The sequence below is a fragment of the Heloderma suspectum genome, chromosome 1, assembly GCF_057233095.1.
Source record: "Heloderma suspectum isolate Gila_16-S chromosome 1, 16-S_ref, whole genome shotgun sequence".
Classification (NCBI taxonomy): domain Eukaryota; kingdom Metazoa; phylum Chordata; class Lepidosauria; order Squamata; family Helodermatidae; genus Heloderma; species Heloderma suspectum.
Window position 1 is genome coordinate 247,797,024 of NC_139458.1, and position 121,896 is coordinate 247,918,919.

At 42.7% G+C, this 121,896-nt stretch overlaps 2 protein-coding genes and 1 long non-coding RNA gene across 9 annotated transcripts; 1 reads left to right on the forward strand and 2 right to left on the reverse strand.

Annotated features, from left to right (window-relative positions):
- Positions 1-24,326: 24,326 nt before the first annotated feature.
- Positions 24,327-27,107, reverse strand: MLNR (motilin receptor). Its single transcript, XM_084809550.1, has 2 exons — positions 26,327-27,107; positions 24,327-24,610 (listed from the first exon to the last, which is right to left on the reverse strand). Exons 1-2 carry the CDS (start codon positions 27,105-27,107, stop codon positions 24,327-24,329), a joined length of 1,065 nt encoding a protein of 354 aa, XP_084665676.1.
- Positions 27,108-52,712: 25,605 nt separating this feature from the next.
- LOC146358928 (uncharacterized) lies at positions 52,713-65,085 on the reverse strand. Its single transcript, XR_014786225.1, has 3 exons — positions 65,007-65,085; positions 54,653-55,790; positions 52,713-53,570 (listed from the first exon to the last, which is right to left on the reverse strand). It is a non-coding gene; the product is annotated as an uncharacterized LOC146358928 (long non-coding RNA).
- A 26-nt stretch (positions 65,086-65,111) lies between these two features.
- AFTPH (aftiphilin) lies at positions 65,112-120,560 on the forward strand. Of its 7 annotated transcripts, none has more exons than XM_084823467.1 (10): positions 65,128-65,144; positions 87,045-88,857; positions 97,114-97,262; positions 97,790-97,916; positions 98,121-98,177; positions 99,904-100,026; positions 102,999-103,059; positions 104,451-104,534; positions 107,493-107,616; positions 118,026-120,560. In XM_084823467.1, exons 2-10 carry the CDS (start codon positions 87,076-87,078, stop codon positions 118,168-118,170), a joined length of 2,652 nt encoding a protein of 883 aa, XP_084679593.1. In that variant the 5' UTR covers positions 65,128-65,144; positions 87,045-87,075; the 3' UTR covers positions 118,171-120,560. The 7 variants fall into 7 exon arrangements, with proteins under 7 accessions (XP_084679616.1, XP_084679593.1, XP_084679567.1 ...); XM_084823441.1 differs by lacking the exon at positions 65,128-65,144 and adding an exon at positions 65,200-65,469; XM_084823450.1 differs by lacking the exon at positions 65,128-65,144 and adding an exon at positions 65,200-65,402.
- The last annotated feature ends 1,336 nt before the right edge of the window (positions 120,561-121,896 follow it).

Here is a 121,896-nt window from a genome sequence, read left to right on the forward strand (position 1 = left end):
AGATGAGCCCCTCAGGTCGGAAGGTGTCCAATATACTACTGGGGAAGAGCAGAGGGAAGCGCCAGAAAGAATGAAGCGGCTGGGCCAAAGCCGAAAGGACACTCAGCTGTGGATGTGTCTGGTGGTGAAAAGAAAATCCGATGCTGTAAAGAACAATATTGTTTAGGAACCTGGAATGTAAGGTCAATGAATCAAGGTAAGCTGGAGGTGGTCAAACATGAGATGGCAAGATTGAACATCGACATCTGGGGAATCAGTGAACTAAAATGGACAAGCATGGGCAAATTTAATTCAGGTGACCATTATATCTACTACTGTGGGCAAGAATCCCTTAGAAGAAATGGAGTAGCACTCATAGTCAATAAAAGGGTGAGAAAAGCAGTACTGGGGTACAATCTCAAAAACGATAGAATGATCTAAGTACGAATCCAAGGCAAACCATTCAACATCATAGTAATTCAAGTCTATGCCCCAACCACTGAGGCCGAAGAAGCAGGGGTTGATTGGTTCTATGAAGACCTACAACACCTTCTAGAACTAACACCAAAAAAAGATGTCCTTTTCATCATAGGGGATTGGAATGCCAAAGTAGGAAGTCAAGAAATCACCGGGATAACAGGCAAGCATGGCCTTGGTGTACAAAATGAAGCAGGACAAAGGCTAATAGAGTTTTGCCAAGAGAACACGCTGATCATAGCAAACACTCTTTTCCAACAGCACAAGAGGCAACTCTACACATGGACATCATCAGATGGTCAATACCGAAATCAGATTGATTATGTCCTTTGCAGCCAAAGATGGAGAAGCTCTATACAGTCAGTCAAAACAAGACCTGGAGCTGACTGTGGCTCAGATCATGAGCTTCTTGTTGCAAAATTTCGGCTTAAATTGAAGAACGTAGGGAAAACCACTAAACCATACAGGTATGACCTAAATCATATCCCTTATGAATATACAGTGGAGGTGAGGAATAGATTTAAGGGATTAGATCTGATAGGGTGCCTGAGGAACTATGGACGGAGGTCCGTAACATTGTTCAGGAGGCAGCAACGAAATCCATCCCAAAGAAAAAGAAATGCAAGAAAGCAAAGTGGCTTCTGATGAGGCTTTACAAGTAGCTGAGGAAAGAAGGGAAGCAAAAAGCAAGGGAGAAAGGGGAAGATCTATCCAACTGAATGCAGAGTTCCAGAGAATAGCAAGGGGAGACAAGAAGGCCGTCTTAAATGAACAATGCAAAGAAATCGAGGAAAACAACAAAATGGGAAAGACTAGAGATCTTTTCAAGAACATTGGAGATCTCAAGGGAACGTTTTGTGCAAAGACGGGCATGATAAAGGACAAAGAAGGCAGGGACCTAACAGAAGCAGATGAGATTGAGAAGAGGTGGAAAGAATACACAGAAGAACTATACAGGAAAGATCTTAATGTCCCTGATAGCCATGATAGTGCGGTCACTGAACTTGAGCCAGACATCCTAGAAAGTGAAGTCAAGTGGGCCTTAGGAAGCATTACTAACAACAAAGCTAGTGGAGATGAGAGTATTCCAGCTGAGCTATTTAAAATCCTAAAAGATAATGCTGTTAAAGTGCTGCACTCAATATGCCAATGAATTTGGAACACTCAACAGTGGCCACAGGACTGGAAAAGGTCAGTTTACATTCCAATTCCAAAGAAGGGCAATGCCAAAGAGTGTTCGAACTACCGTACAATTGCGCTCATTTCACATGCCAGCAAGGTGATGCTCAAAATCCTACAAGCTAGGCTTCAGCAATATGTGAACCGAGAAATACCAGAAGTACAAGCTGGATTTCGAAGAGGCAGAGGAACTAGAGATCAAATCGCCAACATTTGCTGGATCATGGAGAAAGCAAGAGAATTCCAGAAAAGCGTCTATTTCTGCTTCATTGACTACGCTAAAGCCTTTGATTGTGTGGATCACAACAAACTCTGGCAGATTCATAAGGAGATGGGACTACCAGACCACCTTACCTGTCTCCTGACAAACCTGTATGAGGGTCAAGAAACACCAGTAAGAACCGGACATGGAACAACTGATTGATTCAAAATTAGGAAAGAAGTACAACAAGGCTGTATATTGTCGCCCTGCTTATTTAACTTATATGCAGAGTACATCATGAGAAACGCCGGGTTGGATGAATCACAGGTCGGAATTAAGATTGCTGGGAGAATTATCAACAACCTCAGATACGCAGATGATACAACCCTAATGGCAGAAAGCAAAGAGGATCTCAAGAGCCTCTTGTTGAGGGTGAAAAAGGAGAGTGCAAAAGCTGGTTTGAAACTCAACATTAAAAAAACGAAGATCATGGCATCTGGCCCCATCACTTCCTGGCATATAGAAGGGGAAGGAATGGAAGCAGTGACAGATTTTATTTTCTTGGGCTCCAAGATCACCGCAGACGATGACGGTAGCCATGAAATTAAAAGGCGCTTGCTCCTTGGGAGGAAAGCTATGGCAAACCTAGACAGCATAGTAAGAAGCAGAGACATCACCTTGCCGACAAAGGTCCATCTAATCAAAGCTATGGTTTTCCCAGTAGTAATGTATGGCTGTGAGAGCTGGACTATAAGGAAGGCTGAGCACCAAAGAATTGATGCTTTCGAACTGTGGTGCTGGAGAAGACTCTTACGAGTCCCCTGGACTGCAAGGAGGTCAAATCAGTCTATCCTAAAGGAAATCAACCCTGACTGCTCCTTGGAAGGACAGATACTGAAACTGAAGCTCAAATATTTTGGCCACCTAATGCGAAGAGAAAACTCCCTGGAAAAGACCCTGATGCTGGGAAAGATTGAAGGCAAAAGGAGAAGGGGATGGTAGAGGATGAGATGGCTAGATAGCATCACCAATGCAATGAACAGGAACTTGAGCACACTCCGGGAGAAAGCGGAGGACAGGAAGGCTGGGCATGCTATTGTCCATGGGGTCATGAAGAGTCGGACACAACTTAACGACTATAAACAACAACAAAAGGTAACATTCACCACGCACCTCCACTACAGACACACACACACACACACACACACACACATATATACACATGGTTCTACACACTGAGTATTGCCATTAACAATTAAATGGACCTATTAATTAGATATGTGACGGGCCCATATCCCATGGGGCAGGAAAAACATACCTTTTACAGGGGCCCAGAGATCCTGGGGGACTTGGCTAAGGGTGCAATCCCATTACCAAATGGAAAAAATGAAGTTAAATTGTAGATCACACCTGAGGATATTTATGGAACCTTATTTCCTTGTATCTATTATCCAGATCTTGTGATATTTGCTGGAGCCAGAAGCAGTGTTAGGGCCAAACTAACACTTCTCCCCACCCCACACATATTTTTCTAGAAATCCCACCCCCCCCCCCACCGGGAGGGTGGGGGTTAAGGGCACAACCCTATTGGGATAGTCAGAGGCGGGTGAATATCGAATGCCGGGTGGGTGGAGCACAGAGGGGATCCTTGCCGCCGTGCTCTGGCCACCCCGCATGTGCGGCAAGCCAGCCAATTTTGTGGGGAGGCCGCACAGCACATAGGAAACGTCACGACACCTGTGAGGTCTCCTCCCCTCCCTCTCGGGAACGCCCCCTTTCCGCCCGCTCTGCACTGCGGTCATGAGCGCAAAGATGGGGCAGAAGTGTCCCACCTACAAGGTGGCAGAGGAGCAGGAGGGCAGTGAGGTTTCCGGGAATCGTGCTCGGAGCCCTGGCTCCAAGCTCGGTTCCCAGAAACTGAAAAATCCTAGGGCCGTAGGCACTGTCTAGTGACCATAGGATTGCGTTCCCCAAGAGGGTGGTGGTGGGGAGCTGTGAAGTAGGTCCGGCTGAGAAAGAGTGACTGGTCCAAGGTTGCCCAGAAAGCTTCATGGGTAAGTGGGAATTTGAGCTTGAGTCTCTCCAACCCTAGACCAGCACTCTAACCATCTGGTACATGACACTGGAAATGTTTCCAATCAAAAAACAAAGGATAACACTCTAACCAGCACAGACCAGGGTGAGCCTCTGATCATCAGTGCGTTGTGCAAAACAACAAAGAGAAGGACAATGAAAATCCAAATTGCTAGGATTTTTTTTTAATTGTTAGCAGCTGCATTGGTCAGTTTTAACCTCTGTGCCGGTGGTAACTAAGAAACATGACACAGAATATCTTCTTAACTGTTGGAAGGTAGCAAATAATGGATTTGTTTTAGAAACGGACTCCCACAGAGTGACTGAAAAAAGAACCATGATCAAATACTGATACGTAAAGACAGTAGTAGAAAAAATTCATTCATAGTGAACCACTATGAACTTGTCTTCTGTTTATGCTGGTAGGGGAAAGGAATGTCTCCAGGATTGTAGTTTTGTGCAATACATGTATCAGTTTAATCAGTCTAATTTATTTTTCTGTACAGACAAGGCCTGGGGGCTTTGTAGGTCAATATGAGAGACTGCAGGTCAGCTGAAGAATTGTAGTTAAACAGAAATCAGAGTGCAGTAGCTTTTGTTCACTGTATCAAAAAGTGACATAAATCTGTGTGTTAGTTCTGAGGTGCAAACTCATAGAGGTATCTCTACACCGGCTATTAATTGTACACTCGTGATTGGCCACTCACGGAAGTTTGCAGGTGCATTACACGACATCGTGAACCTCCAGGATGTCTCCTGCACCTTTTCCTGTTTATCCTGCTTTCAAAAAGATTGGAGATAAGATGGAATATTTAAAAAATGCAGGACATCGGCAGAGTGAAATGCAGGTGTAGTGCTACAAATTTGCCAAGGAAGGATTTTCCTCAATTTAAATCACGTGTCTTGCCATGTAAATGCTTGAGCACATTTCTTGATCGGAGGGAGAAGAGGATAAAATGCCTCCCTGCAATGAAGAGAGACAGATCTGATCCCTGCCTCACCAAGCTCAGAATCAACAGGCCGATCTACATGAGAGGTTTTCTCCAATGTTGTTTAAAGTCATTAGGAACACATGACGATGTGGCCAATCCGCAGCCAACCAGCTGCATCGCTCTTGAAAAGCTGCATTTTCTGAAAGTCCTTTTCCTCCATATTTTTTTTACTTAAAGTGGCTCCTAGGCGGTTCCCCTGAAGTATGCCCTGTCCCTCTGCATTAAATCCTGGGCATGCCTCTGTGACGTGGCTGTGACTTGGCAGTGAGGTGGGCAAGGTTTTCCCCCATTTGCAGTAGGGCTGCTTTCACAATAAGTAGCCTCCTTTTCCCATTCATAATATCAGTAGCTCTGTTTCATTCACAATAGTGGAGTAGCCAGTATATATGTGGTGCACAATAAAGAATATACAGAGAAAAAGGAGAAAAGGCTTCCAGCCACTATTTCACAGTGGCGATATACCTGCAACTTTGCAGTCCCACGATATACCTGCAACTAAGTGATACACAGAGAAGGGAGGAGAAAGGGCGGCGAGCCACTATTTCGCAGTGGTGATATGCCTGAAACTTTGCAGTTGCGCGATACACCTACAACTAAGGAATACACAGAGGAGGGAGGAGAAAGGGCAGCCAACCGCTATTTTGCAGTGGTGATACACCAGCAACTTCGCAGTCGCACGATACACCTACAAGTACGGAATACCCAGATGGGAAGGAGACAGGGCAGCCAGTACAGCAAGGGAGCATGGACAGGGCTGAGAACAAGCCCCCCCAATCATGGAATCGTGCTGGGTCACCCCTTCAGAGTAATGTAGCAGTTTGCTTTTTCCATTTACGAATAACAGATTTATTCATGTCTCCCCTTCAGAATAGTCCCCAGTGTGTGTGATTTTCCTGCGTGGTTGTGGGGAGGAGGAGGAGGCTTAGTTCCAGGCAGGGAAGTGGAGGCAGTAGCAGCTGCTGCTACTGACTATAGAGCACTAGAAGAAGGAGGCAACTCCAGCCCTTTCCCTCCATGCAGGACCTATGCGCCTCCTGTCTACCCGCCTGTCAGTCTGTCCCTGGGCTTCAATATTGCTGGTTCAAAGTTGGTGGATGCGAGGGGGAGAGGTGTAGGGTAAACTATCTGGCATTACTCATCTCTTCCATTAACCTTCCCTGAGCAGTGGAGCGGGGGCGGGGGAGCAAGCCTCTCTCACTGGCTGAGCAGCGTCTGTGGGATTGATGGTGTTCACTTCTACTAGCGGGACTCCGCCCATTCAACTGCAAAGTAAGGTGGATTAAAGTGCAGTTTGACCTGTGAAAAGTGGGTTTTAAGGTTGTGTTTACTCCGCATTTTTTGCTTCATGTGCTCCTGATGGACCAAAGCTGATTTCATGAAAATCCACATTAAACATAACAGTGCCTCACATTCGTTGCCATGTAGATCTGGCCAACATCCTCTGTTGTTCCAGAGCACCCCATTAAGTTCAATGGGGCTTACTCCCAAGTAAGTGTGTTGAGAGTTGTAGTTACAGTGCGATCGTATGTCTACTCAGAAGTAAGTCAGCTTTCCTGGGGCTGTGAGGAAACAGTACAGCACAAGCAACAAAAGCAAGACTCCTTCCCCGCCCCGTATGCTCCTTTGCGCACATGCCAGGGAGGGAGGGAGGTGCTCCCTCAATTCAAACACGTGTCTGCGGTGTAAAGGAGCCCCTCCTAATCCTGCAAAGAAACTGAAGCCAGAAAGCCCTGGTAAGATGTGGGGTTTTGCTAATGTAGAGACACCCACAGAAAAGAGGAAAAAACAGACAAGGACCAGAGGAAAGCACTGAAAATAAGGTATATGTGGCATGCTGTTCTTCCTTAAATTTCTGAGGGAATATGCGGAGCAGAATTGCCCACAGGCCCATAATGGGGCATCATGCTAGCCTTCCCCAAGTTGATGCTCTCCGGATGTGTTAGACTACAATGCCCATTGACCCCAGCCAGCATGGGGAGCATGGGGTTGTAGAAGGCTTGGTTATGTCATTCTGGGGACAGTTGGCCAATTAGAAATATTATTATGTATTACTGTCATCAGAATGCAGGGAGGAACAAAATGAGATCTGACAGTTTAATTACTTGGAGAAGACAAACAATATGTCACACACATTAGGTGTGTTTAGTTTCGCCTGAACGACTCATGCAACTTCTAAAGCAAGTTCCTAATGGAAATTCGTCTACAGGTCTTCAGAGGTGAGTTTCCATGTATGGTCATGGAGCCATTGCCTGTCGCACCTAGGAGCAACCTAAAGCAGGAGGCCAACTCTTGTGTTGTTTTGCAGCAGCATGTCACTATTATTAATGCATACGGTCAACAGTCTTAATGTGTTTGTGATTTCTAACTGGTCAGAACAACAGTTTCCCCAATGTAATAAGCAAGCAGAGTGAGTGACTGAGCATACATAAATCTATAATGCCTCAGAGATGTTGCTGCAGACTCTGCTAAATGCATGGCTAATGTGGGCAGGTTTGATTTTCTCTCTGGGCAATGCCAGCCCTGAAAACTGTCTGTGATCAGCAAAGAAAAACAACAAGCATAAAATAAATGGCAATGGATGAGATTTGCACCATAAGAGTGCAAAATCCCACAACTAACTCTTGGGCTGTTTAAAAAAAAGAAAGAAACCAAGGCAAATGAGAATACATAACTTAGAAATAGACAGCCTTTAATTATAATACTCCCACAGGGGTTCATTTGGGTGAAACACTTAAGCCTATGAATGATGAGCCAGTTGCTTATATCAGAAATCCCCCTTGCTGTGATGGGGATCTCTTACCCATATGGGAATGTCAAATGGAAACAGAACATTCAGCCAATGCACGCAGCAGCTGCCCAATCCATGTGCCCTACCACCTACACCATGAAGCACATTGAGGATGAACAAAAGAAGAGACAAGACTCAGATACTGGAAAATTAAAGGGCCGCTACTTTATTGAATGAATACAGCAAAGGATCTACCGCACATTAACATTGTTTAACTCCTTTTTAACCAGCGAACTTCTGAGTCTGGGTAGCTGGTTCTACTAGGATTATTTGAATGGCATTTTATAGCATTTAACGTGTCCTAAAAAGGTTCCCAGAGCAGCTTACAAAGGTAAGAAATAAGACAGGCACTGCCCGCAGGCTCACAATCCAAAAGACGCAACACAAAAAGAAAGTGGCAAATTCAGGCACTAGGTTCTTAGTTGCATCGTTCACAACGGCTGGGTGGTCTCTCCACTTCTGGCTCGGAATCTGAACTGCCTGGGAAAGGAGGAGGTGGAGGAGGGAGCCCCCCACTGGATATTCCAGAGAGGCCTGCCTTGTCCTCAGCTGCATGTCTGACACTCTCGGGGGAGGCTGCTGCTGGATCATTCTTAGGGGAAGAAGAGTCCTTGAGTTCAGATAAACCAACTTCCTCCTCTGAGGAGGACTCCTTGGGGAAGGGTGTGTGACACAAGGCTTGTGCTATGCATGACACATTAAAGAAGTGCTTCCCAAACCTGTTGAACTTGGGTCCTCCTCCTGAAGGTATTTTACCTTCCGGCAGGCCCTAACTCAGCACCACTCATCTGTTCTGCAGGTGGATGTGCAGAGAACGTTGCACATGGTTACGTGTCCAATGCTGTGTGCAAGACACTGTGGATTGAGCTAATGATCTCACACTAGAACTAGAAGAGAAATAGGGAAGGATTATCTCTGAGTTCCTCCTAAAGCAACATACAGGGAAACATATGAACAAAGCAGCAGCACTTTCCACACTTCTCAAATCTCATTAAGATGATGATAGGGCCATAGGTGAGCAGTCACCGACACAAACCCAGTGTGAAGCAGTGAGGATCCCCTGACAGTGACATCCTATCTGATCAGGTTTTGGCTGGTTGGGGAGGAAGGCGCCACCAACCTCAGGATCCTATCCTTCCCTGGAACTTAGCATCTTCTTTCCAAGTCCCCCCTGCCCCTGCCCCTCCCCAGCATCAGGGCCAGCCTCATAGTTTAAGAACCATTGGATTAAACCAGGTTTTTCCAACCTGAGGTCCTCCAGATGTTTTGGACTACAACTACCAGCATTCCTGACCATTGTCCATGCTGGCTGGGGCTGATGGGAGTTGAAGTCCAAAACATCTGGAGGGCACCAGGTTGGGGAAGGTTGCTATAAATTCATATTTTCCTACACACAGACCACCTCCACATAGGGAAGTTATAGCGTGTGGTTGTGAAGTGGCCCCTTTCATGGAAGGCACAGGAATTATGCTGGATTAAGAGTAAATACCATACATTCCAACTGTCCTTACTTTCATTCCCTATGTTTTTTGTTATCCGCTTCAGTTTGTGCCAATCTGCTCCCAAGACGATCGTTTCATCACGAGCACATGACCAATAAATAGTTCAGCCTAAATGACATGAGAATTTTGAAAGCTTACTATATAAGGTCATTTATTAACATATGTTTAATGGTGAAATAATAAATCAGAATGCAAGGTCGTCTTTAATGCTTTTATAGAAGCGCAGCCCCCAAAGTTGGTGACAGTGGAAAATTCAAAACGAAAATACGTGTCTTTCAGCCACAGTGAGGATACACACTATATTCATTAGATCCCTTAAGTGTAGCCTAGTTATACATTTCTGGTTGCATTTTCCTGTCTCTCACCTATTTCAAAGAGCTATATATACAATATACAATTCTCCCTCAAATTTTTTTAATAACTTATGGCTTTTTTGGCCCTTTTTCACCACCATCACCAAATCCAGTTCTCTCCCCACCCCCTCTCTCGGATATTGTCATTAAATATGTTATGTGCTCTCACTTCTTCCAAGAGGTGTGATGTTCTCGGGTCACTGCTATCTGGTTTGGCTTCCTTTGGGAGGAAAGATCACTGGAGAGACTTATGGCATTTTGCAATATTTGATTTATTTACAAACATGCAAGTACAGCATAGCTGCCTGGTGGCCAACAGCATAAGCACTTCTAGCAGGCAGCAAGCCTGCTACCCACATCAGATCCCCAAAAAGAGGTACCTGCACCCCAAGGTTTCTTCAGAGCTCTCAGGGATGTGTATGTGTGTGTTTCACTCTGTCTCTGTTCTCCAACTAGTTTTTTATACACACACACACACACACACACACACAGATCCCTTAGCTGGAGATGATGGAGGCTGACTTACCTTCTCATATCCTTTTCTTACAGTCCAGGGATTCTATCTATGATCTCTGTACAGCTCCCAACTATTTTCCACCCAGCCATTAGCTCCCATTAAAGAAACACCTACTAGACATTCTGGGCCACTGACTAATTCTCTGCTTAACAAAAGAGATGACCTTTCTGGAAAGGCCAGTATCCCTAATACTAAAATCTGGTGGTGGTTCACCCTTCAGGTGCACTCCCTACTCCTCTACAACAGGTGTTTCGGTCATTGTTCATTTGGTGATGCCTGTTGCTCATGAGTAGAGTTAGTCCATTCCAGCATGAGGGGGGGAAATTACTTGGTACAATCTGATGTTCACACAACCTGAGAACCAGATAATGCAAACCAAAGGAACAGGAAAGCAAGCATCAACAAATCCAGTAAATCTGTTCTAATTTATATGAGCTGAGATAAAGAGGAAGCCCAAGGAAGTTGCATTCAGATGCTTTTACTAGAGAGATAATGAGATTTGATATGAACTTTGACATAAAATACATTGGATTTTTAAATATCTGCAGTGTTCAGTGGCTGTTAAAAGTTTGTGTTAAAAATTCTTGAGGGAAAAAAATCACATTTTTTGGCACTGCACATATAGAATTGCCTGCAGTCAATCAAATTTACATTGTATTAACTAAATAATTTGTGATTAGGGATGGGGGAGAAATTAGTTTGCCGCGTTTTGCAAATTCACCCAATTTTGCACATTCAGACTACAGTGCGAACCAAAACTCAGTGATCCTTTGAAACAGGCACTTCTCTGACTTTTACAATGGAGATCTCCAATCAAATATTGTGTACAAAGATGCATATATTAGGGAAAATAACATTCCAAAATGCATTGTATTAGGGACATTGCTTAAGAAACAATGTGTCTTAGGCAAAAATTCACACAAAAATCCATGTATTAGGAGAAATGTGTACAAAAATGCTTATGAATGTTCATGCAAACTTTAAAAAAATCTCAAAGTTTGAGATGAACCCAACTTAAGGTAGGAAAAGTGACAAACTGTGAAAAACCCAAATGAATAGTTACCCCTATTTGTTGTTATATGCTTTTCAATATTTGTTTCATTTGTGCTTAAGAATCAAAAACTGGCTAAGCATGCAGCAAATATTGGATATCCCCTTCCATAATATCTAGTAGTAGTACTCACCTATGGGACATAATGGCACTCTGCATTTCTCCACCTTGCATCGTTGATTTCCACTGGAGGGGAGAAAGGAAATGTAGTGGAATGTCATGACATGGATAAATTCAACTGGATTTTGCAGAGTGGGCAGAAAGAGCTAAATACAAGGCTGCCCTCATCAGTGATAGGCAGCTACATGTTTATTGTCACATCAAGTCTGACCATATGTCAGTCCAGAAGGAGGGCTACAGAGGGGCATCACTAAACGAGGTCAGAGGACACATTGCTTCCCTTCCCTCACTTAAGGCCTTATTTCAGGCCCCCTGTAATTATTCCTCAGGAGCACCTATATCTCTGCTTATTCTGAGGTATAAAAAGTAACCAAAAGAAATGTTCTTACAATTTATTGCTTTTGGGGGTGGCAGCAATTTATTCTTCAATATATCCAAGATAAAGTTTATTTTTGCCCTTTGTGTTGATTTTCCTCTGTGTGCATGCACACACATACAAAACCACTATCCCAGGGATTATATGTGCAAAAATGTTTTAGAGGGTTAATAAAATAATTGCTATATAACTTACATAAGACACACAGTAGAAAATGTCTTGAAACAGCACTAAAAAATCTTGCATTTTCAGCTATATGTTTTTGAATCGATGAGACAGCTCTAGGGCCTAAATATTCCACTGAAGATATATGCCGTGCAGGCATGTAGAGCGCAGGGATTAGCCATATCCTGTGGTAACAATGACTGGGTGTATACAAGTATAGCATATGTCTACAGATTTATTTAAATGTAATGCAGAACATTTAGATGATAAGTGCACATTTTTTTCTATAAATGCCCATAGCAACATGTAATTTTTAGGATAAATACCAGCTTTTCCTTTGGGTGTTTTCATACGGTTATGTCTGAGTACCCCTCTGACTGAAGTCTAGTCACCAGCCTGACATCAGTACTTGGGGAAGGGAGGAGCAGGATGTATGAATATACTACTTTTCCACAGCATGTGATAAAATTATATCCATGGGTTCTTATGGACCTCATACTGTTGGATGGGATTTCTTGTTAAGACAGTGAAGGGGCATACGCACTCAGGTGTTTCCCAGTTACACTATTCAGGGAAACCTGTCACACCTGCAAACATTATTGGCATTGCACTGGTGTTAGCTTATGGTAGTGTAATGTGATTTATGTTCATGCTAGTGCCAAATAGGGATGCTGCCCCATTAATAAGCTTCAGTCTTATGGGTAAGCATGAAAGCATTGCTTATTAAGAATAAGATTCTCGATTGCTCTCTGTGAAAGACCATCTAATAAACATGTGAAACAGAAGTAGATAAAAAATATTGGCTTTTAAGATGGCAAGAAGGATTCGGAACCTGTCACTTAAGGGAGCCTTACCCATGATTATGAGAGGCTTTTAAAACCTTGTGAAATTGACAAGGTTTTATCATCCATCCATCCATCCAAGCAGTTGGAAAAACAGGAATAAATGTATATTAATTTTTATCGACCGTTTCAGCTTCTGCCTTCATCAGTGACAGTACCAACATACATTTATACATTTATGAAAGTTGCATTGGCATACCATTCTCATAGGGTTTGCAGTGGCAGACAGCTAAGAGGTTTGGGGCCTCTTTCCATTGAACTGCATAGGATTTTTGCCCAATCATAGTCAGAAACGAGATTCTTAGAGCAACATTCCCTGATGCTTTTTATTTATTTTTTAATGATACTGCTAAGTACAAGCTATACAATGTTAATTTCTTAGAGGAAGAAAATGACTTGGGACAGCTCTGACCTCATCAGTATTAATATACTTGAGAGCAGACATCAAAGTTAGAGTATTATTGGGTCTCAAGGGGCTGATTGTGCTTTGAAGATAAGTTTTCACATCCTTAAAGTTCAGAAAATGAATGGCTAATGGCTGACAACAGTAGCAGTGCATCTAGCTGGGTAAAATACCTGGTGATCTCGGCGCTTTGGGTGGTTTCAGGTCAGCGGTGTCGCCAGGGTGTTTTGTGCATTGATTGCTTCCTCGTGTAGGTCACTTGCAAAGTTTCCTGTGAATCTGCTTACAGTGCCACAGCAGCATGTCATATAACTCAGGACAGGCTGCTGGTCATGTTGCCTGGCAATCCAGGAGCCTCCAGAATTCCTGCCTTTTTGCAGGAGCCCCCCCCCCCCCAACACCAATCTGGAATTCTTCATTTTCATGGAAAGAAAAGCCATATGTCAGTTTTTTAGTAGCTCCAAGTGGTCGTCCCTGTCTAGAAATAAGCAAGATGAAGGCACAAAATAACTTGCCCGAGGCCTAGTTCTCACAAACTGCTCAGGTGGCCACTTGTGCATCGTCAAAAAAACACACAAAAAACCACATCAACATAATAGAGGACAAAAGAGGACCTGGATTTGCATAAAATTTCCTGTGCTAATTTATATGTATGGGACCAAATTTAAAAAATAATTACTATAATTTAAATAGAAATACAGTTCATCTCACCATAGCGGGAAAGACTGTGACCAAGTGACCTACACACTGTTCAGGTGCTAACTGCTGATGGGCAACTTCAAGGCCCCTGTTGCTTTCCCTTGTTGTGGTTCTTTCTCTTTAAACCATATTCGGACTGGGCAGCCCTTCAAAGAGAGGACAGGATGCCTTCAAGTAGAGGACTGTCCTTTCTGAAGTAGGATACATGGCTACACTAAGTGTACAAGGACAACAGTAGGCTATAGTCCTGTTCAGGTGTTCTAGCCCTCACATGATGAGGAGAGACTGGGGGTGTACTCACAGGCCCTGCCCCCTGTAATGTCCCCATGACCCAGCACCACCACTCTCAACAAGGGTGAAGATCTGCAGTGGGGAGACTGCTCTATGCCGCTAGGCTCCCCATACGGTTTAGAATCCTGATTGCATGGGGTTCTAGATTATACTGGGAGCTCCCTGCTTTAGACATTTGCTCTCCAGCGTGTTCAGGGCTGTGGGACTGGGAAACTAGGATGCAACTAAGGGGGTGGATGAGTGAGTGCATTTCCCTTGGTCCCCTCACACAATTCTAATTGCGTGAGGGCAAGAAAACAGCTGAACTGGGCTCAAGCCTTCCTACCTTTCAGTTACTCTTTCCCTCATGAATTAAAACTTTGTATATTTAGTATTAAAACTTTCACTAGAAAGTTAAAAACTAGCTCTAAAACCAGCACAGTCAGTAAAAAGCCTTATTTATTGACGACTACAAAACAGTTCCTTCCCTGGACTCGCCCTCTTGTGGCCAGAACCCAAACTAACAGTTCAATAGATCCCACCGTGCCTTTGTTCCAAACAGCTACCCTATCTGAGGAACAGATTCTAGTATTCTAGGATCAAAAGACCTTCAATATAAGAGTTATAAAACATTCAGTATAAGTTAAAGATGCAATCCTATGTGTGTATAGATGGAAAAAAAGTCTAGGGCATGCTGAGAGTTGTAAGACTTTTTTCGGTCTACACATGCATAGGATTGCGCCCTAAAGCACGTACAGAATCACTCCTGTGCCAAAAAGCATGGAAACTGTGAGTTAAGTCACCCAGCCTTAACTTGACGCTATGTAAGCTGACAACATGTTCTACATTCTCCTTTGTTTGTTTGTTTCTATTTATATCCCACCCTGTCATAAGAATCCGGGGGGGATGGGACAATATTAAAACAATAAAATACAACCCCATCTAATAAAACCTATAACAATAAGCAGACAGAAAAAAATACTCAACAGAGATCAATCCAGTTATATTTATCAACCACTCATAAATGCCCAGGTAAACAGATAGGTCCTAGCTCGGTGCCGAAATGCTAATAAAACTGGTGCCAGGTGTACCTCTTTGGAGAGGGCATTCCAGAATTCAGATGCCATTATGAAGAAGGCTGTGCTCACTCACAATTTTGGGGTACACGGAAGGAGCCTCCTCGAAGATTGTTGTACAATCGGGCGTACCCTGGTAACGGTGCATTGCGCCGGCTAATCCTTCTACCATCTGATCGAACCGCTGCTCGGCGGCGTGGCGGTGGCTACATTTTGGTGGAGCGGAGTTTGGTTTGGACACGACACGACGACGACTTACAATTTTGCCTCCATGGACCCACATTTCCCAAGGGTCTGTCAGCCTCTTCAGGCTGAACTCTGCAGTTCAGGACGATATGGGGACATTGGCCACTAAACTGCACCAAGGTGCTTTGCTTTCCCTTTATGAGGGGTTTGGAATCTGTGGCCCTTCAGAAGTTGTCAGAGTACATCAGTCACAGTATTGTGACTTGCTCTTCCCTTTAGCTTACTCATGTTGCTGCTGTGCCTCAAACATCCCAGACTGGCTGCCAGGTAATCCAGCGGGGCGTTCTTATAAGAGGATTTGAAGGCCACCTTGGCAAATGACAGAGACTCCTGAGGTTTTTTAGGTTTTAAGACCTTTGAGGGAAATGGTCCAGGATGCAAAGTCAAGAGGATGAGGGGAACCACTGCTTGTCCCCCTTCTCCATGGCAACACACAAACACAGTAGTACTGGTGGCATCTAGAGAACAGAATCTGACCCAGAGGGGTGCTGGGATCATTGTGCCAGTACATCTATGCAGGGATCAATCCAATGGTCCTATGAATGTAAAGAAGACAATGAAATGTTTTCCCCACCTCTGTTCCTCTCCCACCTCTCTCAGTCATTGCTGTTTGTAGTGCTTCCAAATAACCACCAGGGGGCAAAGTATAAGAAGAATACAGCAATGATTCTCTGGTGGTCATTAATGTAGGAATGCCAATGTTCTTACGCTAACTTGAAGTAAGTATACTTTACTTATATTTTAAAACAGTTTTACACAGTTATTAAACTAGTATATGTTAACTGAAGATGTAGAATTACTTACAACGTCCAAGGAAAGTAGGAAGTTGGTGTGCATGTTGTTGTTGAGCAGAAATCTTAGGAAATATTATTTGCTCTTCATCATTCAAGTGTATTTGGCACTTTAAGCCTAAGGACTAGGCTTCATTAACTACAGAAACACTATTGCGGCTCTAGTTCAGGGATCCTCAAATGCAGGACTACATTGCATGTACTCTGCTGCACATAAGGATCCCCACCCCATCTTCCCCATCAGCTCCTGCCCACGCTGTTCACCTATTGCCAAGTCGCCTTGACTCAGTCTTCCCCGTCCCAGTCAGGTGATGGGTGCTAGAACTCGGATAGCGCCAGCCTTCTGTTGGGCTGTACAGATGAGTGACTTGCTTGTTGTTGTGTCCAGGCCTGCCTGAGGCCTAGTCCTGTGGAAAGCTGAAAGCAGCAACAGAAGCAGTGCCTGGAAAGCCAGAAGTTGAAGCAGTGGATGTGGTAAGAACAGCTTGTTTACTGTGGGTTCTTTAAAAGCTTGTTGCCATTTGTTTTGCCCCTTCATCCATAAGAGAGAAATCCCAGTCTTTCTAAAGAACACTTTATTCATTATCTGCAGCTCCATTTACAGCCATAACTGCAGTCCCCTTTTTCTTCCACTGTGCTTCCCTTGTCCCTCCCAGGTCCTACTGAGGACAAACCTCTCAAACAAATAGTTAACAGGATACAACACTTGTGAATGGCATGTGCTTGTGTTCCGCCCTGTGGTGAGCCCCTTTTAATGCACATGTGAGTCATCGTTACTGCATCACACAGGTGCAGAACCTCTGGCCTGTGGGTCTAATCTGCCCCACCAGGCTCCCTAATCTGGCCCACAGAGGCTCCTGGGGTCCCATGGGGTGGGGCTTGACCTCTAGGGTCTCTGGCCAAGGAAGGTATTTCCACCACCTGCCACCTGATCCTTCTGACTGGAGATGCCAAGGAATAAACGTGGGATGTTCTGCATGCAAAGGATATGCTCCAAAACAGGAGCGAGGAAACTATTTTGGCCCAAGGGCCACATTCATGCTGAGGAGGGAGCTCAGGGGCAGCATACCAGCAGTGGGTACCCAGCAACTACCCCCACATTCACTCTGTCTCTCTCTCACACACACCATTCATACCCAGATGCACCTCTTTCACACATACTGGGCAGAGCAGGGGAGGTTGTGGGTAGGTGAGGTCTAAACCTCCCCTCAACACCATCTCCTGCCACCGCACTACTGCTTTGCCCTGCTGAGCCGTGCTGAGGCGAGGTGAGGGCCGACTGAAGCCAGCTGATCCGCCGGCTCACTTGCACCAGGAGTGCCTTGAAGCGCCAGCTCAGTCAAGGTTTGGGAACTGCGGCTTCAAGGTGCGTCAGGAGCCTTCTGGGGGGAGCTCCCAGCATTAGAGGCTTGGATTAGAATGATGTGAGTGCAACTTCCAGCTCAGTTCTAGATGACATTGGGCCAGCATCTCTCTCAGCCTAGATCACCTCATAGGGCTGTTCTCAGTGCTGGCTCCAGGTTTTTTTGGTGGTGGTGGGGCCTGGGGCAAGGTGCTCATAGCGGCTCTCCTCTGCTTGTGTCCTGCTGCCCTCTCACTTGCCATCTTGCTCTGGACCCAATTTGTACAGCTATCTAGAGGGAGAGTGCAAGGCAAGTGGAGAAAGTGGCTCTTAAATTTTCACTCTGTGGTCCATGCTTGCATCCTCAGAGAGGGCAAGTAAACAGGCAGTGGAAGCAAGGAGGAGGAAGAGCAGAGCCAGGAGGCTCTAGGGATTAACAGTGGGCCTCTGCAGGGGTCCAGTGATGCCTACCCCTGATACCGGCCCTGGTTGTTCTAATGGGGAGGGGGGAATGTGAGTTTTGGGGAGGGTGTGCATCAGCTTCTCGTGTTACTATGCAAGCGTGTGATCATTCCTCAAAGCTCTTAGAATAGCCTTCTCAACCAGGTGCCCTCCAGATGTTTTGGACTACAATCCCCCCAGCATTCCTAATCATTGGCCATACTGGTTGGGGGAGATGGGAGTTGAAGTCCAGCACATCTGGAGAGGGCTGGCTTAGAATAACGCCTGCTTTATGCTACTAGTTAGCAGTAGAACGACCTCTGCCTGTGTTCTCTCTTTTGAGGAAAATCACAACCATCCCATATTTAAAGCACTACATCTGTGTTACAGGATGCAATAACAACAGGGCATTGTAGTCTCTTGCTGTCATAAAGCCAGTCTTTTGTTTATTATTCTGCAGAAACAAGTCCATAGACAAATCAGGCTGAACACTGAGGTTCATCCATTTTAGCACACTCTTTCCATTAATTGATCTATTCTTATGAGTAATTAATGGATGAGCTGAATATTTGTAGTATTAGGCAGTACATTCTGTGATCTTCAAAGTTCCAAAATGTACTTTTGGAATTGAGGAAATTAGATATTCTGGTTTTGGATACATCGATTATTGTATCCTTCTAGATCGTTTGCCTGGGCTAGGCCCAGGAGGCCCAATGTTCCAGTCCTTCCTGGAGAAGTGGTCTCAGAAGTTGGTGCTGTGAGATTTTTGTTCCACCGCATGGCCATTGGCCTGTGGGGCGCTACAAAGTTCCATTGTGTCTCCCATACTTTTTAATATCTATGTGAAACTGCTGGGGGCACTCTAGCACTGTCAGACCCTGTCATGAGAGGCCTTGAGAAGAGTTCTCAAGTTGCACTTGTTTTCTCTGACCTTTTCTTAACATAGGTTTTATGAGTTGCTGAACTGATATGGTTTTAACAACTTTCATTTAAATATTTGTTGGAGTTTTGTATTTTACTGAACAGTATGTTTTAGCATGTTTAACTGGTTTTTATTAATGGTTGATTTTGTATGTAAGAATATAGTTTTGTTGTTGTGATGTGTTTTATGTTGAGTTTTGTATGCTGCCTTGAGAGATCTTTCTCTTAAAAATGTAATATGACTATCTTAAATAAAAAGATAGGGATCACTTCATTGTATAGGATATGACATTTTCCTATAGGATATGACATCTTATATAGGATATGACATCTTCCCCAACCTGGTGCCCTCCAGGTGTTTTTGACTGCAGCTCCCAGGATTCTTCACCATTGGCCATGCTGACTGGGGCTGATGGGACTTGAGGGCCCTTGGAGGGCACCAGGTTGGGGAAGACTGCTGTAGCTTTAAAGCACCTGTACCATAAAACCAAATTAATTCCCTCTCTCTGATTATCCGCCTGTTAGATAATAATACTCCTGGAATAAAGAAAATAATACTTCTCTGACAGAGTCATAATACATCTCGGGTAGGGAGTAACGAGCAAATTGTTCCGTTAAATGACAAATGGCTCATGGATTTCGATCCCTTTAAGTATTTTGACCAGTTACAAAAGCAGTCCAGCTGGCAGGAAGTATAAAAACCCTGGAATACAAAGTAGCATATTTGTTGTATGAAGCAACATGTTGAAATGTACACAGCAGCAGTGAAAGAGTGTGATTTTTTTTTTTAGCAGAACAGCAAGATAACATGGGCAGCTAGCTTACTTAGTAGGTCTATTTGCAGAAAACATTAGGCATGCCTTTCTTCAGCCAAATAGCTTTTCCTCGGAAGAACTCCTTTGCTGGGTTAGGGTGGAGTACAGAAATGACAAAGATCCTGTAGAGAAGAATGATCAAATGCAATGGTGTTTTAGATTTCCCATTTGTCTTTGAAAGCCCTGGGGGTCTTTTTGTGGGCAGGGGACTTACTGGTGGGCTAGAGAGATGACAAGAGGGCTCAGATAAGAGGGTTTATATTCACAGAAAATGTGCAGTTATAACGCACAAAGAATAAAAAAAGAACAATTGAGTGCTTGCATGCTAACACAGTTGCCAGTACTGGTTAGAGGGTGCACACACACACACTTAGAAAATGCCTTTATTTATTTATTTGCTGCCCAATAGCCAAAGCTCTCTATTATTATTTTCATATGCTACCTTATCTCCAGGCATCACTTAAATTACTTTAAAAATATGATTACAAATTTCAAATTCAGGAATGGAGGTGGGGGCAGGAATCCTTATAATTGCAATACTTCTTCAATGCTCCTTTCAGTTTGGTAAGAAATTGTATCCTCTGCCACCAAGCTTAAAACATTTTCCCCTGATTTGACAAAATGAAGCTTCAACAAGCTGTCTATGTTCAGAGTTTACCTACCAATGAAACACATGGGGTTTTCATATATCCCACAACAGATAAATTCCTTGTTCAGATTGTTCACTCTTCTGTGGCTTGTAGAAAATGTTTTGGAATCAGTATCAGTGACATTGGCAGGGCTAATCTGGTCATCCAGGACTTCCACAACAACAATGCAGCTTTTGTCAAGTTCAGTTTTATTTCCAAATTGGCTATAGGTCGTTACAGAAAAACAAAGATATAATACATAAAATGATAACCTGCATCTTACGAATTGATACAACATATAGCGTGCAAAAGTTGTGTCAACCAAAAGCAGTTATCGCAGCAGCCAGATAGGAATTCTTATGAGATTTCAACATAAACAGCATGAGATTTAGATAAAGCCTAGTGCGTAAGCTATTGGTGAGTAATACATCTAGACATCTAACAAACAAACAAAAATCTTTTCAAAATCTGACCAGTTTTCCTTACCCTTCAGGAGACAGTGGACAGCTGATTACTGATATGTGGGTGAGGCATTAAAAGAGACCAGCAGCTTTTGTGAAGTGATTGTGCTTGTCTAACACATGTCACGTGGCTCTTAAAGAAGGATATTGCATGGAGCTGACTTCCAGTGCAACAGAGGACTAAGTCATTAGACTGCGGAGTATGCAGTAGCCTCAGTTAACAGACACCATACTGTTTCAGACCTCCCAATTTCATGTCTATGTGTCACAGTTAAACAACCTTGCCTTGCATCCCTTATGTACAAAAATTTCAATTGAAGTGCCATTCTTTGAACTTGGCCAAGGATAGCATTAGGGAAAAATCTTGTTCAGTCTGAGGACAAATTCAATTTCAGACTGTCGGGGCCCAGATTCAGTGGTGGGTAGGGCGAAAGGCCTTTCACACCTCTAATGGGCCTGCATTAGCGGTTTGAAAGGCAAAAGTTAGGTGAGGCAGTATTTTAATTTCTACTGCAGCTTCCCCTGCAAAGACAAATTCAGCTTTTTCCAAACAGCTATGCCCTTTTACATTGCCTTAAGCAAAGGTCCATAGCTAACAGAGAATAACTGGGAACACTGTCTGAGGATATTGACTCCCAAAAATTTAATTCATGCCTGGGTGATAGGAAAAATAACAACACTCATAGCTGATATTTCTTCTTGAATTTGCTGTGACCAGTCCAAGGAAGTAAGAAATAGTTTATAATTTACAAACAAGCTTGAAACATCACTGACCATCAGTCACCACCAGCTCTCTTATAGAAGTATGAATAACTTTCTGAATTGGCCATTTCTCTTCTGGGTACGAAGTCAATTTGGTCATTCTTTACAGAACAGCGAATCTGTTGTGGGGTAGTGCTGACCCCTTTTAAGCTAAAAGGGTCGCAAATAGTTTGGCATCTTTACATTTAATAGGACAATCAGCCTGTATTATCCCAGGGACACAGTGCCTCCTGCAAAAATACCAGGTCAGGTTTTTCCTTCCACAACTTGTGACCTGTGCTTCTTCTTTGAATTAGGTTGCCAATTTCTTAGTCTGATAGCATTTACCATTTCCACTGTAGGATAGCCTTGCTACAGATGAGAAACTTTGCTGCCATGCCGTTTAAGCAAAGAATCAGCAGTGCATTATGCTAATATGGATTCCCATCTGTTTTTTACAATTAAAGAAACCTTCACCAAAGAGAGAAGGGAAAGAAATTCTAATTATCAGAGGCAGGAGTGGTGTTCTAATCGCTTGTGGCATCTTGCCATGGAGTTTCTTTCATTCAGCTCAAGGCCTGGTTCATAAGTAACACCAACCCATGGTTTAAGATGATCAAACAAACCGTAGTTTGTTTTTTCAGGCACTGGTTGTTTATTTCCCTCCTCCTTCACCCACTCCCTTTCTGTATCCCAACTGCCTTGGCGGCACTACAGTACTGGCATGTAAAGAGGCTGGGTTTTTTGGCTGCACTTGCCCACTGCCTCTGTAGCCTGGTGAAATGATGCACGAAGAACACACGATTCTGGGTTCACATGTAACGACAACTCATAGTTTAAACAACCTACAGTTCACAACTCAACAATAAACCACAAGTTCTCTTTGTGGGTTGTTCATGATTAATAACCCATAGTTAACCCATAGTTCTGGGTTCACAACAACCCATGATTCAAAAAATGTGTGAACCAGGTCTCTGTCTTCTTCTCATTCTTTTTATGGGAGGCATAAGCAAATTTCTCAGCCATGCTTTTGAATGTGTCCCAAAGAAGAAACCATGCAACATCAGATATGACAGTGATAGTTAAGTCATTAGTTTGAAGCTTTAGCATCAGAATGGAAAAGGGATGTCTCTAGACTCCAGGGCCATGGACAGGGGGCGTGGGGGGGGGTACAGTTGAAATCAACTGTACCCAAAGCAGAAAAATCAGAAACCATGTATATACTAATGGAGCAGGAGACAAGAACGAGCCATTAGCCACCTGCCCCCGAATCTATAGAAGAGCGACTTTTGTGTGAATGTACATTCTTTCCATGAAGTAGGGTAAACACCAAACCTTCTGTCTTGTGTCAGGCCCCTGCAACAAGACCTTAATTACATCAGGAGAGACACATTTTTACCATTTTTTTCTAGAATCAAACACTTCACTAAAGCCATGTATTGTAGAACAGTTCTCTTAAAATCCCCATGTTCAGATGGACTTACAATTAAATTAATTAAACACTTAGTGTCAAAATTGCAGTAGCAAATTTAGAATTAAAATAACAGCAGAGATAGTGTGATTTAATTATGTTCCCACATATTCCATTCTACATTCATTTTATTTTAGACTGTCCAATTTCTGTTAGGCTGTGCCCCTGTTTTTAAAGCTGTGGCAGTTTGGAAAACTTATTCATGTTGATATCTGCTAACACAACCTAGAAGCATTTGTGAGCAACACAATATAAAGCTCCACAAACATGTCAATTAGACAGTGGGGTGGTTCAGATAGGAACATAGGAGCTGCCCATAAGGTCAAACTGTTTGTCCATGTAGCTTAATAGTGTCTACTCCAACTGGCAGTGTGGAGGCTCTCCAGGGTCTCAGAAGGAGGCTGTCTGATATATGTATACTGGAGATGCCAGGAATTGAACCTGGTACCTCTTTCATGCAAAGCATGTGCTGTACCATTGACCTATAGTACCTCCCAAAGCATAGTTAGCTGAAAGAACCTTGAAGAACCCCTGGCTTGCACATGCCATTTTTACATGCTGCAATTCTCACTCTGCCTTCTTGATTTGAAGCAAAACATTGTAAGCCATTTTCTCTGAACTGGCAAATGATGTTTTGACTTTGCCTTGCAAACCAGGATCAGCCTGTGGTTTCTAATCCTGGTTTGCAGGGTAAAGACCAAACCCTGGTTTGCCAGGAAGGCAGGAATTATGGCATACCACAGGAGGGGAAGAAGTAGGGTTGCCACTTATGCATCATCAGAAAAAGAGGACAAAAGAGGACACAGATTTGCATAACATTTGCATATGCTAATTTACATCTATAGAGGCAAATTTTGAAATAATTACTATAATTTAATGTAGTACATCTCATCCTAGTGGGGGAAACTGTAACCTGTGTGCCTGCTTAGTTTGCTGTCCAGGTGAAATTTCAAGGCCCCTGTTGCTTTAAACCAAACTTGGGCCGGGCAGCCCTTCAGATAGAGGACATCTTCCAACAGAGGGCTGTCCTCTGAAGGAGGAGGGAGTGTGCAAGCCCAAGGGTTCTGGATAGCTTGTTCATGTAGCCCCGATTAAGGTTTGGGTTTCATCTGCGCCAGCCCACTGTTAAATTTCAACTTTGTGATACAGGGGGTGGGTAACCTGTGATCCTCCAGATGTTTTGGCAGACAACTCCCATCATCCCTCAGCACTGGCTATGCTGGCTATGCTGGCTAGGGTTGATGGGAGTTGTAGGCCAAAACATCTGGAGGTCCACAAGTTGCCCACCCCTGTTGTAATGACTGGAAGGAGAAGCATTCACTGCCCTTAATTTCACAAGTCTGTTTAAAATTACAACAGTGAAAGCAGTGGACACAACATCTTGTCAGTAGGTGATCTAATGTATTATCCACTAATCTCTAGGTAGCCAGCAGTCTCTCTGGTAATAGTAGAAGCCCTTTCTGCAGACTTGGTGGTCACCAGTAGCTTATAAACTGCTGCCCTGTATTTCTTTGAGATGATGTTGTAAAGGATGGGGTTGATACTTGCACTCAAGTAGAAAAGCTGCAGTGCAAAAATGTTAAAATATTGGGAGAAATGCATCATGCTGGAATCCTTGGGGTTGATGTATATGATCCGGCCGATGTGGAAGGGCAGCCAGCAAATTACAAAAGCCAGAACCAGCACAACTGCAAGGGGGGAGAAAGGAGGAAAGACAATTACTTGTTGCTTTGGTGCAGTTGACTCTAGTCATGGCAGAATTGTTCAAGCAGCACCGGGGGGGGGGGGGGAGTAGTACACCTCTTTAAAACATTTGGATTGCTCTTTGCATCAGCAAAAAGTAGTGGAATTGTCCAACAAGCAGGAAAGTACCATCTTATTGATCAGAACAGGGGTAATTTGCTTGGGAGGTTACCATTAGTGAGGGTACAAAATCTGTGGGTGGGCACTTTGGTCGGCTTCTCATTGACTTCTCGTTGTGGTTAGTATCGTGAAACAAGATGACTCTTTATACAGGATTTCACTTAGTTGATAACTAATGAGCTTGAAGATGCTTCTTTAGATGAACATGGATGGTGTTTGGCTACTGGCTATAAACTACTTGACATGTTCCACATTCCCAGATGGGGCTGCAGAGAGAGAAATTTGGGGGGGGTGCATGGGAAGGTAGCCAATGCATAACATGTAGATGATCCTAATATTTTTGTTTAGTGTAAGTGTGTGGCGCCCTGAACAGGATCAGGACCACTGCGCATGGGGGTGGGGGGTTGAGCCTTCTCATCCAGCTGCTTTTCCCCCTTAAATTTGTCCCCACCCCTGTGCATGGGCTAAAGAAACAAAGGCTCCATTGGTGCAGATGAGGCAGACAAGCTGGCAAGGAAGGGTTCTGGGGGGTGGGGGTGGCAGGGAGCATGATCAAGTGCATAATTTTGAAAAAGTGATGTGGCTTGAGAGGCTAGTAGTACCAGCGGGTGCTTGCCTGCTACCCATCCTCAACTTTTATATATGTAAACAGATATAACAAAAACACCAATTCTCACTTATTCACAGGGGAAATGGCCCTAGAACTTCCTATGACTTGAGAAAGTAGCATTCTCCAGCCAATCACTGTGTGTGTCCTGTGGGGCTTTATTCAGCATGCAAGGTGTCGTCATGGGGATCTGTTCTTTCGGACTTTCATGCAATAGAGTTTTCTTCAGGACTGTAGGTGGGTGCTTATTTTCTAGGAACTCTCAGTGCCAAAGTCCTATGCAGCTCTCCAAGCCATGTAGCAACTCTTTGCTGCTTACTCATTTACACACTGATTCAATATGAACAGGATTGGCTGGTGGTCCTGGTATGGCACCAAGAGTACTCTGGGTACTAATTTGGGCTGGGGGGTCCTTGTATATTTACTTTTGTATTCCATAGAACAAGAGTGCAGAACCTCAGGCCCCCAGGCAATTCTGGCCCGCCTGGGAGCCAAATCTGGCCTTCCAGGGTTCCCCAGGTGGCCACAACCCCTTCCCCTGGCTCCACCCCCTTTCCCCTGACCACCAGTTTTTGGACTGTTTCCCAGCTTTCGCGCAACCTCCCCCTCCCCATGCCATTCTAAAAGATTTAAATGCCTCTGATACAGCTTACAGCTTCCAAATAAGATACGCTGGTGTTTTCAGTACATTTGGCTCCTGCCCTATTGCCTTTGGCCCCACTCATTACTGGAGTGCCGCCCCTGAGGGCTTCTCCAAAATGGAATTTGGCCTTCAGGCTGGAGGAGGGTCTGCCATAGAGAACCAGGACAGCTCTATCCCATGGTGATTATTCTGTGAGGCTGGAAGAAATCCTGGGGTGATGACAAGGGATGAATTGGACTTGGGGACGCTAAGGTACACCCCCTCCCCCATTATATGATGCCCTCCACTTACCCAGCATGCGCACGGTTTGCTGGTGGTTCCGATATGCTGCCCCCCCAAGGTGGGCCTTGTTGGCCCGTAGAAGCTCCCTGGCGATCAAGCCATGGAGGATGTAGAGACAAAGGCAGGGCAACACGAAGTAGATGGTGGTGACCCAGAACATGGTCCCCAGCAGCCCTGTCTCCTGGGCGTATATTGTGGGGCCACATTCACGGCCGAAGTCGCCATTGCTGGAGATGTTGCCAGCTTGTTGAACGCCCACGAGGAACAGAAAAGGTGCAGCAGAGAGCAATGCCACAGCCCAGAGCACCACCAGGAGAGCTTTGACGCGGCGTTGGGTCACCAGCAATTTAGCACGCAGCGGGAAGCAAATGGCAATATAGCGCTCCACCGTCAGTGCCGTCAGATGCAGGATGGAGCAGTAAGCACAGGCCTCGCCGGACCAGTGCCACACCTGGCACAGCATCGTCCCCAGCACCCATTGCTCTGGGCGCCATAGGCGGTACAGATCAAGTGGCAGCCCAAGCAGCAGCAGCAGCAGGTCGGAGACAGCTAGGCTGCCCAGGTATAGACTGGTGGTATTGCGCAGCTCTCGGGAGCAGCTTGTTACAACCACAGTCAGCACGTTGCCACCCACCCCAAGGGCCAATAAAGCCAAGCACATGGCGGTCACTGGGATGAGCAAATGCATGGGCAGTAATGGGCATAGGTACTCGTTGCAGGGTGGCAGTGTCCATGCCTCTGTATCCTGTTCTTGACACGCAGCCGGACTGCTGATGTTGGTCAAACCCATGCTGCAGGCAGCACTGCAAACCGCCTCTGTGCTGCTGTTACGGAGCTCCCAGAGTAACTGTAAGCATGACAAAATGTGTGCTGTCTCATAAGGCATCAGAGCTGCGTTTCAGCTTCTCTGTGGCTGTCTTTTTCCGAGCTCGGCAAGATATGGGAGCAGCCTACCTTTTGCCTTGGGCGGGGAAACATAGTGTCTATGCTCCAATCCTAGATTGATGGATACTCATAGCCACTACAAGATAACTCCTCCCTTGTATACCCACTCCTAAATTATCCTTATATCTTAGCAACAGGTGGGGCTTTTGTGAAGCAATTACAATCCCTCCCACCCCCAAAAAGCTGTTGATGCAGAGAAGATAAAAACCATGCACAACATGGGAACCTAAGACAAAGAGTCCTGTTTCACCTTAAAACTAACTTATTACAGCATACGCTTTCTTTAACTACAGTCCACTTCATCAGGTGCACAAGGTGTTATCCCCGGCTGGTATGTGTGTGTGCGTATAGATGTGTGTGTTTGTGTGTGTGTGTGTATATATATATATATGTATGTATGTATGTATATACTGTATACTGGGGGGGGGGGAGATGATAAACAGTAGGGCCAAACGTGAAAAATACAGAGTGTGACAAGATAATCACAGTCAATAAAAGATAAGCATGGTGACCATTTACAACAGCAGTAATTGGTGATAACACATATCCTAGCTTTGCTGTGTGCATTCACAGCTATAGTGTTAGGTGTGTGTGCATGTGCGCGCGCGCTGTCTGTTTATGTATTTGTACATAAATTGCTTTTATAGTATGTACAATATTGTATTTTTAAGGTTTTTAATCTTTGTAAACTGCCCAGAGAGTTTTGGCTATTGGGTGGTATAGAATTGTAATAAATGAATTGAAATAGCAAGACAGGATACTGTTGTCTTGATTCAAGCTTAAAGCAATAGAATCAAATGTCTGGATAAGTTCTGATTCATCACTTTCACACCGGAGTCAGCCTTTATAGAAGCGTAGAAACTCTAAGGTCAGTTAGACTCTGTCCTGGGAGACTGAAATGTTCTCCCACTGTTTTCTGAATGTTGCCATATTTGTGATCATTTCATTCTTTTGTGTAGAGACTGACCTGGTCAACCTATGGACACCAGAAGGGCACATGATAGCATGTGTTGCATTGGAAGGTGATCAGGCTAATGAGCCTCCGATAGCATGGCTGAAATTATTAGGCCGTGTACTAGTGTTGCCTGATATGGGGACAGAATTAGCAACTGGGTTTGTGGCAAGATCTGGTCCCTTTGTTTGATTCTGTTATCTGCCCTATTCTGGCTGCTGTGTGGGCGTGTCAGATTAGGGGGCTGCTTGTAAACCAGGGCTAGCCTGTCACCAGCCTATCTCATTAAACATGCAGGGAGTAGTGATCATAGGTAGCTCAAACCACATTCTTGGCTTTCCAATTTGGTTGTAAGAGATGGACCCATAAATATAACTATCAGGGGCATTGCTAGGCTTGGGCGCATGGGGCCCAGCCCAAATGTATTTGCTAGTGCCTCAGATCTATTCCACAGAGTCCACAGAATGGGAAAATAGCGCTACTGTGATATTGTGAATGGTTAAAACAGTGCTACTGCAATATTGTGAATGGAAAAACAATGCTGCTGCAATATTGTGAATGGGAAAATAGGTGAATGGTTAAAACAGGCTACAGATTGTAAATGTGTAAAGCAGGCTACTGTGGTATTGTGACTGGGACAACAGTGCTACTGCAATATTGTGAATGGGAAAACAGCACTACTGTGATATTGTGCATGGTTAAAACAGCGCTATTGTGAAATAGAAGGGAAAGGAAGCCTGTGTCCAAAAGTGCCCTACTGCGAATAGGGAAAAAGAGGGAATGAGGGGGGAGAAAAGGGGGTGGCCCCAGCCCTTGACCAACACTGCCAGGTCACAGAAACATCCCTAGGCATGCTCAGGATTTAATACAGGTGGACAGAGTGCACTATAGCAGAACTGCATGGGAGCCACATTTAAGAAAATCAATGCACTTCGTGAAAATGCGTGGTTTCCAGATGAAAGCTGTGGAGTTGCCAGAGATTGGCGACAGGGTCATCTGTCACAAATAACCCTAATGGGCTCTCACTATGCACTAAATCAGCCATGTAGATTGGGCCAAAATCAATTATAAGAAGACACAGGGAAACACCATGGCTATATCATCCCTCTGAGGCTGATCAAGAAATGTTCACTGCACTGAATGGTCTTCAAAATTCTTGCTGGATATGCTAAGTAGCGATCCAAGGTGCAAGAAGCCTTCTCAAAAGCTCAGATGCTGATGCAGTCATTCAGTCAAGACATTATATATGTATGTAGCAATGTCCTGCGGCAAAGTAGGACATGGAGTGTCATAATCACAGCTGGAAGAAAATGTCATAACATTGTCTCTTCAGCAAATGGTAGCTACTTTACATAAGTAAGTTGGTCTGCCAGCTAGGATTCCACCTTAGGCTTTCATGACTTTGATGGCTGTGACTGGCAAGGGGACAACTGCAAGAGTCATGGTACTGTTGTACAGGCCAAAGGCTCTAGACTACATCTCCCAAAGTCTCTTTTCCCCAGCACTGAGAAACAGAAGCAGATAATTGTGATCACTAAAAATGAAGACCTGGCAGCGTAAGTTGGTCGTGAGCAGGTTGGCAAAAGACACTACAGCCGTACTAGACTACGTAGAAGCTAGCTTTGTTGGGGGCGGGGCAATGCAGTCTGGATAGTTCCAAGGCAAACAGATATAGTAAAACAGAAAATACTCAGTTGGACAGGGTTTAACATCAGTACTAGCGACGTGCTGTTAACTTTCTACCACAGGGGTGAGGGAACATATTGGTTCCAGGGCTGGATTGCTCCCCCAGATGATCTCTGTATGCATGATGCTCTGCCCCCTGACATCATGAGGTCCCTGACCAAAGCACTGGCTGGCTGCCACTTCAGCCAAGCAGCTGCTTTTACCCATCCCTCAGCTTCTCCATGCAGGGGTTCCTGAAAGCATCGGTCAAATTTGCTGCTGGCTTTGCTTGTCCCTCACCTTCCTCCATTGGGGATGACGCAGGGTGGGAGAAGGACTTTTTGCACTGCTTAGTGTGGTAAGTAAGGAGAATCCCCTTGTTATCTCCAATCACAGATCGGAGATAACAACGTGATTCTTCTTTCACCTCCTCCACAAGCCCTTGGTGGCCTCCAGGCCAGGGGGCGGGGTTTGGGGAAGGGAGTTGGTGAGGCCCACAGAGGGAGCTCAAGCCTCTACAAGCCAGATGGGGAACTTTCAGGGGCTAGATTGGGCCCACAGGCTGGGGGTTCCCCATTCCTTATCTACCATCAGTGTCCTGGTTACTGAGTCGACAACAGTGTTTAAAATGTTGAGCTGTCAGAACTCATCAGCTGCAGAACATAGGAGCAGTCATAAATCAAGTTCGGCATGTCAAAGCAGCAGAAATAGCTTGGAGAAAGGTCTTCTGGCATCATCCTTTGATTACATTTCACCCCATCTGCAACAGCTTGTGAGTTCTTGGAAAACTGTATCAGGATGTTGGACTTCTTCCTGCTGTAACAGGGTATTTTTTATTGAAGATGGAGATGACCCTTATGTACAATCATGGCATTAGTGCACGTATGAGGGGCTGCTGAGACTAGCCTGGGTAGAGTTTATGCCCTGGGTCGACAGGAGGCTGAACAACAAGGAACAGTCAACCTGCTAATTTCTTCAAGAAGTGAATGACCTAGAGGACAGCCTTCCCCAAGTTGGTGCCTGCCTGATATTTTGGACTACAACTACTATCTTCACCAGCCAGGATGGCTGATGGGAACAGCAGTCCAAAGCAACTGGATGGCACCAGGTTGGGTCAAACTGACCTAGAGCATGACCCAACCAAAAGAAGCCTTGAAAACCTGTGACAGGAACCCCATTTTAGCAGAACTACAAGACCTTTGGAACAGATTCTTGGAGCATCTTGGTCATTATAATCCACATCTGTCAGCATTTGAACATCACATGTGCAATGGTTGAGGTTTATTGCTGCATTCTGCACAATAAGGTAATTGCCAGTCACACCTTTTTGCCATATGAGCCACAATCTCCTGTTTGTTTTTATTTATGGCAAAGTTCATTACACTCAGTACTTGCCAGACCAGTATCCGTAAACAAGAATGCATGCAGTGGAACACCCTGGGGTGTACCAGTTTCATGGATTCAGCTCAGCTGTCTGGCAGCAGTCCAGGAAGGTGCGAGATTGATATTGTTTACTATTTCCATAATAGCTTCCCTACAGAGCAGCCTTCCCCAACTTGGTCCCCAGATGCTTTGGACTACAACTCCCAGCATTCCTGACCACCAGCTATGCTGGCTGAGGCTGATGGGAATTTATGTCCAAAACATCTAGAGGGTACCATGTTGGGGAAGGCTGCTATAGGGTAATGATTATGATACCCTGCTGTCCACTGACTCCTTTCAGTTACCTGAACTCTGGAATGATTCACTTAGCAGTCTAGGATGCTACATGGTACAATGTTTTCTATGGGAATCCTCCCCCAGAGTACTGGAAATGGTTGGGGTAGGTTTCAGCAACATTTCAAATAAATTTTGTTCAAGTTTAATGGATACAATTTCAGATCTACATGAACTGTTCATAAAAATTAAAATATGTTTTCTTTAAAATTGAGTAAAACAATTACCATTGATTATTTGTCTCAAAAATCTATTCTAATGCATAAACATGGCTTTAAAATAAAAACTATTCTTCTGTCCTTCCTTGACACAGATGTACTCGTCTCTAACAAATGCCAAATTATTGTGCACATAATCAACCAGGCCTGCAGTGGGATATTGTTAGGCTTTGCCACTTTTCTCAAACACGCACAAAGCACTCTTGATAATCATTTTGCATGTTTCAACCTGTCTACATCATCATAGTTCCCTAATCCTTTGCAGATGCCATGTCAAAGTACTTACCAAGTTCTAATATACTTGGGCATCCATCCTGCCTAAAGTTCAAAGGTTGTTTTTTTTTTTGCAGAACAATTATACAAGAGCCAAAAATAGCCACTGAAACATTTCAACAATGTAGCTGTTGAGGTTCCAAAGAGTGTGGAATCTGTGGGCATAACTGCACAAAAAAATGTGGAGCAGTTAATGGGCGAAATCCTCACATGAGTGAACTTGTGTTCATGCAATGGGACTTTCCCCTTTTCTCTCCCCACCATCTGCTCCCTTCCCGCCCCCCGGTGGCAGCCTCCCAAATGTGCTCCAGAGGATTCCCCAACCCTCCAGAGCAGATTTTGAGGGTGCATGGGAGGGGGGCTGCAGGAGGGATTGAGAATCTCCCTGCTCCCTGTTCCACTTGCAACTCTCAATCCCACACCGCCAACCTTCCAAAACGTCAGCTTTGAGGAAGTCTCTCCATGGGTCTCCACTTGCAACTCTCAATCCCTCCCCACCAATGCTCCATTTTAACAATCACTTTATGTTAAATGGATATTATTATTAATTATATATTTTTATCCTGCTCCTCAGCCAAAAAAGGCTCTTGGAGCTGCTTACAGTCAGTAAGTAAAATAAGAAAGGCTCTGCCCACAGGCTTACCATCTAAAAAGACACAACACACAAGTAAAAGGGAATGGAAAAGGAAAAACAAAAACAAATTAAGAGTGCAATCCTATGCATGTTTAGACAGAAACAAGTCCTACAATTCTCAGCATGCCCCAGCCAGCACGACTGAAGGGATGCTGGGAGTTGTAGGACTTTTTTCTATCTAAACATGCATAGGATTGTGGCTTAAATAAATTTTCAGCTGGTGGAATGGCAGTTTCATCTTTCATCTCCCAGGGGGGCAGCCCAAATGGAGAAGGCTCTGATGTCCCCTTAGCCTGCTCTTGTCTCCCTCGCTTTCTTCTTTCCCACAGGACAGTCAGTTAACTCTGTAGTGCGGTGGTAGTGGTGAGTCCAAATGGAGCAGTTACTGATGTTCCTTCGGCCTGCTCCTGTCTCAAGCACTCTGTTGAGGTGATTGCTCTGGTCTCTGGACCTATTAAGTCTCCATGCCAGGGTCAATGGTGGCATCCTTAGCTACTCAATTTCTCCCTGTATGAAGCCTTGATGTGTGGTAAGGAGTCATGAGAAACATTGAAGGTAACATATTCAATCTCATGTTGATGTTTTTAACTTGCTTTTAAACTGTTTACATTTCTGAATGTTAAAGATTTTGTATTGTGTTTTATCATGCTGTGAACCACTCAGAGAGCTTTGGCTATTGGACGATATAAAAATGTAATAAGTGAAATGAAACGATGGATCAAAAAGCTGGTGGTGAGGGGGAGAAGCATGGAGGAACGCTATTGCTGATTAAATTACTTTTCATTTCTATAGTTCAGTACTGGCTGTCCACAGCATAGAGAAAGAGAAAATATAAAGGTGGACCACTCCTAAAACATTTGTTCAATGAACCACTCTTGGGTGTAGGGTGACCACCCACTAATCCAACTTGTGTGAGATTTCACAGGCTTCCTTTTGTTAACATTTCTTGTCAAATGACATTTGCTGTTGTGACCACTCTGCTAAACTTTTGTGCGTGCCAAAGGCATACAGGAACTTGGAGGCTGCATCAAGTAGACAAGATCTGATTGTCTGCTGAACAGAGATTACTCTAACAGTCAGTGATCTAGCCTTCTCTAGAACTGACAGCTGGGGATCAAAGTATAGTGTGATGTCTGGAAGAGGGCATGTCTCGGGAAGCTTCGTGGGCTGGATTGAGGACCCCACTGGGCCAGAGGTACCCCATCCATGCTCTAACTGTTCTCACAAAAGCTTCTGTCCTATCTAAACATGCAATTATTAATTGAAAAACAGGGATATTTCCTAGAAAGTCACTGAATTTAGACGTTCTTATTGACAGGATTAACTTGGACTCTTAGGAAAGGTGCTTTTCTCAACCTGTTAAAAACTGCCTTTTTTTTAATGGTTAGATCAACACAGGATGTGTATGGCGTTTGTTTTTTTGCACAAGTGTGCTAACCAATCAAGAGTGTTAGCTTAATAATTGTTCTCTGAGTTAACTGAGTTGATTACGTATGTAAGCTCACATATGTAATTTTAATAAATAGCTTGAGAGTTAATCTCTTGTACAACTAATCAGTTGCTCCCAGGAACATGGAAAACTGTGCAGTTATTATTTTTTTAAAAGCCTGCCTTTCCACTAAAATAGACTTCGAATTTGCTTACAGACTCCACAATATATAACAGCAGCAAAATAAAAAAACAAAAGTTAAATAATAAAACGAATTAAATAATGTCTACAAACCAAAACTATAGAAGCCAATAAAACAATTGCAGCCCACTGGCTATTAAAGGGTTGGGCAAATACAAGGGACTTAGGCTGATGCCTTAAAGATCATGCCAGGCAACTCAATCTGATGATGGAGTTTACTTCCACAATAAGGGCAGTATCCCAGAAAAGGCCCTTTTCCCAGTAGCCACTCACCTAACCTCTGAAAGTGGGGTATCCAGCAAAGGTCCTCAGGTTATCTTAATTGACAGGCAAGTTAAGAAGACAGCCCCAGTGCCAGGTTCTGGGGACCCTGGGCAAAGCACCCTCAGTGGAGCCCATCCCTCAGGGAGTCCACCTTCTCATCACCATTGTCACCAGCTGCTATTGCTCCTCATCCTCTTTCTCATCATTGCTCCCACTGGCTTGCTTGATAGGCAGACAACCAATGAGCAAGTAGACAGGGGCATCTACTGCTCCTTCTCATCATCGCTGTTATCTGGGCCTGAGCGAGCGGCAGGTGAACAAGCAGGTTGCAATGGTGAAGAGGAGGACCAAGTCCAAGGGATTTTTGTCAGTGGGCCCCTTCAAGGATGTGGGCCCTCTGCAGATGTCTGACCATGCCTACCCTTGATGCTGGCCTTGGACAGTCCCTTGAGATGATTGTAACTAACATAAGTTAAATAGATTGTACTTTTCATGCCTGCAGTCAGCATGGCAATCATGGCTTACATGGACAGCTAGCCACTAGAGGTGCACCACAGATCTGTAGGCAGACAGCGCCACACCCGAGGCCTGCCATCCTGGTGGAAAACTAGGAAGCTGACTCAATAAGTTATGAGAGTAATGTACAGATAACACAAAACAATGTGTTTTGTGTTAACATAAAACGATAACCAAGCAAATGTGAAGAACCAGCCGCCCAATCGAGAAGACGAGGATGAAACTTTTGAAAAGCAAATAGCCGATGTTTTAAGGAAGCATGATGTAGTAGTAATGGGGGACTTCAATTTCCCCGATATTTGTTGGGAGACAAATTCTGCAAAACATGGCCCCTCCAGGAAATTCCTGACTTGTGTGGCGGATAACTTCCTCCTACAGAAAGTAGAAGAAGGAACTAGAGGATCGGCTATCCTTGACTTGATCCTAACCAACAGAGATGACTTAGTGGATAAAGTAGCAGTTACAGGAACTCTGGGGGAAAGCGACCATGTTGCACTTGAGTTCTTGGTTCTAAGGGAAGCAAAAGCCGAGTGTAGTCAAACATGTACCCTGGATTTTAGGAAAGCTGGAATAAACTCAGAACAATGATCAGTAAAGTCCCATGACAAGCGACGCTAATGAGAAAAGGAGTCCAAGATGGGTGGGAGCTTTTAAAAAAGGAAATTCTCAAGGCACAAGTACAAACCATTCCAACAAGAAGAAAAGGTGGAAGACAACAGAAGACGCCAATGTGGCTTCACAAAAAGCTGAGAGATGACCTGAAAACAAAAAAGGACACATCTAGGAAGTGGAGAGAAGGCCAAGCTACAAAGGAAGAGTACAGGCAGGTAGCACAGAATTGCAGGGATGGCGTCAGGAAGGCTAAAGCTGAGAATGAGCTGAGGTTAGCGAGGGATGCTAAAAGCAACAAAAAGGCTTTCTTCAGCTACGAGCATAGTAAAAGGCAGAGGAAAGAAATGGTCATTCAGCTATTAAATAAGGATGGCAAAATGATAACAAATGACAAAGAAAAGGCAGAGGTGCTCAATTCCTACTTTGGCTCAGTCTTCTCCCAAAAGAGGGTCTATGACCCCCCTGGCAAAGGCGAAGTACAGGCTGAAGGGGCAGGATTGCAGCTTGAGATCAATAGGCATATGGTCAAGGAACACCTAATTACTTTGAATGAGTTGAAATCTCCAGTGCCAGATGAACTGCATCCTAGAGTAATAAAGGAACTGGCAGAAGATCTCTCAGAACTGCTGTCTATTCTCTTTGAGAAATCATGGAGGACGGGTGAAGTGCCAGATGACTGGAGGAGGGCTAATGTTTTCCCTGTCTTCAAAAAGGGTAAGAAGAGAAACCTGGGAACTACAGACCAGTCAGTCTGACATCAATCCCTGGGAAAATTCTGGAGCAGATGATAAAGCAATCCATCTGGAAGCACCTTGAAAACAACGCAGTGATTACTCGAAGCCAACCTGGATTTGTCAAGAACAAGTCCTGCCAGACAAATCTGATCTCATTTTTTGATCAAGTAACCTCCCTTGTAGACCGTGGGAATGCTGTAGACATCATATACCTCGACTTCAGCAGAGCTTTCGACAAAGTGCCCCATGATATCCTGATGAGCAAACTAGCTCAAAGTGGGCTAGATGAAACAACGATCCGGTGGATCCACAGTTGGCTACAGATTTGGACACAAAGAGTGCTTCTCAATGGGATCTTCTCAAACTGGGGAGAGCTAATGAGTGGGGTACCGCAGGGCTCAGTCCTGGGCCCAGTGCTCTTCAACATTTTTATTAATGACTTGGAGGAGGAGGTACAGGGAATGCTGATCGGATTTGCAGATGACACAAAATTGGGTGGGATAGCTAATACTTTGGAAGACAGAAACAAAATTCAAAGTGATCTGGATAGACTGGAGCGCTGTGCAGAAAACAACAGAATGACATTTAATAGGGATAAATGCCAAGTTCTGCACCTAGGAAAAAGAAACCAAATGCACAGTTACAAGATGGGGGATATGTGGCTCAACAACACTACAAGCGAGAAGGATCTTGGAATTGTTGTCGATCACAAGCTGAATATGAGCCAACAATGTGATGTGGCTGCAAAAAAAGCAAATGCTATTTTGGGCTGCATTAATAGAAGCATAGCTTCCAAATCCCGGGAACTACTAGTTCCCCTCTACTCAGCACTGGTTAGGCCTCATCTGGAGTACTGTGTCCAGTTCTGGGCACCACACTTTAAGAAGGATGCAGACAAACTGGAGAGGGTTCAGAGGAGGGCAACAAAGATGATCAGGGGACTGGAAACAAAGCCCTATGAAGAGAGACTGAAAGAACTGGGCATGTTTAGCCTTGAGAAAAGAAGACTTGGGGGAAATATGATAGCACTCTACAAGTCCTTGAAAGGTTGTCACAGAGAGGAAGGCCAGGATCTCTTCTCGATCATCCCAGAATGCAGGACATGGAATAATGGGCTCAAGTTACAGGAAGCCAGATTCCGGCTGAACCTCAGGAAAAACTTCCTGACTGTTAGAGCAATACGACAATAGAACCAATTACTTAGGGAGGTGGTGGGCACTTCCACACTGGAGGCGTTCAAGACGAGGCTGGACAGCCATCTGTCAGGGATGCTGTGATCTGGATTCTTGCATTGTGCAGGGGGTTGGACTCGATGGCCTTGTAGGCCCCTTCCAATCCTACTATTCTATGATTAACCCCAGGGAAACAAAAAGGGCCAAGATCAAAGAATGATCTGAAAGAAATAGCCTGCACCTTTGCCTTAGGGGGTGGGAGTGACTCTTCAAATTAGGGTAGGATGGTCACTTGTACATTGTCAACAAACAGGAAATGCATCTCCAAAAAAGAGACACAGATTTGCATAAAATTTGCATTGCTAATTTATATGTGTAGAAGCAAATTTAGTAAGAAACACTAGAATTTGAATAGAAGTACAATACATCTCACTATAGTGGGAAAGACTGTGACCAGGAGACTTGCATGCTATTCAGGTGCAAACTGCTGATGGGCAACTTCTGTGGCCCCTGTTGCTTTACCTTGTTACGGTTCTTTCTCCTTAAACCAGACTTGGACTGGGACAGTCCTTCCGAGAGAGGACTGTCTTTTAGAAAGTGGAACACATGACTACCCTGAATAGGGCCTGTTTCATCCATTAGCTTCTGTGGCTTACTTGTATATTTAACACCTCACATGGGTGGTCTACTACTGTGATTTCACAGTTCAACTTCAGCAAGAAGAGATTTCTTTATCTTTCAAAATTAATTTCAGAAGAGGTCCTCAGGAAACAGAGCAGCTATGCAGGGCTTCAGTAAACAGGAAGTGAAACCAACCCTAGCCAAACAACACCTTGAAAACCATAGTCCTGGAAAAGAAAAGGAAGAATACAAATTATATGCAAAGTTTTTGTATGATTTGCACAATTGAGGTTACCAAGTTGTTGCTTCTTTGTCACAAAATTTGCATTTATTTTTATTTTGGTGCAGAGTACACATATCCCTGCCTGAATTCTACAAAAAGAATACTTGGTTTTCATGTTTAAATGTCTTATAGAAATGAAATGGATTTCAAGCATAAAAGATAAACAGCGTAATACTATATGTCAATTCAGAATTAAATTTGACTGAGTTCAGTGGTGCTTACTCCCAAGTAAGTGGTTATAGGATTGCAGCCTATCTTATTCCTCCTATGCAGTATGCATGTAACTGATAGAAGCACTTGGGATTCAAGTGATCACCCAAGTGTTCTAGGGTGGCCACTAATGCATTGCCAAGAAAAGAGGAAACATATTACCAAAAGGACAACGATTTGTATAACATTTGCATATGCTAATATATATGTATAGATACAAGTTTTAATTACTATAATTTAAATGTGATACATCTCACCCTAGTGGAGAAGATTGAGAAAAGGTGACCTGTGTGCCTCTGGAGTCTGCTGTCCAGACGCAACTTCAAGGCCCCTGTTGCTTTCCCTTCGTATGGTTCTTTATGTTTAAACTGGAGTTGGGCTGGATAGCCCTTCAAATAGAGGTTGCCTACAAAAGGGAGGGCAGTCCTTTGGCAGTTCTTCAAAGGACTGTCCCCTCTAAAGTAGGACACATGGGGCTTCACATCAGGTTTTTTATCTCACAACTTTACTAGGGCTTCTGCTTCTGGATTCTTTGTGAGATTAAGATGAGCTCCTTCACACATATTTCCTGTTTTTTTCTGGAGGATTGGCTTTAACTACAAGTTCTATATGCTTCATTATACAGCCACTAGATGGCACTGTTGTTATAGTGCCATTTCCTCTTTACATGGACAAATTCAAACTGCTTCAATCTGCGCCTTTTTATTACCTCATTATTTCTGTTTCTCTTAAAGCTGTGGAAATTATCAGAAAGCATGGGAGAGGCGTCAGAGGTTGAAGGTGTCATGTAAAGGACCTGCAAACTTCCGTAAGTAACCAATCTCAGTTGCAGGATAAAAGCCCCATGTGGAGAAGCCGATAGTGTCCCTAAAATGTTCCTTAACAGCACCAGTATATATCTCACTGGTTACCCGAGGAAGTTTACAATCACTCAAAATCTCAGCATTTCATTATGTATCAGACATAGGAGATATCTTATGACCACTAAAGTGTTTGTCTTATTAGCAAGAAATATTTAGATCTCTTTTGGAAGTTACTGGAAATAATATAATTATCTCATGAACTGGGTTTCCTAGACAGATTTATGTTGATTAGCTGAGGTGAAGTATCTCAAATACTTGGCATGGCTCTTAATGTAGTTTTAGTATGCTTAGTGTCTTAATAATAAGATTACAGTTAAATGATGGGAAAATAATATTCAAAGCAGTCTGTGGGAAGGAAGCAGTACTTGAATAATACATTTTTACAAAATTATACATGTTTGTTATTGTATACAGTGAGGCCATTTAAATTTTATAATTTTGATAAGGACTGTTTGATTTCCTTGAGTGACCAGCTGCAGTTTATCAAAACTTGTTTTGTCACTACTCTGTTCTTTTAAAAATGTTAATTATTTTAACATGGTGTTTTTGTTTTATCCTGTCAGCTGTTCACTGCTCCAAGAACTTTGGATGAGGAGCGGTATACAAATATTGCAAATAAATAAATAAATAAATCTACTTTGCCAAAAAGGAGTTAGATGTATTTGACAAAGGCTACAGCCCTATAAACTCACTTAAACTCACTGTGGTGGCCCCCACTCTGTGGAACTCCCTCCCTAGGGAACTCCGTCATGCCCCCTCTTTAATGAGCTTCCATCATGCATTAAAAACGTGGTTGTTCAGGCAGGCATTTGGGGTGGGTTAGGGCATTTAAAAAAAACATTTATGGTAGAATTTTATTGTTTTAAATTGTTTTATGGTGTGTTGTACATCGCCCAGAGTGGCTGGGTGACCAGCCAGATGGGCGATTAATAAATTCAATAAATAAATAAATAAACTAAATTAACCGAAAACAAGGCCTGAGAATTTTGTTTAGTTTTGACCCAAAGGAGCAGTGTGAAGCTGAAATCCGGATCATTTAACAGGTGGAAGACAGTGGATACTTCTCCCTACCTGCTAGCTGGTTTTCATATATAAATTGCCCCGGGGGCTGTCTTCACCAGCGATTTAGTGTGAAGCTAGAGCAGTCTGAGTTCCTTCTAATCCTCTGCCAACCAGCCACTTCCCTCTTTTATGAAACTCCTTTTACTCCAATTTTCTTACTGAAAACAGCTGCCTGGCGATTTTACCACACTGCCATGTCCCCCCCTCCCCCCCGCCGTTAAATACTGGGCGTGCCTCTGTGACCTAGCAGTAATATGGTCAAAGAGGTGGGATGCCCCATTCCCTCGGTTCCCCAACAGAAGAAGTTTTTCCCATTGAGAAAATCCCCAGGAGCACATCAGCAACCCCTCACATTACTGCAGTAGTGCGAACAATCGTTCACCTTACGTAGCCTGCTTTTAACCTTTAACATATCTCCCATTCTGTGCATATTTACTCAGAAGTAAGAAATAAATCCGGCTCTTCTGCAGTGAAAGGGTTAAAGGTTAAATTTAGTAACTTGCTCTAATCCGCTCGCTCTTAAATTGCTATTTGAGGTGTGCTTCTTTGATGTTCAGTAGTTTATCTGATACATTGTATTCCTTTCGGCGCCAGGTGAAGACCTTTTTATTTTCCCAGGCATTTTAGCATTTTAGCTTTCTAAATTTTTATCTTTGCTGTTTTAAATCTGTATTTTAAACTCCTGCACTGCTGCTAGGTTTTATTGTGGTTGTATTGTTATATTGTGGTTTTAATGTTCTATATATTTTAAATTGTTTTATTGTGTGTTGTTTGGTTTTAATTTTTGTGAACCGCCCAGAGAGCTTCGGCTATTGGGCGGTATAGAAATGGAATGAATGAATGAATGAATAAATAATAAAGTTGTTTCTCCGTTGTTACATAAAGTTCCTTCTCAGATTTTGGTTTATGGGAGCTTCTCACTACAAGGAGGGAGAAGGAGGGGGGGGGGGTTGGAAGCAATAGGCAAAAGTGCACACATGGGGGAAAATGGGGTGGGAGCAATCACTCTGACAGTTTGCTGGAATGGGGTAAAATTGGTGGGGTGGGATGCTCTCAGGGGGAGCCTTCAGACTGGATAATCAGGGATTCTGGCTTCTTCGGGGAAATCTGCACACATGGGGAAAAATTAGTTGCTCTTCATTTGTAATAATGTAGTAGCAGAGGGAAGCCTGGACAGGGGCGGGAAACAAGCCTCTCTCATTGACTGAGCAGCCCCTGCCAGTTTGATGACGTTGAGTTCTACTCTCCCCACCCCACCCGGATGTATGTTCCTTTCAAGCACTGTCTGACCCCTGAACACCAGATTTTAAAGGCATGGTACACTCGGCTTATCTTGCTTCGTGTGTCCCACATGGACGAAAGCCGATTCCATGAAAATCTGGGTAATACGCCAACGCGCTTCTCATTCCGTTGTCATGAAGATCCCCCCGCCGGTTGCTTTTTGCTGTTCCCAGGTGATGGTGGGAGGAAGAGAACAAATACCTGTAACTTGTCATCCTACCCCCCCATGGGGCAGAAAGCAGCTTGGAGGGAGTGATTTTGATGGAAAGTAATAAATGGCCCCCTCAGCATCACCAAACTTTGATCTAGATTATATTAGATTTATATATACAAATACACAGACACACACACCCAAGAAGAAAAATCCTTTGGAAGCGCATCCACACAACTCAGCATTATTTCATAGAATCATAGAATAGTAGGGTTGGAAGGGGCCTACAAGGCCATCGAGTCCAACCCCTTGTTCAGTTCAGGAATCCAAGTCACAGCATCCCTGACATATGGCTGTCCAGCCTCATCTTGAAGGCCTCCAGTGTGGGAGAGCCCACTACCTCCCTAGGGAATTGGTTCCATTGTCGTATTGGTCTAACAGTCAGGAAGTTTTTCCTGAGGTTCAGCCGGAATCTGGCTTCCTGTAACTTGAGCCCATTATTCCGTGTCCTGCACTCTGGGATGATCAAGAAGAGATCCTGGCCTTCTTCTCTGTGACAACCTTTCAAGTACTTGAAGAGTGCTATCATATCTCCCCTCAGTCTTCTCTTCTCAAGGCTAAACATGCCCAGTTCTTTCAGTCTCTCTTCATAGGGCTTTGTTTCCAGTCCCCTGATCATTTTTGTTGCCCTCCTCTGAACCCTCTCCAGTTTGTCTGCATCCTTCTTAAAGTGTGGTGCCCAGAACTGGACACAGTACTCCAGATGAGGCCTAACCAGTGCTGAGTAGAGGGGAACTAGTACTTCCCGGGATTTGGAAGCTATGCTTCTATTAATGCAGCCCAAAATAGCATTGGCCTTTTTTGCAGCCACATCACATTGTTGGCTCATATTCAGCTTGTGATCGACAACAATTCCAAGATCTTTCTCTCTTGTAGTGTTGTTGAGCCACGTATCCCCCATCTTGTAACTGTGCATTTGGTTTCTTTTTCCTAGGTGCAGAACTTGGCATTTATCCCTATTAAATGTCATTCTGTTGTTTTCTGCACAGCGCTCCAGTCTATCCAGATCACTTTGAATTTTGTTTCTGTCTTCCAAAGTATTAGCTATCCCACCCAATTTGGTGTCATCTGCAAATCTGATCAGCATTCCCTGCACCTCCTCCTCCAAGTCTAATAAAAATGTTGAAGAGCACTGGGCCCAGGACTGAGCCCTGCGGTACCCCACTCGTTACCTCTCCCCAGTTTGAGAAGGTCCCATTGATAAGCACTCTTTGAGTCCGATTCTGTAGCCAACTATGGATCCACCGGATCGTTGTTTCATCTAGCCCACTTTGAGCTAGTTTGCTCATCAGGATATCATGGGGCACTTTGTCGAAAGCTTTGCTGAAGTCGAGGTATATGATGTCTACAGCATTCCCACAGTCTACAAGGGAGGTTACTTGATCAAAAAATGAGATCAGATTTGTCTGGCAGGACTTGTTCTTGACAAATCCAGGTTGGCTTCGAGTAATCACTGCATTGTTTTCAAGGTGCTTCCAGAATTTTCCCAGGGATTGATGTCAGACTGACTGGTCTGTAGTTCCCAGGTTCCTCCTTTTTACCCTTTTTGAAGACAGGGACAACATTAGCCCTCCTCCAGTCATCTGGCACTTCACCCGTCCTCCATGATTTCTCAAAGAGAATAGACAGCGGTTCTGAGAGTTCTTCTGCCAGTTCCTTTATTACTCCAGGATGCAGTTCATCTGGCCCTGGAGATTTGAACTCATTCAAAGTAATTAGGTGTTCCTTGACCATATGCCTATTGATCTCAAGCTGCAATCCTGCCCCTTCAGCCTGTACTTCGCCTTTGCCAGGGGGTCATAGACCCTCTTTTGGGAGAAGACTGAGCCAAAGTAGGAATTGAGCACCTCTGCCTTTTCTTTGTCATCTGTTATCATTTTGCCATCCTTATTTAATAGCTGAATGACCATTTCTTTCCTCTGCCTTTTACTATGCTCGTAGCTGAAGAAAGCCTTTTTGTTGCTTTTAGCATCCCTCGCTAACCTCAGCTTGTTCTCAGCTTTAGCCTTCCTGATGCCATCCCTACAATTCTGTGCTACCTGCCTGTACTCTTCCTTTGTAGCTTGGCCTTCTTTCCACTTCGTATATGTGTCCTTTTTTGTTTTCAGGACATCCCTAAGCATTTGTTGAAGTCAGCATAACTTAATTGTGAGTAAGCATGTTTAGGATTATGCTGGAAGTCTGTATCAATAATAAAATGGCTCAGATTCTAAAGCAACCAAACCAGCCCTGTCCCTTGGATTGGGAGTTGATGTAAAGAAGAGAGGTTCTTAGGAAGAACCAGGAATATAACCCCATATATTCGTTATTTTGCAACCACAGCTGCATTTCTTGAAAGGAAGGCTTATTAACAGGGCACGTGTGGCTGTGCAGAAATAGTAGAATACATGAGAAGAAAGGCCCCAAATCCATTACAGTGCTAAACTTGACTTTAATTACCCCACTCAGTTCTTTCAAGTGAGAATTCACCTTTTGCTGAAGAGGAAAGTTCTAAGAGACCCAAAAATGTTGTCATGGAATATTTGATCTTTAGTGTTTATAGTTCCCCCTTCATGGATCACTGCCTTGTTGTGGCGAAGGGGCTTGCGTAACTCAGTGAAGCCATAAGCTATGCCGTGCAGGGCCACCCAAGACGGACAGGTCATGGCAGAGAGTTCTGACAAAATGTGGTCCACTGGAGAAGGAAATGGCAACCCACTCCAGTATTCTTGCCAAGAAAACCCCATGGAACGTATCACAAGGCTAAAAGATATGACGCCGGAAGATGAGCCCCTCAGGTTTATAGTTTATAAAGGTTTATAGTTCAGCTTGTAATACAGAAACAAAAAAATGAGACACACAGGAATGAAGATGGCTCCTTTTTTTCGATCTTGCATTCTTTTTCATGAACAGAAGTTGACCTAATGCAGGGTTGAGAAATATGTGGCCCTCCCGATGTTGTTTGACTGCAAGTCCCATCAGCCCTAGCCAATGGTGAGGGATGATGGAAGTTGCACTCCATCAACATCTGGAAGGCCACACATTCCCCATCCCTGATTTATTGCAGCCTTCCCCAAGTTGATACTCTCCAGATTTGTTGAAGTACAACTCCCACCATCCCAAGACAACATAGCTATGCTTGCTTGGGTGGGTGGGAGTGGTAATCAACACACCTGCAAGGCACCATTTTGAGGAAGGCTGGTGTACAGAATAAAACATATACAACTCACCCCCAACAAAAACAGGAAAATAGCAGATAAAATCTTAAAACAGACTAAAACATGTTCAATTAAATCAATAATATATCTGCTAAAAAACCTGCATCAATAAAAAATGTTTTGCTTGGTGCCTAAATAATGATGTTGGTGTCAGGTGAACCTCTTTGGGGAGGTCATTCCAGAACAGGGGACCACCACTGGGGAAGCCCTCTCCCCCATACATCAGCCTCCCCAATGTCTGGGGATTATGGGAATTGTAGCACATCACATCCGGAGCATCCCAGGTTGGGGGATGCTGCCGTAGATTATCTTTGTACCTCCAGCAGAGGATGTACATAGAGAAGGGCCTCAGCAGATTATCTTAGCACACGGGCAGTTTGACATGGGAAGTAAGTGCTTCTTGAAATTGTCCCTAGCCATTTAGGGCTTTATACCTTGAGTAGGGCCCCGAAAGTGAACAGGCAGCCAATGAAGCTCTTTTAAAGATCTCTTTTCTGATTAGCCCTGCCACTTCACACCCCACTTTATTATATATACAGAATTTTGCCCAACATGCATCACTTCACATTTACTTACATTGAACCTCGCTTGCCATTCATTGCTGGTTCAACAATGTCCACATTGTTTTGGTGGAGCCTTTCAGAATCTGCTTTGGGTTTCACCAGCCTGAATCATTTGTCCTGAATAATTGCCCATCTTTGACCCCAGATCATTGATTAATAAATTAAATAGCACTGGTCCCAATGCAGACCCTTGCATGGAAGAAAAGCAGGAATAAAACCTGCACTAATACGAACAACAACACCACAACTGGAATCTGTAGGATATCACATACAGATTCTCGTTAGTCCAGCCCACCCCCTGACCCATAATGCAATGGCCAGTAGCTGGCACAGCTAAGTGGAGCAGGGGATAGTTGCTGCAATGCCAGTGCTGGCAAGTCATCTGAAGATTTATGTTCTTCATTATGTTCTTTCCTTACCTAAGAACATTGCTTATGCAGACACCTTGTAGCTCTGTGCAATAACATTTACAGTAACTGTCAGGGTGGACACTGAGCCCATAGAATCCCAGAGTAGTTCTGATTCTGAGGAAGAGCAGTCACTCCTGGGAGAGGAGCGCGCTCCTCTTTCCCAGGGCCAACAGCTGACGGAGATTCCTCCCACCAGCATTCCTCGCTTAGATAGCAGTCCAGGGAGTGACAGAGCCCGGATAGCAGACTTGGTGGATGCGCGACGCCGACGCAGAGAGCGGCGCCGAATGGAGGGCGCAGAAAGGAGGCGTAGTGCCCGGCTGGCGCGCAAACAACGGCTGCGCCCAGAGGATCCAAGGGAAAAGAGGAGGGACCCTCCCTAGCCCTTAAGTTCAGGGGTCTGCCAGTGATTCCCTTTCAAACGGGGACCAACTGTTCCAACGTAGGGCGTAGGTACTCTGCTGCTCATATCTAGTTGCTAATGGTAGAGTTGTTAAGTTGTAAAAGAGGAATAAAGCTTTGAAAAGAATCCCTTTGTCTGTGTCTGGACTTGGCTACTGGATTAGACTGAGAGAGGCCTCCAAGGAGCCCTTGACAGCAACTACTTACTAAAGCTTCTGTGTCTTACCCACCAGGGGCGTGTTTCCACATATCACCGTCACTTCGTTTGCTGCGATGTTTCCCCAATCGCATCTTCTCCTTTTCCTGTTTCCACAGCCCTTAAAGCAGCGGTCCCCAACATTTTTGAGACCAAGACAATTTTTCCACGGACCAGCGGGGGGGATAGGACCAGGCCACAGTAGGGGTGTGGGAACCCCCCTTACCATGGGGCCGCGGGGGGGCAATCCATCTCCCCCCACCCTGGAATCCTCGTTGGCCCTGGACTCGCTGCGGAGCTGCCAGCCGGCTACTACTGCAAAGAACAGGCTCTGGCTGGGGATGGACTTCTGGCCGCCGGGATGTGTAGCGGACGCCATTTACGTCCCTGTTCTTTGCAGTAATAGGCTACTACTGCAAAGAACAGGGCTGCAGCCAGCCGGCAGCTCTGCGGACTCGCCACGGAGCAGAGCCAGCAAGGGCCGACGAGGATTCTGGGGTGGGGGGAAGGGATGGGTCTCCCCCCACCCGGAGACCCAAGGTAAGGGGGGGTTCCCACACCCCTACTGCGGCCCCTGCCTTAAAGACCTGGCTTATCATCATTGTAACCTGGGACTCTGTGCTGTTTCCACTGAGCTCTAATCGAATTATTTTCTTGATAGCTGGGTAGAGTCTGAGTGGAGTCTGGGTTGGGTCTGAATCCCTCATCTGTGTTCCCGCCTCCTCGGCCGTGTTTCCAGGACAACGGGATGAAAAGATAATGGTGGAGTACTGGATTTTTAGAAAGAAATCAGCTTTGCTGTGAAGAGAGGCTTTCCCCCTCTCCCCCTTTCTCCTTTCCCCTGAAAGTCCAGATGCACCTGCATTTCAGGAGCAAGCCTCATTGAGCACAATGGGAGTTCCTTCCAAGTAGACATACATATGCTTGTGCTGGGGAAGGCAGTGGGAGAACACAAAGAGAAAAACCAGCCCCCATTTTAATGCACAGGATCTCTATATGGAAGCTGTGAATGAGTTACATCCTAAGGCAATGGACCAAAGCCTCGAGATCGCGCTTAACCGCATTTAAGGAATTGGGCTTAAAAGTATGCCATTTCAATTGAGAGGGAATCTCAGCCTCATCCACCGCAATGAGAGTTACTTCTGAGGAAACACTAATGGGTTTGTTGTGGGAAAGAGACCAAAACCAGCCCCCATATTAACACGCAGGATCTCTATATGGAAGCTTTGAAGGAGTTACGTCCTAAGGCAATGGACCCAAAGCCTCGAGATCGCGCTTAATCGCATTTAAGGAATTGAGGGCTTTGATATCTGCCGTGTCAATTGAGGGGCTTCTCTATTATTTCTCTTATTGAGAGGGCAAGCCCCATCCAGCACAATGGAAGAAAACACCCCTCGACTGGGGTCATGGGCTGTGTTCTAGTGCTTATTTTCAATGATGTTTTAAAAGTTGGTCCCTGGGCATCCTGCTCCAAAATGGCGATGAAACTTCCAGAAAACAGGAAGGGAAAGGGTTGGGTCACTGAGGTCAGAGTAACACACCTACAAAGGTTGGGCTACATGCCCCATGGCAGGACTATGATACTGGACCCAGTGCGATTGTGGAAACAGGTCAGTAATGGAGCTATGGTAAGCTGGAAAAGTTGGACTATAAGCAGTTTCAGAAGAAGCAGTTTTTCAGCGATAAAATGCGGGGCTGGTGCTGAATGCCCACGACGTCATGAAAACACAGAGACCTCACCGTGCAGCCAAGTTGGAGTAAATCGCTGGTGGAAACAGCCCAGCAAATTAGATGAACTCAACTCTTACAGAAGAATCTCAGTCCTAGGCTGCCACCTTGTGGCTTTGTGCATAAGACCAGGGGTGCTTCCAGAAGATCCAGATTTCATCGTCTTCCATTTCTAGCCCTCCCATGAAAAGACAGTATAGTAAATCTGCACAATGCCTTTTGACTGGTACCGCTAGAAGCTCTCTGTCTGGAAGCCCCCCAGCTTATTTCAGGCTTTTGTGGAGATTAACCCACTGGCAATTCTGCCCAAACGGTTATTTTTATGAGCAGGAACTTGAGCCTTATTTTATCATCTCATGGTTTTGTGCACTAGAATTAGGTAGAGAAGCATAGGTTTGATCCAACCAGCAATTCTTGTCTGCTGGACTCCTCTTGTTCTGCACGCAAACTTTAGCTGAATGTCACCAACACATGTCTTTCAGCCAAACCAGGTACTGTACTGTGACAATCACACAATTAGTTATTGCATTTCTTTCTCTTTAGTAAATAGCAGGTATGGGAGTGGAGGTGGAATGATCCAGATAAGGACCATGGTGGGGTGGGGGGGATTTAACCCTTTGCCCCTGCTGTGGTTCTGATCCAGATTGCCCCCTGCGGTGTTATTTGCATTGTAAGGAAAGCTCCCATTGGCTCCATTGTAACTCTTCCCTGCCCCTACTTATCTGTGCTAACATGGGACACATCATCCCCATCGGCAAAAGGCCTGCTCTCATCCATATACAATATCCTTCAACTGCTCCTCTTGAAGGACACCTCTTCTGAAGTACGAGCTTGGAATTTAAGTGTTACCCTCAGGAAGAGGACTTGCCAGCTCTCAATGCAAATCTAAAGGAAGCAGAATATCAGTTCTCAGTAGGTGGTACATCAGCTAGGCAGCACTGCCATTCAGTCAGTCCAAACTGTAACCAGTTCTCTCTCTCTCTCTCTCTCTCTCTCTCTCACTCACTCTGTGTGTGTGTGTGTGTGTGTGTGTGTGTGTGTGTGTACAAATATATACTTACATCTATGGTGGGAATACCCCACTGTATGGCAATTTTGGAAGCTGGTGGCAGACTAGCGTAAGAAAATTTTTTGTGCCAGGTCACTTGATATTCCCAAAGCCATGTTATTTGTTCCAACAAGATGAGCCAGGCACAAAGACCTCCTAAAACAACCCCATGAATGTATAATCCTACCTAGCTAGTCCAATAGGCATGGAATCCCATTCTGAAGAAAGACGCTATGAACTCGTAATGTACATGGCAACTATCTTGACCTAGGATCCCATCCTTTTAATTAATTTTTAAGTTTTATGATTACATTTATATCCTGACCTTTTCCTTTTGCAAGGAACCCAAAGCAGCTAACATAGACCTCCTCCTCCTCTCCATTTTATCTTCACAACATCCCTGTGAGGTAGGTTAGGCTAAGAGTCAATGGCTGGCCCAAAGTCACCCAGTGAGCTTCATGGCTGAGTGGAGACTAGAACCCAGATCTCCTGAGTCCCAGTCCAACACTCTAACCACTACACCACACTGGTTCTCCTATATCCTTGAAAAGCATAGATACATACATTACCTCTCACCACTTCCAGTACAATTTAATACTAGCATGATCCTTTTTTGGGGGATCACAACCCCCTCCCCCCATGCTAACGTCCCCAGGACACTGGTAACACACATCTAGAGCCTGGCCCAATGAATCATATTGTCCTTCCTCCTGCCCTTTATCTTTATAGTCTTGTATTATGAATACATAATCCTCCTTTTGTCTGTCATATTTTAAAAGATGAAAACCAAATTTTCATGTTGTTGTTGTTGTTATTTTTAAAGTAGATTGCTCTTTGGGGTGTTTTAACAAGTGATGCTAGGAACAGTATTACAATTTCATTCCACTGACAAGCATGGGGCAAGACCTTCTCGGAATTCAAGATTTTGCTTTGCATGAAGCCTCAGATGGCATAGCCTACTTCAAAGAGTTGTTGTGAAGATAAAATGAGATTACAGTAAATTGCAACCTCTTTAATCTTGAGTCCTTGGGAAAGGGTGGGAAAGATATTTAAATAAAAGCCCTTGATCTCCAGGGAAAGAATCCGAGGGGCTTATAGCAAGAGTCAACAACCTCATGGGCCTATTAATGTTTAAAACAACCAGAGACACAATCTATTTGGAGTTTTCCTGCACTAGTCCAGTGTACGTAGCAAAATTTTAGGTCAAATCAGGACATTTTAAATAAAAGCCAGAACATTGCAGGGTATGCTTCAATAGCCATGATAAACAGATTGAAACTCCCCCAAAAACTAGCTTGGGGAAAACCTACCAGATTGGGAAATGGCGGATTTCTAGCTAAAAGCACCCATATCTCTGAAACAAATGAGACATATACGAAACTAACAAACTGAACTGAACATTCTTGCACTCAAAATGGACAGAAGACCTCAGAGTAAAATTCTGGATAGGCTAGTCAAAACTAGGAATTTGAGGACTTTCTGTATGATTATCTCTATGAGCAGAGATACTGCTGAACAGCATTCTGGATGATGAGTAACAAAATATAAACTTAAGTAAAATGTAGAAGTGTAGTCAAATTATATTATGATAGTAAAATTGTCCATCAACTTTTAACATAGTGAGACTGGTGCTGGTACTACAGTGATGAGGAAAATGAGGTATTCTCCTTTTACTATTCACTGTAGACTCTTGAAATATTAAACAGTATTTTCGGGCACAGTCCTATGCATGTTTAAATAGAAAAAAGTCCTACAACTCCTAGCATGTCCCAGCCAACCCTGCTGGCTGGGGCATGCAGGGAGCTGTAGGACTTTTTTCTGTGTAAACATCTATAGGACTGCACCCTTAATGACTGTAATGTGTATTTTGTTTTCCATATAAAGGTTCAGTGCAACGTGGGTTTGACCCAGGCATGTAGGGTGCTTCCAGATGAGGCTTTTATTGTGCAATCATCATGCCACATTCACTGAATTCTAAAAAGGGTCCAGATGTTGACATCTTCCATTCATAAACCTCCTGTGTTTTCCCACCACTTCTTCTGCCTCTTTTCTAACATGGAAAATCTGTCAAGGAGGGAAAGATGAAATAGCTGCACGATGTCTTTTGATTGGTAGTGCTAGAGCCATCCATCTGCAAACACCTGTATATAAGAGGCTGAAAACTGCAGTGTATTTTTTTTTATAACTGTGATAAACACACAGAAAGTCCCCCCAATATTTTTTAACATCATATCCAAAATGGTTCTTTAGGGCACAATCCTATGGGGATAGGCAGCGACCTCCGAATCCAGACACAACCACCTATGCAGTGCAGGGCAGGAGAAGCATGGAGGGGATCATCCCTTCCGTGCTTCAGCTGCCCTACATTTGCGGCTAGACAGCCGATTTCAGCTGTCTAGCTGCGGGAAGGCGGAGCAGGGGAAGTAGCTGCCGGACGACACATAGGATGTGTCGTACTGGTATTTCTGCTCTCCCCACCTCGGAACGCCCCGTTTTCACTGCTCCACGCTCCTCTTTCAAGCGTGGAGCACAGGGCCATTCCGAGCTGCCTGTGAGGCAGCATGGGAGGGGTGGAAGGCTGGTTCTGCGGAGTGCGGGCTCCGAGGTCAGTTCCTGGAAACCGACATATCCTGTGGCTGTCTAGCCACTGACTAGTGGCCATAGGGTTGTGCCCTTAAGGTCTTCTTTCCATGTTGAGTGGAAGAACACAGAATTCAGTTCTTTGTTTCAAAAATGTCTTCCTAGTTTCAGAGAGCTGGGTGTTGTTAGCTAGAAATCCACTGTTTCCTAATACGGCATTTTTTCCCTGCAAGCTGGATTTTAGGTGCTTTCCGTATGTTCATCACAGCTATTGAAGGAACATATCCTACAATTTCCAACTCTTCTAACTGTCTGGGTCAAATGCTAATTTCACTGGACTATAATTGGAATAAATGGAAACTTCTAACATAGGTTATAAATATGAAACCATAATGTCTATGCCATACACGGTGTTCCTCATTTCTTTATTTTCCAGCATTAAAGCTCCTCTTTAATGGCAACATTCAATAGATTAGAGTCATTGAAACGCTGCACAATTATGTCTGATGGTGTTTCCAAAAGGCTTGAAATAATAAGCATCCAAACTGTTAGGTAGTTTACAACCAAACTACTCAAGGTATTTGGTAAAAAATATAACATTCAGCTTAGCAAATATCTTGGTTTGCCTTACTTATTTTCTGCCTCATGAATTAATTTTGCTATGGAAAAAATGTATCAAGGTTATTTTACTGCATTTTTAAAGGCTTGAAATGTGAGTTGTAAGCCTTGCCTGTTGTTGCCCACATTTCATTCAATTACCGAAATTTGCGAAATATGACTGCAAATCCACTGGGAGTGGGGGGCAGATACAGCACTCTTATGTTGACGAAATGTCCACTGCATCTTATGGCCCCTCAGACCTGGGGAGGGGGCGGCATCAAAAAGAAAATTAAAAATGGGCAGAGGAACAACAGATATGCCCCCCACTCCTGGTGTAGTTCAAACCTGCCACACCTGCTAATCAGAGATGGAGCCCGCAATGGCCTAACCCATGGGGACATTATGTACACATGCTAGCTTTTGGCTGCAATCCTATACTCACTTACCTAGTTGTAAGCCCCACTGAATCCAGTGGAACTTGCTCTTGAATTGAGATGTATAGGATCACACTGTTAAGTAAACATTTCAAAATCCAAACATAAGCAAGATACTCTAAATCACATTTCTTCTCCAAATATGGAAATCATAGATAAGAAGTCCAGCTTCAAAGAGCTCTGAGTGGGTAACAAGGCTGCAGGAATTTTTCACAAAACTTTCATTTCCATGCCTGTAAAGCAAAGATAAAACCTACATTCACTGGAATGCAAATCGGATGAAAAAATGGATCTTTTCTTTCTTTCTCTCTGTCTCTCCCCCTTTTAGTAATACCCATTTATAATCAATTAAAAAAAAACTAGTTTAAGGAATAACATTCTATAAAGTTAATTTAAGTAAACTACTGCAGTACTTACTTTATTTTTTTGAATGGCTAATAACTGATCTGATAGTCAAATGAAATTCTTTCTCATGGTGCAGGCACTTGCTTTTGATCTGGAGCTCCAAGCCCAGAGGCCTGACACAAAATACATTTCGAATAGAAAATACCCACTCAACCCCCGCCCCACATTTGCCAGCACTGTGGATCTAGCACTCCTAACATCTGCTCCTTTGTCCTCCCAATGCACACACATAGCTCTAAGGTCTACAGGCATTGGCAAATGAGCAAAGCATCCCTCAAGTAAGAGAAAAAGACTCAAGCCTGCCTCCAGTCCTCTTGTCAAGAGGTGGGTCATCTTGTTCATTGCCAACAATATGGTGCATTTGTAGAAGGCAGATTTGCAACTTTGGCTGGATCAAACAAGTGCAAAGCCAGTGGTCCCTTCCCCCAAGTACTCTGGTACCATCGGTGAGGGATTTGGGAACCTGTTACCTTGTTAAGAACATAAGAGCTGTGCTGGATCAGACCAAAGGCCTATCTAGTTCAGCACCCACTGGACGGTTCTTTCATCCAAACAGCCTTCTCTTGGGCTTTCTGGTTTCCTCCCTCCTCCTCCTCCCTCCTCCTCCTCCTCCTCCGGTTCATTCTCTTCTTGCTCTTTTTTCTTCTTTGATTTCTTCTGTTCTAGTAGCCTTCTTTGCTTTTACTGGAACCACAACCTCTTCTTCCATTTGGGTTTTGTGCTTCCTTGGGAGCCAGAGGGAGTGAAAATTCCTCAGAAGGGCCAAATGCCTTCACTTCTTTCTTATGCTGATATTTGTCTGCTCAGACCAAGCCTTTTCCTGTGCCACTTATTCATCTTATCCCTTTCTCCTCCAACTGCCAAAGGCTACAATCTGAGAGTAATTCTCAATGAACCAAATGGGGCTTACTTTTGAGTAGACAAGCATAGGATTGTGCTGTTAGTAGATTCCATTTCAGTCTGTTCTCTGCATTGACATCCTTCTTGGTTTACTGTTGTAATTTTGATTAAATCTGTTAAAGGGCTTCTCCAGTGTACTGTATTCAGTGGGTTCTTCTTGTGTGTCTGATATACTTAGTATTTGATGCCTATTTACATCAGCATTTTCATCACCCACATATACCCATTTCTTGGATGTGGTGAACAGTTCTTCACTCTTCAACTGTCAAGTATTCATATTTTAAAAACAAGAAAACAGTCTAAAAAGAAAATCAGCAACACAGGCAGAAATGTTTTAGCCTAACTCTCCTTCCCGATGTGCTAGGTTTGGAGCAGGACCAGCCTTACCATAAGGTCGAGAGAGGTAGTCACCTCAGGTGGCAGATGCTGGAAGGTGGCAGCAAGGTGCTGGAGGAAAGAGCTGTGTGCCAAGCAGCCTGCTCTGTGTCCCCTAAGCTAGTCTACTGCTTTCAGCTGGAGTAGAGGATGCTGTCCCATTGCTAGTGTTGAAGAAAGATTCAACCAGCAGTCCAATTAAGTTTTATATATGGAATGGGAAGGGGGCATCATTTTGTTCTTCACCTCTGGGAGCAACATTTCTTGGGCCAGCCCTGCTTTGGAGTGGGTTTTTTTTAACCACAAGGCACCAGTCCCCAGCCTTTTTGGTGGGCACATCTGAAATTCTGAGAGAATGTAGTGAGTGCTCCCACAAACTGGCTGCCATGGGGCCTTGCCCATTCATAAAATGGCTGCCATGGTAGGCACGGCTTATCACAAAACACTCATTTCTCAGAAGGCAAACTGAAACTACGTGAGACTAAAAGAAAAGTGACTTGCCCAACAACAAGGCAGCTGAGCTCCAAAAGACAAAAACACGCTTTTGAACTCTAATAAAGACGGTACTGGAGGGCACTTTGCAGCATGCCAGCTTCCCAATTTTAAAAAATAGTTAGAAAAAGAAATCTTAAGAAACAAAATAAAAATTAGGAGGAGCAGAGAGCTTGATGGCCATCAAGGAAGGTCTCTACAGGCACACTGGTGCCCACAAGCACCACGTTGGAGATTCCATGCATAAGGGAACATCATTCTGCAGAGTGTGTATGCCAGGCCTAAGAGAGCGGAAATAACAGGATGGATGTATTTAACAAGGGTGTTCTGGCCTCAACACATGTTGCACTGTGTTGCACATGTTGCACTGTAATCCAAGTCAAATCTCTTTATTTAATAAACAAACAGTACATAACTAATAAATACAAGAAGAATACTTAACAGTAAAAGGATGAGGTGGCTGGATAGGCTGAAATGGAATGAAGTGATGAAATGGAGGTGATGAGATAAAATGGATTAGAGAGGTGGAAAGACAGTGCTAAACCAGGCCTTCATGCTGCAGTCCAAAGCAGCAACCGAAAACCAGGCCTGAGGGAGGTTTCTTCCCAACTGAGGAAGAACTGGTGCAAATCAGATAGAAACTCTTCTTAGGGACAACTAATCAATGCATGGCGTCACGGCCTGATCAGTTGCTAACACATACAGGGTAAACTAGAGCAATTGTAAATGCAAAGCTTAATTTTGGGGAAACATCCAGAGAGCTTCGACTATGGGGCAGTATAGAAATATAATAAATGGAATGGAAAGGCTAGGGGGCAACATCACAAAATAACATAATGCCCAATTGGGGCAGAACAAAGGGAGATATGTTAATATGTAAAGTATATAAACAATGAAGGACCACAAGATTCTGTTTGGACCCCAGTTCAGAAAACAGCCCAATTCAGCTCAAACTGATTCAGAGGCTCCCCACTTTGGCTCAGGTCTGAATCTGAATCTCAATTCAGAAATCCAAATATTCATGCCTCCTGCTGACTATAATTAGAATCAACAAATGGCTATAGCTTTTTCCTGTTTGTCAGAATTGGATGAAATTTGAAGGCACAGCAGTCCCATATGAAAGGATTACCCCCACTAAATTTGAAACAAGTCGGTTTAGGGGTTTATGTGCTATGCACCTGTAAAGTTTTATTTGTTTAAAAAAAAGGGAACTGCTAACTTTTTTATTTGGCAGAATTGGATGAAATTTGCAGGAGTATTCATTTCAGTTTTCCATCTCATGAAAATGGCTCTGTCCAGCAGAACTACCAGCTCTTGCTTCTTGGATGTTCTGAGCTTCCCACCTCTCTGCAAAGTCACATGTGCAAAGATACAGGGTTGTTCCAGACCGGGGTCTCCTAGTGCCACCAATCATTGGACTTCTACAATAAAGTACAAGCAGAATTTCCATGTACTACCTACAGTGTTGGGGGAAATTGCCACTACATGCCACATCCTTCTGTCCACACCAGTAAGGGTTGTTGTTCAGTCGTTCAGTCGTGTCCGACTCTTCGTGACCCCATGGACCATAGCACGCCAGGCCTTCCTGTCCTCCGCTCTCTCTCGGAGTGTGCTCAAGTCCATATTCATTGCATCAGTGATACTATCTAGCCATCTCATCCTCTGCCGTCCCCTTCTCCTTTTGCCTTCAGTCTTTCCCAGCATCAGGGTCTTTTCCAGAGAGTTTTCTCTTCACATTAGGTGGCCAAAATATTTGAGCTTCAGCTTCAGTATCTGTCCTTCCAATGAGCACTCAGGGTTGATTTCCTTTAGGATTGACTGATTTGACCTCCTTGCAGTCCAGGGGACTCGTAAGAGTCTTCTCCAGCACCACAGTTCGAAAGCATCGATTCTTCGGCGCTCAGCCTTCCTTATAGTCCAGCTCTCACAGCCATACGTTACTACTGAGAAAACCATAGCTTTGATTATACGGACCTTTGTCGGCAAGGTGATGTCTCTGCTTCTTACTATGCTGTCTAGGTTGGCCATAGCTTTCCTCCCAAGGAGCAAGCGTCTTTTAATTTCATGGCTACAGTCACCCTCTGCGGTGATCTTGGAGCCCAAGAAAATAAAATCTTTCACTGCTTCCATTTCTTCCCCTTCCATATGCCAGGAAGTGATGGGGCCAGATGCCATGGTCTTCATTTTTTTAATGTTGAGTTTCAAACCAGCTTTTGCACTCTCCACTTTCACCCTCAACAAGAGGCTCTTTAGATCCTCTTCGCTTTCTGCCATTAGGGTGGTATCATTTGCATATCTGAGGTTGTTGATAATCCTCCCAGCAATCTTAATTCCGAGCTGTGAGTCATCCAACCCAGCATTTCTCATGATGTACTCTGCATATAAGTTAAATAAGCAGGGCGACAATATACAGCCTTGTCGTACTCCTTTCCCAATTTTGAACCAATCGGTTGTCCCATGTCCAGTTCTTACTGTTGTTTCTTGACCCTCGTACAGGTTTCTCAGGAGACAGGTAAGGTGGTCTGGTACCCCCATCTCTTTCAGAATTTGCCACAGTTTGTTGTGATCCACACAATCAAAGGCTTTAGCGTAGTCAATGAAGCAGAAATAGACGTTTTTCTGGAATTCTCGTGCTTTCTCCATGATCCAGCGAAAGTTGGCGATTTGATCTCTAGTTCCTCTGCCTCTTTGAAACCCAGCTTGTACTTCTGGTAGTTCTCGGTTCACATACTGCTGAAGCCTAGCTTGTAGGATTTTGAGCATCACCTTGCTGGCATGTGAAATGAGCGCAATTGTACAGTAGTTCGAACACTTTGGCATTGCCCTTCTTTGGAATTGGAATGTACACTGACCTTTTCCAGTCTTGTGGCCACTGTTGAGTGTTCCAAATTTGTTGGCATATTGAGTGCAGCACTTTAACAGCATCATCTTTTAGGATTTTAAATAGCGCCACTGGAATACTGTCATCTCCGCTAGCTTTGTTGTTAGTAATGCTTCCTAAGGCCCACTTGACTTCACTCTCTAGGATGTCCGGCTCAAGTTCAGTGACCGTACTATCATGGCTATCAGGGACATTAAGGTATTTCCTGTATAGTTCTTCTGTGTATTCTTTCCACCTCTTCTTAATCTCATCTGCTTCTGTTAGGTCCCTGCCTTCTTTGTCCTTTATCATACCTGTCTTTGCACAAAACGTTCCCTTGAGATCTCCAGTTTTTTTGAAGAGATCTCTAGTCTTTCCCATTCTGTTGTTTTCCTCGATTTCTTTGCATTGTTCATTTAAGAAGGCCTTCTTGTCTCTCCTTGCTGTTCTCTGGAACTCTGCATTCAGTTGGATAGATCTTCCCCTTTCTCCCTTGCTTTTCACTTCCCTTCTTTCCTCAGCTACTTGTAAAGCCTCATCAGACAGCCACTTTGCTTTCTTGCATTTCTTTTTCTTTGGGATGAACTTAGTTGCTGCCTCCTGAACAATGTTACGGACCCCCATCCATAGTTCCTCAAGCACTCTGTCTATCAGGTCTAATCCCTTAAATCTATTCCTCACCTCCACTGTATATTCATAAGGGATATGATTTAGGTCATACCTGAACCGTTTAGTGGTTTTCCCTACGTTCTTCAATTTAAGCCGAAATTTTGCGATAAGAAGCTCATGATCTGAGCCACAGTCAGCTCCAGGTCTTGTTTTTACTGACTGTATAGAGCTTCTCCATTTTTGGCTGCAAAGGACATAATCAATCTGATTTTGATATTGACCATCTGGTGATGTCCATGTGCAGAGTCGCCTCTTGTGCTGTTGGAAAAGAGTGTTTGCTATGATCAGTGTGTTCTCTTGGCAAAACTCTATTAGCCTTTGTCTTGCTTCATTTTGTACACCAAGGCCATGCTTGCCTGTTAGCCCAGTGATTTCTTGACTTCCTACTTTAGCATTCCAATCCCCTATGATGAAGAGGACATCTTTTTTTGGTGTTAGTTCTAGAAGATGCTGTAGGTCTTCATAGAACTGATCAACTTCAGCTTCTTCAGTATCAGTGGGTGGGGCACAGACTTGAATTACTGTGATGTTGAATGGTTTGCCTTGGATTCGTACTGAGATCATTCTATCGTTTTTGAGATTGTACCCCAGTACTGCTTTTCCCACCCTTTTGTTGACTATGAGTGCTACTCCATTTCTTCTAAGGGATTCTTGCCCACAGTAGTAGACATGATGGTCACCTGAATTAAATTTGCCCATGCTTGTCCATTTTAGTTCGCTGATTCCCAAGATGTCGATGTTCAATCTTGCCATCTCATGTTTGACCACCTCCAGCTTACCTTGATTCATTGATCTGACATTCCAGGTTCCTAAACAATATTGTTCTTTACGGCATCGGATTTTCTTTTCACCACCAGACACATCCACAGCTGAGTGTCCTTTCGGCTTTGGCCCAGCCGCTTCACTCTTTCTGGCGCTACTTGGAAATTCCCTCTGCTCTTCCCCAGTAGTATATTGGACCTCTTCCGACCTGAGGGGCTCATCTTCCGGCGTCATCTCTTTTAGCCTTGTGATACGTTCCATGGGGTTTTCTTGGCAAAAAATACTGGAGTGGGTTGCCATTTCCTTCTCCAGTGGACCACATTTTGTCAGAACTCTAGCTAAAGCTCTTCCCTTCCTTTGCTGCTCCCTCTCTATCTCCCTCCCTATCTATTTAAAAACGGAACAAAGGGCATTTAGTTCAGGAGACGCCTTGAATGACCACGGCGTCATGTAATGAGCCCGCAAACGTCCATGAAGGAGCGATCTCAATCTCAGGATATAAACTCAGTGTGAAGGAGCCCCATATTCTTTGTGATGAGCCTGTGTAAGTGCACATGGCCCTGATTTGGATTAATATCATGGTGTTTTGGGAGTGTAGGGTTAAACCTTTTCCTCCACACACCAGTCCCCCCACCCCATTCCCCACCCCACAAGGGGGGTTAAAAAAAGGAAAGAAGGATCCATTTAAATCATTTTTTTTAACTGGGGGGGTAGAATTTCAGGGGGGGAACTGGTGGGGGGGAGGAAGGTTTAACCCTCTCCTTCTGGAATGACATGGTCACAATTTGAATTGGGGCCAAATGTGCTTACACAGGAGTAAAAGCACAGCAGCGAACCTTTGGATTTCCAGAACTGAACAATTATGGAGAAGAAGAAATGAAAAAAAAACAAAAACACCTCGAACAAATATTGCTAGTTGCCTCACACACACACTACCATTTATTTTGTTGCTAAAACAGGAGCTTGTTGTCTGTGCGTGGGGAGGTGAATGAAGGAAAGAGCAGCAGCAGCAGCAGGGCAAGATTTGATCAGTGAGGGAGAAACACTGCTGTCTGGCCATCCTGAAGCAATGACCCCCCACACACACACACTCACACTAACATCATCTTACACATCACACAGCCACACCACCATAAAATGTGACAAGTTACTGAAATCAGGCAGCCACACCACTTTTTGTTGTTGTTGCAGATCATGGTGCACCAGAAAATAACTAATGGATTTTCCCTGGTGTGAGAAAATATGGGAGAAGCGTGTCGAACATACATGATGACTGCAGGGGACTAATGCCAGTATGGGCAGCCCCCCAAATCTAGCAAACAAGGCAAGCTGATAGCACCTTAAAACCCCTGTCTGGAAGAGCCCACAGGCTAGATTGGATTGTTGTTGTGCTTATGTGGTGGTGAAGTTGGGCCAAGCAAGGCAGAGGAGTTAGATAAGACAGAAAGATAATATAGCAGGGTGGATAAAGATGGGCACTTATACAGTAAAAAAAACAGGATTTAAAAATATTTAAATTGGAGTTTTTCTGCCTAGTAACTATCAAACCTTGCTTTAACCTATCCATCATGGGCTTTACATTTTTGTTTGCTGTTTTTGTGCAGGCAAAGTTGGGCCAAGACAGAATGAAGCAGAAAGGAGCAAAACTGGAAAGAAAAAGAGAAGACAAAATTTTCCAGTGTACATCTTCTTGTATTCCTATACTACTATGCCCACTTATCTGGGAATAAGACCCAATGAACTCAACCGAACTGATTCCGAGTAGTCATGTATAGGATTGTGCTGTTAACTTCAAACTGTTGTGGGTGCCAGTCGTAAGAAAGACCCCATATGGGAATAGTTTAAAAACATTCCCTCTATAGGTAAAAAAGGAAAGCATACAAAATATACACAGTGAGACAAAGCAATGCAAAGCCTGCTTATAAGAATGAAACAGTGTAAATAATTTAGTTGTAAATTAATATGATTTGGGGAGCAATCCTATGGCCGCTAGTCAGCAGCTAGACGGCCATAGGATATGTCAGTTCCTGGAGAACCGACCTTCCCCGCTTTCTGCGCTGCCTTGCAGGCAGCCCGGAATAGCCCTGCGCTCCGCACTCGGAAGAGGAGCACAGAGCTGTGAAAACAGGGCATTCCGGGGGCGTTCTGGGGTGGGGAAGGTGGAAATGCCGGTACAGCACATCCTATGTGTCATTCCGGCAGCCGCTTCCCCCACTCTGCCTTTGTTGTTGTCGTTCAGTCGTTCAGTCGTGTCCGACTCTTCATGACCCCATGGACCATAGCACGCCAGGCCTTCCTGTCCTGCGCTCTCTCCCGGAGCGTGCTCACCACTCTGCCTAGACAGCCGAAATCGGCTGTCTAGCCACAAATGCAGGGCGGCTGAAGCACGGAGAGGACGATCCCCTCCGCACTTTTCCTGCCCTGCATTGGATAGGCAGTCACCTCCGAGTTCAGAAGCAGCCACCTATCCCCATACGATTGCGCCCTTAGTGGTTGGATTTGCACCATTGTTCAGGAAATACCTAGATTCCATTCCAATCAGGTTTCAGAACTGGTTATGGGACGGAAACAGCCTTGGTTGCCCTGGTTGATGACTTACACCAGGGAATGGGTGGGGGGAGTGCAACCCTGTTGGTTCTTCTGGACCTCTCAGCGGCTTTCAATACCATCGACCATGGTATCCTTCTGGAGCGTTTATCTGGATTGGGCTTGGGAGGCACAGTTTTAAAGTGGTTCCCGTCCTTTCTGGAGGAGCACTCTCAGAAGGTGGTGCTGGGGGACTTCTGTTGCACCCCATGGCCATTAGCCTGTGGGGTGCCGCAAGGTTCTATTTTGTCCCCCATGCTTTTTAACATCTACATGAAACCACTGGGAGAAGTCATCAGGAAGTTTGGGCTGAAATGTCATCAGTATGCGGATGATATTCAGCTCTACCTCTCATTTCCATCTGTACATCCCAGGGAGGCTGTGGAACTCTTGAACCACTGTCTGGAGGCTGTTTTGGGCTGGATGCGGGTGAACAAGCTGAAACATAATCCAGACAAGACGGAGGTACTGTGGCTTGGGAAACCAACTACTTTGGATGGAAGTTTACAACTGGTCTTAGACAGGGTTGCACTCTCCCTGAAAGACCAAGTGCACAGTCTGGGAGACCTCCTGGACTCTGAGTTAACTGGGGAAGCCCAGGTGGTGACGGTGTCCAGGAGTGCATTTTACCAGCTTAGGCTGGGATGCCAGCTGCAGCCCTATCTGGACACAACGGACCTTGCCTCAGTTATGCACGCAGTAGTCACATCCAGGCTGGAGTACTGTAATGTGCTGTACATGGGGCTGCCTTTGAAGATGGTTTGGAAACTTCAGCTGGTGCAGAATGCAGCCACCCGAATGTTGGGGGGGGGGGGGATTTGATCACATAATGCCTATACTGTGCCAGCTGCACTGGTTACCAGTGTGTTTCTGAACCCAGTGTAAAGTGCTAGATTTGACCTTTAAAGCCTTAAACAGTTGGGACCAAGTTACTTAATGGACCGCCTTCACCCATATCAGCCTGCCTGCTCTTTAACATCAGAAAGAGAGGCCCTTCTCATCTGCCCACCCATGAGAGAAGTTAGGTGGGTGACCACTCGGGAGGCCTTCTCTGCAGTGGCCCCACACCTTTGGAACAAGTTGCCATCAGAGGTCCACCATGCTCTATCATTGCAGGCTTTTAAGAAGGCCTTGAAAATGTATTATTTTACCTTGGCCTTCTCTTGATATGATTGCTGTTGTTGCTGTTGTTAGTTAGTTTTATTGATGGCTTTTGTTGTTGCTTTTATTGCTATTTTATTGTGTATGTTTTTATCACTTTTAATATTTCAACTGTTTTTATGTATTTTATTGCTGTGAGCCACCTTGGGAGGGCTTCTGCCCTGAAAAGTAGCCAATAAAATTTTTAAATGAATAAAATGTATGAAAAATATTCATTTAAATAATTGATCTAAACTGACCTTTTTTCCTGCTCGTTTAAATTAACTTGATTTAAATCAATCTGCCGTGCTACTTCCAAGTGGTCACTAATGCTTTTTGATAAAAGTGTGAATATTTTGCTATTGTTTCTAAAGGTTGTTTTTGAGTAGCATCATTCAACAAAAACTAGTGATTGCAGTTTGTGTGTGTGTGTGTTTTAAAGTTCCATTCTGGAAATAGAGAAAGTAACTTGTGTTTGAAATGACAGGTCAGTCGTGCAGTGGACGGCATGGAGGACTTGGATGTGGCAGTTCCAGATCAAATACCTGCTCCAGCCTTTCCTAACCTGGTGCCCTCCAGATGTGCCTGGGAGATGCTGGAAGTGGAAGTCCAACACATCCGGAGGGCACTAGGTTGGGGAAGGCTGACCTACTCCAATAGGAAGGTTTGTCTGCTCCCTGTAAACGCGCTTAGGGTTATTTGACAGGTTGAAATGTGAACCGTGTGCGCTTCCAAGTCAAGGAACAAGGATATAAAAAGTACGACGACGAAGCCGAATAATAATAATAACCACCACCACCACTACTAATTAATAATAATAGTTTAACTGACGGATGTATTATCAGAATGCTGTAAAAACACACCATACGGTATTTTTCTTCTTCGAAGTATATTAGGCTTAATATACTGTTACTGAAAAACAAAAAAAAAACCAACAGTGTGCGTTTTACAGCATTCTCTTGTTAAACCGGACAGGGTAAAACTTCTCGTAAATAATTAGCATCGAGGATATTCTAGGCTCCAGCGCCACGCTGTTCAACCGGGAACCAACCAAGCGGCGACTGAGCCGGGCCAGGTTTTAGCGCGGCGGCAGGCGAGCCGGCGCCTGGCGTAGAAGGAAACTCAAACTGACTCGTCATGGCTATTACAGATTCTTCCCCCCGCAGACGAGGGCAAGTTTGCCCTCTCCAAACGTGGCTACCTCTGCATCGCTTTAGCTTCCCCTTCCTACCACGTAAGGCAAAGCCCTAGACTTCTCCCTTTTCCAAGATGGCAGCCCGCCCCACTGTGGCTCAGGTATGCCCGCACCAAACATGGTCGGTGGACCTCACTTAGGTTTTGTATACAAGAGAAACCTGTAGCATGACACGCAGCCTGCACGCCTGGTAAAACCGGAACGCCGTCACAGGGCGAGGAGCATCCCTCTACGTCCCTCGACGTTTCTATAGTGAAAACCTATACAGTGTATTGGAACGTGTACCGGAAAAGCAAGCTCGAGTTTAGGCCTCAAGCGTCAATAAGAGCTGCGACGGCGTGGAGCTCTAACCTCTGTCTCTATGTGTACGTGTCAGCGAAGGCCCGAGCGCCGTCGGACGTGACGTCGCAATGGGATGTGGCGGTGGGTCACGCAAAGACGCGGGAGCGTTTAGTCGCGTTGAATGCTGGGAAACAGTGGACTAAGTAGGCGGCGCGGCGCGGCTGGGGAGGGGAGTTGGATTAGACCAAGGCGCTTCCCGGGGCTCTGTGGCGGGAGGGGGAAGTTCGAGATGGAGTCACCCTGATGGCGGTTGCCGTGGGAGGCCCCGAGTAACCCTCCCAGCCCCGTCCAGCCCGGCCCGGCCATGCCCGGCCCAGCTGCCCCTGCAGCAGCCCAGGGGTAAGAAATGCTGCTGTTGCTGCCGCTGCTCTCGGGTTACGTTAGGTTGAAGCTCCGGAGCTGAAAGGTAAGGCGGACCCTCCCGCCTCGGCCACTTCGCCCCCTTCTCTTAGGGCGGCCGGAGGTCTTGGTGGGAGAAAAGCGGTATGTGCTGGCCGGGGGTTGTGCTCTCTCTCGCCCCCCCCCCCGTTTATTTGTCAGGCAGCCTTCATTTGGCAGCTGTTTCTCCATGGAAACCCTTCAAGAGGACCGTGACATGCCTCTCCCAGCTTAGGGGAGGTGGGGGAATAAAAAAAACAAGTGTTGGGGGGGCGAGGGAGGGGAGCTCTCCCTTCCCCCCCCCCTTGCCCCGTAAGGGTGGGAGAAGAATTTGCGTGATTTTGGTACGTACCTTTTACGTAGGAGGGGCCCGAAGCGAAAGATAATTGGGCACTTCCTCTTTCTCTGTTATTTCATGAGAGGCGAGATGCACTTCCTTCCCTTGAAAAGTTAGGAGAAAAAACCGGGAAAGAATGGAAGAATCACCAGTGTCGTCATGTATACGACGTATACGACATTCAGTACACAGAAGGTATACTGTGGCCTTGTCTGGGCAGTCGAAGGTGTTGGGTTTCTTTTGGGGTTGTTGCCAAGCTGTCTCTGTTCTTCTAAGTCAGTAGCTGATGCATCTCAGTGGCCTGTAAGTACTGTGGCTTACTCACCTGTTTTTGTTCTCTCTCCATTTCGTTCATGACTCCTTAGCGGGGAAAGGTGGCTCAAGCAATGGTAACTATTATAGATGGCACCGTGCAGTACTGGTTTCTCATTCTGGGGAACATCTGTCTATTATGATCATGACACAAATTGGGTTGCTGGAGTGCATTCAAGGGGAGTATCGCTCATGCAGCTGTTGCTGAGGTCTTTTTATTTATTTATTTTTACACTTGGAAGACTATCTTCAGTTCAGCGTCTCGGAGGATCCCCAAAATGAGATCTATTACTCTTAAGATGATAGGATTGGGGCAAACTGTCATTTTACTCAGCCTTCTGAAATCTTTGGAATGTGTGAGAGGATGGCTGCTGCACTTGCAGCAACAAGAAAGATCAGTTAACATTACTTGCCTGCTCTTTGAGTCAATGTCTTAGAATTGTAAGCACCTGTTCAGTGCCTAGTTCTGTGGTTACAGAAAGAATTAAAAAGTGGGGCTTTGAGAAAAGCTCACGTGAAAAGTACCTGAACTGAGAATCTCCATTGCTACTTACAAGGATACCTTAATAAGGTATTGCTACCAGTCTTGAGACCCTGGATTGAGGTATCTGTTACTGTGTATTAAATTGTAATATTTTTACAATTTTATATTGTAGTTGGAGGAGCTTCGTTAAGCTTGCTCCTATAACTCAAAGTAGTGTTGATGCTTCAAAACTCTCCTTGTTGGCATCTATGGTGATGAACACTGGACAGCTTAGTAGAATATTATGACAGTTTTAAGTACTAAGTGAGTTTTAGCTTTTAGTTTTTTAGTTTTTAAAAGTACAACTCATCATAGGATTAAATGATTTGCATTTACATTTTGTTGAAGTACATACAAATGTCCCCTGAAATTTTGTTTTTAAGTAGGTGCTTAGGACTAAAAATGACATTTAATCTCCCAGGCACCTGTAAACAAATGGAAATAGTTTGTTTCTCTGGGTAGAGAACAACATTGAACCAGAAGCTGTCAGATTCCTTGTGATGTATGGGGTGGGAAAAAGCGATTCTGAGATAGAGGAACCACCTTTTCCTATGCCTTACCAGACTCATGCCAGAAAGGAGCAGGGATACCCCTCCACAACACACACACACACACACACACACACACACTTTGGGAACTGGTTCTTCTTAAAAAGAATCCTTCCCATTGATTTCAATGGAAGGGAAATAAACTACATGAGCTCCAGGGCTGGCACAGTTTCCTCTGCATTCTGGGGGCATGTCAGGGGAATGGGAATGCTTTGAATCTCGTGGATCCACAGCCTCTCCCAGCAGGACCTTGGAATGCTTCCTTTTGCCTTTCTGACATTAGTGGAGCACTGGCTGCAGACCTTTCCACACTCTCATGGACAAGGCTTACAGGTTAGATTTTCTTCCTTGAGGGAGGGCAAATCTTTCCATCATTGGAGGGGGAGACCTGAAAAATCCCTCAGCTCGTGACACTCTCCCAGGGACTGTAAGATTGCAGCTAGCTTTTCCTTGATGGGAGTATGCATCACTGGATTTTTTAAAAAGCCAAATCTTAAGTTACCCCCATCACCTCACCCTGAGTTACCATCTCTCTCCTTCTTTTTAGGAATTTTCTTTTATGTACCTGTCATGATAGTAAGAGTTTGCATGTGAATTTGCCCTAAGAGAACAGACTTTATTTACTCTGCTTGTTCTAAAACTTCCTTCATGTGACCAAAGAGGGAGTCTAAAGTTTGTAATAAAAACCACTATTGTGTGAGTAGAGCAACTAGACATGCCTGGATGAGACTTGGACATGCTTGGAGTAGACCCATTGACATCAATAGGACTTGCTTTATTCATAACTGAAGACCCATTGATTTCAGTGGCTCTGCTCCAAGCTTATGACTCTCTTTTTTTTTTCTTTTTAATGAACAGGACAAAAATCTATCTCTAGTTAGAGTTAGTTGAAAGTGAAACGGATACCTTGAGTTTCAGCTATATCCAGTGTGGGTAATAAGTAAGAATGCTTTAATATTTAAAATAGGGTAAGGAGACTCCAGAACAGTTGGTGTGGCATTGGGCCATGAGGCTGTCATGCTTATGTGACTCTACCTTCAGTGTCTTGTTTTTCCTTAGAGCTGCCTATTACTGTTTATTTACATAAGTTTCTACTGTGGTGTTTTTTTAAGCTGTATTATTCATTATTGTGATACTGTAGGGTTTTTGTTTAAAAGAGGGCAGGGCTTTGAACTCTCTCTCTCTCTCTTTATTAGGATTGATTTCCACAAATACACTGAGAATCAGAATAAATCGTCCTCCATAACTTATGCATGAAACAAAACAGCACTTATCAGTTCTTTAAATTTAAAATGTATCTTACCTGGTAGAGCGAGTGATATTTTTTAACTTTTCATGTCCAAATAAATATTAAAACATTTTTAAAGCTAAAATGCACAGTTGTCATAGGGGCACTGGGGTTTCCAGAAAGTAAGTTAACAGTTGTTGTTGTTGTTCAGTCGTTCAGTCGTGTCCGACTCATTTGGCCACTTGTGTTATGGCTTGGCTCTCCATCTGTCTATACTGGAGAAAGTGGTTAAATGACTTCGCTACATTTTGAACTATGTTGATTTGTTATTTATAAGGCAGTGAACATCATACTAGATTGCTAGTGGACTTTGACCACTGTGATAATTTGCTCAGATCACTTGGTAGAGAGAGGTCTTCTACAGCAACTATATAGGACAAATTTGTCGCAGGAACCAAGTAGCTATTTGCTTCTTGCTAGATGTGCAGTCCCATAGACTGCACAGATGGAGTGTATATGGTTAAAATTCAGCAAGGTGCTCCACTTTGAACTGGAACATTAGTAAACTGAAGCAGGTAGCTGCTAGAGAAATGTAATACCTTGAGCTCATGTTTCTTTTAGAAGTGGATAGCAGACAGTGGTCATTATTTCAATGGTTCAGTTTATACAGGTACTATAAGAGCAACCTGTTTAGATACAATCCAGTGATACATTGTAGATGATGTAAGCTTATGCTGGCTAAGCTAAGAACAGCATCACTTGTTTCTTTGGTTGTGTATCTCTGTTGTAAAGTTAAAATTTAATATATTGAAGAAAATGTTGGGTTGTGGTGTCTATCAAAGGTAAACTGCTCTTCATTCTGTTAATGTGCAGCATCAACACATTTTAAGTATTTGAGATTTTGAAGTGACTGACTTTGTGCTGATTAAGCATGAATGCTTTGATATAGCTTGTTTTTTAAAAATAAATAATATATTGCCCTTTGGCTTTTCATAGAAGAGACTTGGATCCTGCAGAGGCTTATGTGAACAGAGGCAGGGGAAGGAGATTTTTATGGATTTCCCCATGCTGCTCCCAGGACCAACTCCACACTGTTCTCAATGGTTCACAAATGCTCTGGAGTGGATTTTCGGGGGACTGCAGGGAAATTAGGTAAAAAAACCCTTTCCCCACTTCTGTTCATGGGAGTGGAGACTGCCCTGTTCTGTGAGTGGAACTCTGCTTATGGATGTCTGGATCCAACCCTTTGTTTAGATTTCCAAAAAGCATTTGACAAAGTCCTTTACCAAAGACTCACGGGTAAACGTAGTAGTCATGGGTTAAAGGGCAAGTCCTTTTATGAAGGAGTAATTGGTTAATGAACAGGAAGTGGAGTATAAATGGATAGCTCTCACAGTGGAGGGAAGTAAGTAGTGGTGTTCTGTAAGAATCTGTTGAGACTGGTGCTGTTTAAATTCATAAATTATATGGAATCAGGTTTGTACAGTGACATAGCCAAATTTGCAAATGGTACCAAGTTATTCAGCATGGTGAAAACTGGAGTGGACTACCATGAACTCCAAAAGGATCTCTCCAGACTGGGTGAATGAGTAGGAAAGTGGCAAATACATTTCTATATCACAAAGTGTAAAGTGATGCACATGGAGGCAAAAAAAATAAATAAATCTAACCCCTCTCTCTCTTTCTCTCTCTGATAGGATCTGAACTGGCAGTGACTACCTAGGAAAGATACTTTGGGGTTTGAAGAATTTGGGGCTTTTTAGTTTAGAAAAAAGTCATTTGGGAACTGGGATGTTGGGCTCAGAAACTAGAATTGTCAAAAGCCATTTTAACCTTAAACCGTTTTTTATTCCACATACGGTGAAGTGGGCTCCAAGTTCTCAAGCCATACTGGATAAATAATCAATAGTAGAACATTTCAATCTCCCTGGACACTGGTGCTGACCTGAACGTTACCATTTGTAAACAGAAGAGACTCCAGCGTGAAATAGCTGAATCTGAACTTATAACAAAATTTGATTCTGTTCTTTTGGGTCTGAATAGACAGTGGCTGGGTTTGCACAATACTAACCCAGAGTATGGGTTGTTGAATTCTGGGTTGTTGTGATGTGCAAACCCAGCCATGCTAACAAACCATGGTTTGTTAACCACAAACAACTCTGAAAGAGAACCCATGGTTTGTTGTTGAGTTGTGAATTCTTGGTTGTTTAAATCATAGGTTGTTATGTATGAACCCAGAACCATGGGTCGTTCATGAGGTTTTTCACCAGGTTATGGAGGCGGCAGGCAAGAGTAGTAAAAAAACCCCCAGCCTTTGCTGCATGCCAGTACCAATGCACCGCAAATGCATTTGGGATACAGGGAGGGTGTGGGCAAAGGAGAAGGGAAACAAACAACCCAAGGATTAAGAAAGCAAATCTCGTTTTGTTCAATTATCTGCCAGACAGACTCTGGTTAGGGCAAGAAAACATGGGCTAGCTAAGGGTTAGTTTTATGAGCAAACCAGGTCAATGGTTTCCTTTCCCACTGTAGGTGTTAATTTACAACACGGTGTAATCATCTTTGCACTGTTATCACCAATTACTGCTGTTGTGAATCGTCACTGTGCTTACTTTGCATACATTTAATTTCTGGTTGAATTGTTACAGGCTGTACTACCATTTAATTCCACCTTTTAACATTTTCTCTCGACACCCATGTGCTACACGTCAACTGAGATGCACTTCATGCATCTGATGAACTAGACTCTGGTCTGTGAAAGCTTATGGCATAATAATTGTATTAGTCTTTAACTTAGGGGTGGGCAACTTGTGGCTCTCCGGATGTTTTGGCCTATAATTCCTATCACCCCCAACATTGGCTGTGCTGCCTAGGCCTGGTGAGAGTTGTAGGCTGAAACATCTGGAGGGACAGAAATTGCCCACCGTGTTACAATACTTTGTTGGATAAGGGCTGGGTTCAAAACAGTAGCAAGCAGTATTTCTCATATGCACCAGAGCTTTTCAAATATTCTTCCTTACTGCAGACCCTGAAAAACTGTTTCTGAAGGTCAGGGGAACCTTCAGAGTAGCTTAAGGAAAAGTGGCTGGAAGGGAAAATCAGCTTTCCCCCTGTTTTTAGTTCAGTGCTAAATGACTTGGAGCCCAATCATAGCAGGCTTTGCTATGCCAACAAAGCATGCTTTCAATGGGATATGGTGACTGCTGCACCAAAACAAGTCAGATTCCACAGTTGTTTGTGCTCATTACACAGGTGTGAATGGTACTGAAAAGCCTGAGAATTGGTTTGCCAAGGTTGCTAATGTCATATGAAAGTATTCATAGCAGAATATCATTTGACTGTCTCTCTGTGATGGGGTATTTTTAAATATGTTCAAGCTTTTGGAGATCTTGTGCAAATATTTTTAAGCACTAATTTGTGGAAGTGTTAACGGTCTTCCCAACATGTTCTCAAGTATGCTTATCTTTTAAAATTCTCTTTAATCTCCTCTAATCTCCAAAGTCTATGGATAGCTTTCTATAAAATCCCAAAAGGGCATTGCTAGAATGGATTGGCATTTAATCTGTCCAAGCAAAAGTAGTTTTTCTCCTGAAACATGTGCTTTACTACTGCTCTGCTATGAAAAGATGCAACATTGAAGACAATACTGGTCTTTAGCCTGAAACGCAATTATTTTTTCTTAATGATTGCTATACCCAAAATATACTTGAGCATAAAAACAAAGGAATTAGGATTTTATTAGTAAATTTAGACCAGAGATGATGGAAGAGTCTTGTATGACTGAAAACATAAGCTCTATCACCAATTTTAATTGTGCCCTCGGGAGACCACCAAATTCATCTCATGTATTTTAAGGTCTTGATTTTCCTCTCCAGTACAGTATAAGTAAATATACAAGCAGGTTTAAGTACATATACAAGTATGTTTGAGTGTATCACCTTCATAACATTCAGATATGCACATAGGGTGGCTCTGTATTCAATGGTTTTATTTTGACTTAACTCACAATACAGCTGCCAGACGATCAAGCACATTGTAGGTTGTTTTTCCAATTCATGGGTTATTTTGTTCTGCCCCCTCACTGTGCTCCTATTCCACATCCTGGGAGACTTTGCAACACCAAAGAGCCAGCTCTCTGGCCTGATTAAACAACCCATGCACAACCCACAATTCTGCATTCAGATGTAATGACCGCCCATGGCTTGAACAACCTATAGTGGACAATCCAACAATAAGCTATGTGTTCTCTTTGAGAGTTGTCCATGGTTAACAACCCACAGCTAACCCATAGTCCTGGATTCAGATGTAATGACAATCCTCAATTCGACAACCCGGCTTAATTAAGCCATGGGTGGTGGTTACATGCAAACAAGGTCTTTGTGTTGGTGATGCGCTCCAATATGTTTGTTTTTAAATCCTGCGGGGGGAATAGGTAAATGGTAGAAATGTATTTGCTTACCATTTCAGACTTTGTCCCTGAAAGACTGTGATATTTAGGATGTCTCATTCTATAATAAGCCATACAAGGAACCGTTTGTCTCTTTGCCCAGTTAATTTGTAAATGTTTAAAGTAACAGCTCATTTATTTATTTTATTTGAGTTGCCCTATACCCAAGGCTCTCAGAGTGAGATCCATAGATATAAAATAAAACACCAACAAAATACAAGAAAAACTAAGGCAACAACACAATATATAATAGCAGAGACTAACATATCAAAGGTAAGAGATACTATAAGATCTAAAATATCCATGAAGATTAAAAAAAACCCCTCTATAGAATACTACTTCTGGGCAGTAAAAACTTATAGCAGGATAAAACATATAGCAAGTTAAAAGGCCTGAGTGAATAAAAAGGTGGCACCGAAAGGACAACAGTGAAGGTGCCAAGAAGACTTCTCTAGCCAGGACATTGCACAGTTGGGGGCCACTACTGTAAAGGCCCACTCTCAAGTGGCCACCTGCTGAATCTCAGAATGTGGGTGTACTCAGAGCAGGTCACGAAGAAGAGAAATGGGTTTTCAGGATGCAAGATAGAATTTATTGTAAGAAGCCCAATGTGTTTTGGCCTTTTTTCTTATTTTAGGCTTTCGGAGGGTAAAGGAAAAAAGTCTACAGAACTTTTTCAGCCTAGTCGCCAGTAGATCAACACAGGAGACAATCTTTTGCTGCAAAAATTCTGCAGACATTTTTCTTTACCCCCTGAAGAACGTCAAAAATAAGGGGGGAAAGGCCGAAACGCATTGGACTTCTTATAATACATTCTATCTTGCATCCTCAGAACACATTTCTCTTCTTTGTGTTCACCTCCTTCTGTTTTCTTTATACTCAGAGCAGGGCCTCTGTTGATGTCAGGGACTGGGTAGGCACATAAGGAAAAAAGTGGTCCTTCAGATACTATGGCCCGAAGCCATGAAGGGCTTTATAGGTCAAAACTAGCACATTGAATTGAGCCTGGAGATGAGCCAGGAGCCAGTGAATATGATATACTAGTGTAATATGATCACAAGGCCTGGTTCCAGTCAGTACCTTCACCACCATGTTTTGTACTGACAAGTTTCTGGTCCGTCTTCAAAGGCAGCCCTATATATAACACATTGCAGTAATCTTCAGTAACCCCCAGTCCAGGTGCCCCATGCCACAGTGTTGTAGGTTTGAGTGTGTGTAGCTGAAGATGGGTGTTTTGGACAGAACAGGGATTCTGTTGGTGGACTGCCCGTCCCGCTGCTCTACAATCTCTCTTCCTGAGCTAGCCGAGGTGATCTTGGGGTTGGTGCTGGAATCTCCATGGCTTGTTGTGCTGTGAGACTTCAACATACATGCTGAGGCCATCTTGTTTGGAGTGGCTTAGGAATTTGTGGCCTCTATGGCAACCGTGTGTCTGCCCAATTAATATCTGGCCCCACTCATTCAGCAGGGCACACTTTGGATCTTGTTTTCTGTGTAGGGTGGGATAATAGTGACCTGGGGGTGGACGAACTTTCTATAGTTCTGTTGTCATGGACAGATCCACTACCTGGTACGGTTTAGAATTGCTGGGACTTACAGCCTTTGCAGGTGTGGGGTGTGGGATAATTAAAGTGGTCTGCCCCAGGAGACTGATGGATCCAGATGGCTTTTTGACTGCTCTTTTTTGACTGGGATTTTCCAGTCACCTCAGCAGGTGATTCTGTCGAAGCCCTGGTTGATCTTTGGGATGGAGAAATGGCCCAGGCAGTTGACATGATAACTCCTGAGCATCCTCACAGAGAATGGAGCCAAATGAGTCCCCTGGTTTTCCAGGATGCTGCGGATGATGAAACAAGTGGGATGTTGACTAGAGCAATATTGGCAGAAAGCTCGAAACAAGTCCGATTGAACACAGATAGAGCTCATTTGAAAGCCTATTCTGTGGCACTGATGGTGGTAAAGAAGTTGTCCTTCTCAGCCATTATTGCATCTGCTCATAGTTGCCCAGCAGAGCTTTCTTGGGTAGTCAGGCCTGTTATGCTCTGTCTCATAAGAAGAAGAGGTTGACCACTTGATATCATGGGACCAATTTGCATGACACTTTGCAGGTAAAATTGATCATATCTGTGCCGACTTGGATCCCACAGTTGATACAGGTCTGGTGGGTGTAACTTTGACTGTATTGGATAATTTCTATCTGGTCTCCAGTATTCCATTCTTGGGCAAGGTGCTGGGGGATGTGGTGGCTTCTCAGCTCCAGGGATTTCTGGACGAGATGGATGATCTAGCTCCATTTCAATCTGACTTCAGTCGTGGTTATGGGACAGAGACTGCTTTGGTCGCCTTGGTAGACAATCTATACCGGGAACTGCACAAGGATAGTGTGTCCCTATTCTGCTGAACCTTTTGGTAGCTTTCGATACCATCAACCATGCTGTCTTTCTGAGGTGAGACGGGGAGGCACTGTTATATGGTAGCTCTGATCCTTCTTGGAGGGGTGAACTCAGAAGGTGGTGCTGGGGGATGCCTGTTCACTGCCATGGCCATTGGCCTGTGGTATCCCTTAGATTTCCCTCATGTCCCCCATGCTATTTAACATATAGATGAAACTGCTGGGAGAGATTGTCCAGAGCTTTGGGGTTCAGTGCCACAAGTATGCTGATGACACTCAGCAATATCTCTCCTTTCCATCTAAACCCAGGGAAGCGGTTCTGGTTCTAAATCAGTGCCTGATGTCGAGAATGGATTGGACGAAGGCAAACAAATTGAAGCTTAATCCAGACAAGACAAGGTGCTTTTGGCCAGGTAGATCAGGAAGCAGGGGTTCAATGTGTGCTGTATGGGGTTACACTCTCCCTAAAGACTCAGGCTTACAGTTTCGGTGTACACTTGGACTGTGCCTTTAACCTGGATGTCCAGGTCTTGGTGGTGGCCAGGAATATCTTTCAAGGATAGCCGTAAGACCAGGTCCGCAGCCTGGGGGTCATTTTGGACTCCTAGCTGTCCATGGAGGCTCAGGTGTCAGCTGTGAGCTGGACAGCGCTATATCAACTCCATCTGATACGGCAGCTGCGCCCCTTCCTTCCCGACCATCTGCTCCCATCGGTAGTACATGCCCTGGTCTCCTCTCGTTTAGACTACTGTAATGCACTCTACGTGGGATTACCCTTGAAGACGGTTCGGAAGCTGCAGCTGGTACAGAACACGGCGGCTCGCCTGATTAAAGGCAGCCGCCGGCAAGATCACATCACTCCAGTTCTGAAGGAGTTGCACTGGTTATTAGTTGTTTTCCGGGCCAAATTCAAGGTGTTGGTTTTGACCTTTAAAACCCTATATGATTCTGGCCCAGCCTACCTTAAGGAGTGCCTCCAGCAACACCAGACAGGCTGCTTAACAAGATCAGCCTCGGATGGCCTTCTCTTTGCCCCATCAGCCAGGACAGCTAGACTAGTGGGGATGAGGGAGGGAGAGGGCTTTTTCTGTGGTGGCCCCCACTCTGTGGAACTCTCTCCCTAGGGAACTCCATTATGCCCCCTCTTTAATGAGCTTCCGCCGTGCATTAAAAACATGCTTGTTCAGGCAGGCATTTGGGGTGGGTTAGGGTATTTTAGAAAATGTTTTTATTGTAGAACTTTATTGTTTTAAACTGTTTTATTATATGCTGTACATCGCCCAGAGTGGCTGGGTGACCAGCCAGATGGGCGATTAATAAATTTAATAAATAAATAAATAAATATGCTTGCACAGCTGAGGCTAGTGTGCCAACTGCAACCATTCCTAGAGATGTCTTATCTGGTCCTAGTCACACATGCCTTAGTTACATCCCATTTGGACTACTGTAACACTCTCTACATGGAGCTGCTTTCAAAAACTGTTCAGAAACTTCAGCTGGTCCAGAATGTTGAGGTCACACTGTTGACTGGGGTTGGGTGACTCCCTTGTTACAGCAGCTTCACTGGCTACCAGTCTATTTCCTATAAAGCCCTATATGTCTTGGGGCCAGGCTACCTGAAAGACCACCACCTCCTGTATGAGCCTGCTCCATTCTTAAGATATTCTGGAGAGGCCCTTCTTTCAAGATTGCTGCCTTCAGAGGTATGTTTGGTAGCAATCCAAGAGAGGGCCTTTTTGGTGGCTGCTTCCAAGGCTGTGGAACTCCCTCCCAAGGAGGCTGTGTTGCTCCCTCTTTGCAGTTGGATTGGATACTTGGATTCCTGCACTGAGCAGGGGGTTGGACTCGATGGCCTTGTAGGCCCCTTCCAACCCTACTATTCTATGATTCTGTAAGTTCTTCCGCCAGCAGACAAAAACCACTTCATTCAAAAAGGCATTTGGCCTGTAAGTGGGTCTGTTTGGTGCTGTTTTTATTTTTTTATTTTTTATTTTGTAATTATGTTTTTATTGTATTTTAATGCATTGTTTTAATCAATTTAATTGTGTCTGTAGGCCACCTCGAGTGCCATCTTTTGATAGAAAGGTGGGGTATACATCAAATAAATAATCTAAATGGGATCTTACGAGAGCATGTATTATTGAGGCCAGGCTATCATCATCCAAGTAGAGACGTAGTTGGCATACCAGCCTAAGCTGGCAAACAGTGCTCTGTGCCACAGAGAACACTTGTGCCTCTAGTGACAGAGATGGATCCACAAAGTGTCCCCAAACTACAAACTTAATCATTTAGGGGGAGTGCAACCTCTTCCAGAATAGGTTGAACGCCACCCCAGATAGCTGAGCCACTCACCAACAAAATCTCTGTCTTGTCTCATCCAGTCCATTACTGTGGCTGGGTACTGATTACGCACTTCCACTGCCTTTCCTGGATCAGATATCAAAGAAAGAGTAGCGTATCATCAGCAAGTTACAACATAATGAACAAGTTTATAACACTCAGATTTAATCAATTTGAATTGCTGGTCAGATTTTGATTCTTTTTCTTCTGGCATTTTGTTTGAAGGTTAGTGTAAAGTTAATTAAGGCTGCTAGTTTGTATACATTTAGCTGGGGTAAGTCCAATTGAAGTCAATGTAGTTTACTTTTGAGCAGTATTGTGCTCTAAATATGTTCCATGTACTGTGATTCTGAGTCTGAGCTCCAGCAGTGGTGTGTACACACTGGGACCCTTTTCATCTATTTCCTCTGCCACAGCTTCCAACACTAAACTGTTTCAGTGCAGTTAAGGTGTTTAGTTGAAGGGGAGCTACTGTACAGGAAAGAGCTGGAAGAAATCAAGTGCATACATATCTGTGATTGTGGTCTATTCGCATGAATACATTTGATAGCTAGTATTGAAGTTTGACCTTGATTAAATTTCAGCTAGTGAAGTAGTGCAAGAGGATGAATGGTTGGTGCCACATTAAAGCCACTATTAAAATTAGTGAGTGAATGTTTGCCAAAGGTAGCATTTAAAATAATCAGTTAAAATATATACAGACGTGATGTGTGTGTGTGTGTGTGTGTGATATAGTTTGTGGATAAGATTTACACTTAATGTGCCTGTGCAGAAATAAGAGTTATTATTGGTATGCAAACATACTGAAGATGTGCAAAGCAAAATCTTTTTAGTTTTATGGAAGTATTTATGAAACATATTGTGGGTATGTTGAGTATAAGAAACTATTTATGGAAAGTACATTAACATTTGTTTAAATCAAGGAGGACTGTATATTGATTTGTTTATAGTTATCTGTTCTGAATGAACTTTAATGGTGAAATTTCTTGCAGCAGCTTTTTGTAGTAGTATTGGGCGTGAAGAAATGGGAAATGCCCAGAAGAAAAACATTTTTAATACCTATGAGAGACAACGACTTTCTCTTCCTTATTTGTGTGTCAATTTTAATGTGAAATGGCAAAAAAAATCCCAAGCAAGCAATTTAAAGGTTGAACAGTCAAGGACAAACTCCATTACCTTTAATTAAGAAGAAAATTGTGTTGCTGCCAGAAACCTAGATTAGTTCAACCTTTAAACCATAGCAACAGCTGCTTCTCCTGTTCCAACCTCTCCTGCCTTTTCCAAACTTGGAACCATTTACATTTTTTCCCAAAACACTTAAGCTATAGTTGTGGTCAAATTCATGTTCCCATAGTAATCTGATAAATAGGTCCTTAATAAATCTCTCATCCTGTCCCCGGTAAATGTTTTTCTTAGTGTTGTATTCCTCACCATTGAAGATGAAATATTTATTATTGAAAGCAAATTTGCTCATGTATAATGGGTTTTGTACAGTGTGAAACATAATTGGCATTTTGACATGGTTGTAACTGTAATGTGAGAATTCAGTTTTGTTACAGAAACTGAAATCTACAATGTGAATCCAAACTTAGATGCTCTCTGATAACAAATGGGAGGATTCAGGGATAAAATAAGGGAAGGGGACTGTCGTCAACTTTGTCAAATACATAGTTTGGGGAGTCTCTCCAGCTGCAAGGATGCCATACTCAAGAGCATAAGAGCAGTGCTGGATCAGACCAAAGGCCTGTCTAGTCCAGCATTCTGCTCTCAAAGGTGCCAATCCTGTGCCCACAGGGGAATCCCCATATGGCTCAGTAGAGCAGAGGCCTGTTCCTTTGCTCCTCCTACTTTTCAGGGTTCCACAGACAGTGCAGAGGTGGGGGTGTGGGTGGAATAGACAAATTGAGAAAATAACACATTTTCCTCTTGGGCCTAAAATGGAAAAACTGGACATTTGGGTGGTTACAAAAGATTTTCTTCTAAAAGTGTATCAATGTTTGTGATGACAGCTTTGCTACTGCATTAGACTGGATTATTAAACAAGCAATGTCCTTAGGATTTGATATCAGAAAAGTACTTTGGAAGTGTTGCAGAATATAGAACATCATGTATTTTGGTCCAGTTTTGGAGTCAGCCAAGCATATTGTTCCTGCAATATGACAAGGCATATGTACACAGTCTCCATCTCCTCTTGTTTACTTTCTGCAGATTCTTCTGTCATCAAGTGAAAAGAATTAGTAATTGTTTGAAGATACATGCTTAAAGGTGCTGAGATAGTTTTAAGTTGCACCTAGGACTCTTCCAAGGACTGGGATGATGAAGCAAGAAGCATTGGTTCATTTCCCCTTTTTGAAAATATAAAATCCAGCTGGTAACAGTCTCCATCCTTAGGTGAAACACACAGTTTTTTTGTTAGGTGGAAAACAGAAGTAGAGAGAAACTAGACAGTTTTTATTTTAACAAAGCTGGAGATAATTTTAAATGGTGTACTAGGAAAAAAAGCAGATAGAAGCCAAACTGGCTAGCTTTATCTAGTAGTTGGGGATGTTCTCAGATAATATTTAGCGAATACAGTGAAGAGATACTTGCAGTTGTTTGAATAAGATTAAGGCATTTATACTTTTAAATTTAATAAATACACCAAATATATAATTTTTCTGTTCTTGTGCCTATTTCATGTTCTTAAAGTAGCAAAGTAAGTTTAGATTTTGTTTAATAAACCAAAACATTTTGTTATATCTGATGTAGTGCATATAAAAAGTATACAAGAGGTGGCGTACAAGAGGCTTCAAGCAACACCTCATAGTGAAGTTGTAATGAGTTGTGAAAACATAGGAACAATGACTTGCGTAAGCTGAATCAAAATGTTGGACTCGACACTTATAAAAGGATAAAAACAGGATTTCTGCAAGAGATAGAAATTCTGCGCTAGCAGAATGACACAGTTGGATTCAACTCATTGCATATATCCTTTTTTCTCAAAACTAAAAAACACCCAACCCTTTCCCCCTGTGGGTTTGAAATTTCTGGTAATCTTGTATAGCTAGATATTGGACATTGCAAGGAATGAGTCCCTGCTCTTGTAACTAGATAGTATAAAATCTGTAACTTGCACAGTAATGTATATTGTACAGCCTATTTTTGAAAAACTAGAAGTAATGCTTGTTTGTAATATTTTTGTTGTTGTTGCATAGTTGGTTTAATTTAGTTGTTATACTAGCATATGTAATTCTACATGAAAAAACTTGTCTCCCTCTGTAGTATGTTCCTTCACAACTGAATGGCTTTGTGTCTGAGGAACTTTAGAGGAGCCAGGACTGTCCCAATGTCTTCAGTTCTAGACAGCATGCATGTCTTCTAAGGTCGGCTCCATTCGTTGTGGCAACTGTGTATTTTGCAAGTACTGGAGCTCCTAGATTTTCATTTGTGTACACAGCTATGTGTATCCTGGTGGTGGTGTAAATGAGCACATCTCTCACCCACACTTGACATGCTTGCTGTGGGAAATCTTAGTCTATCTGTGGCCAGTAGGTGCTACTGAGTTAGTGCAGTGGGAAGTAAAAGAACAACAAAACCATAAGGAAAAGGCTCTGAATACAGGAAATGACCAAGGCAGAAACAAGTTTTCAGAAGTCCTAAGTTTATTAAGGCCTGACACATTTTGGAAAACAAAAGTTTCCAGGGACATTCGGTAACATGCAAAACTAAACTCTTCAGTTTTCTCATAGAATCAAACATGGTTTTCTGGAAGTAAAAGATCACCGCCTTTAAGGGGATGGGAGCCCAGTGCTATTACTGACAGGTGTTGAGAGGTGACAGTAGAGGCATGGGGGCTGCAGTATCAGTGCCATGCAGACACATCTGTCCTGGTTGGATAGCAAAGCCTAGCTTGGGGGTGTCTACCCAGTCAGCAGATTATGCTTAGATGCTGGTGGCCTAGCAGCCTCCATTCCTTTGCAGCCATCTTCTAGTTAGGGTGTCTGGCCCCTCTTCCCAATGGCAGTTGCTCAGCAGTAGCAACCTCTTATTTTCCAGCTCACTATCACACTTGCTGCCACTGCCTGTGGCGAACACTATTGCTGCATAAATTCCATCAGGTTACAGGACCTCTCTTTGCTGAGAGAAGAGAAGCGGGCCCATTTCAGTGCCTCCGTGGAGAGTAAGGATGGATGAAAGTCCCTTACCTGATCCCGCAGCTTGCTTCGTGGTGGGGGGGAGGCGCTTCGGTTCTCCCCCCGAAGTTCAGGCCGGGGGGAGGAGGCGCCCCACCTCTCCTGGCCGAAATTCAGGCCAGGAGGGGAGGCGCCCCATCCCTCGCTGCTGAAATTCAGGCCGGGGAGAAGCGCCCCGTCTCCCCGGCCGCGAAATAAAAAAGAAAATGTAAAAACACACACACACACGTGACAGGCTACGTAACGATTTACGTAGCCTATCACGGCTAGATTTCCAAAGTCAGCCGTGATAGGCTACGTAAATCATTACATAGCCTATCACGGGTGACTTTGGAGAAAAAAAAAAAAGTGCGTACGCAAATAGCGTTGCCCTTATTTTCGCCGTAGTCTACGTAAATCTTTACGTAGACTACCCGGGCCCAAATAAGGAACGCAAATGGCGGCGCCCATGGGCGCCGCCATTTGCGTACGCGCTTTTTTTTTTTCAAAGTCACCCGTGACAGGCTACGTAACGATTTACGTAGCCTATCACGGCTGACTTTGGAAATCTAGCTGTGATAGGCTACGTAAATAGTTACGTAGCCTATCACATGTGTGTGTTGTTGTTTTTTTACATTTACTTTGTAATGGCGGCGGCGGCGGCAGCCGGTCAGAAGACCGGCCGCCGCCCCCGCTGAAACACCGCCAGGACCCACTGCCGAGAGGGACATTCAAGGGAGGTAAGTCCCATCCCGGCGGGGGGGGGCGGAGAATTTCACCACCAATTTCGGGGGGCCGAATACGTTGGCATTCGGCCTCCCCGAGATTTGTGGAAAAATTGTCCGCCATCCCTAGAGACGAGCTGCTTTTAGCCCTCCCTAAACTATCACCTAGTGACAATCATTTCATCAGGCTACCTGAACTGTTTCCATCCCAGCTGATTGTTATAAGAACTGTAAGCTTAAGAGTTGGTGCTTGAGCTTTCTTTTTTTCGTTTTCCCTCCCATCCGCGTTTCGTTATGTGTTATGTCTTTTAAATTGTAAGCCTGAAGGCTGGGACAATCCTTGTAAGCAGGACTGGAAGCCCCATTTAGCTAAAGAAAGGGGTAAAAATGCTTTAAATAAATAAAGTGGAACTGCCATAAGCACCTGCAAATATACGTAAATTGCTGATAGATCTTAATGCCAGCTTCCAAAGTCAAAAAGTGCAGCATAACTAAATTATAAACATTGCAGCAGTAACTGTTACATTAAGGCTTGTCAGTAAATGGAACATTCTGCCATGTGACATGAAGTTTTTTTTGGGGGGGGTCATTCTAACCTTTATAAAATTGAAACATTTTCACCATTTTTCTGAATTTTTCAGGTGCCAGAAAGAAGTGTTCATTTTACATACCCTGAACATTTCAGGATGATTGGTGAAATTCTGAGGGAGAAAGAGCAGTTTAAAGACAAAAAGCAAAACACGACAGCCCCCCTCTGTCAAAAGTAACTTTGAAAAAACCTTTGGAGATGGTTTAGTTTTTAAAATAAACTTTTTTTACAAGTAATGGTAATCAGTGAGGCTAACAATAAGCCAGGGCATGGCCAAATTCAACTGGGAAATGTGGTAGTCATCTCTTTTTGAGATGTTTGGGGTGAGGAAGGTAAACCTCTGCCTGCATTGATAGGAGCTGGAAAGATTCCTTGAGTTCTACTGAAGGGAGTTAAGTACAGTGGTTAGTCATGCATGTTTATTTAAAAGAAAAACCCATTGTGTTCTGTGAGGCTTACTCACAAGTAACTAATTTTTATTTTGCATCAAGATCAGTGGAATAATGGAACAGTAACAATATCCATTAGTTCTCATTTGGTTTATGGTAGTCTTTTTAAAGTCCTGCACCTATTTTGGAGTTACTTGGTGGATGGCATATGTTCTAATTCTGGGAAAAAGGATGCCAATGGCCATGCTTGCTAGCAGTGATGGGAGTTGCAGTCCAACACATCTGGACAGCACCAAATTGGGGAAAGCTGCTCTAAAAATGAGAAGTAAGTGGCCCTGAGTTGTTTGTCATCAGTTTTTCATAACCCTTCAGTCACCTGAAGGGTGACTCCATCCTGTCCATATGGTTTATCTGCTTTGGGGGAATGAGAATTTCACTTGCACTTTCAGCCTCCTTAGGGAGAATGTGGTATTAAGGCTTGTGAGCCTTCGCCCACAATTTCCCTGCTTTTTAGTGTTTGGTTGAAAATTGTATAGCCCTAATCTTTTTGGTGAATGGTAGTTTTTTGTTTATTGAATATACGATTATGTTCTAAATATGCAGTTCCCAATAGTTTATAAGTAGAAGCATATAAATGTAGCAAGTAAATAGTTTGTGACCTGCCTTAGTGATTCAGTTGGGCCAAGTAAGCAAGCTAGGTATATTTGAGGTGTATTTCAACATCCAAGACTATTTTAATTCTATTGTAGTACTGAGATGAGGCGTTGGGATGCAGGAGAAGAATCTCATTTGTGATCATATTTATAATTTTATTTTTGTGGGCTTATGGGTCAGCTTGTTTACAAGAAGCTTTCCCCTTAAGGAGAGGCTTGTTTGTTGTGAGAAACTGAAATGGTTATTACATAACTTGTGTAAGTGAGGTATTAAAACAAGAAGAGAGAGATATACATACATACATACATACATAAATATATATTGTGCTAGGTGAATTATTGTTCTTGGATGAGGATAAACTATTAGTAGCCATGACCTCTTGCCATCTTGTAGCTTTCATAACATTATTACATATGGGGCTAGAGGTCCAATTTAACCATTTTGAAAAACAACCCAGTAGATTTCAAGATAATCAGACTTGCGAAGCATTTCTTAAGGGAACACAAAATCATAATTTTCCTGAGTCTGTATCATTGTGTCTTGCAGAACTAGATAGGGTGTTTGAATTTTTAAACAGTTCTTCTTTATCCATTGTACTGCTTAAAAGCTGGGGCATTTTATTTCTCAAGGAATTGGCCCTAGTAGTGAAACTATGAAATGCTTTAAATACTGTGCCTTCCTCACTAGGAATCCTTTGTACAGGCAACATCTTGATATTGGGCATATTTTAATAATTGTTCTTGCCTGAAATTGTATCTTGGTGTTTGAAATCAAGTTTTTGATCTAAACTTGATCCAAATACTATTATGATCCAAATACTGTTATATTTGTATTTATTTCAAATGATGACACAGGAACAGTACAACTGAACAGTGAAATGGTACTTCTACAACTCAGTTTTTAAAAAGCCTAATATTTTAGTTCAGCCCATCCTGATAAGAAAATCTATAAAACAAAATGAAGATATAAAATTCCCTCTAAAGATGAAATACTTCAGATTAATAAATTCCATCTCTGAGACTCCAGGGAAAATGGCTGAGTGATGTGGGAGAACCTACCCACTGAGAACTTCACCACTCTACGTGACTTCTTCTGAATGAAATATAGCAATGATACATATTTTTTCTGTTAGCAGTCTTAAAAGGCATGAAGAGCATGGAGGAGTTGATTTTGAATATAAAGGGTCCCAACCTTCAAGACTTTATAGTCAAAAGATAGCAGCCCAAATGGATTGGGGGTGTTTACCAGTGTAGGGTTAGAATTATATGCCTCAAGTGTTTCCCCACTATACGTGGGCAGCTTTGTCTAGAGTACATTTTATTAGTCTAGACATAGCCTTATACAAGTGTTGCCAGACCTTATTAGAAAAGAAAAGGAATACAAAACATTCTCGCCAGATAAAAGTTGGGTTTAAATCTCTTGTACATATGTGCCCTCCCCCCCCCCCATTTTCTGGAATTGCTTTCCTGTGAGCCAGCATCTCTTTTATTTCTGGAAACAGATTCTATATGTTGTTTCTTGTCACATTAGAGGATCTCAGAAGTGTGACCCTGAGAACATGCTTTTATCCAAGTCTAGCAAAATGCCTATAATGATGAGTGTGGGGAGAGTGTGATGTGGGGGGAGAGATGGTGGCTGAATAATTGCAAGGGCCATAGGGGAATTGCAGTACGTCTCTGCATGCAATGTGCTGCATAGTTTTATAGAGAGGGGGCTGGTTGGGGTTCACTAAAACCATTCCCCAAGAATATTGTTTGCCTTTCCCTATAGGGGTGAATAGCAACCATTCATTTATATAAGAAAAATAGTGATGTGCTCTGGGGACTCCATTTGGGTGGGGACTAAACTTGCATCTAGTAATCCTAACCATTGAGAATCAAGCAGACTCTATTTCCATTGGCTCATCCTGGGTTCTCTTCAAGTATGACAAGATGATGGGAGAGGAAGATAGAATGATGGGAACTGGTAAATGTATAATATAAACATAAAATGATTTCTTCTATCTTCAATAGGCTAGGACAGCACTTAATATGGCAACCCTGCATGGTTTCTTCCAAAGTTCTTATTTTTAACACCGTGTATTTCAGCATTCATTCTTGACCCAGTTGTGTTTTTTTCAATAGTAGTGAAAATGAACTTCAGAGCTATGTGTCTGCATGGATTTTGACTTTATCTATTTATGCAGAGAGATGGATAGAAGTATTTGCCAGTATAATTTTTAGAAAACAAAGTTAAGCCTTCCCTTTAAGGGTGGCTGCACTCAAAAAACATACAAAAGTGTGTGTGTATTCCACTTCAGTGCTAGTATGCCAGGGAATTATTTGTTTGATGCTAGAACAGTGCTGTTACCTCATGTTGCTGCTCTTCAGGATTGATTCTTTGAATATGGAGGGGGGGGGATTATGACCAATGTACATGTGACGGTGGCAGACCCATGCGTTTAAGCATGTATCTGCCCTAATCATGTAGAAAGAACAGGGAGGCTGGTGTCCATCTTTAGCAAAATATACAGGTTGGTTAAGGAATGCAGTATCCTCCCCTGCCCACAGCTTGCCTACTCATCATCTCTTCCTCCACCCCTCCATGACATTTTTCTCCTTGGACATGTTCCAATACTGGAAGTGTGCTCTGCTTGCAGAAGGGTGATGGGGTGGTAAGACGATTCTCCATTCCTCATCTGTGCACCTCTTTTGTGTTAATGACTGGTGCACACACCCTGTTTCTCTGTCTTCTGGTTGTTGTTTTTTCCCACGTGGGTATTGTTTAGCATCTTCCAATTAGCTGTCGTTCTGAAAACCTATTTGGCAAACATTGAAGTGTTAGTATTATGTACTGTAAAATACAGTAAATTGTTTTAAGGTTCAGAAAAAAATCTTTAAAAAAAGTTTATGTTCTACTAGACAAAATTGTAGTGCTTGGTATTTAAAATGTAGCATGTTTAGTAATTTTTCTTTTCTTTTTCTTATAGGTGCAAATTAACATTCAAAAAGAACTGAACAATGGAACCAGATATCATCCAAATGTACTCTTCTTCCCCTCCGCCACTAGATAATGGAGTTGAGGAGGAGGAGGAGGAGTTTGGTGATTTCGGTGGGTTTTCTGATGTGGGAAGTACTAGTGTAGGCTTTGACTTTGCATCAGATTACTCCAGTTCAAAGGAAGAACATAAATCTTCATATAACTCTGATTACTCAGGCAATGTAGACAACATTATAGCCTTTGCTACTGTTAGATACGCTAATGATAAGGAGAGTATTACAGAATTTCCTAATTCTATTAAAGAACCACCTGACAGTAGTAAAGAAAAATGTGAGTGTAGAAGTTTGGGTACATCATTTGATGAAGTTAAATTCGTAGAAGTAAAAAGAACTGGGAAACTGGAGTCACCGTACTCTGAAATTATTAGGACTGATATGAAAGTTCCAAGTCAGGACCAGCAAGTAGACAGCTGTAACGGCGAGAGGCAACCATGTCCAGAAGTTCTAACAAATGGATTTACAGCATCAGACATGGCAAATTCTCAGGGAGTAGAAGATCTGGACAGTATGAATGACTCAAAGGGATTTAAAACAATTAGCACTCATAGCACTGAATTAAGCCTAGATTCTGTACCCAGCACAACAGAGGATTTTGCAGATTTTGCCACGTTCTCAAATAAACAAACAACCCAGGTAGAAGAAACAGGAAATAAAATATGCAAAAATTCTAGTGAAAGAGAAGTATTAAGTGTGCAAGAAAACAATATTATAAATAGAGTTGGAGAGGAAGAATCTATGAAGGAAGTGACTTCAGATGGAAGCTGTGAATATGAAGGGGAAATTTGCACAGAAGGTGAACATATCTGCATTTCAAAAGTTAATTTAGTAATCAATGAAGATTTGAAGGCTGAGGAGGACTGTACAGCATTGAAACATAATGATGCTGTCTCTTCCATACAAACAAATGTGAATTCAGTAGGCACAACTGCAAGTATTGAAGGAAGAGGAGAGTGTGACATTGAAAATAGCGAAGAGTATAAAGTTTGGTGCACCAGTGACATCGCAAATACACTGAACCTTAATGTAAGTAGAGTTCAAAGTCTTAGCAGTCTTCCTGCAAAAGAGAAGGTGTATGTTCCTGAAATAGTTAAGAATGGTGAAAGCTGCACTGGATATGCATCATGGAGTGGCTTAAGTGAAGATGATTTTGGTGACTTTGGCACAGTCAGTAATGGATCTCTTGCTTTTGTTGATGGTGCTCAAGCTGCTGCAAGCCAAGGACATTTTCAGATCCCTTCTGAAAACATCAGTGAACCAAGTGATGAATGTGGCAACTTCATAGACAGAAATGGTGTTCATCAGCAGTCAACAAAGGTAGCTCCTTCTCAACCAAATGAGATTTCAAACACTGTGTCAGAAGAATGTCGTTCATCTGATACTGGTTCTAGCATGACAATACAACCTCCTGCAGAACTGGAAAATGGAGATGACAGTGAGTTTGGAGACTTTGGTTCAGTGGCAAAAAGGTTTCCAGACTCTGATGACTTTTCAGACTTCAGTTCTGCTGGTTGTAGCCAAGCTGCAGAGTGGAACGCTTTTGAGACTGAGCAAAAAGAGAGCTGCTTGTGGGCTGCTTTTGAAGATGAACAGGTAGTGGAATCTCATTCAAGAAAAGATATGTGGTCATCGCATAGGACAGGCACAACTGAAGGTTCAGTGACTCAGACAGCTGACAGTGTTTCTGTAACATCTGTGCATGGAACTGGCGGTGGGCAATTGCAAGAATTACCAACTTCAGCTCGGGTAACTACCATAGTTTGCTTCTGATAGTAGAAATTTGTTGGTTTTTTACTATTTGCTTTATTAGGAGAAATGCACACACTTCAATGTATCTCAGTTTTTTTTCTCTTGAAACCCAATACTATGCATGTTTACTTGGATGTTAGTTTTCCTGGCCAAATTCCACTTGCACGTGGGCTCTTTTGAAGTGATTCTGCATGCACATGTGTCAAGGATTCAGACATTATGTTTGGGCTTCATACAAAAAAATTATTCTTCCAGTCCACCCAGAATATAGTAAGAATGCCTTTCCGTCCCCACCCAGCAAGTGGCAGCCTGCCTCTCAAACATAATTAAGGAGAATGACTAATAGTGCAGATGACGTTGTTCCTCATAAGCCTGAATCCCCTGCAGATCTCTCTCTGAATACTGAACGGTTGTCCCCACTTCCCTGGCAAGCCCAGCATGACACAGCAAGCATCTGTTTTCAAAACCAGGGTTAAAGAAGCTAGGAGACACTTTCCCTCCCTCCATCCCAAATAAATTATTCCTTATTTTTCTTCCTTCCCTGCAGTAGCTCCCCTTCACAACCCAGCCGTCTGTTGTTTTGTTAATGAGCTTCCAGAGGACAGAACAAAGGGAGTTGGTCTCTTCCCTCCCCCTTCTCCACCCTTTCTGGTATGGGGGGGCAGGGGGGGAGAGACAAGCCAGTTGCAAGTGGGGCTTAGGAACCTGGAAAGACTGAAGGAAATAAAAGGGAGATTTAAAATTTCCCTCTGCCGCCTTCTGTCCAGTCAGTCAGTTTACAAAGCAAACCTTCTTTCTTGTTTAAATAAATCACCTGCAGTTGAAATGAAGTGGCCCAGAAACTTGTGGACTGGGAGGTATTTGGAAGGAATATATTCTCAGAGGGAGGGGTGGAGTTGTTGCTGAGTTCCAGGAGCATAGTGCTGGGGCAAGGGAGCAAAGAGATTGTGTGCGGAAAGCAGCATTCCACAGTGAGAGAGAGAGAGAGAAAAGAACTGATCAGCGCCAGAGAAAACTTGAAAATGGTGTGGCAACACATCCACCCACCCTGCCTCCCAGCCCATCAGTCACATATGCAGTATTCTCTTCAGCATAGCAGATGCTATTCAAAACTACAGAACATAGACTTTTCCCCAAAAATCTACTCCAGGTTTTTCTAGCAGACTGATCTAGCTGCTGTAATGCAACTTTCTTCCGTGAGCATTCTTGCTTGCCAAGATCAAAGACTTCCTTGCCTCTGGACTGTTGGCTAGTGGGTTTGCTGAAGGCAGTCTTGTGTTTGGAACTGTGTGGAATGTTGCCTATTTCCTTTTCAGGCTGCAGCCCTTCACACCCCATCTAATGCCTCTCTAGCTGCAGCCCTTTGTGCTGTATTAAACGCTATTCTGGGGAATCCCACAACCTCAGGAGCAGCTTTAGGGGTGGATGGGGTGCATGAAGAGCAGTAGCGGGAGAGGGACTGGAAAAGCCCTTGTGTGTGCACTGCAAGCAATCCTTTGGACTGTGGCTACTCTGTTGAATGGCCTTACTCCCAGGTAAGTGTACATAAAATTGCACCATTAATGTAATTCACCAATACATATTTTAGGTTTATGTATTCTTGGGAATGTTTATACTGCCGATGAAATGACTTATAGCTTCTCTGAAGACAACTGTCATAAATCTTTGTGCTGTTACGTCTTTATTAAGTTGTCCTCAGTAAATACTTAGGGTTTGAGCATGAAAAAGGTAATTTAAAACTGGATTGGCTTTCAGTGATACTTGGTGCACAAAAAGTAATGCTTCTTTCTAGTGGTAGCTGTTCTGTAATCTGACCATCCACCACTTCATTTGATAGAAGATGATTTAATTTGCAGTGGGATTTTCACCATCTTTAGATAATGATGCTCCCTTCATTGTAAAAACTGACCAAGGACTAAAAGCATGGCAGATTAAAGACCTGAAAGTTTAATTGTGCTTTTGCATGAGAGCCATTCAAGGCAGAAGACTAATGGGCTATAGCACTTAATTTATTTCCTTGAATCTGAAGGAGAAATTGGATTAATGTAAATTTCAGATATTAAAGGCAGGATGTTAAGTGTTCTTCTAAAAACAACAGGTGCTTGGCTCCAAAATAACAAGCCCAGAAGGCAAAAATGTATTAGTGCTGTTCTGTGAACGCCTGCACCAGCCTTCTTACAGTGCATTCCCACAGAGTATCGGGAGCTTTGTTATAGTATGAGAAACATGGTAACTAAGGAAGGTACAGGCTGTAGTGTAGTGGGCCGTAAAAAGGTATTAAAAAGGAACTTGTGCAGTCTTCCACTAACATATGCAGAAATAGAAGGCCTTGGGATCGCTTTTCTCACACACCACTGTTTAGTTAGGTCAGAAAGAGCCCTTCTGCTAGCAGAAGAGGTTTTGGATTGAAGCCATTTTAATGGGAATTTTAATTTAAAGTTTTTCTTTGGTGTGGTAACATAGGCAACATTGTACTTAATTTTTTTAGCTGGAGTAACATTTCAGAAATGGAAGGCTGTTCAAAGCCAATTCATGTAAACATCCCATAGCACCTACTTAGGTCACTGAACTCCCTATCCATGGTCAGCCAGTTGAGTGAATCTGCTGCTTTATACAGGACCAAGCAATAGCTGTTCCTGACACTTGCCAGTAAGTAGAAAGTTTAATCCAGCTGAATATGATCAGCGATGTTGGCAGGGAGCCAACACACATGGTATAATTTCAGCCAGACTTGTGAGTTGGCTCTTGGAATTAGATCCCCACAGGTGGCTGTTTGCAAAATTCCTGTTTTCAAAGGCTTCAGACATTGTGCAATTTTAATTAAGCATTAATTTGAGTAAGATACTGTCTGAAGTCTCTAATCTCTGTAGTGTTAAAAACACAGCAGGCCTTCTACTTGATCATCCTCAGTAATTGAAAGGACAGTAGATAGAGGAAGTCTAAAATGTTTTGTTAGATTAATTTCTTTTATTAAAATACCTACACACCTCTTTTTAAAAAGGTTTGAAGTAGTTTAAATAAGAAAAATACAAGCACTGTGGCATCCAATGCAGCTGGCGAAAGGCAGGTTGAATATGCACCTATCTCCCAAAATCTGCTGAGAGGTGTACAGCAGCACTGTGCACAGTTAAAGCTTCCAAACTATCTTCAAGGACAGTCCTACATAGAGCACATTGCAGTAATGAAGCCCGGAACTTACATTAGCATGGATCAGTGTGGCAAGCTTTGATCTGTCTAGAAGAGTAAAAGGCTAAAGAGGGAAGAAGGCACTCCTAGCAACAACTCTGACTGCTTCTCAAGCAGGAGCAGCACCAAGTTCAAGAGTATCAAAGGCTTTTTAGCTGATTAGATGAGGTAACTGAGACCCCATCAATCACAGGCAAGCTGATTCCCCTTCACAGGGAGCTTGATTCAGTTTTCCATGGATGTAGCACCAACAGGTGGAGGAATCCCTAAAGGGCATAACATATTTGCACAGGCACTCAGTGCATAAGACTGTTGTGTGGGGGATAGGATGCTAATAAACCCTCCCATATCTCTGCTTAGCCCTTCCACTCAGTGCAGGACCATGATCCTTTATGGTGCAGGGGGCAGGGTAGGTGGAGATATGAGAAGTATGCACTCGTCTCCGTTTCCTTGTAACAGTTTGGTGTGGTGCTTTGTGCTCATGGTGAGGGAGAATTAGGGACTCTATTATGCCCTATGACCATACTTCTATCTGCAGGCTGCACGTCTGGTAGAATAGATGAAGGACTACGAATGTATTAATAATTGAAGTGGCAGCATAACGTTGATTATAAAATTAGATAACCGTATACCTCTCTGAATGGAAATACGGCTGCATTATTCACATGCAAATATATGCAGTTCAGTTGAAGATATGGGTGAAGAACACTTCTTGAAGAGATCCTTTTTTTTCTCTCTGCAAGGTTTCCTTTGCTCAAAAGATTGTAATACAGTCCTTCATACTGAAAGCGTATGCAATCCAGACTTATCAAATGATATAGGAGTCTCCAGTCTGTTTGGGCATATTTGGAATTTTGAGGAAGTATTGTGGTCTCCATCACAAAATGCCTGCTATGGAGGCATGGGCAGTCACAGAATGGTGGTCAGGGTGTGTGTGGCTAATCTCAAAATTTACTGCACCATCCATTTCACAGAATGCAAACTGGTGAGGCTAGAAGACAAGTAACTTGCCCAAGAACCTGTATACATGGCAGAGTTGGGATCTGAGCCTCAAAGCACAAAACCGCTGCATTGCACCCATAGTTTTCTGCTTCAACAAAACACCCATTTCACAAAAGGCACCTGTCTTAATTTCACCAAATCACATCTGAATACCTATAATTAATTAATTCCCACACATTAATAGGTAGATCATGCCCAAATCATTTCCCCCTAGATTCATTACCTACCTAGTATCTTCCCCAAATCAATTTTTCTATTAACTTTTGCATAGTAATTTTCCCTTTGCCAATCCAACCAATATCCTCCTTTTTCTCTGCCAGCCAACGGGGGGGGGGGGTGCTCTCTCCTTACAGTTGCTTCATCTTTTAGCCCCTCTCTCCTCCTCCCCCTCTCTTTCCTTCATGGCTACTTCATTTGGAGGGGCGCCTCTCATGGCTGCTCCATTCCCCCACCCCATCTCCGTGTTTTCCTCCTCTCTTGATGGCTGCTCTGTTTTGGGAGGAGGGAGGCTCTCCTCATGGCACCCCTGTTTTTCACTCCCTCCTTACCTACCTTCCCTTCTGCACAGACCAGCCCCCTCTTGCTTTGTCTCCTCTTTTTTCCTTGGCATCTGCTGGTGCCCAATGAAAATGCTGCTAGAATCTCTCTTCCAATCAGAATGGTTGGGGGGGAGGTCTGAGCAGACAGTGTGGTCAGCTAACAAAGAATTGGGGTTGCTACCCCAAGTTTATACTTGGAATCCAGCACAGAGGGAAGTGGAGAGCCGGGTGAGCACCTTGGTAGATCCCTACAGGCATACCGCAGCACAGAATGTTCTTGGCACGTTAATACCCTTGCTAAATAATTATCTACCTATAAGGAGGTAGGTAAAGAGTAAGACATTTCCACATATTTGATGTATAGGGTCTGAGTTTTCTTGTTGGAAAATGCTCAACATTTTACAACACATCTAATTGGCTTGCCATTGAATAAACTCTTGATCTCTACTATGTGTTCTGAATTTTAACAAAGCCCCAGACTGAGCCAGTTTAATGTTTTGTTCCTTTGTCAATGCAGAGGTATGTGCCAAAAGAGCTGCTATTGTGTTTTTTTAAATAGGCAGTCAAGCAGGAAAGACCTTGACATTATTTCTTAACATCCTCATCCTAAACCACTAAATTAGAAGACAGGATTTTCAGCACATGTATTAAATTAAAGAAGGTAAAGAAAATGTTGAGAGTGGCACTAGGAGCATTTGTTATCTGAAAAGGACTTTTACATTCTTTCCCCCCTATACAGAGCTTGAGGCAGCTTAAATGATCATCATTCAAAAAAAATTAAAAGAAAAGAAAATCCCTTTTGCAGTACATTATATGAAGAAAGGGTGAAGGAACTGAGGACTGAGCATGCTCAGTAGTTACAAATGTTGACTTGTCAGTTGGCAAAGAAATGGGGCATCAGGGGGGAATTCCCTACTTGAGCTTCTAATAGCCAACTTCAGAGGGCTTTTTGTGAAGAGTACATTTGTTATTGGGCAGATTAAAAATACAATAAATAAGCAAATATTTTTGCCCTTGAAGGTGGCATAAAAATACTGAAATAAAATAGTATCCTGGAGGAAGGCATGACTGGCTGACAGGAACCTTGAACAATTATTGCAGGTTCTGCTAATAATGAACTCAGATCGTCAAGTGCTTATTAGTTTAGATGTGAAATGTTGTGAACTACCCAGAGAGCTTTGGCTGTTGGGCAGTATAGAAATGTAATATATATATGTATGTATGTATGTATATGTATGAATGGTGCTACCCCCAAACTAGTGGATTTTACATACTTGGGGAACCTAGGTATGCAGAAGCATACATGTTTGTGAATTAAAATAATTGTATAGTATTTTATTGTATATTTATTGTTTATTTGTATGTTGTTTATATTTTTTATCCTAGAACTCAACTTGAGCCAGCTTTACCCTTAAAGGCAGCTTACAAATAATTTAAAATTAATTAATTAATTAATTAATTAATTAATTGGAAAAGACATTTAAAGAAACCCAAACTGCCTGACAGCCTGTGAGCTTCTGGAATGCTGATGGCAGTTGAGGTGGTTGTGGCACAAGGGGCTGAGTGGGAAGGGAGAGGTTGCAGAAAATTGGGCAGCTGCATCTTCTGTCCCGCTCACAGAAGGCGTTTCTGTCTGGTTTTCTGTGGACTCCCCCTTCACATTCAGTCCCCACATTCATAGCCCAACCCATTTAGCAGGTTCCCCTCACTCTTGAAGGTGCATCTTCAGAGGCTCTGTCAGCTGGTAGGACGAGGAGGGGGTAAGAAGGTCCACTTCTGCCCACCCCATTCCATGGGTGGATCTCTTGATCTACCCCATGATCTATAGACGTGGCAGTATCTACGTTGTGCTGGTATCAGCAGTTCAAATACCAATGAGCACAATGTTCTGTAACAGATTAGAGCAGAATTTTTGGATTTTGTCAAAAGACTGACATTTTGCATTTCTTCTGTCCCTCATTGAGGTGACTGCTCCTAGAGCAGGGGGTGGGGAACTTTTGTTCTGCCAGGGCCTGCATTCCCAAGGGAGTAGTCTGTTGGGGGCTGCATGCCAGCGATTGATGGGGCCATTCCCTCTTCTTTCTTCCTCTCCACCCAGTGGACTACTAGACTACTAGGGGAGGGACACATTGCTCTTGCCAGAGGTCAGAAATGATCACTTGCTGAGAGCTTTTGAAATTAGACCAAGGGTTGCAAGAGGCCCATTCCTGTCCTGGAGGATAAGCTGCATAAAATCCAGTAGTTTTAAAAATAGAATTAATGTGACTAATATCAGTAGTTACTACCCATACTTATGGGAGCGGGTGGGAATATTTGCTTGCTTTCATTCAGAAGTGTAATAGCAAATGTGGTGTGTTGAGGTTGGGTGTTTATTGGGATGTGCCTATACAAAACATTGCATGTTAAAGGTGAAATATTCCTAATTAAACTTAATGTTTCCTCTTTAAAAATATTAAATGCAGATGATGCTGTGGTAAGAATATGTTTATGGGTGAATACAGCATTTTGTGTTTGGGCTGAGTGGGTTTTGTATTCAGTAAGATTTCCTGCTAAACGGGATCAAGTATATGTCTAATTAAGCAGAACAATCCTACACATATAATCATAGAATCATAAAATAGTAGGGTTGGAAGGGGCCTATAAGACCATCGAGTCCAACCCCCTGCTCAGTGCAGGAATCCAAGTCAGAGCATCCCTGGCAAGTGGCTGTCCAGCTTCTTGAATGCCTCCAGTGTGGGAGAGCCTCCCCCCCCCCCCCCAGCAGCAGCAACAGCAACAGAATATTGAGGAATGGTCGTGTACAAGGAGCAAGATGGAACCTCTCCACTGGTCCTTTATCCCAGCCAGCAGTCCCATCAGAGCAGGGCTTTGGGTCAAACATCCAAGGCCCTGCTCAGCCGAATGAGGAAGAGGGGTCCCCAAACTGTCTACTCAGAAGTGAGCCCCACTGTGTTCAGTAGGGCTTCATCCCAGGAAAATGGGGGAGAGAGGCAGGGAATGTCCTTGTAGTTATGGAAGCTCAGTGCAACTGCTGGGGTGATCCCCAACCCCATTCTAGCTTCAGACTTGGAGGGTGGGTGGTGTTGGCCCTGGGCTGTCTCCTAGGCAGTAGTGGCTTCACAGCCCAGCACCAAAATTAGATCCCTATCCATCCTTTTCAGCTTGGAACTAGAGATGGCGATGTAGTTAAGCTGTGCTTCGAAGTGCCGCACAACTGCAAGGGCAGCCCTTGCTCCTTCCCCAGCTCCAAACTAGGAGAAGACGAGGCCTCCTCTTGTCACCCTCACCAGAGAGCAATAGGACTGTTGTCATGGCGAGTGGAATTATGGCCCCTGGTTATTTATGTGCCAAATATTCATTTGCTATATTTTGCATTTAAATAGTACAAGTTTTTTTTTACCATTATTGAATCTTTGCTTAGAATTAATATCTAAAGCTTGTAATTTCATATTCCTCTCTCCCCTAACTTTGAAAAACACTAATTTGCATAATTTTCAACAATTTGGTTTTGTCTGTTCTGCTACAGAGAGAGCTCCTAAGTCGTCTAGAACGAATATTTGAGGCTTGTTTTCCTTCTGTACTTGTTTCTAAAATGGAAGAGGAGATTGCTCCTTTAAATCTCTTGTTGAAAGCGGGTCATAAGCCTGGGAAGATGGAGGAGACCCTGTCAGAAAGGTATGGATCATTCAGTGTGACAAATACCTAGAGAGAATCATGCATGTAAGTTTTCAATAGTTTAAAAAAAATCTTTCAGTGGGGCCAAATATCAATGCATTTTTAGTTGTTTGTACTTAAAAAGAAAGTATCATAGTTCAGTGTAGTTTCTCCTTTAGTGACGGTTTGTACTGGCATAGATTAATCTACTTGTTGGTTTCTTGTGTGCTTAAAGTGATGTACAAATGAGGTAGCTAATTAGGATGTGGTTTATTACTTACACTTACTACAAATTATTTATTATGTTGAATTCCAAGTAGGCACTATTCTGTTTGCTACAGACATTTTCTAATTATAAGTTGGAAGAATAATGTTCAGAGAACCGTATACCACTTACCTCTCTAGAGGTTTGGTGTTAGGGCATGAGTTTAATTGGAAGTTTTTAATATGCCAATCATTTAAAGATGCAGCAGAAACTGGTTAAAGCTGCTGAGTCCCAGTAATTTTTCTCCTCCACTCTTTCACTTGTTTTATACCTGGCTCTGTAGGGAACTGCTCGATGTATGGACAGAGCTTCAGGATATCCATGATGCTTATGGATTGAGATATCAGTGGGGTGGCTCCCACAGCAACAAAAAGCTCCTCTGCTCCTTGGGAATCGACACAAGAAATATTGTGAGTTATCAATAAAACCACCATTTCCCCAATTGACGTTGCGAATAACATGCCGTTTTATTCCTGAGAGTGTAATTTTTATATTAAATTAATCAGCACATGAAAATACTTAGTCATCTGCCCAAAAATGATTCTTGGGACTTACTGGACAACTTTGCAATTAAAATATTTCTGCTAATCGGGTCGAAATGTCTTTTGTCCTAGCTCTTCACAGGTAACAAGAAGCAACCTGTTATAGTGCCCATGTATGCAGCCGGACTGGTAAGTTGCAATAGTTCTATGCACTTGCCTAAAATCTAAACTTTTCTCAAATTTAACGTCAGTTCAGGAATAATTGTAACAGTATGTTGCATTCCATCCAAATGCAAAGGAACTATATCTTTCTATCCATCTATTTATCTAGTTAGAATTCATGACCATAGCAAACTAGATAGTTTGATATTTTATTTAATGCTGTTTAAATACACCAGTATTACATATTTTGATGATGGCTGGATAGAAATTGGATAAGAAATTCTATAGCACTCTTGGACCTGGCAAACTATGACAGTGTGCCTCTGAATTCCAGGTACTGGGAAACACTTGCGAGATAGTGCTGTTGCATTCATGTCCCGCTTGTGGGCTTCTCATAGGCATCTGGTGTGTGAACAGAATGCTGGACTAGATGTGCCTTTGGTCCAATCCACTTGGACTCTTACATTCTTCTGTTTAGTCTGGTTTAGATATGATAGCCAAACCATGTTTGGCTGCCACTGCTGTTCCTTAGGCTCGTGCGTCCCCCTCCTTCACTTGCATATTCTGATTTCCTTCCCTCATTTCTTGGATCATAATAAATACAGCTTGTCATGACATCTGAATTTGGCAAATTATGGATACTGCAAATCATAGTTTCCCTCCAGGCAAGCCACATTTTGAATTGGGCTTCCATTTCTGTTTTGGAGGTCAACTAGGTTTGCTGTTTCCATAATTTTCCCAATTCAGATGTCATGACAAACTGTGTCCTGAATCTAATGGTGACCTTCTGCCAGTGGCATGGAAACCACTGGTGGAAGGGATTTCTCCTCCACTCGTAGCTCTACGTGTGCCCCCCAAATCTGCTCCAGAGAGTTGGTGCAGATTTGGAGCAAATTTTAGCAGGCGGGGGACACATGAAGGGCTGCAGGGGTGGAAGAGAGGATGGGAAAGTCCTGTCGCTCAGTGTTGGATTCAAGCCAAAATTTATTGCAAACCAGGAAGTGAGTGAGGGAATAGAAACTAGTGAGGGGAAGGGGAGGAAGGAGACTAAGCCATGGCTACAATGGCCAAACATGGTTTTACTGTGACATCTGGAGTAGACCTATATTTTCCTGTGACGTAAAACCATTCCATTGTCAACCACAACATTTTGATCGCTGATTCTGGCAGTTCATGTAACACAGCAATTGCAGATTTAAAGGCATATCTGTCTGTTCAGCTGTCTCTTGCATCTCAAGAAAACTGTGCCTCCAGCTAAAGTAATTTCTATTTATGCTTTCCTCTTACCATAAGTTTTAGAAGTCAAAAACCTTGCCTCTCAGAGCCTCTAATATTGTACAACTGTTCAGCACCACATAAGCAAAAGTTATATAATAAGGCACATTGAAATGGAGGCATAAACAAAAATAAAGTGTTGGTTTCATGTACATAAGCTATAGGATGTGAATAAGTTGTCTTGGTTAGAAAATGAAATAGTTCTTATTTTCACACTAACATTTTGTCCCAAAAAAAGTTTAAGCTGCTTTAACTGGCAAATGTTTTCCTTTCTTTAATTATAAAAATAAACTTCAGAAAATAATACTAACCTTATTTTCTTGGTGAGGGATTAGAACAAAATTTTCTTTTATGTTAAATAGTCAGTCATGGAAGTACCCAAAGTGGATCAGATGGTATAGAGAGAGATAAAAGTTTATTTCGGGTTTGATTAATAGTTGTTACAGTTGTTCCTGCAATGTGATGTCTTAATTTCTAGGGCATGTTAGAGCCTACTAAGGAACCCCTGAAACCAATATCTGCTGCAGAGAAAATAGCTTCAATAGGACAGACTCCCCCTGTATCTCCAGAGATGAGTATATGTACACCTGATCAGTTCCAGGTAAAAAAAATTAGGTCTTTTGGTGTTTTTGGTGCCAACATCAACATATGTTCTGGTCATATATCTGGCGAATATACTGACCTGCATATGCTTGGATCTCTTGGTGTCTCTCTCTCTCTCTCTCTCTCTCTCTCTTTATTCATTCATTCATTTCTATAACGCTTAATAGCCGAAGCTCTCTGAACAGTTCACAACGATTTTTGTGCTTTTCCTGACATCTGCTCTGTGTGCCACCTCCCCAACCCAACCCTACCTTGGGATTTTCCCTTTGTGTGACTGAAAACAGCCCCATAGCTAAGTCTCTGGTTGGTTGACAACAGAGAAGGAGATGCTTATCTGCAGAAGGCTGTAGTTATCGCTTCTTCCCCAACAGTTAGCTGCTTTGTAATAATCAATGATGAATGAAGTTCTCTGACTGTGGACTGTACCTTAATAGCTGAGCTTCTATCCAATAGATTACAGTTGTTCATTTAACAACTGATATAATTTTCTTATTCTTTCATGATATTGCTTTTTTCTGTTTTAAAGGTGTTGGTACACTGTTAGAAACTAGGTAGAGAAACGTTAATCCTTTCCCTGTTGTATTTTTAAAAACTGTTTTTGGCATTTGAAAGAAATGCTATAGTTCAGTCCATTTTTATACTTAAATATTTTTCTCCAGCATCTAGATACAGATTATATATTCTAAATCCCTGGACTTTGGCTGGGATGGGGAGAGGACAGATCAAGTAATAGGGGGAAGTGATATGTAATCTACTTCTACTGAGGATATGAACATAAAAAGTGTATTGGTGTTAAAACAACAAAGTATATCTGAATAGAACATTCAAAATGAATATGGTGAGTAAACCAGCTTCTTTGCACATGAGTATGTAGGCTTTAGAATTACGCAGTAAATGCCTCACAAAAAGCAAGTCTAATAAGAGGTAGCTACTTTTTATTTCCTTTCCATCTGGAACAAACATGGCAGTAATAATCTTTGCCATTAAAGCATTTGCATTTTGGAGGGAATTTATGACATGCAGATCTAGACAAGATACTAGATCTGCATGTCGGGTCACTTGACTCTTTTCTACCTGATGAAAAACAAGGTCTGTTTTTGGGGGGAAATTCCTTATGGTGAATGATGGTGGACTGTCTCAGGTATTTCTAGTGCTGGCATGGAAATTGTCCTAGCCATCACCAGATGTTCCTGCAGGTGTGAACAGGTAGGCCAAAGGGGTGAATGGGGTTGACTAGACTGTGCTTCTCCCAGAGCAGAGAGCAAGCTAGAAGACCCTCATCCATGCTTGTAGTAACAACTTGGGGCCTCTCTTCAAGGTTTGCTGGGTGTAAAGGATTTTGTTCCCCTGTGGGCAGCCCCTTGGCAGTTTGGAGTTCTAGATTTTTTTTTTGCAATGGTAGACTTTCAGAATAAGTTAACAAGCAAGCCTTTGAAAATATTTTACCATATATGAAAATGTTTAAAATAATAATCAGATTCTACACTTTCCTCAGTTGCTCTCTTGTCCACTGCATTTGCAACATTTGGATTGTTCTGCAAGCTGTGATCCTGATGATGATTTAAAAAAAAGATTTAATGGAACAATCTCTGGCACACCTTGATCCTGTCCGGTGTGGTGCCTCTTTGCAAGAGGGAGGTGCTACAATTCACAATAAACATATTAAAGTAGATATAGCAAGGTGGGGGTGGGGCAGGAACAAGAAAATGAAAAGCACAAGAGAGGTGAGCCTCAAGATGGTCATAAAGAGAAGACTTACTTTTTGCAGAAGAAGATCATGGAAAGCTCTGAGGGGCAATAGAGCTTTGTATTTTCTCTCCCGAGTGAACACCCTTAGAATCCAAAGAGAGAATTTCAGAAAGAAATCCAAACAGGTTTTTTGTCATTGGGTTGGATCTAGACTTGTGCTCAGTGGAGTTCCACTTGTGCTGGAGGAAGGGATGGGAGCAGCAATTTTTGCTGGTTTCTCCTTCTCCCTGCAGCCCGCTGAAAAGCTGGTCCCAAGGATTGGGGAACCTTCCAGAATAGTATGACACCAGAGGCTACAGAGGGATGGGGTAGTTGGCCCATCCCCTTCCTCCAGCAGGAAGCCTCCACTGGATCCTGGTTTCCTCCATGACTGGAAAGAGCCTTTCTGTTTGTGGAGGGTAAGTCTGTATCCAATCCATTAAATCCAATGTGGGTATAAAGTGATTAATTTGTTATCAGCTTGATGCTCACCTTTTGCCTTGTGCGTTAAAACCAGAAATGGATGTCCTATTAGAAGTAGGTATTTAGCCACCTTATTCTTTGTCGCTTTCATCCTGGCCATAGCATCCACACTTACTATATGGGGCTAGGTTATAGGACTGTAACAGCCCAATCCTTTGAAGAGCTAGATTCACATAAGCTGTTGATTTAGGTTTTGCCCTCTTAAGTGCAACCAAATAAAAGTTTCATTATTAAATAAGTAATTGATTTAAAATAATTATTTAAAGAGCATTCCATTGAACCACGTTTAACTATTGCATGCACCTGTTTAATTGCATTGTAAGTGATTCTCCCTTAAATACTTTCAAAGCTGAAAAATAGATAGCATTGTGTTTTGGTTGAGGCTGATGCTTTTTCTGTCACCCTGATATTAAATATTTCTGCCAGTTTTATCTGCCTATTTTGCCAGGGCAATATCCCTGCAATACTGGAATACTATCATGGCTTATCTCATTGCATTTGGCAGGGTTACTGTGCCCCACATACATTTCCAGGCCTGGCAGCACTAGGAACAAACTATGAGCCATAGTTATTCATAGTTTACATGATGTGCTATTTTTTATGAGTTCATTTTGAACATTTTGGTTCGTTGTACTCAGTTCATCCTCTGACTTTTCACTTGTTGCCTTTTTGCTTGCATGCAAAAAAAAACTTCACATGAGACATTTTATTATGCTGTGACCTAACTGTAAAATCTGATTTCTGACTTTTCAACTCCAGGAATCTCTACCACCTGTCCAGTTTGACTGGAGTAGCAGTGGCCTTACTAACCCCTTAGATGGTACGTCTCTCCGTAGAGCCTCTAGCACCAGAGCTAGAGTTAAGAAAGCTACAAAGTTCAGACAAACATCTCTCTGCTGATATTTTAAATATATATGAAATAATACATATTTCTTAACTTTGGAAATTCAGGCTTTCTTTCTGTTTAGCTTTGCACAATTTAAAGCAATCTGTTGTGCTTAAGAGCAAGGGAAGATATCGTTTTGCTGAATTTGTGTTGTATACACACACCTGTTGAATAAAATACTGCATTACATGTTCTAAGTTTGGAATAGTTACGTGATTTTTACTTGAGAGAGTTTACAGTGCTCACCCCAACAAAATCTTGTCTGTTTAGACTTTGTAAAGTTCTAAATGGCAAAATCAAATATGTAGTTGTGGTTGCTTCCAAGCACCTGTTTGCAAAAGGTACACTTTATAAACATTAATTTTAAAATATACAGATCCTGTAGGTGCTATAATTTTTGTTCACTTACATTTGAAGTGTACTACTTAAGTAAATCTTGTTAATGGCAAGCGTATTGTCATTATTTTCACTTATTTAAGTATCATGAAAAATGCTTCAAAATCTAAGCGCCTCTAAATGAAACAAAAGCTAGCAGATAGACATGACTTCCTCATCTAGTCCATTAAAATGTAGTCAGACTTGTCATAATTACTGGCCATAACAGTGACCTGAAAACACTGCCATACAGTGTTTTGGGGATGTAACAACTTTGTGATTCATATCAAGATACTGAAGGAAAGCCTGGATGGACTCTCTTGCTGTTGTCTGGTGTCTGATTACTTCAGTCAATTCACCATGCTTTCTTTTAACAATTTCTTTAAAATGTATCTATTTCTGATTTTTCTGTTTCAGTATTAAAGGGGAACAATATAATTTGCCACCAAGAAGTTGGATGTAATGAGAACCATTGTTACCAATATTCATATTTATTGTTTTTCTAACCTACTGACAATCCACCACTTTTAACTAGCAAATACATTTTGTCAGTCTCTTAAATTAAGTAATAACTTGTAGAACAATATGGCTTTAAATTAGAAGAATGGTTCTGAATGTTTAAAAATGTTTCCCTTTAATTGGGCAGATCTCTTCTGGATCTTTCTGATTCTGTCCATTTTTCTAAAAAATGTGGGCTAGCGTTAAGTGTCGAAATCCTTGCTGCATTTGTACATGAGAATGTACACTGACTTGTTAATATATTTAGAAACTACAAACTAATCTTGTAAGCACTATTATGTTGTGTGTGTTTTTTTAAAAAAACCTATGTAATGAGTACTAATTATAACTGGCATGTTCAAGTGTGTGTCTTACCCCCTTTTTACACATAAATCCCTCCCTTGGCTTACCTTCTATATGGCTGCCTACCAACACGGTCACTGAATTTCAAGCTAGTGGAGGTTCCACTCTTCTGAACCTTGATTTCTTTGGGCCCGTGGATGACAGTAGCTCTAGCACCACCACCACCATCCCAGGTCAGCAGAGTGCTAAACACAGCAAATATAATCTCTTAACATTCTTACTAAAAGCATGAGCCGCATTATGTGACTTTCCTACAAACAAGAAGAATATCTCTGCTTTAATCTTCTCTAAGATGCCCACCTTTGATACAGTTTCCTCTTTCATCATTTGCCTCCAGTGGATAGTTAATACTACTTGCTATAGAACTGTAAGCAGTTTTTGTTAATTTTAAAACCTCAAATGTGTAAACTTGAAGTATTCCACTTTAAAATGCAGTTGAAACAAAAGACCAGTAGAGGTGAGCATATGTTGCTCAGCTAAACAAGTCTTCATGCCGTGATCTATGCATTTGCTAGGAAGTAAGGCTCATTGGTCTCAATACTCCTAGACTCTAGGACCCAGAACAAAAGATGGCTGGAACTTCCCCTAGGAATAATGAAGTTCCTAAACAAGAGCTGGCACATGGCTACTTTGTAGAAAAGCTATGCAATTGGCATTTAAGACAAGGTAAATGTATTATAGTTATTGCCTTTAAAGTGTTTTAATGTTGAATATGAAAATAACTGCAAATTTAGGAGAATGATGAGACACCACACCCTTCCACAGTAGAATCTGCTTCAGTTTAATTCTCTTGAAAGTTAAAGGTGCTTCTCATTTTACCTCAAGTCCTTGATCTATTAAATGCTGCAGCTACAGCGTTGCTACATGATAAGGAAGACTCTTGTACCCTATGAATTCTTTCGAGAGAGAAAGTTATTCTGAATACTTGAGATAGGATTCTTCCCTACATGGGTGTAGCAAGGACCCCAGCACATAACAGAGCCCTCTCTTACTCTTTCTCAGTGCAGGCCACTACAGGGGATAGAAGATCTTTGCACACCTCTCATACACCAGTCCAGCTCTCTGCTCAGAGCTCATGTTCCGTGACACAGCAGAGCATACCTGTGTGCTTACCCATGCACACATGACAAGAGGGGTGGGGAGAACAGGGTTTTGTTACGCACTCTGGAGTTCCTTTTATGTGTGGAAAGATCATGCCCTTAGTTTTGTATGTTTGAGGGTCTTCCCACTTCATTGCATTATGATTAAATTAAGGGAGATTTTCACTTTTAGTGTTAGGTGTTGGAACTTGTTGATAAGTTGTATGCAAGTATTTGCTAGAAATCAAAAGTATAGAATATTTTTGAGTTTTGTATGGTAGTTATATATAACTTCACAAACTAGTTTTAAATCCATCAATGCATTTTAATTTCCACAGTGTGGATCATTATTAGTAGACATATTTTTGGCATCTAGTAAAATACAGTTTGACTTCCAATATATTAATCTGAAGTGGTTATAATGAAGACACGTTTTCATTTATTCTGGTTTTTCATTAGAATTTTGTCATCAAATTCAGATGTCACCATTTCCTGTAGGTTTTCTGGCTTGTTTCTTGGAAAGTCATTTGCTTCTAGCCTGCAGCTCTGTGTATGGGTTATGTATGTAATAGTGTATATGTGTGCCTAAGCTAGGAGCTTGGTCTAAACTTTGTTCCTAAATTCCCTCAATCTCATTAAGGTTTTTAAATATGCCCAGTTTTCTATTAAAATGCTATGAAGATTCCTTATGGAAACTACCAGACCTCTTGAGACAGCAAATCTCTTTATAGTGAGTTCCCCCCCAAATACCTTGGTGTAAAATGTAGTGAAATAGTGATGTTAAAGTATGTCTAGCAGTAATTTCATAATCATGTCCTAACGTAATCAATTTCAACTAATCAAAGATTGACAAATGGTTTGAAAATATTAATTGCAGCAACATGCTAATACCCTTTTTACATATCAAAGGACTTAAATGTGATTTTATAAAATCCAAAATAAGCTTTACAATTTGGCATACCTTAATGGGATTTCAGAAACTTTATTTCTTATAATGTATTAGTTCTGTATGTGATACTTCAAAAAGCCTGTGCCTTTTATGTGTTTAAGGGTTCTGTAAACATCTGACAGTAATTAAAATGCATTGTATGCTGATTTCATTGAGTTAAATCCATCATTAGTCCTACTTAGAGCAGACCCATTGAAATGAATGGGACTTTAGTTATGTCTAACTTAATTCCCATTCATTTCAGTGGGTCTCCTCTAAGTAGGACTAACATTGAATTTAACCCATATTGATAGCTGAATTCAAAACTGTTTTGGTTGAATAGGTGGCAAGCTTGTAATATGGGATGCATGTTCTCCCCCATGTTTTACTTAATTGAAGGATTCCCTTTTTGGTCATATGAAGTAACATGCACCTTTTAACCTTCAGATGACTAATACCTGAAAACAGTTGAGCTGTTAACGTTGGAGTCCTCGTCAAAATTATAAAAATATAGATGTCTTCCCCCTTCTTGTGTCATCATTTTGTACTCCTAAGAGTATCCATTTAAAAATAAACCTTACTGAACACTCTAGTTTGTCCAGATAATACTATAATTTTCTAGAATTTTTATTCTTGAGGTTTTTTGTTAGTTCCTAAAATTCCTTCCTTCCATCTGTTCTAATGGAAGGTGAGAAACCAAACAGAAAATAGAAATATGGCTTATACTTCAGAGAAAAGACAAGAAATGGTATGAGGACTTCAAATACTACTACTTACATGTTCTGTAGAGACAATAGAATGAAAATAAAAGCTAGAAGAGGATCTTGCGTAGCAATGAAATCATGCTATAATGATTTGAAACCACTGTGGTTTACGATGTCAGAAAAAAATAATTGTTTAAATTTAGTGTTTGCTTGTGGTTGACATCTTATATGCCAGTTGTATCTGCAGCTTTAACTCTCTCAGTAGTGCATGATGGAAATTAACAAGTTGTATCTCATTTGCTTACTGGATGTTTTGGTTGCTCAGATGTTTACAGAAGATGGAAATATAATATCCTAAATTGAGACTGGATGTGTGACATTTGTTTCCATCTATCACTGATTATAATTTTATGCTATAAGGTGTGGATCCAGAATTGTATGAGTTGACAACTTCCAAGCTGGAAACCTCCAACACCACCAGTAAAGTGACTGATGCATTTGCAAAGCTAATGTCTACAGTAGAAAAAGCAAGCACGTCGGCAAGGTCAGTGATTCTTTGAAGCTAGATCTGAAGTGACCGCAGCTGAATCTCCCAAGTTGTTGATATAGGCTGCATCATAAAAGCCTCCCTTCAAGAAAAGATCTCCATAGTATGAAGCTACTTAGATGTAATTATTATGCTTCTAACATGATGATTATTGTATCAGGTCTTCCGTTGGTTTGAAATGGGTCGTTAGAACTGCTGCTTTTCTAACTTTCTTTCTGTCTGCAGCAGTGTACTGCCTTCTAGTGGCTCAAGTATAATGGTGAAAGCTCGCCGGCATGCCACAAGACTGACAGTCCCCATACCATAAACTCCCCTAAAAACTACAGTTGGCTGCAAGTGGCACCAGGGACAGAGTTTCTGTACTGTTCTAGCTGGGAGCCCAAATGTCTTCAATATGAAATGACTTCACATTTCTTACATATGGACATGTTTATTTTTTTTCATATATTCTCCAGCTACCATTTAATCCCCTTTCCTAGCTACTTTCCATTTCCAGCCCTTTCATTCTCCACTCCATGATGCCCCTCTTTCTTGCATAGCACAAGTAGCCATCAAATCTAAAACTTGTTTTGCTGAGAATCTGGGGCCAGTTAGAGTCTGGTCTATTCCTGTGTAAGTATGGGAGAAGGAGTGCAAGGTGGCAAACAATGCCACTGCAGGCTGCAAAGTGAGGTCTACAGGTTTGTAATAATCTGCAAGTAGGATAACGGACTCTGCTCAGGTTATGCCTGTGTGCATCACACAAACCACATCCAATTTGTATGTCTAAAAAAGCAACTATGTAATCTCCTGGAGGAAAAGCACAACCCTGAAGTTTCAGACTGTGAATATGGTAGTGCTGCTTTCCTAGAGAGGTGCTGATGTGGTCTAGTGACTTGTGCCTTCTATGGCTTCTTGTGTTGATATGAGATCTGGGCTGAATTAGCACTGGCTCACAGGTGCATGTTCATTACTTAGTGGTTCACTTAATTTCTCAAGTTATGCCCTGCATCTGTGAGTATGCATTATAGATCAGATTGAACAGATAGCTTGTGACTGTGTGAAAATTGATTTAATTCACACATTTAAAAGCAGCCGTTGCTATAAGTTAAATCAAAAATTTGTCTGCGCTGTAGTTTATCTTGTCTCAGTTTGAACTGGTGGTCCACACTGTTTTCTATGACCAGATATGTCCTTACACCTATTTTTAATGCACAGGTACTGCTTCTGTGTCTGCACATATTGGATCGTGTGGTTTGTACTAGGGATGCCTGGTCATGTTTATTTGTCTATCACCCTTTCATAAAAATTGTGCTGTTCCTAGCATTTTTATGAGGGGTTCTAAGAATAGTGTTGGTATGCAGAAGACAAGAGAAAAGAAGTAACCAGGCAACAGGGAAGGACACAACTGTCTTCCTCCAATCAAAGCTGGCAGAATCGATGCCTGCAAGTGGGTTTTGTAATGTAAAATAGATAAATGTGACACCAGTACCATTTAATGCTCAGTCAGCACACCAGTCCCAAATACTTGCTGATACTCAGTGAACAGCTTCTGCAGGCAGTACATGAAGTTATCTCTGGGCTTAACAGATGTAAAAGGATCTCACAAGAAATTTGTTAATTTTTTTCAGACCAATTTCTCTGTTAGCTCAAGCATTCAAAGTTAAAACAAATTCCATTTATGTTACTTTAAGAGTTTACCACTGGGGGGAGTGCCAATCCTCAATTATCCCTTGCTTGGGTTAATTTCAACTTGACTGTTTGCTTTTCTTGTACCAAAACTGTTGAAAATCCAGTATGTCTCTCTCCCTGCCCCCCCCCCATTTCTTACTGTTTAGTTTTTTAATTGTTTGCAGCTTTCAAGATAATGAACTAAAGGCTTCAGTCTTTCATGCCAGAACATTCCTTGCTTTCACTGCCGCTGTACAGATAGTATAGATATTACTCCCCCAAACAGTTTAAATCAATATTTTTTGCCAAGTGCATATGGAACTAAAGTCCTTATTTGTGCTGACTCCTCATAGATTTGCACTGAGTTTCCTGAATATTGTTGACTGATCTGGTAGACAGTCTGTTTTTTCTTAGCAAATACTAAGCATTTGCTTGCTGTATTCAACTCAGTCTTGCTGAAATGTCACAGAGCAAATTACTGCAGTTCTAAACAAAGTTCTATCCAGGGCTAGCAAGCCAGTTTGAGGAGAAGCAGGAAAGAGACAGCAAACTTGTCTTAAGAGGACAAAGTAGTTTGTGGTTTATAGCTTTATATTTGGTAATGAAAAGCAATTGTATTTTCCAAACAAGTAAAGACAAGGGAGTGAGTATGGTGAGATGAGACAGGCAAAGAGGGGAGAAATGTGAGTAAAGACAGGCAGTAAGTGTCAGTAAGGGGGCATTTCAGGATAAAGAAAAGCAATTAAAATTAATGCTACATACAAGAATTTGTAGTAATGTAGGTATGATGTGGCACTCGCGTGTGTGTCCATCCTTCATGGTATATTGTATAACCTGCTCCTTGGCCTGAGTTGCATGTACTGTTGGTGCTGAACAGGATGGCAGCTGAAGGAGTGTGTGGCACTGAACCTTCGTAGACTTTGTCCTTTTCTTGTGGCAGCTGCTGGAGGAAGAGTTGAGGCTGTACAGAAACCTTTTATGGACTGTCATACTCAGTTTGACTATGGGTGGGGTTACTTTGGAACAGCTGGGACCACGTACAAGTTTCCAGCATTGGGCACATCTCAGTTGCTAAATAAATATTCACTTTGAATTAATGTTTATCCTCTGAACCACAAATGCTGTAGGGAGAGAGAGAAAACTATTCAGAAGTCTGTCTGTTCAAGGATCAGGGAAAAAATGTACATAAAGGAGAAAGAAGAGTTGCCATTGTTGACACTCCCATTTCTACTTGGACTGGAATTATGATGAAATAAGGCCGTATGCTGCTAGTCATAAAGAAGGGATTTATTGGGGAATGTTAATATGTTATATTTTTCACTTTAGAGGAAAATTAATGGTAGATTTTGCTTTTCAGTTATACATGTTAGAACAGTAGTAATATTTTTAGAGCAATACTTACATATATAGTAAAGTGAAGGCACTTCCACGTTGGGCAGGGTACCAATTTTCTGTTGTCCCCTCTCCCTATTGCATTGGAAACTGTTCCAGAGGATGACCAGAAAAGGGGCAGAAATGCCACGCTATGCATATGGTGTTTTGGATCTGAGTAAACATGTCCTAATTCACATGCATTAAAAGGCAGAAATTCCGATCCTTGAATCAAGTAGAATATTCCCATTAAAGATGACATCAAGGCACCAGATCCATCAAATTAGGCTTGTACAAATCCAGCTGTAGCTAAATGTTGTGGCAACAGCATACCGGTCACCGTCTCCTATTTACTCCCAGTGCCTTGCACACATACCTCTGCTAAGACGGATAGTAGAAAGTGGCTTCACTTTTTTCATGCTGTGCCTTATTACTGTATGCTGCTACTTTGGCAGTCTGTCTTTGGCAGTCTGTCTTAGCATATGATATGTTATGCAGTATTCTGTGTGAGGTTCAGACATTTACTGTCCAGGCCAAGTTAATAGTATCCTTGGCTGTTTGGGCCTATCTAGGTAAGTATTTAAGCATAGCTAACTGGAGTCTCAGGGGCTTATTTCAGCCTCTTCTCATAGCTTCCAGCCCCACACTTCATTATCATGAACAAAAATACTGAACAAAATCAAGTCTTCCAAGTCCCAGCATTACATTGTTTTTTTCAGAATAGAAAATGACATGACCTGTGTACATTTGTACTTCGAAAGGCTTAGGGTGCAATCCTATGTATGTTTAGACAGAAATCCTACAACTTCAGCCAGCCATGCTGGCTGGGGTATGCTGGGAGCTGTAGGACTTCTTTCTGTCTAAGCATGCATAGGATTGCACCCTTAGTGTAATTATTCAGACTGTCTGTAATAGACCCATCCCCATTACTATTCACCTTGGCCATTTTTTTTTCCAAAAATGCTCCCTCCTCCTCAGTGTGAACAGCAGTGATGGTCTGAGTAGAGTTCTTATTCCACCTCCTGCATTCCTATGAGAGAGCAGTTGCTCATGAGGACCTTTGTCTTCGAAAGCAAGATATTTTCATGAGACTTTTTTAAAACACACACACAATAATTTAGAAAGGTAACAGTAACTTAGAAACGGTAATTTAGAGAGCAATCCTATGGTCCCTGGGTGAGTGTCCTAGAGACCATAGGATGGCTCGGATTCCCCCCTCCAGAGACAGCACTCTGACCTTGGAAGGGGAAGTCAAAGATCCACCCCGCTGCCCCCTTTCAGCCAACACAGAGAGAAACACACTGGCACCTCTCTGAGACCAAAGAGGGGGCATTCCAGTCCGCGGGGTTAGGGGGATAGACCAGAGAGGCCAGAATATGATTTATCCTGAGCCTCTTTCCCTCCCTCTCTGAAGCGGCCCGCCGAAGCAAAGACTGGAGGATGGGGAGGCAAAGATCACCTCTGCTGCTCCTCCTGCCCTGTTGGCTTCAGCCCAGCAGGCCATAGGAATCTCAGAAGCCTTAGAAAGGAATCTTGATTACACCCTCAGAAAGTAATGTAGAAATATAGTAGATCTTTTAATATGTGATGCTTTGGTGACTAAAGATAAGTTTTTACTTTACTGGATGACTCTTCAACCAGTAGCTGATTCCAGGAATTGTCATTAATGCCCTGAGTTTTCAAGAATAGTAATGTTGATTGTCCAGTTGGATTGGCTATCTTGACAGGCTTAAAATACCTGCTAAACATAACACATAAGTCATTTGTCTCTGAAAATGCAAGTTAGCATAAAAGCTTTGAGGGCAGTGGGAAATAGTAACAACTTTAGCAAAAAACTGACTTTTTTAATGTGGTGATACCCATAATGTACTTCCTGAACATGTGAGGCAGAGAGCTGAGGCAGATGTTGTAAAAAGAAATATGGGAGATGAGGCCACACTTAGATAGTATTGATCTAAAATTTCTGCTAGGGTAGTGTGTGCTTTCCAATTTCTGAAGCATGACATCAAAATAGGTATCTAGAGCAGGGATGGACAACTTGTGGCCCCTCAGATGTTTTGGCCTACTATTCCCATCATCCCTCACCATTGGCTCTGCTGGCTAGGACTGGTAGAAGATTTCACCCCTGATCTTGAAGTAAGGTCTGTGCCTATAAAGTTGTTAAATATTTGACTAGCTAGTTTTGTTAGTGCATTCCTCTGGTGTAGCAACTTTGACCAGAATAAGCAGTAACTTTACATTACTGCCATCTAAAAATAAGTATTAAACAGAGCTTTGGAATTTAACAGAGCAAACTGTGATTCAGGCGGGCCAGCCACTTAGTGCGGGTTACTTTAAAAATACAGTATAACTCTGCATGGACAGCCCAGTCTTTCCTGCAATTTCCACATTCACAGACAGGAAGACTTTTGGTGTATTAAGTAGAGATAGCATAGCTGAGCCAGTGTGGCGTAGTGGCTAGAGTGTTGGACTGGGAGCCCAGAGATCCGGGTTCTAGTTCCCACTCAGCCATGGAAGCTCACTGGGTGACTTTGGGCCAGTCACAGACTCTCAGCCCAACCTACCTCACAGGGTTGTTGTTGTGAGGATAAAAGGGAGAGGAGGAGGATCATGTAAGCCGCCTTGGGTTCCTTGCAAGAGGAAAAAAGGCGGGATATCAATGCAATAAATAAATAAATAGCTGGAGCAATCTCTTTTTTAATTAACACCTTTCTAATCCATCTCCAAATCCAAAAAGTGAGAAGCCTTCCTAGATATGTTGTTTTCATTTGATTGGTTAAGCCTGTTTGCCTGGGATGCCTAAGTACCATAAACATGGACTAAGATCTCTCTCTTCCTTTGTCACCTCCTTTGACTATACAAAGTTGCTGTGCACTATCTAGAAAACCCCTGTACTTCGTGAGTATTTTCCTCCAGAGGTTTTAGCCTAGCCTAGCAATGTTTGTTTTATTTTCAAGTACCTTTCTGCTTCACTTTCATCCCTTATTGCATCCCTTTTAGTCAACATCTTTCTTCAATATGGACCTGAGGTATTGGAGTGAGTTTGACAAATCCCAAAGAAGAGTTCTCTTCCCACCTGCCTAGATCCCTTGAGTCAACAGGAAGTAAAAAGGCAGAGGACAGGCTGAGATTCAACCTGCAGGAGACCAGGGCTGCTTCCAAATTAGACTTTTATCACATCATCGCCTTGCCTCGTTCACAGACGTTACAGGAGGACCAGATGACATCGTCTTCCAGTCATAATCCTCCCATGTTTTCCCACTATTTTCCTGTCGTTTTTCCTCATAGCAGGCAATCTGTTAAGGAAGATAAGATGGAATAGCTGGACAATGTCTTCTAATTGGTAGAGCTAGGAGCCCTCCATCTGGAGGAACCCTGAGAGCTTAGCCTGGCAGTCTCCCCTTACTTTTGAGTAAAGGAAACATAGTCATTCCTGACTGAGACTAAGGGTGTGATCCTATGCATGTTTAGACAGAAAAAAGTCCTACAACTCTCAGCAGGACTTTTTTTCTGTCTAAACATGCATAGGATTGCTCCTTAAGTGTGTGGTAGCAGCTGTAAAACAGTGAAGAGGACACATTGCTGGTGGTCTGCCCTGCAGGGTTAGCTCTGGAATGGTACCTTTCATTGTCACAAGGATCTATACATGGACTTCAATAGTTCAGTTAAATAATTAGACTGAGTCTCTAGAATGATGGCAAAGAGTTGTTGTCCAGAACATCTGGAGGGCACCAGGTTGGGGAAGGCTGGTCTGCATCCTTAAAGTGCAGTGTCCAGAACTGAACGCAGCACACAGATGAGGTCTGACTACTGCAGAATAAAGCTGGAACTATTATTCCCTGTGTCTTGAAAATTATACTTCTGTTAATGCAGCCTAAAATCACATTAGGTTTTTGGAGCCCCATCATACCACTCACTCATGTTCAGCTTGTGATTGATTGTAATCCCAAGATCCTTTTCACATGTACCACTTCTAGGCCAGGTCTTACAATACTAGGGGTTTCTTTGAAAGCCCCACCAGTGTTCCACCGTTGTGTGACCTTTCCACCCCCTCCTTTTAATTTGGTGCTGAGCTTTCTGCTTTAGTTGTCGGTGTTTCAGCGGAGAGAGTTAAGGAGGAAACCAGTAGTGAAGAGGACGTCTGTTGCTCCACATTTATTTAATGCATATTGAATATTGCATAACTAGTGTGAGAATGGGCTACTGGTATTTTAGTGCTTAGAGAAGAAATTGCATTTATTAGCTATCTGGCATTCAACACATGTTCTACATTGGTTATTTGGAATACCTTGTCCAGTTCTGGTTATCTCATCTCAAAAAGGGATATTATAATGCTGGAAAATATGCAGAGAAGGGCAACCAAAATGATCAAGGGGTGGGCAACATCCCTACAAGGAAAGCTGAAGTGCTTATGGCTTTTTAAGTTTAGAAAAAAAGTGACTGGACAGGCATGAATGATGTTTATTAAATGATGCATTGTGTGGAGAAAGTGGATAGAGAAACTTTTCTCCCTCTTATAACACTAGAACTCTGGGTCATCCAATGAAATTGACCAGCAGTAGACTTAGGAAAGAAGACAAAATAGAGTACTTCTTCATTTCCCATCCACAATTAATTTATGGAATTCACTGCCACAAGGTGTAGGCATAGGCGCTTGCTCAGAAGGCTTTAAAAGGGGATTAGATAAATTCATGGAGGATAGGTGTATCAATGGCTATTAGGCATGATGGCTGTATACAACCGAGGTTCAGAACTGGGATGTTCAAGTTGTGGCAGAAGAGGGCTACTGCCTTCAGGCCTTGCTTTTCACCATCCAGCTTCATCTGGGAAGATGCACTGTGGGGAGCAAGTTACTGGACTGCATGCTCTTATGTTCATAAGGCTTAAAAGAAATGGAGCGCTACATGATCATTCTTATTAGAGTGCAGAGTAGGCTTCACACATCATTGGTCAAGGGAGCAAGGACTGGGCTTGTGTGTGCCCTTCACCATACCTGTGCTGTCAGATACAATACATTTGTATGCACAATCCATCTGATACAAAAGGGATGATTTCTATTGCATGTAGGGATGTAAACATGTAGCCTATATCTGGTCTGTGTCACTTTTGCATGTATTCAGTCATAAGTCCGTTCTGTCCAATTCTGCAGTAGTCTACAAAAAATACACAAATATTTCCATTCAGTTTTGTACACCACTTTCTCTAATATACACAGTTTTTGAGCCAAGAACAGCACCGCAAAATTTGGAGAAGGATGCATTCTGAAAGATAGCGTTTTCTGATATGCATATTAGTATGGGATGTATGAATTAGGTTGGTTTGCTTACAAATGGAGACCAAACAATTTTCTCCCCATCACTAATGGCATATGACTCTGTCCATGGATGAGCAAAGCCAGAAACTTTTGACTTCACATGCCACTGGGTGTAGAGCCTTACACCAGAGGAATGTGTGAACTGGCCCTGTGAATTGTCCCTCGGGAGTAGAATACTTATGCCCTTCTAAAAAAGAAGCAATACATGAAGACCCTCTTAAATGGTGCATCTTCCCTACTCCTTTGCAAAGAAGGATGCATTAGCACCCAGTGGCTTTTCTCAGCATGTAGGGCAGGAAAGACTTAAAATCCTAGGCAACTGATTCAGTGTTTAGGAGCCATAATCACAAGGTTTTTTTGGTATGTACAGTAGGTACAAGTAGGATGGAAATTAATATTCTTAGGTACCAGCTGTAAACTTTCAGGTAACTGGGATTTTTCTAGCTCTGTCAGCTTGAAGTGTGCATTGATGGCAAGCAAAAGGAGTCAAAATGTTGGCCTTAATGCCATGGGTACATACATTACAGAATGAAGATGAGCTCTGAAGATGTTACAAGAATAGAATTGAGAGGAGGGAATGCTGCAGTACTCAATTTTGTAGTAGACAAAAAAGTAGTTATATAATAGATACGTTGATTTAGCACAGAAATTGTAAGAAACTGCCTGAGTGAAAAAGTCCCTGTATTTTACCTACCATGCTGTGTAAAATGAGAAATGCAGTTATCACTGGAAGCAAACAGGATTCATTTCTCACACACCCCTTGCCACTTCGGGGACAAAACTGAAATGGGAACCTGACTCAGCAGATAATCTTGAACCTCTATGATGTCACATGAAAGAGTCTCATTCTTATTAAAGGGAAGAGAGTCCTTAGCACAGTGATACAAGCTTGTGTAACATTGTTTTAAGACAGAGTGTCACTGCAGAAACTCTACTCATAAAATTGTGTTATATGTCTTAGATACATAAGATAGTAGGACATTTTTACTTGAAGAAAGAGCAGGCTGAGTTGATTCATAATGTATGTCTGCTTGGCATCTTGCAAAAAGCTAGTTTTGAGCTGAGGGGTAAGCAGAGCAACATGAACAACTATTTGTGTAAACTTAGAATAAACCCTTCTCTACAGTCACGTGTATGTGTGCACATACTCTCCCCGCTCCCCCCAGGTCATGTGGTTGTAAGGATTCCTTTGCATGCTGTGCTTCAAGGAGCTTGCACTTCCAAAAGGAAAGTTAAGGGCTTTCTGGGATTAGACTGGATGCAAAAGGAGGAAACATTTTTTTTAAAGGAGTGGGTACAAGAGAGTTCTGTTTTTGGTCACAGCAAATGTATTCTGTCTGCTCAATGGTCATGAAATTAAGTTTCAAGGGTGGAGGACAAAAATAAAAAATCAGTATCACATGAGGATTTCTACGGGAAGAAAGTATTCTCCCACTACCCAGCTTGGCAGAGATTCAAATATATAGTGTATTGCTCACTTCAGCAGCACATATACTAAATATATGGTGTATCCCCCACTTTAACTTCCTGGATCTGCTCTAGAACCAATTCTGTATCCTGTATTTGTTGAACTCTTGAATCTTAAGTGAGAATTTGACATGTGTTATAAAATCCTGTTGCTGAAACATACGGTTTGTCATCAAAACTAACAAATGTGCAGAAATGGAAATAGTGCCCCAAATCTGAAACCCAGGTCAAATATCAGTCATCAGAGCCATTGTATGGATTTTCAAACATGGATGCAGAATCTCAAGAGTTTTAATCTGAGATTTTGTTTATAGGTACTAGGATTTGATCATCTTACAAATATTTTACTTGTGTGCAGGACCCGTTTTTTTTTTTTTTCAAAGTTAACAGTTCCAGAATGATACATTGAATTTAAACGTAACTCAACACATCAGGAGAGAACCAGTTTGCTCATTGCAGCAGTGGTAATATGCTCCATACTAAGTAACCACATGAGGCAGTACTGGAAGTAGAAGGGATAAGAGCCCATTGCTTTAGAGAAGCTGACTTAATTGTGAAAAATATTTCTCTAACAGTACTAACTTTAACTTTTTTTTTTTAATAGAAAGCCCAAAAAGGAAGAACAACTCAGCGAAGAAGCTGCCAAGGTGATTTCTAGCCTTCCTGACTTATCTTTCATGCATGCCAAGGTGTTGATGTTCCCAGCCACATTAACACCTTCAACAAGTTGCCAAGGCAAGGTAGACTAGAGTGAAGTGAATTGGACAATTTCTATTGATTCTTCCCCTAGCCCCTTTTCTGGGTCCAATAAAGAGATCTTTCTTTAATTAAAAAATCAAGTTCAGATGATTTGTTGGTAAGCAGCACTAGAAAGGTATACATAGTTATGTATATTTATTTACATACTTGAGTCCTAAATTTATATTAGAAAATGTAAATAACCGGGGAGGACTGAACTTTTTTGAAGATTTATCCTTTTTTTGTTGTGCTGGGATGTAAACATTTGTCTTTGTGGAATACACTGGTAGTGTCCTTCTTACAAAAGTTTATAAACATTTTTTTAATTGAAATTTCCAATTTTTTCTCTTCATGAAATTTCCCTCAATTTTTTGAAGAACTAATCACCCTTGATGAAAAACGTTTTACTGAAAAAGCCTAAACGTTTTGGGTCTTTCAGTGGTTTTCTTTTAAGCAGATTAAACCATCCCCTCTTTTTCATCTAATGTGACTTTTTTTTTTCTTTTGGGGGGCTGGGAGGTTGATTTTCAGTTTTTTTACTTCTAGCAGTATGGTATCATCATTGCCTTTCAAGAGGTTTACTATCAGTTCCTTTTAGTTAAGTAACAGATCACTGTCTAACTAATTGATTGTTGGGATCTATGTATTAATTAATTTGGTTTGGGATGGAAGGACCAAAACTATCTGAATGTCTTATGATGAAATATACCTGTTACATTTTTTGTTGTACCACTATTCTTATGTTTGATTTTGCACAGTGTAAATTTGACATAATCATAGATTGCTATGGTTTAGGCTGTATGTACAGTAAAACTATGGGTTGTAAATGTCTGGGGAAATTCCTATGGAAAAAAGAGAATGCTATGTAGAACAACCTCTAACAAGGTTTATGTGCATGCCTAAGGTCTTTTTGAAATTTCAGTGTATAAATTTCCTCTTAGCTTACACAAAATAAAAAAAATAAAGTTATATAGTCTGTTAATGTGTGTAGCGATATTGTTGTTGTCCTTACATTTTAGTACAGCTGAAGGCAAAACAAAAGTAGTTATTTTCTCACTCAGAGAAAACAAGTCTTTAAACTGCACCTTTATAATACACTTCAACAAAACACACACAATTGTATTGTGTTCATTTGACAAATTAGGAGTTTTCCTTCTCCTGCACTGCAGCTGTGTGTAAACTGAAGCAATTTTGGCCATGGCTTGAGTTGATACTGAGGGCCCACAGGAGTCTCTTCCTAGGTGGTGAGCTCAGGGGTTGCCTGGATGCTTCCCTTATCTTCCTCAGCCATCAGAAATAATCACAGCCACTGGAAGAGCAGGAGCAAATTATATCATGATGTGTGGAAGCAGCTAGTCAAGCTTGCATCACCACTTTCTTCTAATAGGTATACACATTCCATTGAAATACATGGGATGGGCTCCATGTAGTTAGTAGTAATGAAAACTGGAGCAACAGTATGAAGACGAAGTAATGCATGCAGGTAGCACCTGAACCAACTGGTTTAAATTACAAGGAAAGGGATTTGGACTAAACATTAGGAAGAACTTCTTGATGGTACAAGCTGTTCAACAGTAGAACAAATTGCCTTGGATTGGAATGCAGCGGACTCTCTTTCAGTAGAGTTTTTTAAGCAGAGGCTGAATGGCCACCTATCAGGGGTGCTGCACTGGACTAGATTACCTTTAAGGACCCTCCAATTCTATGATTTTATGAACATATTGTAGAAATGCTGCTCTCTAAGGAGTGATGCTGGAATACTTACTCCACATCATATGTTTTGAAAAGAAAGAACTGGCTAATTTATGAGCTTATTTGGCAGTTCTAGGCAGATGCAGAAAGTAACCTTTGGGAAAATCCCCCTACTCATGCCCTAAATATACTTGCTATTCCATTCTTTCTTTACCAGTCACATATGCAGACTGAGCGTGGCCAGGAGGAGAAATTGCTGACAGTACCTCAGCCTGCAGGGTTTCCCGGTAGTGCAACAAAAGGGATTGTGGTCTGAACTGCAGAAGCAGGGTTAGTGTGAGCTGTGAGGGGGGGCTTCTGGGGTGTGAAGGTCATAAATTGATGTGTAACTTGTGGCTCTGAACTGTATGAAGGCTTGTTGTTCCTGCATCTAAAAATCCTAACCATCTTGGTGGTTGGAAAGTCACTTTGTTTTTACGTATACCTTCTTCAAAGAGGATATACTGTAAACCCCATTTATCCAAATGGTGTTGGGCCTGACTGCATTGACACAGTTGAAAAGTGTGCAAATGTGTAATTTCTGTATGTTGAGGGGAACAATGAATTTATTGTCCTCATTTTAACTGGAGACCAGTGTTTCCTGATTTTGATTTTCCGAAAGATCGGTTGTGAAGGTTAAGCTATTGACCTTCAAGATTAGAGTGAACGAACAGTTAAAAAAAAAAATACCTACAGGCCACACAAAGAATTTGGTTTTAGTTTTTTTTTCTTTGTGGAATGTTTCCATACATGGTTGCAGGCTGTTTTGAAGTAAGCTTTTGCCCACTACTTACAACTTAATCTTTGCAGAATAGTAATAAAGACATTTTACAAAACCTAATTGGGTCTGACCAGTAGGTCAGTGTTAGACAAAGTCATCATGCAGGAAACCCATGCGTTGATGAAATCACTCCTGTAAAAAGCCCATCCACTTTTAACACTTTGTGGGATGCATTCTCTGAAGTTGATGATTCACTGGTAATATTGTGTACCTCATCTGTGCTGGCTGTATGCATTGTTAAAATATTTTCGTCCTTTCCACTTGTAACATCAGATTCTATGCTTTTGTTTCCGTGTCTTAAAATGCCTTCTTTTGAGCCTGGCTAATGCTATGGCTGCAGAAAAGAGCTATATAGCTATTGTCTCAGGGTACTGGTGGAGAGATTCAAAGTTAGTAGGATAAGCTATTGCAGGGAGGCTAGAGTGGGGATGCCAGCTGCAAGCTGAGCCTCTGTCTTCACACAATTGCCTTTGGTGGCAGGTGCCCATTTGTCTAGAAATGCAAGGCTGGCCTAGCAGAAACAGAAAGGCATGGATAAGGAGGAGTGTTAGATAACTAATATTCTAATACATACTGCTGCTACCAGTTAGCTATGCTTTTGAACTTTTATAAAGACCTGTTTAAATTCAACCCTTCTCAAACAATCAATATTTACAGTTCCCTGTTGTATCATGCTTCGCTTGCCCTGTACCTCCTTCCTTGTTAAAAGTGTCTTCTTTTTTGTAATTAACTCCCCCACCCCAATAGGATGAAAATTGCTGTTGCAACTGTCATTGTTGTTGTAAGTTTCATTTCTGTATTGTACAGAGAGGTTTATTCATGCACAGATATTGAGAACGAGAGAAGACCTATCAGATTATCTGCCTGATCTCTGCTTATGACAGAGAGAGTCAACTGGCAGCCCAAGGGTTTGAACTAGCCCACTTCAAAAAGTGACTTCTGCTGTGCAGTTCAGCTACTTCCTCCCACTCAACCAGGAATAAAGGCCAAGGGCTCTTTAACCCTTTCCTCTCTAGTGTGGACAAAACCAAGGCCTTGAGAGGGCTATCCTTAAGGCCTTGAGAGATCTATCCTTATAATTCTCCAAAGCACGTCACTCAAGCAACTACATGTGATACTCCTCATATTTATCCCCCTATGGGAGAAAAGGCAGCTTTGAGTGGCCAACGTTGACTGGCTCCCTGCCACTCCTCCCCTCTCTCAATTTGTGGCCTCCAAGGCTATT

Coding starts and splice junctions, on each gene's coding strand:
- MLNR (XM_084809550.1), bottom strand. CDS start 27,107: ATGGGTTTGACCAACATCAGCAGTCCGGCTGCGTGTCAAGAACAGGAT. Junction 24,611..26,326: donor GCAAACCGTGCGCATGCTGG/GTAAGTGGAGGG, acceptor CCCCCCTTGCAG/TTGTGCTGGTTCTGGCTTTT.
- AFTPH (XM_084823467.1), top strand. CDS start 87,076: ATGGAACCAGATATCATCCAAATGTACTCTTCTTCCCCTCCGCCACTA. Junction 98,178..99,903: donor CCATGTATGCAGCCGGACTG/GTAAGTTGCAAT, acceptor CTTAATTTCTAG/GGCATGTTAGAGCCTACTAA. Junction 107,617..118,025: donor AAAGCAAGCACGTCGGCAAG/GTCAGTGATTCT, acceptor TTTTTTTAATAG/AAAGCCCAAAAAGGAAGAAC.